Raw genomic sequence first — 106,850 nt, forward strand, 5'->3', positions numbered from 1 at the left:
CGGTTAAGTTCTACCTTGTAGACATTTTATAAATTGGAGTCAGATTGGTTAAAATTATTATCTCACCTAAATCTCATTCAAGCACCAGAAAGACAGAACCTGCATTGGGAGAACTCGCTACAAGCCTGTTAGTTTCTCCCCTTTCAACATCATTACTTGTGAGTGTGTAAATTTGTTTCATGGTATTTAATATTGTGTGCTTTTCATTGACCTTTGGGAGTGTGCAGAGGCTCCCTGACAGATGTGCACTTCAAATGAACTGAAGTTGAAGATGAAGTTAATACATCAATAGAGTTGCTGCTGGCTTGACAGATGTATATTGGATTTATTATGGCTCTGATTTAAGAAAAAAGGAGGAAAACCAGGAGATAAAATGCCACAAATTTACCCTAAAATGGAAATAGTTCAAGATCATTTAAAGCTGCAAGGTATGACTGGCAAAATTATAGAAAACTTTAAACCAGCAGGGTTGCTTGCATTTTAGTACTGTGTGTTTTGTTTATATCCCTGCAAAATGATTTGGCAGCACATGGCATGAAAATAAAATGCCAAAACTTAAAACCCTGAAACAACAGACACAATTCTTCTCATTCTGACTTTGTATTTGAGGACTTTTTTTGCATAGTTTAATCATGTCAGATGTTGTTGAACTCCTCTTCTGTTGGCTCTGCCCCGATTCTTCTTCTTGTCAACTCGTCCCCAGCATCTTTAAATGGAGCGTGTTTAGTTCAGGCACCAGACGTCTTCTGCTAGCTGCTGGTATTCTGCTGAAACAAGCAAACGTTACAAAGGTGAGTGTGATGTTTAGATGTGACCTTACAGTTATGATGATGTACAGCACATGCCAGGACATCACACACTTTACATGTAGGTGGCCTGAAATGACCTATAGATCATCTGCTATGCATCTTTTAGGGCTGTTTCTTCAGCCAGCAGTACTGCACTCTCATGTAAGCAGTATCTATCATACAGTATCTGCAGAGACACTTTCACGACATGTGCTGAGGCTTTGTAACTGTGGACACTTCCAGCAGAAAAATGAAACCTAACAAGCACACTGTATTGTCTCACCATGTCCCCATCTCTTCTCAGGGCTGTTCCTTCCTGTCCTTTGTCATCCATTTTACTCTTTGTTATCTGCTTAATTCACTCCAATTCAGTTCAGTTTATTTATATCTCCTGGCTGTATCACACAAACTTTGTAATACAGAGAACCCAACATTCCCCCATGAGCAAGCACTTGGCGACAGTGGCGAGGAGGAAAAACTGCCTTTTGGAAGGCAGAAACCTCGGAGCAGACCCCGGCTCTAGGTGGGCCGCCATCTGCCTTGACCGGTTGGGTTGAGAGAGAGAGAGAAGGAGAGAGAGAGGGGTGGGGCTGGGGGTGGAATTTGGTTCCATCTCGAATTTGGTTCCATCCTCATCTCGGGTCTTTTGGGAGCTGATTCTCATCTCTTCTGTCATCCTGTGGCTCCTCCCTGTTCTTTCTGCTTTTTCGTCTTCTCGGGTCTTGAAGTTACGCGCAGATAAACACACAGATTCAGACAGCTGTACTATTGCGTATACTGTGGTATGCAGTATTTCTCTGGCCATTTGACTTCTTTTAGTAACTCTTTGAAACAGTGAACTTGGCAGGCAAAATAATGCAACTCCTACAGTTAGATTACCTCTGTGCCTCACTTTGTTCTTCCGTGTCCCTGCGACTTGGGCTCCCTTGTCTCTCTGGGCCTGGCTTCACATCTTGGGGCTGGTCCTCATCTCGCCTCTTATCCTTGGGGTCTTTTGGCCGTTTTGGATTGCTGAGTTGTTCAAAGAAAGACGTGAAGACTGCATATTTCCTTGTAAACATCAAATATCTTCGTTTTATCCGTTTTAGATCTTGGGGAAAGACTAACCTTTGTTTGTCGAGTTGTTGTTCATCTCAAGTTCTGATCCTGGGTCTGCTTCTAATTTCTTTTGTCACCCAGGGGCTGTCGCTCACCTCATGGAGGACAAATCTTAAAGAACAAAACAGATAAAACTTCGGTTAATTCTGAGATTTATTGCATTTTCTCAGACAGCTACAAACCAAGTGCTTTTGTCATGACAACACTGTACATTTAGATCAATACTGATTACCAGTGTTAGTTAATCCTGAGATAAATCATTAAAATTTCTCAGACAGTAGCAGTGCTGTGTATTTAATTGGAAACAGAAAATATAGAGCCATTTTACCTCTTTGGTAAACCTTCTGCAAGTCGTTCATCTCATGTTCTGATCCTGGATCTGTTTCTAATTTCTTCTCTCATCTGTTCGCCTTCACTTGTCTTGTCTGCTTTTGGGGTCCTCTGGGGTCTTATGTTTAATCCTTGTCCTGGAAGCAAAGAAAAAACAACCAAGCAGAATCCAGTGCAAAATATCTTTCCTGCTGCGCCACATTTTTCCAAAGGACCTGACATTTTACATTTGCAGAACAGAAACTGAAGAGAGACTATCTAAGAGTTAAAGGAGCGCTTGGCTGCAGGTTCACCTTTTGGGCGTCCAGCAGTTCTCTTACCTCCCCTGATGCCACCCTGCCTGTTTCTCTCCCTGATAATAGCCTGCATGTTCCTTACCCACTTTGGCCGGGGACCAGCTGTCATCGGACGAGGCTTGGTGGGGTTCTGAGAACTCAGACATGTACTCACCTTACTGGGTACTTCAGGTCTGTCAGGGGAACTCAACACTGGCAGCTTCCTTGCTCTGGCTGGCGACCTTGCTCTGATCATCCTGTGGCCTGCTGGGAGGAGAGGCTGGAGAGGGGCTGGGAGACCTGAGAGAGCAGCCAGAACAGAAGGTGGAGCAAGAGCAGCTGAGAGAGCAGCCAGAACAGAAGGTGGAGCAAGAGCAGCTGAGAGAGCAGCCAGAACAGAAGGTGGAGCAAGAGCAGCTAGAGCAAGAGCAACAAAGATAGCCACAAGGTGTGGGAGGAGTAGACCTGGATGTGGAGCTCGGGGAGGAGCTGCTGGAGGGGCCTGGTGCTGGGATCCTCCTCAGGATCAGTCTCGGGCTGCCGGGCCGGTTGGGGTTGGGCACGAGGACAGATGTCCAAGTGGAACGCTGATCAGGCTGAACACACAAACAAACCTTTACATTTCTGATGCAGGACACGTGAATGCAGCATCAACTGTTTGACTAACAAGTAATGATCATCACTACAATCCAGTAATACTCCGTTCAAAGTTAAAGACAATAAATTGTCTTTAACTGGTTGAAGCTGCTCTAACTCTGTTGCAGGTGTGATGTTAAAGGACACGTGGACACTGTGCTTTTCTCAGCATCACCAGACACAACCTCAAGTCACTGACAGTCAGCACTGATAGACTCAACGTACCGAGTGCAGCTTCACATCACTGACTGTACTCTGACATCATTCTGCTGTCAGTCAGAAAATATTTGATCCAAATGTTAATTCCCTTCAGAGCAGGACAACACATCTTACTGTCACCCTGGCTGTTTCACAGTCTCATAGCGCATCGTAGGTCAGATGAGGGGTTATATGACGAATAACGTTCATAACTAAAACAGCTGCCAACATCTGCATCATTGGATCAGCTCAGTTTACTGTTCTAATGCATAATCCCTGGGATAATTTACTAATCCAGCTGATTGTCTCGCCATAGAATCTGGATGCTTGATCACAGGTCACATTCATACGACACCTAATATCATACACATCATTCATTTTACCCTCAGCAGGTAGTTCACATGTTTCAGGAACATGTGATATAGTAGCAGCTTTACTTATCTCACTGAAAAGTAGATCTGAGATTGGACGTCAAAATGACACCATTTATTTCAAGGTTATATTTTGTCTAAAACCCCTTAGTGTCAAACAAAATAGTGTTTGTAGTTGTCTGTAAATATCTCTAACCTGTGTGTAGATGGTCTAAAAGTTCATGGAATTATTTTTCTTTTCTCCACTTAATTATTTATGTCGTTTATTAACTGACGACTGAATTATTTGGCCTCGTTTGGCTATCCGACAATCCGTTTGTGTCTTCACAGAGTGAAATGCTGTCAGTCTGTCAGACCTGTTTAATTAAACCTCAAACTGTTTCACACATCAAAGGAATAAAGCATCAGAATTTTGAGGGTTCTGAAAGTCACAGCGGTAAAATACTTAGCAAGACTAACTGCGCTTTAAATGAATAAATCTTACATCTTCCATGCTGAAACAGCTTTGTTCCTTTTTACTGGGTCGTCAGCTGTTGTGGGATTTAAACAAGGTGTGGATGGAGGTCGTCTCTTTCCAGAAATCGTTGAGTGAAACCTTTGAAAAGCACTGCGTGTATTCTCGGCTGAAACTCACTTCGTTTATGTTCGAATGATCGTCATGTCAGAATGATGCACGTGGAGACATCACGTAGCAACCACAGAATCCTTCAGTCGTTACCGCAGTGAGCCCGAACACCGTCAGCAACATTCACATACATGCTTACATATCACATGCGTACAGTTTTGTGCAAAAGTTTTCGGCATGTGCGAAAAAATGCAGTAAACTAAGACTGCTGTCAAAAATATAAATAAGAATTGTTTATCTCTATCATTTTACAACTTGAAAAGAAAAATCTAAAATCGAATCAATATTTGGTGTTACACCCTTTGCCTTCAAACCAGCATCAGTTCTCACAGGTACACTTGCACAAAGTCAGGGATTTTGTAGATTCAAGATGTGTGCACAGTAAGGAGAAGGTTTTCCTGTACAATGAAATTCTTACTTTGCTGTCCACACTGAAGGCCAATAAAAGTATAAAGTATACTAAAGAGAATAGAATCATTTAACAAAATACAGTGGTGTAGAATATCACCTTGCTCTCGAGGAAAATAAAAACCTATGAAAATATTTCTCCTACAGCCATCAGTCTCCCTGAGGGTACATGCTGCAGAGACAGCAAGATTTAGAAAATGTCCTCTTCAATAATGCAGCAGAAATTCTGCTTGGAACATTCTTTTTTTTTTTAGAAAAACCAAACTGTCAAACAATCTCTCTTCAGCGGGCTCTTAGTACACTTGACTGTTGAAGGGGGGATAATTTGCTGTTGTTAAAAAATAGATGCAGTAAAATGTATCTGATCTATGTGAATAAAACACTTTGGCATAGCATTGACTGAGCATCATTAGAAATGGACGAAAACACCTTTAGCTGCTGAGTGACTGAATGGCTCAAGAGTAGAAGGGCAGTACGAAGTGTACTGAACTGTCCAGACACTGAAGATAAGATAAGATAAGATAAGATGAACTTTATTGATCCCGCAGTGGGGAAATTCACTGTGGCAGCTCACAAGGACAGAAGAGTGAATGTATCAGTGTTAGAAAAGCCGCGGTAGCCACAGCCACAGTTTACACTATTTTAAGATAATAATAATAATAATAATAATAATAATAATAATAATGTTTTTTGTTTTCTTTAAATGTTTTTTTTTTCCATGTGCGGTAAATCATATGGGTAAGCTGTAGGCTTTTTTGAACAATATATATTTATGTGTGTAGCTGACCTGTCTTGTCTATCGGAAACTAATAGAAACAGTAAGCTCAGCCTGCGCCAAAACCCACAGCTCACTTTTCTATGACACACAAATCTGCAAGCACAGCAACCACTCCATACTGTATATGTCTGGATATCTTTCCAAATCTGTTGTTATTATGTAATTATGGTTGAGTCGAGATGATCAGGTGAGTATTTATTATGTACTTGGAAATGTAAAATATTTCTCATACTTGTTAGTTTGCTGCTTGCATGCAGCTTGTTATCAAAAACAGTTAATTATCAGTGAGTTGCATATGTGTGTATTATAGCCACAACTTAATTTGAGAAAAAAATCATTGCTTCCGAGTGCTTCCTCCTCTCGCCTGTAGTCAGCTGGGATAGGGATATTAGTTTTAGTTTGTTTTTCTAGTTTTCCACAATGGAGACAGAGTAGGCTACAGTGTTTGACACTAGTTGTACCTGCCCAAAAAACAGAAGACTGCTTGGGTACGGCTACACCACTTGGACAAACCACACACAGAACTGCAGCACACCATAATACTAGAACCGGCAGTTGTAATACTGGAAATTTCCTAAGTTTTGTTATGATTCTGATTGCAGGACGAGCCTTTAGCTATCAGGCACCCCTGCTGTGGAACCAGTTGCCAATCTGGGTTCGACAGGCAGCCACCTCCACTTTTAAGACTAAACTTAAAACCTTTCTGTTTAGTAAAGCATATAGTTAGCCCCAAATAAAGTGTGTAGGGCTGGTAGGCATAGTTACACTCACCTCATGATATATAGCCACAGGTAGAATAGGTCTGACTAACTGTTAGTCTTTAAATCTCTATCATAGCTATGCTGCTATAGGCCTATGCTGCCAGGGGACACAAACATGATCCACAGAGCAGTTCCCCCTCCTCCTTTTCCTCTTCTATCCTGTCCCCTCATCAGATTAACATACAATTCATTATTTTATGTCACTAACTGTGTGTCCAGTTCTCCTCGTAGTTTTGTGTCTCTCCCTCCCTCTCTCTCTCTCTCTATATATATATATTTCTGCAGGTATCTCTCCATCCAGATCTTCATGTTGAGCTGTAACCGGCTCTATGACCAACCCAATGTCTACCGTTGACATCTGCCTGTCATTCTTCTGTGCACCGACTATCAGCGGGGTGGTTCTCCCTTGCGGGCCAAAATTGAACTGAATAGAATTGATAGGATAGTGGTTTTCAACAGCATATGAAAAATACATGAATGATACAGCATTTCATTATAATTTCATTATTATAATTTCAGTCTTGTGAAATGTTAAAATCATATTGAGGTGGTATCAAAAGTGAAACTGAACAGATGAATCACATGAAAATTTAAAAATTTTTATGAGTTGAGATTTTGTTTTACTTGTCTTTTTAGTAATGTCGTTCTCATGTTGTTAACTGCTTTCCTGCCTGTACAACATCCATTGCACGTCTGCCCATCCTGGGTGAGGGATCCCTCCTCTGTTGCTCACCCTGAGGTTTCTTCCATTTTTTCCTGTTAAAGGTTTTTCTGGGAGTTTTTCCTTAGTCGATGTGAGGGTCGAAGGGCAGAGGATGTTGCTGATGTTATGTTAAGCCCTTTGAGACAAACTGCTTGTAAAAATGGGCTATACAAATAAAGTTGTCTTGTCTTTTCTTGTCTTATATCACAATTCTAAAACTGCTTTCTTAAGGTTTCACAATCAGGACGGGCATTTATTAGAACTTTAGCTTTTGAAGTCACATATCTCATATTTTTCACTTTCACACCACAAAAGAACTGCTCTGCAGACCCACATTCAAATGGAGTCTCAAAACACAGAGACATCACAGTCATCTCATCCAAACATTTTTATTCCATTTTTCAGGCCATGATGTAAATAAAGGTTGTAGACAAATTCTGTTAATAAAGTTTAAATTACAAAAAATGTATTTAAAAAAGTTGAAAAAAAAGAAAAAGAAAATACGATGATGTCACAGCACAGACCAAAACCACGGAATGCGTTGATGTCACCAACTGGCTTTGATCTTTTTCCTTAAATGCAGTTAAATCCACAGTTGCATATCGGCGATGATGTCACCAACTGGCTTTGATCTGATTCCTTAAATGAGGTGCAATGTACAGATACGTATTGGCAGAGCTACAGTCAGGGACCGACCTCAGCTACGTACAAAAACATATACAAGAGATACACACAACACATTCAGCACAATAATACAAGAAACAATAATTGGAAATGTACAACATGCAGGCAGGAAAAAAGATAAGCACGCTTGATCAGAATGTGAGAGCAGAGGGAAAGCTTCTTAAGAAACGTTGGCAGAAACAGCAAGAGCCAAAAACAATGGAGGTGCAGCCAATGAAAAAAAATTATGTGCTTACAGAAGAGAACTTTCAAGGAGGATTTTTGCTTGAGCTTCAACGGAATAGCGATCTCAGGGAATACAACAGCAAACTCCAAAAGAGGAATATTGACACGGAGAATGCAGAAACGCTAATTAAAAACAGGGAAAGACAGCAAGAAATGGTTGAACATGAAAACCGCAAGTATGAAAGTCAGATGCGGTATGGACAGAGAACTGAAGAAATGGTGCACCAAAGAAAGACCGAGCGATCAGAAAGGGACAGGAAACTCCAGATGCGCAACCAGATTGTTGCAGACAATCTGGCAGCCTCAAACAAGGACCAGGCTACTGCTATGGCCCTGAAGGAGGAGCAGAGACTTGCTAAAGATGTGGCTAAAATAGATGCTAAAGACGCAGAGCGGCTGAAACAAAAGAAGGATGAGAGAGCTGCAATGCATCAGTCAATTTCTGCTAGCAATCAGTCAATGATAGGGTTGAAAAAGCAGAGGGAACAAGATGAACGTCAGCTCTGTATGAACCAGCTGCAGATGGACAAAAACGCTGACGGGTTGTTCATGGAAGAAACCAAAGTGAAGGCTCAGAAAACCAAAGAGAACAACATCCAAGTGAGTAAATTCAATGCCAACATGGCAAGTCAGAAACAAGCCCACCTTCAGCAGCTGAAAAGGGAAGAACATGAAGCTGAAGCCAGGAATGCAGAACAGACTGCTATGGAGGAGAAACAATTCCAGCAGCGTGTGCAGCATGATCTTCACAAGGCTTCAGAGAAGCTACAGAAGAAACGTGGAGAACTCCAGAATTTGCAGCTCAGCAATAAAAAGACTACCCACCTCCCACCCATTTCCAAAGAAAGATTAACTGTAAAGGGTCAGACTTGCCTCTCCTCTTCACCTGATGACTCTGAGGTTCAGGTGCCCTCTACAATTGCACCATATCCTTGCCTCCCACCAATTTCCAAAGCAGTTAACAACCGAGGAGAACATCATCCATTTTTGCATGAGCTTCAACGGAATAGCGATCTCAGGGAATACAACAGCAAACTCCAAAAGAGGAATATTGACACGGAGAATGCAGAAACGCTAATTAAAAACAGGGAAAGACAGCAAGAAATGGTTGAACATGAAAACCGCAAGTATGAAAGTCAGATGCGGTATGGACAGAGAACTGAAGAAATGGTGCACCAAAGAAAGACCGAGCGATCAGAAAGGGACAGGAAACTCCAGATGCGCAACCAGATTGTTGCAGACAATCTGGCAGCCTCAAACAAGGACCAGGCTACTGCTATGGCCCTGAAGGAGGAGCAGAGACTTGCTAAAGATGTGGCTAAAATAGATGCTAAAGACGCAGAGCGGCTGAAACAAAAGAAGGATGAGAGAGCTGCAATGCATCAGTCAATTTCTGCTAGCAATCAGTCAATGATAGGGTTGAAAAAGCAGAGGGAACAAGATGAACGTCAGCTCTGTATGAACCAGCTGCAGATGGACAAAAACGCTGACGGGTTGTTCATGGAAGAAACCAAAGTGAAGGCTCAGAAAACCAAAGAGAACAACATCCAAGTGAGTAAATTCAATGCCAACATGGCAAGTCAGAAACAAGCCCACCTTCAGCAGCTGAAAAGGGAAGAACATGAAGCTGAAGCCAGGAATGCAGAACAGACTGCTATGGAGGAGAAACAATTCCAGCAGCGTGTGCAGCATGATCTTCACAAGGCTTCAGAGAAGCTACAGAAGAAACGTGGAGAACTCCAGAATTTGCAGCTCAGCAATAAAAAGACTACCCACCTCCCACCCATTTCCAAAGAAAGATTAACTGTAAAGGGTCAGACTTGCCTCTCCTCTTCACCTGATGACTCTGAGGTTCAGGTGCCCTCTACAATTGCACCATATCCTTGCCTCCCACCAATTTCCAAAGCAGTTAACAACCCTTTAACTGCTAAGGTTCCAGCTACAGGAGGGCGTCGTGACAGACCCCCCCCGGATCGCAGACACTTATCTCCAGATACTTCGCAGCCAACGCCCAAACGTGGCAGGCCTAAGATTGAGAAAGAGCCACAGAGTGGCAGATCCCCCCCGGATCGCAGACACTTATCTGCAGATACTTCGCAGCCAACGCCCAAACGTGGCAGGCCTAAGATTGAGAAAGAGCCACAGGGTGACAGACCCCCCCCGGATCGCAGACACTTATCTGCAGATACTTCGCAGCCAACGCCCAAACGTGGCAGGCCTAAGATTGAGAAAGAGCCACAGAGTGGCAGATCCCCCCCGGATTACAGATACTTATCTGCAGATACTTTTCAGCCAATGCCCAGACGTGGCAGGCCTAAGACTGAGAAAGAGCCACAGAGTGGCAGATCCCCCCCGGATTACACCTACTTATCTGCAGATACTTTTCAGCCAATGCCCAGACGTGGCAGGCCTAAGAAGAAGAGACAGCTGCAGCGTCACAACGTGGAGCAGCCCTCTGAACATCGCTGTCCTCGCTACAACGTGAAACCTCACCCCCCCCCTCTGGGCTATAAATATGTAAACAAGCAGAGGAACAAAATGAAATAAGATGACCAGCCAGACCAACTTACTTAATTCCTGTCCCATCTCCTCATTTAACCACTTTTGTTGTTTGCACCGCTTCCTTACTGTCAGGTTCTGATTCATTCCAGACCTTTCTTTGAGGGATTGATGGGTTTACGCCGGGTGCTCCGGTTTCCCCCACTCAATTATCCAGGTGAAATTAGCAAAAATATATTGCTAATTTTAGCTGGATAATGGGGAAAAAAACAAGTCAGCGGCAACAAATATACAATTTCTGACCTCATATTTTCATCTCTGACATTCCCTTTTCCTCTTCATCTTTCCCTTCATTTTAATCTGTTTTAATTATTCTGCTGACTGCAAGTTTTCCTTCCATTTTGTTTTAGGACACCATGCAGTCTCAGTGCTTAGCACTGGTTCCTTACAGTCAGGTTCTGGTTCATTCCAGACCTTTCTTTGAGGGATTGATGGGTTTACGCCGGGTGCTCCGGTTTCCCCCACTCAATTATCCAGGTGAAATTAGCAAAAATATATTGCTAATTTTAGCTGGATAATGGGAAAAAAAACAAGTCAGCGGCAACAAATATACAATTTCTGACCTCATATTTTCATCTCTGACATTCCCTTTTCCTCTTCATCTTTCCCTTCATTTTAATCTGTTTTAATTATTCTGCTGACTGCAAGCTTTCCTTCCATTTTGTTTTAGGACACCATGCAGTCTCAGTGCTTAGCACTGGTTCCTTACAGTCAGGTTCTGGTTCATTCCAGACCTTTCTTTGAGGGATTGATGGGTTTACGCCGGGTGCTCCGGTTTCCCCCACTCAATTATCCAGGTGAAATTAGCAAAAATATATTGCTAATTTTAGCTGGATAATGGGAAAAAAAACAAGTCAGCGGCAACAAATATACAATTTCTGACCTCATATTTTCATCTCTGACATTCCCTTTTCCTCTTCATCTTTCCCTTCATTTTAATCTGTTTTAATTATTCTGCTGACTGCAAGCTTTCCTTCCATTTTGTTTTAGGACACCATGCAGTCTCAGTGCTTAGCACTGGTTCCTTACAGTCAGGTTCTGGTTCATTCCAGACCTTTCTGTGAGGCATTTACAGGTTTACGCCGGGAGCTTCGGTTTCCCCACTCAATTATCTGGGTGAAATTAACAAAACCCAATGCTAATTTTCGCTGAATAACCAGAAAGGTTAATAATTAAATAAATAAATGTACATATCAAAATAAAAAGAGAAAATACAAGTAAATAAATATCTAATATTTGTATTTCATGTAAAACCAGAAATCGATAACCCTGTTCAAAAATAAAATGCTGCGATAGATAAATATATTTAAATAATAATAAGTCTATAAAATTAGAAATCACAAGATAAAATCCAGACTGAATAAATGGGTTTTCAATTTTACTGAAATAATGACTACAGATACAGAGATAGATTTAACTCTTACAAACCTATATCTATAGAGCTATAGATCTTATGATCAGGCAAATTTCCTTTGCCTGTGGCGCTGGTCTTCATGTCTCCTCTTGTTGTTACCTACCATGGAAGCTTTGGAAACAGTAAGAGAGCGACTTACACAGGACGACTCCCTCCAGGACAGAACAAAACTCAGACCAGAACACATATGCCAACTTCTGGATTTGTGCCTAAACACCACATATTTCCAGTTCAATGGCAAATTTTACAGACAGAAACATGGCTGTGCCATGGGTTCACCAGTATCTTCCATTTTGGCCAATGTATACATGGAGGAAGTGGAGCGCAGGGCCCTGAGCCACTGGTTCAGATATGTGGATGACACGTGGGTCAAAATCAAAACGCAAGAAGTGCAAGCCTTTACTGAACATATCTACTCAGTGGACAGGAACATCAAGTTCACCAAAGAAGATGTTAAAGATAGTAGTTTGCCCTTCTTAGATTGTGACGTCCATATAGAAAAGGACAGGAGCCTCCACATTGGGGTATACAGGAAACCCACACACACAGACCAATACCTCCTTTTCGACTCACACCACCCTTTGGAACACAAACTTGGTGTTATCAGAACCCTGCAACACAGAGCTGATAAGGTACCCACCAGCTCGGAGGCCCAAGGGGAAGAACATAAACACCTGAGGGATGCCCTCAAAATGTGTGGTTATCCCAGTTGGACCTTTGTGAAAACTGCAGCTGGTTCCAGGAAGAACACCACCAAGGTGGTTGAGGAGAAAAAACAGGACAAAAGAAATAACATAGTCATCCCATATGTATCTGGGGTATCAGAAAAACTCAGGAGGATCTTCAGCAAGCACCGTATCCCTGTGTATTTCAAACCCAGCAACACACTCAGACAGAGACTAGTACATCCCAACGACAGAACACCACACACTCAGAAAAGCAATCTGGTGTATGCTGTCCAATGCAATGAGGAATGCAAAGACCTCTACATTGGGGAGACAAAACAACCACTACACAAGCGCATGTATCAGCACAGGAGGCCCAACTCCTCAGGCCTAGATTCTGTCAGCTGTTGAGGAGTCTGATGGCTGAGGGAAAGAAAGAGTTCCTGAGTGTGGTGGTCTTGCACTTCACACTCCTGTACCTCCTGCCTGAGGGGAGGAGACCAGAACTGACCAGAACTTGTTGGAGGTGGGTGGGGTCCTCAATGATGGAGGCAGTTCTCCTACAGACTCTGCACTGGTAGATGCTCTGCAGATAGGGCAGAGGAGTCCTGGTGATCTTAGACGCAGCCTTCACCACTCTCTGCAGGCATTTGTGGTCCATGACTGTAGAGCTGCCTTAACACACGGTGATGCAGCTGTGCTGACCAGCTCTGTGAGGTGGTCATGTACATCTTCAACCTAAGCCATAGTCTGGAGAGGGTCCCTGTCCTGTGGAAGACCTCCTCTGTGGTTCCATTTCCTAAGACTGCACACCTCAAGGAGACAAACCACTACAGGCCTGTCACCTTGACCTCCCACCTGATGAAGACCATGGAGAGGCTCACCCTCAGCCACCTTCACTCTGTGGTGAGTACAGCAATGGACACGCTGCAGTTTGCCTACAGGCCAAACATCGGGGTAGATGACGCTGTCATCTACCTGCTGCACCGGGCGCTGACTCACCTGGACAGAGCAGGAGTGGACGGACATTTGGCTGCTTGGAAGAAGACTCTGCAGAGGGTGGTGACAGCTGCACAGAAGACTGTGGGACACAGCCTATCCACAACCACGGACATTTACACCTCCAGATGCAGGATAAGGGCCTCCTGCATCATGAAGGACCCCACCCACCCCTCACACAAAATGTTTGCCCCTCTCCCCTCAGGCAGGAGGTTGCAGGACCAGAGCAGGACCACCAGACTGAGGAACAGCATCTTCCCAGAAGCTGTGAGACTGTTGGACTCTGGAGGTCGTCTGTAGCCCCTGCTGCTACCCCATACCTTACACCCCACCCACCCCCCAATGTTCAATGTTATTGAAAGATTACTAAAAGAAAAAGAAAATGGAAATAAAGCAAACACACAGAGTCAGGTGACCTCATTGGCATAAACATCAGGTTACTGAGTTTTTAAATCACTTCAATAAAACTGAACGTAAGTTTGCAATCACTCATGAGTTGGTTTCTGAGTTAAGTAACACGGTGCGGCCACTAGATGGCGCCATTTTCCATATAACTGACAACGACCTTCCTCGCCTCCTCTCCCAGATTCACTGCTTCAGGGACATTTCTTTCAGAGATCACCAACCTACTGAGGTATTTGTTCCTGTCATTTTACAAATGCTGGGAATTTGTTTCACATTTGACTGACACACACAAAACCACTAAGCAAGCTATTTCCTGTCTCATCAAAACAAAACACAATGTGAGTTTGAGCAAAGGAAAGTGTTTCTGCCTTATATCAAGATCCTTTTCTGCAGTTGTGATACAGTCCTTCCTTCACTCTTTCACTCCTCCTCGGTGTAGTCAGACTGAACTGAGGTCAGAAACAAAACACTTTCCTTCACCCCCCCCCCCATTTTCTTCTTCTTTCACCAGAGCAAGAAAAGTGTTTTATTGCTACTTATATGCAGATTCTGCAGTTACTGCAGTTTAGACTTTCTTCTGTGTTGCATTTGGCCTCTGTATGCTGATCAGAGCTGGTCAGTCAGTCATTTAATAATCTCCTAAAATATAATTGGGACTTTGTATAGAAGAAATAGTGATTTCCTTGTTGTAATTGTAATTTACATTTTCCATGTTCAGCTCAGCCGATGCCATGACTAGTAGACTTTTTGAGATACACCAGCTATTAATCAATGTTAAGGAGAAGTTTACCAAGTGAACACCATCTCTATTTTATGTATAACTAGTGCCACATAGTAAAAATAGTAAATGGTTTGGAATTTTTGGATTCTTAATATTACAACAATTTACAGGTAATTATTTGGAAAATATTCTTTAATATTCAACCTTTTAACCTACAGCACATGGCATGACATTTGAAGGCCCTTAAAAATAAGTGATCATTTAAATCTGGATATATGTCTAAGGATGGACGCAGAATGACGCAAAACTCATGAAGCGCATAAGATTAACACTGTTACCAAACTGAACTCAGATGGTGCAAAATACTTGGATACTACAACTTGATCTTGAGGGTATTTAGTGTGAATGAGGAAGGCTTCATCTTTCTTTGAATTAAAGGTCCACCATGTTCCTACAGTAGCCCAGAACGGACAAACCAAACACTTGATCTTTCACATTTTTTGTGTTTTTAGCGGCCATTAGAGGCGATGGTGAGGGGAGGGGTATAGAGTTTGTCACAACCTGCAACCTCACTGTGGAATGCCACTAAATCCTACTTACTGGAGCTTTAAATAGTATGCGGTCAGTTTCCTCGTAATTCACACATCATATGACAGGACAGTTTTAAGTATGAGAGAATAGATAACTTGAAAAACGCAGACTACAGAATATGATTTGTAGCCCATAACTGACCACATGGTGGCGATATTCCAGCATGTATATTAGATGATGCTTTCATGTTCTCCAAAATTGACCACCATTCAGAAAAAAAAGAAAAATCAGAAAAAAAACAACCCAAACCCTAACTCAACCCCCTAAGTTGAAATAATAATAATAATAATCATAGAGATGGGAAAGCTTAGTATGTTAAAAGTGAGGCTACTCTACAATTATAAATGGACGATTCTCGTTTTAACAATTGGAAGTTAAGTCGGAGAGAGGAAGTGAACGCGTCGTGAGGCTGGTCAGACTGGACAGGTGAGTTTTAGTGCTGTTATGATCCACGATCAGTTTCCTATCCTCCTGTTTACCCTATGTTAAACAGGGGTTCGTAGGGATGTCCGACCTGAGATCAGTATGAGAGTTTCGGAAAACAAAGAGTAGCTGAGAGACAGGATGTTGCTGCGACCAGTTTGACTGAGGAAAATAGACGGAGAATTACCAGCAGGTAAGTCAGCGTCCAAATATCGAGTTTGTTATGTCATTTTCGTGTTTAATGATAGGAATGTTAACATATTAAGCAGACGAACGGGATGGGTTGTGTTTCTTTGTTTTTATTTATTTTATACAACTTTACGATGGAAGTGTCTACAAGCAGACATCTGTTTTCTACAAGTCATCAGGCTTTTTTTACAGCTTCAGTAAATAGTTGGACGCGTAATTTAACAGTAAGCCAAGTACACATCTGACCGGTCACACTGAAGGTGACAGAGTGTGTTGTAAAGATTCAGCGCTTCCATATCCCCGACCCACACCGACCTGTAGACTCCAGCTCCTATGCAAACATGCTGTCTGTGTAAGACGTAGGCCTGCTTTTTTGGATCTCATGACTCAGCTTAAAAAACGCAGATTTTTCCTATTCAGGTTATTTCATTTGAATGATTTTAGGTCTAACAGGGTGTAAGTTGAGGTCAACTTATTTTAAAATGTGTTTTTTGTTTCCATATAAGCCAATTTAATTTTACTTCAGAGAAAGAAAAAGTTAAGAAAGAAAATTTAATAAATCATCATCATCATATTATCATATTAGCCATCTAGGACACCAGCAGGCTTCTCTAAAACTACACTACTACTGTACTGAAATTTAAGTACAATCTTAAGTAAAATAAAATCTGATAAACAGCTTATAGTTTATAGTGAAATTGTAACCCACACTGTGGAAAACATCAATCATTGTTCACAGTTCAATCATGGCTCGCTATCTTTTATGATTCTTTCTCTCTGTAGCAAGTAAAGAGTCCAGGTCCGGATGTCGTCAGGAGGAGTTGGTTCTGTCACCAGGTTTGACCGGGTGCGGGAGATCCCACACTATGACCAGGTCCCTGTGGACTCCCTTTATCGGGACTCGAATTTCCCTCCACCCCCGCCACCAATGAATGGGACATTGCTGGCCTCGAGCTTGGACCCCCTTCCCCCTCCCCCTCTACCAGAACAGCCAGCTGTTGGACCTGAATCTTTCTACCCCCCCAGCGATGATGAGCCAGTGGAGGGTGACTGCGATGCCATGGACATTAAGCCGGTACATCGCTTCATCCCCGACTCTGTCAAAAACTTTTTCCGTGGCAACAGTGGTAACCGTGGCAGCAAGGGCTGGTCCATCCCCCATCCTCCACCTGCTCCTCACTCTCCGGCCCCCTCATCCAAGAAGAGCGCCAAATGCCACTCCACGGCAGGAGTCCCCTGCTCACCTCCCCACTCCACCCCTTCATCTCCATCCCTTCCTGGCTCCTATCGGGATCCATACGGCGGCTCTGGGGGCAGCTACAACTCTGAGAAGGAGCGGGACGGCCTGCTGCTGGGTGCTGAAGCCCTCGACTCCGTGTCTGCAGTGCCCACCAATCTCTCAGCCCTGACCTACCAGGAAAGGGTGGAGGAGTACCACCAGCGCTACGCCTATATGAAGTCATGGGCTGGTTTGCTGAGGATACTGGGTTGTGTGGAGCTGCTGCTGGGAGCTGCTGTGTTCGCCTGTGTCTGTGCTTATGTTCACAAGGACAATGAGTGGTTCAATATGTATGGATACTCTCAGCCACAGCTGTTTGGGGGGCTTGGGGGAGGTGCTGGTTATGGAGGTGGTTACTACACCGGCCCCAAGACACCTTTTGTCTTGGTGGTGGCTGGTCTTGCGTGGATAATGACTGTTATTCTGGTTGTTCTTGGGATGAGCTTATACTATAGAGCCATCCTTCTGGACTCTTCTTGGTGGCCGCTCACAGAGTGTTCCATCAACCTGGTCTTGGCGGTGCTCTATTTGGCAGCAGGCATAGTGTATGTAAGGGACACCACTCGAGGAGGGCTGTGCAATATACCGGTATTCAATAACGGAATAAACGGAGCATTCTGTCGCACTGAAGCCGGCCAGACAGCAGCCATCGTCTTCCTCTTCATCACCATGGTGCTCTACTTCATCAGTGCAGGAGTATGTCTGAAGCTGTGGAGGCATGAAGCAGCCAGAAAGAGGAAGGAGGAGTTGGCACAGGAGGTCTGACACACACACACACTTGTGTGGGCTGTCACTGATATTATGCATTCCATAGCCCCTAACCTTAACACAGCTGCGATGATTGCAGTGCTGACCGCCAGAGTTCATTAAAAGTGCTTTTTTTTGCCACTCACAGGCTGAGATTATTACTCTTAAGTGTCTGTCAACATTACGAAGAAATCCCAAATGAGAAAGACCTTTTTGAGGATGGAAACATGAGTCAGAGTTGGAGAGAGTAGTTTATCAGTTTTTGAGCCATGACAAATGCGAAAATGTTGCCTGCAAATTTTGAACCAAATAAAAAATAAATGTGTACACAACAATTTCCTGCAGGATCAATAAAGTTCTTATCTTAAATGCGTACAAGAATATTAGGCTGATGTTCCTTGTAGTATATAAGCTTAGCTGCAGACAGGTGCACTCATCGAGACACACACACACGACCAAATGCAGTCCCTCCAGACTTCTCCTGGAACACACAGACATAAAAATGCTATAATAACAATATCACTTGTCTCAAAGAATGCTATAAGGTTTAATCAGATGTTGCATAATGTTTTTTGCATGTTTTGGACCATTTTTTTAAGAATGCATTTTTCAGATTTTGAATGTTCGTGTTTCTCTAACTAACTGTAGTTAGTGGTCTTTAACTTTCCAAAATGCTTGAAGAGTTCATTAAAATAGCCCATTGAATTGTTTTCAACTCTTTACATTGTGGATACCTAATTAATCACTGCCTGTCTCTGCTTCCCATCACAATAAAATCTAGATGAAAACTATTGGATCATCGGTCCCTCTGTCTATAGTAAGTATGAAGATATCTTTTTAATGTTCTAGCAGACACTGAATTGCACACAGTATACCTGAACTGAGCACATGACTGTGTGCTGTAGATGGGTCCAGGCTCCAGGGTGTCAGAACAGACTCCTCCTCCCACCATCCAGCCAGACATCATGGACACTCCAAACAACCCTACAGCTGCTTCCCTGATGAAGATGGAGCCAGAGATCCTCCGAGGACACATACCAGCTGGACACATCCCCAAACCTGTTGTTATAGCAGACTATGTGGCGTGAGTATTGTCTTCCTTGTCATATTCTCCAGAAATATTTTGTTTTCAGGGTGTCAAGCCTTTCAAATATGTATGGCTCATGTGCATATTTGACATCCAAATGAATTCCCATCTGAAGGTTCTCTTAAGCTCTTCGTTAAAGACACAGCCACAGGTTTTGTTGTAGTTCTTCATTGCGTTCCATCACTTCAAAGTCAGCAAACTTTGCTATCATCTGCATCTGAAACAGCCATAGAAACACATCACAGTTATTGAATGTGATAAGAACTTTTCCGTCCGATGAAGATCTATGGTAATTACTGAAAGGTTTCCACTGACAGACAGCAAAAAATTTGAACTAAACCCCTAATGCTAATACTAAAACTAATCAAGCAGATGTCGTCCACAAACAACCCAAAGCCCCTGTTTGTTTCAGGCTACTATTCCTCTATTGCAGCCCTGAGGAAACGCAAGGCAATTTAGTACAAAAAGAAATTTTATATTAAAAAGATTTTGTACTAAATAGATTTGAACTGACCCATTGGATTTATCAGACTGCAGCCTCACTTCAGAGAAAGTTCGTCGAGCATTTTATACAGAACTGTATACAGGACTTTATACAGAACTGTAGACTTTGTCTCCCATCACTTGTACTGGCACATCATGAAGGAATCTTTTAAGGTCCTGTATGAACAAGAAGAATGTTTACAGAAAGTAAAAAGTTCTCATGTTCTTATAGGCACCCGATTATTATTATTATACTTGTGAACCTGTCCGATAATCCTTATTCAGGAAACAGCAAATTTTGTGGTAATCTGGCCAATAGCTGTTGTTCTGATTGTGATAAATCTTTCTTTTATATTTATATCTGAGTTCAGTTTTTAGGTAGTGCACACAGTGACAATAAAGTGATCTTGGTGTGACTCTTGACCTGGACACACACACTTCGGATCTGCTGCTATGACACTGAGACACATTTAGCTGTAGGCAAAGTGTAGCCAGCAGCCCTAGAAAATGTGTTGTCTCTTGTCCTGTTTCCACAGGAAGTACCCTGACATCCACTCAGAGGAGGAGAGGGACCAGTACAAGGCTGTGTTCAATGACCAGTACGCTGAGTACAAGGAGCTACATGCTGAGGTTCAGGTCATGGCCAAGAAGTTTGAAGAGATGGACGAGATGATGCAGAACCTTCCCTCCCGGCCTTCCAGCCAAATGGTACCTCATTCCACAGACACACACATACACACTCACGCAGGAGCACAGATGGGTCTACACTCTATTACTATGTCCAGTAACATGGGAATTATGTTTCAGGAGAAGGAGCGGATCAATGGCATTTTAATGGAATATCAGAGGAAGAAAGCTGTAAGTATACATCATAAAATGTGATTTATGATTCGTTCATTGTCACTCACAGAGTGGCTGTCAGAGTTCATGCTCGGGTTAATGTGTTAGAAAGACATTTCTGCTTCTATGAACCCTTGAGGCCCCTGTGCCATAAAAACATTGCTTAACAAAAAAGCGTAACAAAAGAGCTTGCTTCAACTTACATTAAAGGGGAACTCTAGTAATTCTGTATTTGTATAAGTGGACATGGGGGACTTGTGTGAAACTGGCATGGATGAACAAAGGATCTAAATCAGAGCAGCAGAGGCCAAGATTTTCTGACTTTTAGTCCCTAACTCAGTAGCATAATCAAGCCTTTAATGACTATATTAAGGAAAAGCCACAAAAAGCCATCTGTAGATGGTGGAAACACAACATTTTCTGTGTAAACATCAAAATTAAAATTTTTGATTTCAGCTATTAATCATGTCTTAATTGGTACACAAAGTTGATTTTCTTTTAAAAATGCAAAAAAGTCTTTTTTCCCATAGCCACCAAAAATAAAATTCCTGATTTTCTGTGTTGGATTGCTTTTTATTTACGCTGCTAACCTTGGTATTTATATTCCTCATATCATATGAGTTTAGCAGCTCATTCCGTATACAAGATAACATTTTACTCAAGTACCTAAATTATTTAAATAATTAAGAATTACATGCAGCCTCTAAACAACTAATAAGTAAGTTTAGATGATATATTAATCACTTTGTCATCCTAACAAAAGTTGTTGGAGTGAAAGTAGAAGCTTTTCAACTCATTCTGTCGCTCATGAATCAAGCAAAATCATGCCACATTACTTCAGTGTTTGAGCTTAAGACAGGAATGCTCGATGCTATTATGAGCCACTCTTGGAGAATATAACTATGCTGTCATCTACCTGCTGAAACTATTACGTGACATTTGATTATTTAGTCCTCTTGTGTGTTGTGAGAAGATGAGGTAGGATGTAGCACAGCTGAGATAATGTGATCATCTACAGGTTGGATGATCTAATGTCCCTTAGTGCAGATCATAAAATTTAAAATCATAAAATTCCATTTTTTAGCCTCACTGCTTGTATTCATATTCATGACAGTAAATAACTTAGGAGCAACAGTAAGTACAATAAGACTGAGAAAGTTATTCGATCTTGTTTCAGGTAGCTCAGATGTTTTTGAAGCTGTCCTCGGTTCCCCTCAATTTTATGTGATCAGTTGACTGCCCCTTTAATAAGGACAGATACATTTTCATTCTCCCCATTTTCCCCCATTTGTTACGGTTTGTCTGGTTACCCACAAACTGATTAATGCCTTTGGATGTGATTTGATTGATTTGTTTTTTGCGTTGTTTGTGGTGTGGGGTTTTTTCTTTTGGAAATGGGGGATTCTGTATTTTCGATCACTTTTTGATGTCTATCTGAAACAAAAATGTATTGTTTTCTGCATGTTACTGTAACTGTACTGTGTAATTTATTTCTGTTTTTCTTGTTTTTAGGACCCAACGTATTTGGAAAAAAGGGAGAGGTGTGAGTACCTGAAGAACAAGCTCTCTCATATCAAACAGAAGATTCAGGAGTATAACAAGGCCATAGAATGAAACGACTGCAGCTACACCCTTCGGTTTAACGTTGCCATTAGCGCACCTGGAATTCAGAGGCTGTCTGCAATTATATAAGAAAGTGTGATATCTTGTACAGAGATTAGTGCAATAAAAAAAAAACAACAAAAAAACATGACTGCTCAATGTAGATATGGCCTTATTACATTCAAGCAGGTGAATATGCCATCACTGCTGTCAGTAATGTCAGCATGGCGGATATGAAAATCATTGTCACAGATAGAAACATCATCAGTAGGTAGAAATGTCATCCTACAGAGTAGTGAACCACAAAAATGGCATCTGAAAACGAGGACAGAATGCAGACAGCAGGTGCAACCTAAATGAAAGGCATGATAAGGTGTTCACTACTCACTGCAGGTTGTGATGCAGATCACATTTTAAAGAAACGTGTTGGGAAATGTGCTTTTTTTTGTTTTGTTTTTTTTTTTAAATTTGCTGATAAGGGATGATAATCAGTTTCATCAGTGTGTGTGTCTCTGGCCAATATGTGTTTATCCTATCTTAGCAATGCAGAGTTGAAGCAGATACAAACCCCTTGACCACTTTTTAGCTGCCTCATTTTATACTTGTGTTTGCTATATATAATTTTACCAGAACTGAAATGATTTTTTTTTTCATTTGAGAGTGTGTATGATGACAATCAAACACACTTATTTCCACTGTAAATAAGTAAATCAAATTGTATTTATACAGTGCCTTTCAAATCAGAGTAACAAAGTGCTACAGCTCATTACAGAAAAACAGGCAACATACATGTATGGCAGTATGCAGAAAAATCAATTACTGCCCCGTCCTGAGAAAGCAAGTCAGTAAAAATGACAGTTTACAGAAAGCAGATGTAACAAAGGGTGTAGGGTACAAATAAGGCACCTTGAGTGGTCAAGAGGTTAAATAAGGATGCAAAAAGGGTTAAGACTATGTCGGGTCTTCCCCCATTTCTAGTGTAGCGGACATAGGTGTCAGTAGAGGTTTGTTAAAGGTTAACTTAACTTAACATATTGTTGGTTGGATAGAATATACTACTGTGTCCTGTATGCTATACTGTGGAGGTTTAGCTGCTTGCCATTGTGCTCACTGTGTTCTGTTGTCACTGGGTTGTCTTCTGTCCTGTGTCCCTGCTGCACAGCACATGTATGAACTGTCTCTCACACTGACATCACAGTGTTGAATAGAATAGATTTTTAGATGAGGTTTTTTTTTCAAGCCATTCCTTTTATATGCTGATATTTGTACAGTGATTTGTGTATGTATATTGTTTTGTATCATCTTGTATCATCTGATCTGTTCTGCTGCTTTATGCCAATAAAACACTTTTTTTTAAAGATTTTTTGCCTTTTGGGACTATAGCCATGAAGGTATCGCACTGCATGACTTCTGTTACATTAGTCATTCAATGTGATGACTACAGTGAAAATCAGAGCAAAGTTCATATTCATTCATAATTTTGTTTATGTTTTGTAAATTTATGCTTATTTATCATTGTCTGTCAATGATGTAAGCAGAAACATTAATTTGTCATAACAAACTAAATATACGAGATACAAGTGTTGAGGGTGGGGGGGGGTAGAGTTGTCTGCCAGTAAGGAAGCTGTGGATCCACCTGCACAGGGAGGAGTTCAGTCCAAGATCACACAGCTTAGTTACCAGCCTGGAGGGGACTATGGTATTGAATGCTGAGCTGTAGTCCACAAACAGCACTCTCACATAGTTCTCCATCCTAGTGTCTACGTGGGAAAGTGTCTTGTGCAGCAGGAAGGTTATGGCGTCATCTGTGGATCTGTCTGGGCGGTATGCAAACAGAAGGGGATCCAGGGTGGGGGGCAGAGAGGAGGTGATGAATGTTTTGACCAGCTTCTCAAAACATTTCATCACCACAGATGTGAGGGCTATGGGGCGATAGTCACTGGGGTTACTAGGCTGGGCTGTCTTTGGGACGGGGACTACAACAGACTTAAATATGTACTTCACTTTATTTATTTCTCTTTTGGATTTTACTGATCTGCAGTAAGAAAATAATAATGTAGTCTGATTAAGTTTGTATTATTATAGACCATTATAATTTCTTGATGAAAATATTACAGCATGTCTTTTTGGGGGGGGGCTGGGGTAATGTGTTGTGCCTTCTTTTATTCTAAAATTGTGGTCCAAATTCAATTTCTCTGTCACAATATTGAGGTACAATTGTTTAAAAATAATAAGCATAATAATTGGAAGCATGCAAAACGAGCAGAATTTACATATGCACTGGATATTCAATTAGACTGTTATTTACACCAGTATAGTGTGGATAAATGAAACCCTCAGTAAATGAGGAGGGGAGGCTACCCTCTCCGTGATCCCTTGACAAATACTCAACACATCTGAGGGTAAAAACAGTCAACTTCGGCCATACTGGATATCATTTCACTCTGGTGTGACCTGGAAAAAGTTGACTGCCGGCAAAGCTTCCATGTCCATGTCAATGAACAGCTCGTAAGATGGCTGCTCTGCCTGTGTACGGCCGGGAGGACTGGTTTCTCTGAGCCGAGGTGTCAGGTTTTACAACACTGGAGGCGTTCTCTTGTCTGTTTTCCTCAGCAGGAAAACTGGATCAGTATGACAGCCTTCCATGCGTCAGGTTACAATAGATACGCACGAAAGCTTTGAATTTTTAAATAGTGCATGTAAAGTATAATCAGCAATTAAGACTTCTTAAAATTTTTCACACTCACTTTTTTATTCTGTAAAAAAATTTACGTTTAATTTCCATTTTAACTGATTTTAAAAGAAAACTTGACATAAAGTTGATGATCCTAGTCAATATTAAATGTCTTATTGAGAAAATTATAATGGAAACTTAAAAATATTGACATATAGCCTATTATAAGATCTGTTTCACTCATTATGATGAATGATAACACTGAAATTCATTCCAGTTTAGAGCCACAATGACAAAGTGCTAACTTTCGATGGACTTGGGTTGTGGAGTCCAGGGAGACTAAAGTGTCCGACTGCCTTGTCCTGGAAGCTGCGGGGGGTGGGGAGTGGGGTGGAGGACAGGTTGGTCCTGTATGACCTGGGGAGGAACCCACGTGATGGGCGCACACCTGTGGGCGAGTCTCTTTGCGGTCCCTGAGCGCGTGAAGAGCGCTCAGGATGCGGCTGCGCGCTTAGAGCAGGTGTTGTTTGTGTTCATCACCTTTAGCTTCTCTCCTGTCTTCATCGGGATCGGTCGATTTATCACATTAGGTGGGTCAATTTCGACATTCAAACCGAATTTGGAGGGCGGAATCTAACAAGAGGTAAGTTGGCTATACACTGTGCAGAGAATATAGAGTCATTTTAATTTACAGTGGAGTCTTTTAAAATGTTTGAACAAATCGCGCGTTTAACTTATTTTATTTGTTGCTGCGCTCGTTAAGCGCTTAGCTATATTTTGTTTTTGTCTTTGCTCTATTAACTCTGTTTTTCATCACCTTTTCCCCCCGTGGTGTTAAATTCCCGCTGTGAATGTAAATGATTTAGAATGTAAATAGCAGGTATCATATCGATTTGTGAGCTGATATAACGTTAAGGCCTACGGGAGGAGAAAATTTAGGCCGATTACAGCATGGACTCTGGATTGTGTACAGACTGTAGTTTCACTCTGAGATAACCCAACTCAGTTTGACTTATCAACTTTTAAGTTTTGAAAATAGACAGTTTCACTTTGTGTGCCAGTGTATCTCCACCCACTTACTGCTGCTTTTGTTTCACCATAAACAAACTTTAAGTCCAAGCTGTAGACTTGCCTCCCTCTTGCTTTGGTTTGAGTCGTTGAACAGCAGCAGGTCAATATTTAAACTTTTTTTTTTTTTTTTTAATGAAGTGAGCTATCCTTCATGCTCTAAATGAAATGTACAAGGGATACCTTACTTTCCAAACATGTAGACTGGTGACTTATTAAAGGAACAACCTAAATAAATGACTGGAGAAACATAAAATGAGTGCAGATGCTTTCACACAGGTTTAACACTTAACATCCTCTCATGCTCTGTGGCATCATGTATAACGATGGTGAGCAGGTCCATTCTGATGTCGTACCAAGATGGTGAGAGAAGCCATCTTAGAGACTCTGAAAGAGGATGGCAGCAGCTTCAGACACAAAGACTGCTCAGCTGCATCATGTTTCAGTATGAACAGAGACTAAAGTGACCCCATCTGTGTTTAGATCTGTGGGACAGACATCAGTAAGAAGGGTTGGAAGCTGCACTCACATTAGTGGATATGTGAGGAGAAGGACTGACTGACAGTGTCAATACAGGACATGATCAGACCGCGTCAGCAACAGCAGATAATTCTGCAGAGCGATATGATGGGTGGACTGAGGTGCATGAAGCCCTCGTTACAAAGAAGCAAGCACATTTTAGAGTTCAGTGGTGCAGAAAGGCACTGGTCTACAGAGATGTGGGGAAAAAGTGATGTGGTCATGTTCTGGACATGTTCTGCATATGTGTCGTCCACCAAGAGAGAGACACGGGCCTGAGTGCTTGACCCCTGCAGTGTCTGTGGGCTGTGGGGACATTTCGATGGCATGATTTGGGTCCACTTGTCCCTCTTAGAGAAAAGTCTCACTGTGGGTCAATGCTAAAGTGTTCTGAGTGATCCCACTTTTTCCTTTGATGAAACATTTCTCGGCTGATGGTGGTGCTCTCTTCCAGGATCCATAGGGCCCAAGGGCTCACTGAATGGTTTGATGCATTGATGTGAATCATATGATATGGCCTCATCTCAACGCCGAGTGGAAGACGTGTTCGATAGCACTCTGCACCGCCATCATCAAAACACTAAATGAGGGAATATCTTTGTGCGAACGGTGTTCTTCCCCTCCAGTAGGGTTCAGACACTAGATTCAATGCCAAGACAAAGTGAAGACACTTTATTTTTTTCCTTAATTTGTCACCTGTCTGTGATTGTAGCACTTGAACATCAGCAAACCATTACTAGATTAACACAAGCATAGTGTTTTTTTTTATTTTTAATGTTTTCTTCAGCCACTGATTTCCATTCATATCAGTAAGACTTGATATGGAATGTGCATACTTACAGAAAAATACATGAATTGCACATAGTTTCTACTGAAAGGTGTGGTCAGATTCATAGTCTTGCTAAATTTTTCCTTCAAATATTCACATTTTTGCCAGGATTAGACAATAATATGATGTTGGTCAAACATTAAGAGTGGTTGTTAGGACTTTTTTATGTTTTTGCAAAATTATTTATTTATTTCTTTCTTTTTATTTTAGCAGGTTGAATTCCAGTTGCATTTCAGTATGCCGAACAACAAACACAACCCCTCGCCTCACCACTCCAGTGGCAGCAAACAGTAAGTCGGCCTACATTTATCTATAAGATAGATAGAGATCCTCATGTCTCAGACACGCACACACGCACGAGCATACACACACAGAAGATATATTTCACATGTAGTCCTAACATATGCAGATATACTTTTTCTACATGCTTTTTTCAGTGATTCATTGATTGACCTGATTGAATCTATGCTGTACCTTGGTGGAGTACTTCTCCTTTTTAATGCACGTACCTCTATAGCTGCTGAAGGTTCCAACATAAGCAGCATAATTGTTTAAAGGAACATATTGAAATTATGGGAAATATGCTTGTTTTCTGACTGAGCCAAACAAAAAGCCACATTATCACGTCTCTGTGGGTCCTGTACAGGGAGGGATAAGATACATGGAGCTGCAATGATTAATCCATTAGTTGATCAATGAAATTTTTCAATTTCCAGTCTACGCTAGGCAAAACATGCCCTGGACCTCTTTGTACAATGGGAAGAGGGAAGATCTTAACATTATCTCCATGTGTCTGTGTGTGTATGTTGGTAACTGTTCATCCTTCACCTCAGTAACAATTCAAACATCCGACATGTCTTTCTGAATGTTCGTGTCAATTACTGAGCACATCCTGTAACTCTTTTATGGTTAAAATGCCATCCTGAGCGATGAGTTAAATCACAGGAGCACAGTGAATATTTTATTCCCCACCTCCCCCTTTAATGTTAATTCCATTTCAATGGGGCTCAAAACAACAACAGGATTTTACTAGATGTTGAACTATTCCTTTAATAAGCAATCAAAAGTAGATTACCCCAAAATGAAAGGTTTTCTTTGTAAGTAAAACATGTAAGTTATCTCGACTTCATATTAGCTTTGTCCACTATCAGTTGCATAGCTGGATTCTTTCTATATCAGTATTTAGTGTGAGTATTGTTTACTGTGCCATATGTGGAGTGCAGCTCCAGCTAGGAGGTTACAGATCACAGATTCACTGTGTGTCCTGTTACAGTACACGCTGACCTTCTCTGTCCTCTTCTGTTGCAGCCATAGCAGCAGACACAGGCACAGCGAGCTCATGTCCAACCCAACCTTTTCCTACTACCCAGGAGATAAGATGCTTCATTTCTATCGCTGGACTTCGCCACCTGGCGTGATGAAGATATTGTGTATCATCATCATTATCATGTGTGTGGCTGTGTTTGCCTGTGTGGCCTCCACGCTGGCCTGGGACTACGACATGAGCCTCATGGGTTTGGGTGGTGGAGCTGGCTTGTTGCCAGGTTATGGTGGTTCGTATGGTGGTTCATATGGTGGTTCGTATGGTGGTTCATATGGCGGCAGTTATGGTGGTGGCTCATATGGAGGCAGTGGTGGCGGCGGCGGCTACTATGGCTATGGAAGTACACAAATGGATCCCAAAGCTGGCAAAGGCTTCATCATCGCCATGGCTGCCATCACCTTCATAGCTGTGCTCATCATATTTGTGTTGGCTGTTTCGAGGCAAAATGCTGCCCGCTCATCGAAATTCTACCTAGCAACCATCATCATCTGTGCCATCTTGGCGTTTCTTATGGTCATTGCCACTATTGTGTACCTGGTAGCAGTGAATCCAACAGCCCAGTCCACAGGGTCTATGTATTACAGCCAAATCCGCCAGCTGTGTGCCCAGTATCAGAACCAGGACCAGGCCCAGGGCATCTTCCTCAACCAGTACCTCTACCATTACTGTGTGGTGGAGCCTCAAGAGGTGTGATATGCTTTTCCATTCCAAATCAACTTTTTAAACGATGATACAAATTTCTGAAACATTACTGAGATCACTGGAAATCACGCTGGACGCAGGTCACGTTATCTCAACCTGCTGAGCGATTTTCTTTTTCTAGTTTTAAGAGAAATAAGTGAAGTTTTCTTTTACTGTATGTTGTTTCACAGCATCCAGACAGTCACTGTAATAAAAATAATTGTAATTATTAATTAATTTCAGTATGATCCATATAAAATCAAACTGAGACGTGTAACTTCATGACAATGGTGACATCCATAAGCATGGAGACAGCAGCCAAAAGCTAATGTAATTGCTTTTAATGAGTGACTGAGTGTTGTTTGGATTGGTGGCAGAAGTGTCTTAATTGTGTCTCTGTGTGTGTGCAAATACAAATTTGGATTATAGACAAGGATTATTATTATTATTATTATTATGTCTTAATGATTATTTTTTTATATGCATACAAACAGAGATTTCTTCTTTTATATTTGTTGTTAGTGGATGCTGGTGGTTATAATTTCATCCCACTGACATTGTTGAGTCCTGTTGTTCCTGCAGGCCATTGCAATCGTCCTGGGCTTCCTGGTGTTTGTTGCCCTCATCATCCTGTTGGTGTTTGCAGTCAAGACTCGCTCCATGATCAGGCGCTGGGGCCCAGAACGCATTCTTTGGGAGGAAGTGAAAGTTGTTGATAATGGTCTACATAACAGCATCGGGGAGTGGGTGAGTGCGCATGTGTGTTTATATGAGCTGAGTGGGATGTTAGCCTGGATCAATTAAATATACCTCCATTCAACAAATTAAGATTTATCTAAATACATTAGGTCAGTTCAACAAATCTGCACTCTGTATCAGTCATTGCTTGCTGTGCAGTTAAACACAAACACAAACCAGTTAAACCCATTACTGTTGCTTTTCTCTTGTTGTGTGTTCGAATTTGAGTACAACCGAGACTTTGATCAGACTTCTACTTTGATATTTGTGTAGTTCTTCCAATAATGATTATTTTCATTACTGATTAATCTGCCAGGTATGTTCACGATTAATTGTTTCGTCTATAAAATATCAAAAAATTGTGAAAAAGTTCTCACCAAAATGTTCCCGTACCCAAAGTGACATCGTCAGATTCCTTCTTTTGTTGAACCAACAGTCAAAAACTATACATGTACTATCATAAATGACAAAAAGCAGTTAATCTTTACAGTTAGGAAGCTGCAACCAACAAATGTTTTGCTTTAAATTTTGCTTTAAGAGTGACTGAAAAAATAAATCAGTTGGCAATCAAACTTTTCATGTATAGAGTTTTCTTGAGCATATCCTAAGGCCATATACAACGGCTGTTTTTTGTTTTGTTTTTTCTCAGAAAATGGTTACGTAGGAAAGTGTTTCACTTCAGTGAAAAGAGCACAGAGTGTATCCTGCTCTGATGTGGCACATTCCTAAAAATGCTCTGTGTGTGTGTGTGTGTGTGTGTGTGTGTGAGAGAGAGAGTGACAGCCAGACAAAGATGGTTTCATTTGCAGTTTCTAGGTGTGGTCTGTTTAGCCAGTCTTAGTTGCAGCGTGATGTCAGCACGATGTTAGGATGTTGTGTTCTAAAAATAAAATAAACAAATAACCAACAACTATTAGAACATACAGTATCTAAACAACACTGAAATCCTGAGGAGTGGTTGGACGAAAGAACATCAATACAAGTCAAAGTGCTCATACATGACATGTTTCTCGTTCTGAGTAGCGTTTCACAAGTAAAAGTGTTAACCTGAAAACTACTTCCACTCCAGCATAGCTTTCATTCCAGGTGTGTGATCTTTCCCAGAAATGCTTAGACCTGACATTTCAGTAGTTGTACTGGTTTAGACACATTTTCTCAGAATTCCTGTTCATGGAAGTGATGGTATCGGTTGGTATTCAGGCATGCAGGGCGAGGTAGACGAACCGGTTGGTCCTAGTGAATGCTGCACACAGCCACACTGTTTATCATATGAGAGAAAACAAGTTGCTTAAGTACAAACTAGGGCAAGTATGAGAGGAGCCTCTGGAAAAACCTGACCGAAACCTAAGGCAAACATATTTTTATAATCTCTGTAATATGAAGGTTAAAAAAAAAAAATCCTTTATAGTTTCTTAATCTAAGACTGATGTGTAATTGTACTATATTTTGTAGTATGGAACAGAAGAAGGATCGTAAAACATCTTCTTTTAAATTCAAGAATGTATGCCACTGAAGGCCATACGTACAAACATCTTCATTGGATAGTAAAATGTGATATAGTAAATGTAATCAATAGTTCGTAGGTGCTTGTAGCTATTTATGGAAGAGTTTCGTCAGCCTGAGGGACTTGTGAGAAACGGTTAAAAATAAGAAGCAGTCATAACTGAAGCGAAGCATCTGACCAACACTGAAAGTCAAACTACAGTGACAGGTTTTCTGTCAAATTCTGTTGCGAATATCTGACCTTGTCTCTTGCTCCAGGTGAATAATGTGTCTGGTGACCCAGAGGTGCTGGTGAATGACCATAACCCAAAAGTTGGGGGATCCAGAGACTATCTGGACCAGCTGGACCACAGCAAGCCTCTTTACCTGCCAGGGTAAGATATGCATCATACAGCACATCACCAAGGCCTCTCATCCTTTTATGTATCTGGACTGGGGTCAGCCATGGTCGGAGGCATTATGTTTTCAGGTTGTTTGTCGGTCTGTCTCAGGAACGCCTTAACAGAATTTACTGAAATTTGGCATGAACGTTCACTGGGGCTTAAAGATGTACTGATTAGAATTTGGTGGTCAAAGGTCACTGTGACCTCACAAAACAAGTTCATTCATCCTTTAATTTTTATTATAAAATTTCACACAAATGTCTTTCAGAATAAAATGATGACGTGATAACATTTTATATCCAAAAGGTCAAAGGTCACTTTCACTATAACATCATAGTGTTTTCTGTCTATCACTCAACATCATACCTCAAACAGGAGGGCAGATTGTGATCATACTTCACATTTGATCAAATGCTAAATTGGTGACCCTGATATTAGTTGCCCACCTCGAAACTGCTGATTGTATAGATCTTCTGAAGATGTGTTTGAAGCATCCACATTTTAGAATTTGTACTTCCTGTTCTCTCAGAATCCACTTCATTTGCCTACACATACAGTTCTCTCAGTGACCATACAGTAGTATTCCTCCGCAAGCTCATTGGTTTTACTGACACTGACTTTCAGCTTAATGTTGTTGGGAACTGACCAAAGTAATGCCAAAGGTGGCGTTACCCTTTTTTCCTGATGCGTGTATACATTATTTTGGCTGACTCTATATATATTTTTAAAAAGAACTGTACAGTATTCAAAATGAATGGAATGGAGTATAGAAAATACTGATTTAACTTATGTGCAGTCTGTGTTGTTAAACAACCACCATTGCTGATGAAAACTGATTTGATGTGACTCAGAAATGTTCACAGATGAGGTAATGTTTTATTCACGTTACATTAAGTCATGTTCACTGGTTTCCTCCCTCACTGTCTGACTCTCTCCTGGAAGTTATAGTGACATACAAATTACAGATTTCTCAGGGTTTGAATATTGCTGGAAGAAATTGGGATAATTTATGTACATAATGAAAGTCTAGTCACCGTATATATTTTGTTGAGTTGTGCACCTGTGTACGTTCCTGGAAAGTCTAGGTGCTGGAGGACAAAGAGGAGCGCAATGTAGATGGCATCGTTTTCAAACCTGTTGTTGTTGCGAAAAATGGATATGTGACGAGGCTGCTACAAAAATGAATAAATCAATGACTGTATTTGCAGAGACTCAGACATCAGCAGCTCTGTGGGAGTCCTGAAGCCCAGACTGAAGGACTATGACACAGGTGTGGAGTCTGGAGATGAGCTGGATGAGGAGGACTACAGCAAGTGAGTGCATATGAAAGGATCTGATAGCCAATGTTAGTAAAACTGTGAAAAAGATTTTCACTGGAATTGATTTGTATTTATGTACCACAACTCGTTCCTGTGTGCACATTGCCAGGTGTATTTATCACCCTCTAGTGTATCTAAAGGGTGTTACTATATAGTTGCCACATAATGAATTGTCCAAGTAAATTTCATTATTTTCTCATCTGTAGTATGTTTCCTTCAATTGTGGATGAGCAAGAGCGTTTGAGCTACAAACGTGAATTTGACCGGGATCACCAGGAGTACAAGAGCCTGCAGGCTGAGCTGGACAGCATAAATAAGGACCTGGCTGACCTGGACAGAGAGCTCAGCCGACACCCTGAGGGCAGCCCACAGTTCCTGGTGAGTGTGCTGGTGCCAATTTGACATTCGACTCTTTGAAGTAAGGATGGATAGTCTGGCCTTCTTGAAAGATCTAAAATCTGAGTTTAGATCAAGATGAGAAGTGTGCATGCAATGAGAATAAAGAGAATAAAATGTTGTTGGGATAAAGTTATGCAATGTTATTTTATTATAAAATTCACCAGCAGTTAAGTAAAAGTGACATCGATGTATGCCATAGCCCAATTCACACACCTCATGTTGTGATGGCAGTTCCAATTATTGACCCAAAAAATGTGCTTATTGGTCATAAAGGAAATGAGAAATTGAGAAAACTTGGTTTAGCATAAAACAAATTTGTGTGTGAATTTGTGATGGTGCTTTCTTCAGATCATTCACTACTGTTTTTCCAATCTCAGGATGCCATGGATGAATTCACCAAACTGAAGAATCTTAAGAGGGTGAGGCAAAGACAGCGATTATCTGCAGAATTGTTCTGAACTACAGCTTTTTTTTGTCAATAAAAATCTAATTGTTTGCATTATTCTCTGCAGTCCACAAGCTACGAGATTAAGAAGAAGAGGTGTAAATATCTCAGATCAAAACTATCACACATCAAGAGGAAGATCAGCGAATATGACCGCCGACCTTGAACCTTCACCTCTGATCCCCTCATCCTGAGAAAGAGACAAATCGGCAATTTCCTGCCACCCTGCGTTTAGGTTTTCAAACCTCTGTGGTTTTACTAACCTGTTGCGAGCCTGTCGCCTTTGTAATACTTCTGTATCAATCCAATCAAATGAGTTGTTTTCCAGAAAGTAGGGGGCAGAGGCAGTGGTTGTTTTTTTTTTCTTTTACTATAATCAATTCTTCAGCCTCTGTGAGTTTCATGAAGAACTGTTTAGGTGTATAAAGTGTATTTTATTTTTTCTCTCTGGAAGTTAAAAATTGAGAGATGTGAGATTATTTCAGTACTAGTGACTTTTTATTAACAGGTATGCTTTAGTTATGTTTTTTGTGTGTGTGTGTTTCATGTACAACAAATGACATCATTATGCCACTGGCCACCCTTGCAGATAATGTTTATTTTCAGTCTTTTGAGACAATGTTAATTGTTCTGGAATAAGATTTTCTGTACTTTTGTACTTTTAATGATGAAACATATGTCCTGTTAATTGTACGTTTTTATTATGGACTGCTGTCATGGTGGATATTAGAAGGAAAACTCGACCTGATGGATCCATGTGCCATTGACATTTGTCTTTTACTGTAACAAATTTCTAATTTCTGCATTATTCAAAAACAAATCAAATCAAGATTGCGTGTATATTTTTATTCTACAGATCTGTAGTTGTTGTAAAAATTACCTACTTCTCTGAACAGATGTATGCAACGTATGTATTTTACAATCAGTAACATCCGTTGGACGTTTTGGAGAAAGCAGTGATGTAAGCTCTCAATAAAATATGTTAGGCTTTGAGTGGTCTTATTGTGTTACTGTGTTTGACATAACGTTTGCACACGGAATCCATCGATAGGTGAAAATAAAGCCTGTCGTTGTAATTATGCTGCTGTTAAGTTACTGTAAGTAGTAGTAGCAGGCGCCGCATGTGTAGTGAATAATTATTAACTGAGCGGATATTTTCTCTGGGGAACATGTTTCTATACGGACAGAAAATCCGTTGCACCAGCTGGCGTTTGACTTCACTGGTATTTTAGCTACAGCTGACTTTTTGTTTTTGTAAAATTAGTTCATAAGTTGTACCACACACAGTTACAAGATGTTAACTAGACGACACGTTTTGTAACTCGACTGACGTTAGCACCATGATTACTTAAAAGAAACCTGCTTGTTAAGAGTATTGCTGACTAGCAAGTTGTGTTACAAGATACTGATTTGGAGTAACGTTAGTAACTTGTCGTCCAAAAAAATACCTAACTGTACTATAGTTTAAGTTGACATAACTAGGTGTACATAATGCTATAAGATCAGCAAATAATTTGGTGCAGGAAACCAGCGTTAATTATCTTTACTAATGTTATTGTTCGACATCCGATAATACCTGCTTTGACAGGATGATGCTGAACTCTACAGTATACTTGGGACTGAATACTGTGTTGATTAGTCGCTAATTTTGTGGAGCTTTTAGTCAGTCATTACATTCAAGTATTGAGCAAATAATTCGTCTTAGACTTTTTATTATTGTTTATGGTAACACCAGAATTTCCGATGAGGTTTTCTGTTTTGTCACAGAGACATGCCTAATTCCATTCAGAATACTTCTGAATTGAGTTATGCGTTTCTGATTTGTCTTCACAGCCTACTTTGTAGAGCACAGTCTTTAAGGAATTACAAGTGTCTTCTTAATATACAGCATTCGGCGTATTAAAGACACAAACTAGCTTTAGATGGAATGTAATAAAATCACAAGTGACTCCTTGCGATTAGTCGGCCATGAATTCACGTGGGCCACCCTGACCAGCAGACCCGTGTGTTAATGTGAAGCTGTTGTTTCTCCGCTCCTTTAGCTATTAGCGCAGTTGAATTTCTGGCCGGTGGACACAATGGAGGAAGAACCAGAGAGAGCTAAGCGCTGGGAAGGGGGCTATGAGAGAACATGGTAAGACTGTGAAACTCTGGGCATTTTCAACTTGAGACAGTTTGATGTCATTTGATTCAGCATTGTGGAATTGATGTATTCTCCTACAGGGAGGTGCTGAAGGAGGATGAATCCGGCTCACTCAAAGCCACAGTGGAAGAGATCCTGTTCCAGTCCAAAAGGAAAAGGTGTGTGTGGGTGTGTAGGTTGTCCTCTCTGTGTGATGTATTTGAGACCCACTGTTCTCTAAGTTATAACTCAGTCATGTAACATTATCACTATTGTACATTTGAATCCATTTGGAAAGTGTATTTTTCTTCTAATACCCACAAGTGCAATGTATGATATACTACTATATTTTTTGTGGAATCCTTTCCTCTTGCTGCCAAATGACTACATATATATATGTGTGTGTGTGTGTGTATTTATTTTAAAATTCCAGTCCTAATTCCAGCTAATTCTCTAATTCTCCAAAATGTTATTGCTGTTGCTGTTGTTAGTGCAAACTTAATGCCACCTTGTTTCCTCCCCAGGGTGATAGAAAGCCATGGTCAAGTGAGGCTTGGGATGGTGAGTTAGTTCTGTCTCCTTCCTAATCAAAGTTGTTCCTCTCTCATTCTCTGCACGATTCCACATCCCGAGTTGCTTCTTGTGAATATGGCAAAGCAAGAGTTTTGAAAATTCTTTTGACATTTAATGTTAGTAAATAATCTGCACTCTGCTGTCTACATGTGTATCTCCTGAAGTTATTAGTCACTGTTTTAATCCCCATCTGCTTCAAAAAAGTGTAACAGTCACATACATGTATGAGTAATTGAAGTTAGAAGATGCAAGTTACAGCAAACGAGTGAGAAAGCTCACGTTGAGCAAACCTTCAGCTATGTCTGGAAAATGTAAATTGCAGATGTTGTGGCTGACCAAAGACATTTACAAAGACTGGCTTGTCTATAACACAGCACAACTGAGAAGTGGTCACGCACTCAAGCCTCTCTCTACTTTTAAGTATTGTCTATGAGATTCTGTAAAGCCCCTCAGTTTTCATTATAAAAATTCTTAGTGTTGACCCCTCACACTATGCCCTGTCGAGCTGTTCAGTGTTAAACAGGAGTGATTTTGGCATTGGAACACTGCACTACAAACCAATTTGGACACCCTGGTGTTAGCCTAACATTAAGTGCTGTATTGGGACAAGTGGGTTTTGCTATGAGGAAACTAAGATCTCCTGATTAGAATGTATAATTGCCAAAAACCTCAAAATATTATGGGATGTCCTGTGCTTTAGATGCGTCACCTATATGTGGTGATTGACTGTTCAAGGAGTATGGAAGACCAGGACTTGAAACCAAACCGCCTCACTTCGACTCTGAAGGTAAATTCTGTCACAGACTCGTCACACTGTGCACCAGCAGCCATTCCATATCATTAAATGTAAAGTGCCTTCCCTTTAATTCTTTTTCTCTTCAGCTGATGGAAGCTTTTGTCGATGAATACTTTGACCAAAACCCCATTAGTCAGGTATGTTCACACACTCACAAGTTCTGTGCAGGTTTTACAATAACCTGTATTACTTTTAAATCCCTTCAGCTCTTGTTTTAACACAGCAGGTTCAGCTTTTTGTTATTCTCATTATTCTTGTGTAAAGATGCGTGTTGTGATAGCAGATGTTGTAAGTACACAGGAGATGTGGGGTTACCCACCCTGTTCCCCTGACCACCATGTTATGGCCAGCTTAAACAACCTTCAACAAGCAGCCAGGGGCTGTTAAGTGACACCATGTGCAATGTGTCCTCAGGTGGGCATTATCACCACGAAGAATAAAAGGGCTGAGAAGCTGACTGACCTGGCAGGTGAGGGTCACGTAAAAGGATTATGTTAGACTCCACTCCTCAGTGTACCCCTGTGCATATATTGCAAGCTTATGAAAGATGCATCTCATCTTGAATTTTAAACTTCTGATTTTCACTTAACCTTTTAACATTTTCTGACCTATTAGATTTTTACTGTTTCTGATCTCCCCTATTGCTGTTGATTGATTCTGTAATGTGTAATCGTTCCACTTTCATTTAAAATAAGTTTGAACTTCAATATATATTTGATTCTTCTTGTGCTCCCCGTACAGAATGATGAAAAGTTATTAGGTTATCTTTTTAAAGTCCAAAGGCAGGTTATCTTTGTCAGACTTTCTCATTAAAACCAGGATTACTGCAACAGAAAGAAATTACAACATTTATACTAATATTGCATGAATAAACCAAGTGTCTCCACCATCAGCTGCACAGAGAAAGCTACACCTTCCGGTGATTTTTGTTTTTTTGCCTCTGTCATCTGTTGAAATTTTTCAAGTAGTGTTGGCTGTCAGCCACATCCTCCAGTCTGCGAAGTTATCCTGTGCAGTTTTAATGTACTTCGATGTTGTTTTGTTTCACCAGGAAATCCAAAGAAGCACATTGCTGCTCTGAAGAAAGCGGTGGACACTGTGTGTGTGGGAGAGCCATCATTGTACAACTCTCTCAGCTTGGCCATACAGACCCTCAGGTAGGCTCCCAAAGACCATATCATACAGAGACCCAGCATTCCCCCAAGCGACAGCGGTGAGGAAAAACTCCAACTGAGATGCATAGCAACAGCAATAATAACAGAAATAATAGAACTAGGGGCCAGCCTCAGCCAGCCCTAACTATAAGCTTTAAAAGGAAAAGTTTTAAGTCTACTCTTAATTGTAGAGAGGGTGTCTGCCTCCCAGACTGAAACTGGTGGGTGGTTCCACAGGAGAGGAGCTTGACAATTGCATGTTTTGGATTGGTTTCTGTTATGCTACTGAATGTCATTCAGCTGCTGCCTGTCTTTGCATTAAGGCACATGCCCGGACATGCGAGCCGGGAGATCCTGATAATCCTCAGCAGCCTTACCACATGTGACCCAGCCAACATCTACGAGCTGATTAAGGTGAAGGCACAGTGGCCGGTGTCCACTTGCTCAGCTGCTAGGCTTAATTTGTTTCCGTAATTTTAGCTTAATATGAATGTAACTCTGACTCTGTCCCCGCTCTGTCAGACCCTGAAGTCTCTAAAGGTGAGGGTGTCAGTAATCGGCCTGTCAGCGGAGGTTCGTGTGTGTACGGTGTTGACCAGGGAAACGGGTGGCTCGTACCACGTCATTCTGGATGAGAGCCACTTCAAAGAGCTGCTGATGCTGCATGTCAAACCTCCTCCAGCCAGTTCCTCATCTGAATGCTCTTTAATACGCATGGGTCAGTATGCAGATGCTGTCTCCATCCAGGAAATTTATTCAAACTTGGCACAAAAGTCCAATTGGACATTAAAGATAAACTGATTGGATTTTGGTGGTCAGAGGTCGCTGTGACCTCACAAAACTCCATTTTAGCTTTAACTCAAGAAATCATGCTCTAATTATGACACAGTTTCACACCGTCCATTATTCAGCACCATAACTCAGGAACAGAAGTGCAGATTGTGATCATATTTCACATTTGCTCAGATACTGAAGTGGTGAATGATGATTTTGCAGCAACATCCATATTTACAGCATTTTAGTCCACCACAAGCTCAGACAGGGAAGGCACCAATGAAATGGCTCTTTATTTTTTGAGGCTGAGTATTTGTTCTGAGGTTGACTGACTGGAATCCTGTGATCTCTCAGGTTTTCCTCAGCACACCATGGCCTCTCTTACTGACCAGGATGCCAAGCCTTCATTCAGCATGGCGTAAGTAAAAAAACAACAACAGTGTGAATCACCACCATGTGCCATAGTGAATTTTCTCTGTCACGTGTTGCACCTGTTGTGTGTCTCCCAGTCATCTGGACAGCAGCAGTGGATCAGGTCTGTCTCTGGGGGGATACTTTTGTCCGCAGTGCCATGCCAAGTACACAGAGCTTCCTGTGGAGTGTAAAGTCTGTGGTATGTTCTTTTTGCTGTTGTTTTTAAAAGCACTGTGACTTCAAACTAATCAAATTACCAACACTGTCGGGTGTATGTGTGTGATGTGTTGTCTCCAAGGTTTGACTCTGGTGTTGGCCCCCCATCTTGCCAGATCCTTCCACCACCTCTTCCCCCTTGAGGCCTTCATAGAGAGTTCTGTGGAGGAGCTTCAAGAAGATAGGTGGCTCTGATACACACACTCACACACACGCACACACACACACACAGATATTGCATTGTTGCTGTGTATCTAAACCTGTTGTGATTTGGTTTCAGGTTCTGTCAAGCTTGTCAAGGGGAGCTGAAGGATAAAAGTGTAAGTTTGCTTGGTTGTGTAGAGGCCTTTCAGATGGTAGAACATACTTTCTTGTTACTTTTAAAGGAGCTCCACAGGAGCAATTTTACACATGAAGTTCACTTTACTCATGACAGGTAGAAGTATAATGCTTGTAAAAAACAGAATGATGAAGTGAAAGAGATTCCCAACAGTTACCAATGACCTTCTAGATAGGATATACTGAAAGGTATGGCATTGTGGGCATTTGAGATGCATTATAGTAATTGTATTTGAAACTTGCCACATACTGTGGATTAAAAATCAAGTTATCTTGGTCTCTACTGCATCATTTTTCATCTGTCTTTTTGGAAGTTTGTCTTTCTCAATTTGGATGACTAATAATAGCCATCCAACTAGATGGATAGATAATAGTAATATTAAGAGTAAAAACTGTGTACTTTCATTGTTTTCATTGCAACTTCAACTTCGATCCCTCTACCCACCCTTATTTATTTGCTGTCTCTGTCTGTGTTTATAGATATTCTCCTGTCCAGTATGTCGCAGTGTGTTCTGCGTGGAGTGTGATCTCTTCATCCATGACTCGCTGCATTGCTGCCCATGCTGTATTCACAGTCAGAGTGCCCCCTGATGCTGAGAGGCCAACCAATAAGGGCTCAGTGCCAAAGCTCGTGGCTACTCTGAGAACCTTGTCTGAGCTACTGTGATGTTTACCTAAAGCACATTGCTTTATATTTGTCAGAAGTGGTTTATGTGCATTGTTTATATGGTTCTGTCTGTGACATGGCAGTTACAATAAAACACATTTTTGTTTTTGTACTAATGCTCAAACACAAGAAATTTGTTGTATAGTTTCAAAACCTTATCCAGTTACTCACATGTTACTTTCAATTTGATACTCAATTTACATTTAATATTCTAAAAGTAGGTTTGGATACAGTCAAACTACTACTATTAAGTAAAATTCAATACATCACTCTTCCAATGATTGAAAAAAAAAAATCAATATGACATATTTAACAAGTGAGTTAAGCTCACTTTCATTGCGAGTGGATTTTGGGGAGTCCCAAGGTCAGGGTCATGTGAAAGCTGAAAGGTCCAGACCAAAAGTTCCCCGGCTGGATAACCACAATCCCACAATAATAATAATAATTATGATAATAATGAAATAAATAATACAAGATTCAGATCTTTGTGTCGTCATCGGTAGGAGCAGTAAGGTTAGAGGTATTCAATTCAATTCAGTTTGTTCATATAGCGCCAATTCACAACAAAAGTTATCTCATGATACTTTCCAGTTAGAGGTTAAACTTGTTTTTTTTTTTGTTTTGTTTTGTTTTGTTTTTTTCAAATTTGGGCATGAATTGCACCAATTTGTTCACAACCAACAAGTTCACGTTTTACATGCACAAATGATCACCATGGTCTGCTCATTGCAGTGAGGAGAAGGCTTTGAACAGAACATATAATAAAACAGTTAACGCAAGAAAAATGCGAAAAAGTAAATAAATAAATGGGTTCTTCCGGAGGATCCGCTTATACGTTTTACCCTTTCTTTTATTAGATATCACATTTATTTTGACTAATAGGACAACAGGACTGGTGGGAGTTATTTCTCTCCACAAGATGGCGGTGAGCTAACGACAGGTTGTCAGCAGACGTAAAACAGGAAGACGAAGAAGAAATCGTCATTTCCGGTGCCTCTGTATTTACAGGCGGGAAGGTGTACTAAAGAAACACCACATAGTTGATCATTGTCCTGTTCGGTGACAATGTCCCGCATTTTGAACGGTATCGTGGCCGTGTGTCCTGACCTGGGAATTGGGATGAATGGAGACCTGCCCTGGCATCCTGTTAGACTTGCGTAAGCCATATTGAAAGAGGTTTTGGTTGACCGTCAAAGTAGAAAGTCTCAAATAAAGCTTCAGTAAGATGTTTAAGTTGAGCTCGAGGTTAACGTTAATGTTTACACAACGAACAGCACGGGACTTTGTAGGTTGCACGGAAGCACTGTATGTGTATTAACTTTGTCTTCATTTGAATTATATGTTCTTCTTTTACAGTAACGAATTCAAACACTTCCGACAGATGACAGCGACTCCCTCTGTGAAAGGTAACTTCAGCATTGTTAATTCAACTGAATAAGCTTTTTCTGGTCCAGAGGTCGAAGTTTTATTAGTCGCATAGTGTTGCTGCGTGAACTACCTCGTTTTATACTCCTCCAATAGCTATGATGAAACTGTCCCTTCCCCTGGCAGGTCAGAGCTGTTTTTGGTGGCACACAGGTGGTTTTAATGTTGCAGCTGATTGGTTGTATATTAAACCATAAGAGAATCGGATGAGGGACTAAATAAGTAAAGACGTTCAGCGTTGTGTTGGCTTGATGTTTTCCATTGCAATAATAGTCAAAATTCTCTAAGATTAATAAAAGAATAATGTACAAACATTGCCTGTAATAAATAATAAATATGAATTCATCATAACCAGTAGCAGCAGTATTGTGGTTTATGGTGTATTTTATTTTAATATGAAAAAAAAAATTACAATTATAAAATTACAAAACAGCTCAAATGTTCAAGTACCCTAGAAAGCAGATAAGAGATCATTCCATAAAACTGTAAATCTGTTTTCCTTTTCTGCCCTCTAACTTGGTAAACTGCAGTAAAGCCTTTGCCAGTTTTAAGCCAGTAAGGAGGCTCTTCATGTCAGAGCCAAATATCAGATGCATTACAGCTCTGTCTATAATGGTCCTGTTTGTGTGTGAATAAAGCCAAAGTGACACTCATGGAATAAACACACTAATGAATGACATAATGCCATCACCAGCGATGTTAACACAACCGTACCTCCACCCAGTGCCCTCATAGTCTGTACTCCTGACCCAACCCACTTTTTGTCTCTTTATGTGTTTCAAAACAACACAGTCAACACATGCTGGAGCCTTGGATAGTGGGAATTTTAGATCTGTTAAAACTGCCTGTATATCAAAGAGAAATCCTCTAACTAATTCCAACCTTGTCGTCCTGCAGGCAAGCAGAATGTGGTGATCATGGGCAGGAAGACGTGGTTTTCCATCCCTGAGAAGAACCGACCTCTGAACAACAGGATCAACATCGTCCTCAGCAGGCAGTGCAAGTATGTGTCAGACACAGTTAATGCTGACACACCACACTGTGTACAAATAGTGTAATATTTTACTGTAGGTGTATGACTGCTTGCACATGGCAGCGGCACTACGTGAGCTTGACTAACTGGCTAAGTCAACTCCATGCTGTAGCTGATAGACAACAACTGGTGTTTTGCCACTTTAAAGTAATTGTTTGAGTTACAAACAGGAAGTTACATACCAGAACATATGTCCTATACCCAAAGGTTCAGGATGTAATAGGACCAGGATGTAATTTTATTATTAAATGAACCAGCATTATGGGCGACTATATTTTCCCCCCAAAAAAACCTTTTTCCTTTGATAATTATTAGGTTTGGGCCAGTGGGAAATATTCAAACCGGTTTGAAATCACCAGATTGGGCTGCTATACCAAGTTTTAACACTGCTCAGGAACGTTGATGCAGGGTCCAAAGGTGCTAAAGTGAAATGTTACTGTGCTTCAAGTTTTTCACAGTCTTAACAATGACCTGACAGAGAGCCATTTCTCCTCCAGAGTGCCCCCTGCAGGAGCACACTACCTGGCGGCAGACTTCAACTCAGCCCTCAGGTTGGTTGACACGGAGCTGGCAGACCAGGCTGACCAGGTCTGGGTTATAGGAGGCAGTTCTCTGTACAAGGTACTGCAAGTCTTTTGTGCAATTTAACTTACCAGCTCAGTGATCATTCAGATCATTCCTATATGTGCGTGTGGTTAAAGGTACCAAGTGATAAACACAAATCAATTCAAACCATAATAAATGAAATGGTAGTAGCTGCAAGTCTGGGAGTAATTTTTAATTTGTTTTTTTTTTCCTTTCTTTAAAGTTAGATGTCTCACACATGCTTTAATTGTTCAGTTTTTAATTTTTGTCATTTTAGGATGACTTTTTTTTTTTTTTTTTTTTTTTTGTCCACTGATCAAATGGTTAGTGAAAGTTCATTTTTTACCAGTCACTCAATAGATTACCACTTAGCTAGTTAGCTAGCAAATTTACCAACCGATTATATATTTTACCAGCATTTCATTAGTGGCTAGTGTTAATTTTGTGCCATGTTAGTGGAAAGCGTACAGAAATGCGCTATGCTCAAATAGCCATTGAATGGTCATCTTGAGTATGTGATTACAAATTAACAATGGAAAATAATTGTGTTTTGTTGAATTTTACTGTTATACCGGGTGCTGCTGTCTGTGGTGGTCATTAGCTGATATTCAACATAACACACCTCTGCGGACGCACAGATTTGTTCTTTCTGTAATTATGTGTTGGTTGCTTTGGGCTACACAGGAGCTGATGGAGAGCCCGGGGACCAGGAGACTGTTTGTCACACGAATCCTGAAGCAGTTTGAATGTGACACGTTCCTCCCTGAAATCAGTCCAGACAAATATCACCTGCTACCAGAGTAAGATCACCACACAGGTTCACCTTTTTTTTATTTTATTTTATTTTATTTTTTTGCATAATTGATGTTTATTACAAGCTGAATCTTGTTCAGTGGTTTTGGTGATATCAAATGGGTCAAGACTATGAGGCAAATTTGAAACAAACAAACATTTTATCTCAACCACTTTATTTGGAGGTCAAACTGAAACACCTGAAAAGTTGATATTCAGGCAGGAAGTTGTTCTTTAAACTCCGATGGAGTTTTGGAACAAGTTTGGGGGCTCATTTGTCGATGTTCTCAACTGAATAAGTTAAACTAACCTGAGGAAAATAAGACCCAAGTTGTAATAAATTGGAATTGCCCATAAAGGTTTTCTCAAAAATAAATTCAAACCCATTTAAAAATCAAGGTAGTAAATCCAAATGTTTTTTTTTTTTTCAGTAATGTCCCTTGAATGTGTGTCACATGATGTGTGTTATTGTGGGTTATACACTGTGCCATAACCATGTCTGTGTGCACCAGATGGGACATACAGTAAGATTTTACTTTCTCCCACAGGTTTCCAGGAGTTCCACGAGAGCTGCAGGAGGAGAATGGTATCCAGTACAGGTTTGAAGTCTACGAGAGCACTGAGCAGTGAAGAGGAAATAGCAAAAGAAACCATCCTTGCAATTGTGTATATAGGCCCCACAACGATGTAAATGCTGGAAGTGATTTTTAATATGATTTGTACAGTTGGCGGATGTGTTAGTGAAACATGATCATACATGATGCTTTGTTTCTGTGCATCTGCCAGTTATTTGTGATGGATAAACATACAGTTCTTGAATAAAATCTTCAAGTTGTCTTTAAACTTGGTGTCGAACATTGTCTTTTCTTTTTTTCTTTTATTCCCTCTGAACTCAGGCAATGGTGATGGATGAAGGAAGTTCTGCCAGAAAGTTTTATTAGGCCAAATAAACCAGTCAGGAGTTACTCAGTAAATCCTAAACAGAACATCTGGCTCAGATAATGTAAGAGCAAGTTTATGTGGTTTTTAAATGCCATGCAATTCTCTATATATTGTTCCTATTTAAGATGTGAGTCACTGTGTTGTATAAGCTCATCCTATTGGTTACACGCATCTCCTTACTGAGCAGCTGTCAGTGAGGACTAAACTGGATCACTTTTCCATGCATTCACACACAAGTTTCCATAATCCAGAAAGATTCTTTCTAATGTGCGTTTGTGGACACGGGTTGTGATGTGGATGAGAACTTGTGGCCAAATGCATTTAGACCCTCAGCATATATTGTAAATGTTTTGTACTGCATTACGATTAAGATTAAAGATTAAAGATTAAAGTGACATATTTTGTCATTGGAGGGAACTCACTCCAACGAAATTTGTTCTCTGCATTTAACCCACCCAAGTGACGTGCACACACACACAGCAAACCCGGGGCAGTGGGCGACCGCGTGCAGCGCCCGGGGAGCAGTGGGGGTTAGGTACCTTGCTCAAGGGTACCTCAGCCATGGACACCGGGACGGAGAATCGAACCAGTGATCCACCGGTTACGGGTCCGACACCCTAACCGCTGATCCACGACTGCCCCACAGTGACTTACTAGAATAATATCCTGCCCACCAAGCAGTGATTGGCCAGATGTGTGGAGGAGTGAAACTTTCAACATCTGTCATTTGTGGACATACTTATGATGCCATACTCCGAACAGGGTTCTTACGCTGGTGTGGACACGTATGGAATTTGATTTTTAAGTAAAAGAAATGAAGAGTATGGAAGAATATTTGTATTTCCAAACAATTTTGGAAATACAAATATTCTAAAATATAAAATTCAGAATTTCTAAAGATAAATTGATCATACAAGGAGAGTGTTTTTCATGGTGTTCGGAGCAAGCAGCAAGCAGAGCCGTAATGTTTCTCACTGTGTGAGAGAGCGCAGGCCAGCAAGAGCTTGATGTCATTGAAAGCCAGGCAAGAAGTGTGACGTATGACTGGACACACACTCCTACACAGAGCTGCCTCTGTACGTCACAGTCTGTAGAACAGCTCTGCCTCTAGTGCCTTATAACTACCAAATCCTGACATCCACAGCACAACACAACTAAATTAGTTTGAAAGAACGTGCAGCAACATCTTTGAACTGCCTATAGACATAGCATTACTAATAACCAAATATTAAGCTTGTCTTAGCATTTATGAGTTGTGCAGTGTTATAGTTATCAGAAGATAAAACAGACTTTTTTTCTACATAAGGAAATCATACCTGGCCATTTTAGTTAAAATGAAAAAATAAATAAATAAGATCAAGACGATGGCTGCTTTCATCATTGTTTCCATGGACACGCAAAATAACTGGGCTGCAAAGACACCTTGAAAATTAAGTAATTTTTTTTTTTTTTTAATCTCATTTTTGGTTCTTTTTTTAACAAAGGAGACTAATATATGGGAGTAATAATAACATAATAATGTTATGACAGGTAGCTCTGGTTTCTATTTCCGCTACAATGGAATTTTCTGCACAGTAGTTTTGGCTTGATTATCCCAAACGTAAAGCTTGGTTAACTTCATCAGCTTTGTGTGAACTCATTTGGCAAAGAATGAGATGTACGCTTGTTTACATGTAAAAGCCCCACAATACAGATTTAAAATAGAGGAACTGGTGTTAAATTTAAATATCATAAACAGCACTGCTGTCTGAAAACACCTTTAGATGTGGTAGACAACACACTCTACACTTTAATTAGTTTGAGTCATACTCAGGCCTTCATCCTAGAGTGTGGTGAGATAATGTATCAAGTTAAAACCCCTTCTCCAACAGCAAACAAGAAATCACAAAGTGGAATAAATGAATCAGAATGAAGAAAAGCATAGAAGACTAAATTTGAGCACTTAACACATCATACTGACATAGGTTTTTAATTTTCACAAACTGGTGAAAGGTATCAGTTTAGTTCATCTCTACATGAGCAGATTTAAAAGCTTAGAAAACCAAAATCCCCCTCAGTCAGCCATAGATTCGACTGACTTATTTTCTCAGCCTTTCTTCGTCATTGACTTCTGAATATGGTAATACGTCCATGAAGGGAGTGAAGCTCTCTGTTGTGTAATCTTCACCAAAATAAACCCGTCCACAACCTTGAACTTTCTGGTGACGTCGGCAGCACTATTGTCACTCCACACATCAACAGTCTGAATATGAGTCTTACCTGCGCAAATACTTCATCAAAGACCAATGTCTGCACTGTGGCTGCTCACAATAGGACAGGCTGTCATTGGCTGTGTGCTTCCTGCTTCTCAGCTGCCATAGGCTAGACTTTCACTCCCATCTGATATATATCAGTCTTCGCCTCCTCCTTTCATCAGTCGCTCCCCTGCACGGATGTCTGCCGTCCCTACTGGTTTCTCCTCAGCTTGTGACTGTGACCTATCAACTGGAGGGGACCTGCAATGAACAGCTTTCACAGTAGAGAATGAGACACATGCAGGTAAGTTTGTGCGCATACCAACAATAATAACTTGTGCAGAAAACATGACTGATTTATGCACTACAAGTTGTGCTTTTAAAAATAATTTGTTAGTGCATGTGCCATACATTTTTCACAACATTCAATACACTGATGTAGTAAGAAGTGTTATGTAATAATGTCAGTAGAAAGATTCATGTTTAGGGAAAGCAGACACCTCAGCACTTTCAAGTGGGGATTATACGGCTCATCTAGAACTATTATTGTCCATTTTTTGTTACAGTGTATCTTCTGCTTTCATTTACAGTATTAATGCCATGATACAGGACTTATCATGGTGAAGTCTTTTTTGTGTGAGTGTGCAAGAGACAAGAACTTTGTATCTCAATAATACAGAGACATATGACATATAAAATTATGTAGACAGCATTTAGAATGTTTATGTACAGGATGGCAAGCAGCAGGAGATATTTGTCCTTGCAGGATGATTACTGTGCTGTTCAAAGAAACATTATTCAGTCATATTTTGAACTCTGCTTTTGTGATGTACTGTCAGCATATTTTAGTGCTACTTGTGACTAAATTGGTTTCTTACAGTATGTTAGGAAATGCACATAGCCTTCTACTTGACTACATCTATAAGTAGCTCTTAACACATTCATGAAAATGTATACATACATATAAAGCATGAGCGGTTTTGATCGTCATCATCATCGTCCCAATAATAATGCTCTTTACCTGGAAGCATGGAATGAAGAAGAATGTGTGGCCTTTACATGTGAAATGATAAAATGTTATGGAATGACATTTTCTCTGCTGCCTCTCTCATTAGCTATTCTGTCTGAACTGGTGCTGGTTGAAGGCCAGGTCTGACCCCTCAAAGAAGCACAGACAGGGGTTTGAATGTCACCCTGCAGAAAAGGCGGCTATCAGAGGTTAAAATCTGCTGTTCCTCACTTAAACATTACAGTCTTGCCTAATTAACCACTATAGCAACATGCAAATGATTTTATTAAGTACCTTACCGATTTAGTATTGCACATTCATAAAGTTAGGGGACTCATAAACAGTGTGAATTGTGGATGCAGCCTCCAGGTCTAAAAAGTGAAGCCAAAATAGAACTGATTTAAGCCTGCATTCTCTCTTAAGGCCAGCAGAGAGCATCACCACTGGTTTCAAAAAGAAGTCTGATTTTATATAAGCTAACAAATGACTTTACTTCTCACTAGATTTCTCACTTCTCGATACTACAGTTTAATTAAAGAGTTTGGTCTAGACCTGCTCTAATTGGAAAGTGTCATGAGATAACTTTTGTTGTGAATTGGCGCTATATAAATAAACTGAATTGAACTGAATAGATTTCTTACCTCAGTGAACAGCTTCCTAATGAGTTTCTGTTCTCAGTTGCTAGTTTCAAGTCTCCTTCAATACAACATAATGTTCATTTTGGTCCTATTTATAGCAAAACAGACCATAAATCACCATATTCTTTAGGATGTAGCTACCTTGTGATAAGTTGTTACCACAGCATGTCCTCAGGTTCTCTGTCAGATCCAATCAGGATAGAGAGATAGCAAATTAAGGCCTGACAGAAGTGATGCTGGACATGATCTGGTTGGCTAAATAAGTTGGTCTCTTAGGCTTAGGTCGGAGGTCGTCGAAGTAGGGTCCGAGGACCCCAGGGGTCAGTGAGTTCATGTCATTGGCTCCAGCGATCCCCAGCAAAATGGAGAAAAGGTTGTTTTCACTAGAATTCCATCCATAAGTAACACAATGACACAGTGTATCATCAACACAGTTTTCATTTCATACATTTTTTTTTCACACACACACACCCCTACGCATCAAAATAATTCCTTGGTCACAGTTTCACAGACTTGGGTGATAGATGGAAACACAAGGCCACATTCACAATAGGCTGCAGAAGTGAATAAAGGCAGTCCAGGAGAGAATGACGAATACATCGTGTTCTTACATATGAGCTGGAGGGAGAAAGGAGCAGAAGTTATGTCATTTAACTGTCTGACTTCCATCGAATCATATCTTGTTCACATACAGAATCTTCCGGCATGTTTGGGTTTGTAACTGTTACTGCTATTGCATAATCTCTTCTGCTGTAAATCATATTTACAGTGGCAACTATACAAGTGAATCTCGTAAATATTGTGCAAATGCAGATGTGTGTATGCGTCATCTTCATCAGAGGTCTGACAGCTGCAGTGAGAGTTCAAATCAGCATGCAGTTAGGCTTCTTACAGAGGTTCCAAAAGGCAAAATTATGTAACATCTGCAAAGCAATGTCATGACAACAACTGCCAAATGCAGAGCTGTGATAGTAAAGGTGAGCTGTGACCATAAGTAACTTCTTGACAACACTGAATGGTCACTAAAACTCACAGGACTATCATATGTAGACAGACAAACCACTCACATTCACTATCAGTAAGGCACTCGGACAGTGCAGACTGTGCCCATGGCCAATTGCCCACTCTTCTGTCATATTTATTATATGCAAATCTGCAAGTGTGACCACTTAATGCTTGAATAGCCCTCCAGAGCTAATACAATTGTTTCAAAATATGCTTGTGTCTAGCTGAAGCATCTTCATTCCAGCTGTACATTTATTATGTTTGTATTAAAATGGGACATACTCCACATACTAAACATACATTGGGGCCCATATTGAATGACTGTTGTCATTGAGTGTCATTCGATCAATTATGTAATTTTCAGTGGATTGTTGGAACCAAGCCTAACCCATTAAAAATTAAAGTTACTCATGGTGACAACAGTCATAAACTTTTATAAAGACTCCATCATGTCCATGACGGAGTCCTTTCACTATATCATGTCAACCTTTTCATATCAGCTGCAGCTAAAAGCTAAAAGTGCATTTACTGCTGGTATGAAGTATGTGTGAGGTACCTACGTTCACACAGCACATTCTTCAGCTTCTGGGGGAAATGACTGATGCGTAGTGTTGTGTGTGCGCACTGTTCATACAGCTGACTCCAAACAAAAAAAACCAAAACAGGTCCAATCCTCCAATGCTCTGGGGCTGACCTGTGCCACAAAACACGGTTTACTCTCTCCTGTATCAGAAAATGGAGGATGATTTGTAGAAATTGGAGGAAAACAGACTTCAGGATGAAGCCCAATCATTTCTGAGCTTTTTTGTTCTGTTTTTTTTTTTTTTTTTTTTTTTTTTTTTAAGTGACAACAAAATATGGCAATGGAGCATTGGTCAGAAAAAAAACCCTCACTGCTTGAAATGTTGGAATGTTGGAATGCTTTTGAAAATGTTCACATCACTGGAATACTACTTAAGAACATATTTAATTTAATCTGACTAACATTTTTGTAATATAATTTGTATATATATATATATATAGTAATTATGTGAGGATCTCAGACTACAGATGTATAAATACGCATGGAGAACTGGGGATGGGTTCCTAGTTGTGTTATCAAACAAATGGGGTCTGCAGTTTATCTCAAGTTATAGAGTGATTGGAGGACCCACAGTTTAAAGCCACCAACAGTTAGCTAACCACCTGGCTGACTACATTTGAGAATTTAGTGTTCCTCTTCCTCTTTTGCAGGCACTGGTCTGTGTGTACTTTTGGACAAACAAGTGACATCATTCATCAAAGACACCGAAGGTGGATTAGAGATAACCAAGATCCTAACAATGGATGAGTCAACTGAGGTTCGAACAGATGGCAATTCTCTACTGAAGGCTGTCTATCTGAGTCGTCTGCGTCTGACTCGGCTACTTCTGGAGGGAGGGGCCTACATAAACGAGAGTAATGAACATGGCGAGACACCACTTATGGTGGCCTGCAAGACACACCATACAGATTCACAAAGTGTGCCCAAACACAAGATGATTCGGTATGTTCTCTCAGGATACATGTACACTATTGCTTCTTGAAAGCATGTTTTTTGAGGATTACTAGCTTCTACTTCAGGACTTTTTGAATGTAATAAATGTGATCTTTTTCCCAATAGGTATCTTCTGGAAAATGGTGCTGATCCAAACATCCAAGACAAGACGGGAAAAACAGCTCTGATGCATGCATGCCTTGAACAAGCTGGAGCTGAAATTCTCTCACTCCTGCTGAACAGTGGAGCAGATCCAACTCTGGAGGATCATGCAGGCTTATCAGCTTTGATTTATGCTGTGAATTCAGGCAATAGGGACATCCTCAGGGTTCTCCTAGATGCCTGTAAAGCAAAAGGTAAAGAGGTTATCATCATCACCACCAACAAACTGCCATCCGGCCATCACATGACAAAGCAGTATCTCAATGTCCCTCCACCTCCTGACCTTGAGGAGCGTCTGCATTACACACCTGTAGCTTGTTGCATGTCTCCACATGAGGTCCAGCTGCGAACTCCTCCACAGGGCTCCTCAGCAAGTGCTTCCCCTCAACCCGGTAGCCCCCTTCTTGGCCTCAGGGATCCCCAGTGTTTAGGGTCAGGACCCAGTCAGGGCACATCTCGACCAGGTTCTCCAATCCAACATCCTAGTCCTTTACGCATTCCTGGTGTGGATAAGCGACTCAATCTCCAGAGGCTACACTCTGAGCAGTGGTCCAAAAGTCCTACCCGGCTGCTTCAGCAGAGCCAGGCCTCCTCTCTGACAGAGGAACCAGTGCAAATAACACCTGAGGAGGAGATGCCCTTAAGGTTCAATAGCCTTGCTTTCCATGGAAGACCTCCAGCTGTTTCACGCCACCACAGCATCGATGTCAAAGACACAACAGGGCTTCTGAAAGCACTGGAGAATATGTCAGGAAGTGAGAATAGGGGAGGAGGTGGAAGAAGAGGCTTTGGTAGAAAGATGTCATATGACAGTACTGCAAGCTCGTTGCATTCTGTTTCTCACCCAAACTTGCATCAAGACAGTCTCCCCTTTCCCCAAGAACCCTGTCCTGTGGATGAAGATTCCTCTGACTGTCTCAGGCAACTTAATGTTTCCAGTCTGCAAAATGTGGTTCGCCGGCGGAACACTGGTATTGATCACTACAGTTCTGACTCTCAGCTACCACAGTTTGGCAGCCGAGACAATGGCTCCAAGAATGGTGGAGGAGCTGGAATGGGATCAGAAAGGCACAAACTGGTCAACACAGCCTCCACTCTGTCAGGATCAAGGGAGTCATTGGAGAGCTCTGTCCAGAGACGAGGCCCCGCTGGGTTGGAGCGGAGAGGCTCAGGGGCCCTTCTTCTGGATCACATTGCCCACACTCGCCCTGGATACCTCCCTCCTCTGAATCCCCATGCTCCTATACCAGATATTGGAGTCAGCACTAGCTCTTCCTACCCTTTGAGTGGAAGTAGCAAGACACTGAATAATGTTTTTACAGGGTCAAAGCCAATTCTACCCTGTGCACCTGTTTTCTTGAGAGATCTAAAGGCAAAGAAAATGCTGTGGAGACGCCACTCAATGCAGAGTGAGCAGATAAAACAGCTGGTCAACTTTAAGGAAACTTTTGGTCATTAGTATAAAATATTGGATGCATCAGAAGAAAATGCATGTGCTGTTACCACATTGCTGTATTATACCTATGATACCACCGCTGATGCCAGCTCATGTGCACTTTTAAGGCTTAGTACAGTTTAGACATTCTGAGCCTGCATTTATGTACTGTTGTTAGATTTCTCATGACAGAATTTCATATCCACATAACAGCTGCTACGACAGTGTAACTCTACATAATGAAACACAAAAAGAACAAATATAAAAATTTCCTTCCTCAGTGGATGCCGCTGCTTAGTTGTCAAGAGTTGGTTTTGTTTTAATCATGTGACCTCAGTATTCTGGTCATATGATAACAGGTGGTTGTATATGGAGAGGACGTGGTAAACCCTGGTATTGGATGTTAATGTCCACCTAGTTTGATGTCCAGTGATTTGCTGACTCCTGACCAATGACCCTTTTAAAATCACCATTGTTAGTGGTTTTATTTGTGTATTCAGACAGCTGATGTTTTTTGTTTGGTGTGATTTTATCATCCACTCTATTGCCATCTGTTGGGCCTTTCTAATAGGATGTAGTTTGTAGTCCGCACAACTGATCTTTTCAGTTGTCAGTACGGGTTTAAGATCAAAATTGATGTATTGGTATGGCAGCATGGGTATTTTGTACACTGTGGTCTTTATGCTCCTGTCAGTCTTCACAATCCCCTATCACCACTTGTTATCACATGACCCAAGTTACATTCTATCAACCAATCTATCTCCATGACATTCTACTCAACTCAATCCACTGAGGAAGGCCATGGGTTGAAGTTGAAAGATTTGGAAGCACTGAATACCAGATTTCATCTGATGACTCAGACTTAATTCAACAGCACTTGTGTGAGTCAAAAAGGTTTGGGACTTTCTGTGACATCACAGAAAGCTTAATCCTGTAGAATGATCTTGGATTGAAAAAAAAAAAAAATACAGTACAGAGTGAAATATAACTCAACAAACACCCACTCCCAATCTACTGGTTTAAAACCAAAGTTGTTATAAAAGTAGTTTGTGTGAATCATATTTTGAATATATTGATATTTTTGAACATGGAGCACAATGCATATCAGTGAGAGAATAGAAAAGGTATTTGTGAACATAAGCTGCATGCTAAGGAAAAAATACCCTTATCTTTTAGAAAAAACTTTTTTCTAAATTGCCAATCAGTATATCTGCATCCTTGAAAATTTAAAACATTCTCAGATATTCTTTTCACCATGTGCAGAGTTGCCAGTGGCAACAACACAGTGATGTGCTCAACCTTCAGTGTTCTGCGTTGTATTATGTTGCACTATTTTCAATAAACCTTACAGCAAATATTTCACTGCCTTTGTATGAAGATATGCAATTTACAGTTATATGTAGTGAAAGGCAGGCAGTGAAAACACATTTGTTTTGGACTCAGTATTTAATTTTCAGGTTCAATCACAGAAAATAACAAGGAAATCTGCGACAGTAATGATCACTGGAGAGCTGTCAGAACAGTCCTGTGACAACACACAGGTCTGAACTGAAAATGACTCTTAGCCTTTAGCGTCACGTTTGTACAGACTGGTGTTCAACAGCTGAAGCATATTAAAATAGTGAACGCTGTCACAGCTATCTCAGCTACTCATATCATTAACCTCATCACAGTGTAAGAGAAATTTTTGTCAGATTACTGTTCACCCAAGATCCATTTACCTCCATCAGCTCCACTAAAATGTCACAGCAACTCATTTTTACTAACTTTTACTTATTTAAATAAATAACGTATATATCTGGGAGACTAATTCATTTACTTCACTATTTAAAGCCCCATATAATATTCCTGTAACTTTATTAGTCTGACAACATTTCTGATACATCTTAGAGTGAACTCAATATATTTTACATTCTTGTATCTAATTTCTAACATCACTATCATGTTTTTACAGTATTTCCCAGACTCTATCCAACTTAACCTTTATCCAAAATTTTAAATTACTATATCATCCAGTGGTGTGATGTAATGTAATTCAGTTAATTATTAAACTTCTGTATTTTTATTCAAATCGAATACTGAAAGCAGGACTTGTGGAGTATTTTCACACTGAATTACTGCTACTTTTACTTAAGGAGCTGAATATTTCTTTTACCAGTCATATTATATAGCAACAGAAGTTCTACTGTAGCAACTCAACTGAGTGAGTTTATATTTTTCACGGTATGATATTATAGTGACTGTCAGTCAGTGCATCCAGCCCAGAGACTCTGCAGAAAAAGTGAAACAGATTTGTCTGTCAGCTGTTTGCCACATGTGATACAGTAACAAAGCTGAACAATGGAAGTGTTCATAACACACCCACACAAGGACCACCACACCCTGAAACTAGAAGACTATCACATTAACAATGGATGCCACTTTTTTCCTTTTTTCTAACAGTTAGCTTCTGGATGTTCCAAGGCCCAGAGTCACTGCTGTGGCATGTTACGATGTTAGTGTCGATGGCGGATGAACCACAGAAAAGGCCTGGCAGAGATTTTCCTCTCTCCACCTGCTGTCCACACAGCACACAGCTTCAGTTACTGTCATGTGATGTCACACTGAGCTCTGTCCTTAGGGAATCCGGCAGGTCATAATAGATCCTCCTCATGTCAAACTCTTTTCTGTAGGGCAGCAAGTCCTGTAGTGTTACACTGTCATTCTGTTTGGTCCACACTGTTAGAGTATACCTGTAAATCACAAGGGACAGCAGAAACATTTATTGAACAGTTCAAAGATATTAACATACCACATGTCATTCTTCTAAACAAAGAAAAACCCAAAAGCACTTATTGCTTTACTCTACTTTGTCTTACTTCTAATGCTTTTTATGGCTGGAAGGATGTGGGCTAAAATTAATATTTGTGTTTGAACCGCGTTCCCTGTGATGGCTTCAGCTGATACACAGTGTGCCCTGTGGTACTCAATACGTCCGACTTTTTCCACATTTTGTGCCGTTACAAGCCGAACTAGATCACAAACTGTTCTAGAGTTTAGCAACCTGACCTAAACTCAAACGGGTCCTGACAACGGGCCTTGTTTTGGGTCAGGTTCAGCCTGGGTTTTTGTGGGCTTGGGCTGGAGTAATTTTAAATGTAACTTAATACAAAAATTCTTTCTCTCTTTGTCTGCAATGATGTGTGTCATATCTTTCAAGTAGATACAAAATGCTCACTGGGAAGCAGGACGAGACACAGTGTGTTGCATTGGTCTGTTGAGTTAACAGTCAGTAATTGACAAAATAAAGTCAAAACTTGCTAAGTGGGAGCTTCCAGAAAACCCTGAAAGAGTGGAAGGCCTTTGCATCGTGAAACCATTCTGACCTTGTGACAACAGATACAAACCTAACAGACTTCACACAGTGTAAAGATTACACCATGATTCAGACACACGACAGCAAACAAAATCACGCTGAACATTCAGAAGCAACTGACCACGGAGAACATTATGAAGCCTCACAGCATCTGCGCAAACAGTTCCAGTAAAAATGACTATCAAACAAGGGTGTGGTAAATGTGGTAAATCGCATTCGACAACCTGGTAATGACACTCAACCATCAACTCTCTTCCTGGAGTGAAGCTCAGAGTACAACACACAAATAGGAAGTGTGATGTCATTCTCTGCTCAGGACATTACCATGCTACTCCATCTCTGCATAACAGGAACACTATATGGACACAACTATTGGGCCATCTGACCATTACACCAACAGGGAGTTTAATGACTTTACTTTCTAAATGCATAGACAGCTTTGCAGCTATAAGAGCTTCCACTCTTCTGGGAGTGTTTCTGTGAGAATTTTTGTCCATTCATGCAGTAGAGCAATAGTGAGGTCAGACACTGATGTTGGACCAAAAGGCCTGGCTCACAATCTCCGTTCCAGTTCATCCTAACGGTGTTTGATGGGGTTGAGGTCAGGGCTCTGTGTGGGCCAGTCAAGTTCTTCCACACCAAACTCATCCAGCCATGTCTTTATGGAGCTTTGCTTTGCGCACTGGGACACAGTCATGTCATCTCTAAACTTTTGGCACAAGGTTGGAAGCCTAGCATTACCCAAAATGTCTTGAAAATGACCTTAAAAACAGCCCCATACCATGCCTGAGTTCAATAATAAAGAAGTGTGTTCCTATACTGTTGTCTATTTAGTGTAGTTGTAGTGTTACATTAATGATCAAAATATTGTATCTTTAACCTTTAATAGTTTAAAACAGTAGCTAAGTAATGTGAGGGCTACCAGTGTTCACACACAAGTGCACAGTGTGCTTCCAGACTATAAGGAGATGGTGGCCACAAAGTGCCTCTACGACAGAGCTGGCGAGAGCATTAGACTCACAGAACCACGGTGGCCACACTTATGGGAAGTATGCCAGATTGAAATACACCAGAATTTTCTGTTATGACAGGATCTTAATGATAGGATGAGTAATGTGTAAAAGGTCCAGCAGTGGAACTAAGGGGATATAAAGCAGTAGGTCACTGTGTTGACAATCACCTGTCTGACTGCTGCAGCAGCCATGTGAGCTGGGAGAACGACTGGGCCAGAAGAGCTGCACGCACTGGGAAGGTGACTGGATGTTTCAGGGTTCTACAAATCTCCTCCATCGCATGCACCATATCCCAGCTGTAACCTGAAAAACATTAAAAGAAAACAATGAGCACGCTTACCTCTCACCGTATGTGCAGGTTTTCACCAACCATTTATTTGAGGTACAGCTGTCTTCTCTGCCGGGAACTGCTTTGGAGCATAAGGCTGGTGATCTCCGTTTTTCTTGTTGTAAATAAATCTCATGTCCAGACCCAAACTAATGCTGAACATATCCACTGACAAATGACATGGTCTTTCACTACCATGAACAAACACACTAATATATTTTGACTCAGTCCCACACACACACCATCTTGATGCTGGAAATATTCTCCAAAGGTAGATTAATCCACTACCGAAAATAGTCCCCAACAAATGCACTACTCCTGTTTGTTAAAACCTACCAGCTGTTACAGGGAATGACTTACACTTACACTGACCTGGATTTGTTGAAATCTTAACAGGATAACAGGACAACAACAACAATGCAAAGTGCACTGCATGTGGGAAGCTGATCAGTTGTAAGTCAGAACACAGCACAGTGTCAGTGTAAATGAAAGTTCACTTTTGCCATCCTCTTTCTCCAGTGCTGGCATAGCACTAAAACGAAGTATGAAAAAAGGTCTGGCTTTGTGAGCCTAAGTGAGTCAGCCAGCACTAGAACCCCACTAACATGTCCAAGGGTGTTTTCAGATACAGTCCTTTTTAAATGAACCAAACTCAGGAACCAACACGAAAGGGACTCAGTTCTTTTTGCTGCCACATTACGAGTTCATTTGGAAAGTGGACCGGTTCTCTTTCTGGTCCTCTTCAGCTCTGATGAGGCCTCAGATCTTTATTGCACTGGTTTATGGGTAACTGTCACTTGGAACAAGATGGCAGCTGCTATATTTGCCTTATTCACACTGCTGTGGTATGAAGTAAGATTAGCCCACAAGCCAAAACAGAATGTGATCTACCTAAGTCAAGGTCTGAGTTCGTTTGCTGTGTTCATATATGCCCGAGAAATGCTGACAAATCACTCTGAGTTTGTTTGGATGGCTTTTGTGATGTTGTCTGTGTACCAAAAGGGGTCAGTGCTGCCTCAGTGTAGCATAAAGCACAGCCCTGTAACATCCATCCATTTTCTATACTGTTTATCCGTCAGGGCTGCGGAAGGGGTGTGTGTGTGTGTGTGTGTGTGCCACCCTGGACTGGTCAACCACAGACAACCACACACTCACACGTGGGGGCTAACCACTGTACCGCCTACTCTGCTACATTTGTACAGAAAAAAAAGTAGAGAAATACATTCCAAATCATACATTTCATTGTATGCGTTTACTTTGTGACAGTTTTGCTTTGTCCAAATCCTTTGTATTAACTTACTTCAACAACAACCCCCCCCCCCCCCCAAAATCCAAACAAACTTTTAAAAGAATAAAATTGCCTTGTTATCAAAATACTTCACCTCATATTGGTATAAAGACTGGGAATCAATAAGAAGAACTAGACCTCTAACCTTTTAAAAAGACTTTTACTGTCAAAAATCACAAAAAGTAAAAGAATAATAGTAATAATAATAATAATAATAAGCGATAGAACAGATAATGTTTGACATTTTTGCTTGAAGAACTACTTGTCAAAATAGCTGAAAAACATTTTTTATAATAATAATTCACTAAGCGATTAACCAATTAATTAGGGCAGATATAATAACAACTGGAATCCAAATCTGAATCTGAGTTCAAATTGGAGTTGATAAAATTCTGATGATACCCAACCCTAATTATTAGGCCTCCATGTCAGCACAGTCTGTGGTACTGAAGTGTCTTCACCTGGGTTCTCTGTCCCTGCAGTCCATCCTGTCGTCCATCCAAGAGAGAGCACAGTGTGAGTGGGGAGAGCTGTTACAGCTGAAAGGAAAGCCTGAGGCTGCAAAGGTGTGGCCTGTCCCCCAGGACCAGAGAGAACGTCTGCATTGATCCAGACAGGTCGGCTTGCTTCAGCCAGAACCTCCTCCAGCAGGATCACAGATGGAGGCACCGCCTCCAGGCTACAGGCAGAGCACATCACCACGTTAGTGTCACACTCAACCACACATCACTTAGAAGGACGCTGAGTCTCACCTCTTAAAATCTAGTTTAATTCCCTTGTTGTGCGCCTTCACTCCTTCCAGCCACTCCCTCAGGGTGATGTCACTGTCTGTGTCAGGAGGATGTGCCATGATTGGCTCTTTGGGATCATAGCTTCTCATGATTATATCAGCCTCAATCATATGAGTGGGACCTGAGGGTGAAAGCTGTTGATTAAAGTGGCAAGTGAAGGTTGTGCTTATTCACTTCAGACTAAATTCCCATTTGACATGACTAGAGTATAATTTTCTTAGTTTTGTCCAGGTATTATGATTGACTATTCTCTCTGCTATCTCTTTGTGTCCGGCCCTCTCGTGAACTTGTGTTTATTCCAATGAATATTTCCAACTAACCTAACTTGTGAAGATTCAACTGAATGCTTGTTTTGGAGGCTGTTGAACTGCACTGCCACATAAAAAGAGAAGTGTCTGTGATAATCTGTGCACATCGTTTCTGTCAATGAGTCTTCTTATTTTCACGACTAATTTAACCTTTTAAAATGACTTTTACTGTCAAAAATGACAAAAATTTCTCCAGAGCTCCATCTGCATCACCTCCTTCCCTGTGCTTCTACCCTGCCTGCCGTCCCTGCTCATCAACTAACCTGCTGCTCCTGCTTTCGCTGTTCACGACCCAACCTGCCCACCAGGAGCTGCCTCCATCAGCTCTCCCCTGACTCAACATTCCCCATTTATCTGCTTTCCTGCCTGTACAGCATCCATTGCACGTCCTGGGGGAGGGATCCCTCCTCTGCTGCTCACCCTGAGGTTTCTCCCACGCTAGACGTCAAACCCACCTGTGAGAGCCTCCGTCAGCCTGCTCCTGCTGTTGACAGCGTGCGACCATCTGACCTCAGCAGCGTCCTTCCTCTTTATGTGTCTGTGCCTCAGCAAGTACTCCAGCGTCTGCTCAGACATCCTCTCTACGAACAGAAACAGCGCTTTATTATCTCACAGTATCATTTCAGTCTCCTTGGTAACGATCAGTAGAGTGAGAAGGTACTGTAATGTTAGCTAGCTGCACTGCTACGAATGACGTGGACAGCAGCTGAAAGTAGGAAACAGTCTTCACATATTTTAGCGGGTTTACCCTTTAAATTCCAAACGATGACAAGTGTAAAACATGCGGTTAAAATCAAAGCACAAGTGCGTAAATTAAAATTCCTCTTCATAGCGCATTAGTTCTTCTTCTTCTTGTTTAATAGCGGGAGGTATTGCGTTTTAGAATCATACCGCCCCCTACCGTACAGGAGAATCCCCGATTTCAATTAACGTGAATTAAAAAAACAAATCTCATCATTAATGCATGCAATTAATCTCCAACGAGACTTTATATTTTCCTTCCTCAATGCTAAATAAATTTTTAAAAACTCCTACCACACATTTTTGTTTTTATACTTCCTGCAGAGACAGATGTTCAACCATTTCTTCTTCTAATCCAAAGACATGTAGGTTAGGTTAATTAATGACTTTAAACTGTGTGCGCGAATGCAAGTCGTTGTTTGTCTCTATATGTCAGCCCAGTGATGGACGGGTGACCTGTCCAAGTAAGTATATAAACCCACTATCCAAGATTTTAAAGATAATCCCAATAATGTCACGTTAGGACACATACAATACATAAAAGCAACACAACGGAGATAGTAAAAAAACCTGACATACAGGGCATACTAGCCCTAACCATAACACATTGCACCTTGAGTCAAGGGTTAAAACAGCAACAATTTTCCTCCCTGCTTGTAAAAGTAATTCTAAAGTAATGCATTTGCAGTTCATTCCATACTCTGAGTACACGAAAAGAGGAAGCATTTCTGCCAAGTGCTGAGTGCACCCTGTGGACATGTAAAAGTGTGTAGTTTGTGAGCAACACTTTTTGTATTACACATAGTTATTTTTGTCTATTTTAGTCCCTAGTATGAGCACCAAACTATCTTCACAGATAGACAGTTTTGTTTTTTATACCAAATTATTATTATATGGTCATACCAATAAAGTGAATTTTGATTAAAAGCTTGCAGTGCATCTGTTCTTATAATATTGCATAACGCTGAGAGTGCAGCAGATTGTGCTTCAGTAAGCGTTTTATGGGAGGGCTTTTATCAAACTGATATGAGTTCTGCTGGCCTTTAAAAATGAGCAACAGCAGATGGAAAAGTGAGAAGAAAGGTATCAGGACTACAGGTAAGAATTGCACATCTAATCTCACAGCGCTGGCCAGTCGAGTTTTTTCATTTTCCCTTTCCACTTCTTCAAACTGATGCATGTTGTCAGGTCATTGCTGCCATGACTGTCCTTATTTACAAGTTATTCCTTTCAGTCAATATTTATCATCGCTTTCTGTGCATGCTACTACTGACACTCAACTATTATGACTAGCAGTGCCTCATGTCCTGCAGCAGTACCGCAACTACTGCTACTTCACAGTTCACTAATACTTTACTACTACTTCACTAATAGTTTTTTTTCTTTATAAAAAAAATGATTTTATTTTATCCAGTTCAACAATAGCTATAATCGATATTCAGAAGTGTTTGATATATAAATAAGGATAGATTCAAAGTTTGTGAATGTAGGTAAAGCTGTGAAAGGAGAAACAGGCCAAACAAATCCAGCTGTTATGGAGCTAAATTTTCACACTCACACTCAACGATGCAACATCTCTTTAATGTCTCATTCAACGAGTTTTACGTGCAAAGACGATAACCACATGGACTATCTTTCAGGGGTGGAGCTGTTTTTTTAAGTTAAAGCAGCTGCTGCCACACAGAAATTTCACAGTTGCCCTCCTGTTTGTACCTTATCAGCAGCTCCCTTTTATAAGGTTTTAGACACACTTAGTTATGTCAGATAATGGCCTTTAATTAAAAGAGTACTCCAGTCCACTAATAGCTTACATTAAAGTTCACAAGAGACCATAGAAAAAGGCCAAAATGTAAACAGTAGATACCAAGATGTCTTGACTTTTAGTTTCCTAGCGCCAAGCAAGCTCCAGCAACACTGGATTCTACAGTTCCAATAATGGAACTTGATTTCTTTTTCATTCACTTCTTTCAAACTCCACATCTACAGTTTGTAATCCAGACTTTATTTTATAAAGTTGTGCTCTCCCAGCCCAAACTGAGATAACCTGATGACATCAGTGAGGCATCTAACAAGACAGCTTCTTCCAGGGAAAAAACAACCAAGAAAAAATTAAAAAAAAAAAAAAAAAAAATTTCTTAGCAGCAGAATTTTTCTAAATTGACCCAAAAGCAATGTCTCAAGCCAGTGTTCGACAAGTGAGTTTCTCTGCTTTTTTAAAGTTTGGTGACACATTTGGTGTACATGTTAGGCTACAGCTAGTAAACTTGAAACCCTAACATGACATTAAATTTAAATAGTGAAAAATTAGATATAGGAAGACATTTCTGAATGCTTGCTAACATCTAGATTTGTTGTTCCACAGTGAAGGCAAGTGAAGCCATGGCCTCCAGTCTTCCTCTTCTTTTGCTGGTCCTGTGCTGTCTGAGTGTGGCTCAGTCCCAGTTGAAGGTGTTTGACCTACGAGCCAACGATCTTCCCTCTGATTTGTTGGGAATCACAGATGGCTATGTCAAGGTGATCTGTGGTTTTGAGAAAGTGGGTCAAACATCCATCCGCGACAACAACGCAAACCCCTGGTGGGAGGAGGAGTTCACCTACTTTCAGGCCCTGGAGAACGACGTACTGAGGCTTGAGGTTCATGACAGTGACGTTCTCTTTGATGACCTGGTGGGCGTCTGCCAGAGACAGATCAAGCTGGGAACACACGAGCACGAGTGCTTTCTGGAGAAAGGCGGCACCCTCCATTATTCCTACACCCTCGGCTGAAGCAGTCATTAGCCATATGTAGATGTAGCTGACGTTCAGTCTTTAGATCCACCTGCACATCCCTCAGAATATTTTAGGTGTTAGGCTCTTTGACCCAAATCTGAGTCACCATTTCAGATTAGACCATAAAATTATTTACTTTAACTGGTTACCACAAACAATAAACCTTATTCTGGCAATGCTGTCGCTCTATACCATTGGATAGTTTAGCTGTATGTGACAGTACAGGCAGTTTATATTTACTACAACTAGCATGACTACATCTTGGCATATGGCTTTAAGAGACTGGTGTGCAGGTTCTCATTCCATTATTCAGACAAATCACATTCACATTATCCAAAAAGATCCAACCAGTTTTACTGAATAAACCCTGTGAGCATTCATTCCAGTGTTTTTATTATGCTTTTCTGTTGAGCTCTTACCCTGTTTGTCACATAGAAGTAAACCTTACCCTGTAATTTATAGTGGAATATCATCAAACATACAAAATGCTTGGAGGCTCCTGCTGGTACTTGATTGTAGGCACAATGGAAAAAAACAGGTGATGGGGTAAGGCAGTAACAATCAGGAATTTTGGAGGAGAGTAAAAATAAACTATTGAGCATTGAGCATGGATCTGTTATATCTGTCTTCCACTTCATTATATGATTTTGAACAATAAATAATTTGAGTAATGTGTCTATACTGCAGCAGGTCAAAACAGATGGAACACAAAGCAAACTCTCTCAAGTGCACAGTGGTGGAAGGCTTATACTGTCAACTGAGGACAAATACAACATATAGATGAAGACTGATCAAACACAGCTAATGTTGAATACTAAATGACACAGAGCTACAGCACTCCTGCCTCTCTTTCTCACATTATTGCAGAATTCCAACATTGTAACAATTTGCCACAGTGACACAATTAATCAAGGTTGCATTTCAAAGGTATAATTGGCTCATTTCATGCTTATCAAAACTTGTTCCAAATTAATAGAATATTTCTTTTTGTGACTTTGATGACCAGATAGGTTTAGGACCAAGATTTGTTTTTCTTTGTTCTCACGGTTCATAAAAAACTGAAACAGCTAAAATTACTTTTAAATTAACAAAGCTCCTCCTCCTCCTATGTCGCAGAAGACATAGCCTGTTTAGACTGTCATAGGAAAGAAAACTTATAAGTAAAAGTCTTCTTTTGAATGTGGGTGTATGTGTACCTGTCTCTAACAAGACGACCTCTTCTAGTGATGTTTCGTTTGTGAACGATTCATTCAATCTTTTATGAGTCGGGAGTAATGAGTCCTCTCAGTGAGCGATTCGTTCATTTTCATGCAGTACCTTCTCTCACTACATGACAGGCTGCTGCGTAAGCTCAGTCAGCAGGACAGCAGGAAACAGAAATGATTAGTTCACGACTCACTCAACTGTGTGTCCGTCCTCAGGTCCTCGTTCTTTTGTCACATGACAGCCAGGCAGCTCAGGCTGGGTGGCGAGCAACAAGCACTACAGTTCGTTTGCTGTAAAAATGAACTAAATGACTCAAAAAAAGATTCGTTCAATTTACCGCTCGAGAGTGAACCATCCGATTCAATAAAAAGAGTCGAACTTGCCAAACACTGACACACACGGACGTAATTTGGGCGGGGGGGGGACACAGGGGACATGTCCCCTGCACTTTTTCAAAAAGCCGTTTTGGTCCCCTGCACTTTATACAGTCCAAAAACAATGTTACGCTGTAGTAAACTGAGACTCGTCAGGCACTAGGACCAACCGGAAAACGGTCGCTCAAAATGAACCCTGTTTCCCTTAGTTTAGACCGCCCACAAGCTCCTCGATTGGCTCTGACGTTTCTTGTGTGATTGGCCGTCCCTGCTGTCACTCCACCTGGCTTGCACACCGGTCTGCTGGTCTGCGCTCAGGAGTCCTTGTTAATCTGTTTGTTAATCTGCCTGGCCTGGGTCACGTCAGTTGGAGGGATTGTAATATCAGAGGTTTCATTTACATTAACCTTTGAATCGGTGTCCATGTGCGCATGTGCGATGTCTTAAAAAAAGAAAAGTGGACATAAGAGACTTCTTTAGAAGTCAAAGTGGAAGTTACTCAAAGAAATGCGTTACACCCATCCTGCAACACCTTCACTGGCTCCAATAAAGCAGCATATCCACTTCAGAGCCCTCCTCATCATCTACAAAGCTCCCAATAATCTTGTAAAGTGTATTAGTTTTATTGATCAGAGTTTTATTAAACATACTTGTGTTCTGTCTTCTGAAATGGTTATGATGATTTCATGTTAAATAACAGCTAGTAAATTTGACATTTAAATAGGTTAATTAAGTAGATAAATTTAAACAATGAAAAGTTAGATACAAGAAGACTTTTCCGAATGCTAGCTAAAATCTAGATTAGTTGTTCCACAGCGTCCTGTGAAGCCATGGCCTCCAGTCTCCCTCTTATCTTGCCGGTCCTGTGCTGTCTGAGTGTGACTCAGTGTGACTCAGGTGAAGGAGCCACCATCTTCCCGCTGACTTGTTGGGAATCACAGCTGGCTATGTTAAGGTCTTCTGTGGTTTGGACAAAGGATCAAACGTCCATTCATAACTGGACTCATTTATGTATGGATTAATACCCCAGTACAATAAAAAAACACATCAAAACATTCTATGAATATAAATAACTTTGTGGATGATGCACAGATGTTGAAACTTGCATTTTATGTATCTGCACAATAAATCCTCTTCACGTGGTCTTCTGTCCTCACACTGATGTCATGACATTGTGAAAACCGAGGATCAGAACCTGTGCAACCTGCTATCTGCACACAGATCTTTTCTCTTAAACATCACAGAAGTGACATCACCGCCATCCCTATTAGATTAACAAAGAGTAATTGGCTCTCATCAGCAGCCTTTTCAGTTGAAAATATGAATATAATGACTGTAAGTATTGTATAACTAAATTGGACCTAATTCGATCATTGTAGTACAGTAATCCTTTCATCAGTTATTGGATAAGGTGGCTAATGGTCCAAACAACACAACCTACACTTCTCATGTGTCTTAGCCATAATTTGGTTTTGGTGTTTCCTGTTTTATTCTTGTCAGTTCTCTGTTGCGTTGGTTTCTCTGTGTCTCGCTTCCTGTCCTTGTTCTTTTCCAACCAGTTTTGATTGTTTTCTCCATCCATAATTTGTTTCACCTGTGTCTTGTTAGCTCCCATGTATGGGGGAGCTCTGCCTCTCTCTTGTGCCAGTTTGTTATGTTCTGTAGTCCAGCAATTCCTTGTGTTTGTCTTCTTGTTTTTTCTGGACTCTTCCTCGCCTTTTTTGCTTTTGCATCCCCCTCCCCATTTGGATTTGTTCACTTTCTCTGATTGCCTACCTGTGTACCAAACCTTTGCCATCACATTTAAGAATGTGAGTTTTACTGAAGTATGTCTACTGAGTCGTGAATTTGGGTCCTATTCTTCATGGTCCCCCAGTTAAAGGATAACCTAGAGACAAAAAATTGTAGCTCAGCCATATTATGTAATGCTGAGAGTGTAGCAGGTTGTGTTGTGGGGGGGGGGGGGGGGGGGTGAGTTTAAACTGATATGAGATGAACTATGCCAGCCTTTAAAAACAAATGGAACAGCAAACACAGTAGTCTGGGGAGATACGAAGCATCAAGGCTACAGGTAAGGCTACACCTGTTACTGTAAATTTACTCAGAGTTTGTGTTGTCCTTTTTAATTTCATACTAATCCAAGACTTTAAACTATTTCTTCCCTGCATGTTTGCAAAGAGGCATCTACAATCTATTTTAAGTTTCACAAACTGCCATATATGCTCAGTGTCCTGCAATTGTCCTGATGGTTTGTTACTGTATTGTGATAACGTGTTGTACATGACAGGCCCCGTAAATGCTTCATTAATTGCATTGCAAAGACTTGTAATAATGTGTATATCAAGTACTTCTTGCATACTGGTCTGCCTAAGAGCATTTCACAAAAGGTGTCCTGATGTAAATGTGATGAAACCCAGTGGAAAAGTTTTCTCAGGACACTCTAGAACATCTGAAAGGAACCTAACAAGAGAAATAATAATAATAAAAAAAAACAACCATAAATAAATATCACATGAAAATGGGTGAAAACACCCATGGGGAAACACCCCTCCCCAAAAACAAACAAAACATGCTGGCACATTTATTTTATTTCTATTCGCATATATCCTTATATAAACAACATATTAGAAACACTAATGGAATTTCTCACAGAGTTTCCTAACTAAAGAATAGCAATGGTTGGTCACCCTGCTTCACAATGACAGTATATTAGATTTACAAATGGAAAAAACTTAAGGAGTTCTATCTTATATATGTAATTAACATAACATTGCATCTGACAGAAAAAGACCTCACAGTGATAGGATATCTGGGATTTCTGCCACTATTTTAATTGGAATATTTGACAAATAATTTCATGTATGCAGAGTGTTAGCAGTGGTTTATCTGAGAGTGGCTGTTTTAAAAACCTCTATTCAAAGTTACTCCAAATCTCAATGAGAACATTAAACATTATTTTCAGATATATTTCACAGTGATTTTATGTTTCACAGATTTGTTTCACAGTGGCTACGTTCTAAAACACAAAAGCAATCCTGTGGGACACACTGCTGAATTTTGTGTGAACTCAGTGCACACTTTATCCTGTCCGCTGAGCGTGGACAACGTCGTATCTGTGTGTGTGTGTGTGTGTGTGTGTGTGTGTAGTTCAGCCCTGTCATGTTCAAACACACACAGACCTGCAGCTCATGAAGGCTCAGGTGGACTAGCAATGTGATCATCCGAATTCATCATGTTACATCACATGGGAAATTTTTAGAAAAGCTTGGAAAACAGCATTTTGATCCAAAAATGTACATACTTGGACAAATATTTATATGTTTGCGTTTGAATACATAAATAATACTACTGGGAAGCTAAAGAATAATATTAAAACCTCAAACACACAAAACATAATGGGCTTATATTGAATAATGACACATGTAATAATTTTTGTCTAATGCATGTAGTAATGTAGAAAGTAATGATGTGTAGGGAGTGTAGGTATAGGAGTCTGCATCCTGTCACAGTTCAGTTAACAACTGCTTATACAACAGTGCAGCCATATGTTTGTATTGAAGAAAGTAAGAATATGAAAAATGCTGCCATTGCACATAAAAATTACTCTCATTGAATCCAGGATTTTGCATAACTGTCCAATATCAACGTTCTTGTCTGGCAACAGTGGTTGCTTCAAAGACTCAAGTCTTAAATTACATTTGTTTGGTCATGGAGGGCAAAACATTTATAATTCTGAGTGATGCTTACTGAAAAAGTTCTGTCTGCTACTATGCATAGAAGAGCTTCAGTTTAAACTGAAGTCCAGTTGCCCCAACTTAAGCTCTTCCATGCAAGATTATCTTGATGGCTGAGAATCTACACAGACATAGTATAGAAGTCTGATACTGTGGTAATCCTCATTGCATTATTACTGCCAACTTGAATCTCAAAGCACTTAATATGAATGGGCCACTGTTTCAGAAGTATTCCTAAAAGTAGTGTGGAGTAAAATAGTGTTCTTGAACAGTCACAAGCCCTGAAAGCTAGGACTGTGTCATAAAACCATCTCAACCATCGGTATGATTTATTACAGTGTCATCCACAGCCTCCTTTGACGCAATGGCCTCTGGTGTTCCACTCCTCCTGTTGGTCCTGTGCAGTCTGTCTGTAGCTGAAGCTCAGCTGAGGCTGTATAACCTGCGAGCCAGCGATCTTCCCTCCAACCTCTTGGGAACCACAGATGGCTATGTCAAGGTGTTCTGTGGCTCCGCCAACCTGGGTAAAACATCCATCCGTAACAATGACGCAAACCCCTGGTGGGAGGAGGAGTTCACCTACTTTCAGGCCCAGGAGAACGACGTACTGAAGCTTGAGGTTCATGACAGTGACGTTCTCTTTGATGACCTGGTGGGCGTCTGCCAGAGACAGATCAAGCTGGGAACACATGAGCACGACTGCTTCCTGAAGAAAGGCGGCACCCTCCATTATTCCTACACCCTCGGCTGAAGCAGTCATTAGCCATGTGTAGATGTAGCTGACCTTCAGTCTTTAGATCCACCTGCACATCCCTCAGAATATTTTAGGAGGAAGTCACCTGTCTGAGTCACCATTTCAGATTAGACCATAAAATTATTTACTTTAACTGGTTACCACAAACAATAAACCTTATTCTGGCAATGCTGTCGCTCTATACCATTGGATAGTTTAGCTGTATGTGACAGTACAGGCCGCTTATATTTACTACAACTAGCATGACTACATCTTGACATATGGCTTTAAGAGACTGGTGTGCAGGTTCTCATTCCATTATTCAGATTTTTATTCAGACAAATCACATTCACATTATCCAAAAAGATCCAACCAGTTTTACTGAATAAACCCTGTGAGCATTCATTCAGTGTTTTTATTATGCTTTTCTGTTGACTTTTTACCCTGTTTGTCACATAGAAGTAAACCTTACCCTGTAATTTATAGTGGAATATCATCAAACATACAAAATGCTTGGAGGCTCCTGCTGGTACTTGATTGTAGGCACAATGGAAAAAAACAGGTGATGGGGTAAGGCAGTAACAATCACGAATTTTGGAGGAGAGTAAAAATAAACTATTGAGCATTGAGCATGGATCTGTTATATCTGTCTTCCACTTCATTATATGATTTTGAATAATAAATCATTTGAGTAATGTGTCTATACTGCAGCAGGTCAAAACAGACGGAACACAAAGCAAACTCTCTCAAGTGCACAGTGGTGGAAGGCTTATACTGTCAACTGAGGACAAATACAACATATAGATGAAGACTGATCAAACACAGCTAATGTTGAATACTAAATGACACAGAGCTACAGCACTCCTGCCTCTCTTTCTCACATTATTGCAGAATTCCAACATTGTAACAATTTGCCTCAGTGACACAATTAATCAAGGTTGCATTTCAAAGGTATAATTGGCTCATTTCATGCTTATCAAAACTTGTTCCAAATTAATAGAATATTTCTATTTGTTTTTGTGACTTTGATGACCAGCCAGTTTAAGGAACAAGATTTTTATTTATTTATTTGCTTTTCTTGGTTCTGACAAAGAACTAAAAGTATTCTTAAATTAATTCAGTCTGCTACTTTAGTAACAAGCCAGAGGATGGCTGCTTGAAACTGTGCTACTACGGGCATGGAACTCCATTGGATAATGAGCGTCTCACAACTGTCTAACATAGTTGTTGACCTTATGGACATTTTCTTATGTGCTTTTAGTTGCTGCCGCCACATTAATGGTGTCCTATTTGTATTTTACATGTAGATTTAAGAACAGACCAGGGAACATTGACTATTAATGACAGTTACACTTCTAAGTGCTGATTCCATTTCGGTAAAGTGAAATGAAATACTGTGACCCCCCTCCCCGCAGAAGCAATTAAAGAACTTAAATACTATCTTCAAAATCTTTATTTGCCACAAAAATAAGAATTTCAGTTAATGACTTTACAGAGAAAGGTTAATCCATATAAAACATTACTAAAGGATAAATTTAGTAAACGACCAAATGACCGATGCTATTAAACATAATTATATTTGTGAAAGACCACACTTTTACATCAGACAGCTAAATAAATGTTGGGTACCAAGTACCAAATGATACAACAAAATAACCACATAAACTGACATTGACAACACAATATATAATGTTGACTAAATAATATCACATCATTAAAACAGCATGAACATGACAGAGGACGTTGGCTACACGATGGCTTGAGAAAATTGCCCTCTTCACATGGTATATAATGCTCAAGTTGGTGAAAATACATTTCAGGAGATTACGTATTAGATATACATTAACACCCACAGGTTAGAATAATGTTTATATAAAAAAGAACATGTTAATATTAAGACCAGATTTCAGCTGATAGTTCCAAAACAAAGACATTTTGGTAACATTTCTGTCTTTATCAAAGTACATACATTCTAATTAAGAAAATATCCAAAATGACTAGCTCCTTTGTAGACTAAACATATGTCTCAGTACTTTAAAACATTTTAATAAAACTAAAATTTTATTTCACCAAATATTTCGCCAAATATTTCTAACTGGATCTTGTTGCATATTTCTGAGTGAAAAATTACCAAAAATTAATATGATTTGTTACCAAAATCATATCTCAAACAAAAATGGACTGAAAACATTATCTTCAGCCACTGCATTACACAATGCAAAGTAGACATTCACATTTTTAGAGAAATATAAGAAAAGGTTTACAATATAAAAATATTAATTCACCACTTGTAAGAATTCTTATAAAGTTGATACAAATTATGGCTTTGTAAAGAACAAAAGAAATCCAATGTGGCCCCTTTAGATGTTTATGTATATGTGTAGCTGTGGCTCGCCGCTTCAACATTTCAAAAACATTAATATCTTAATATCTGTGAAACTTGTGCAGTGCTACATCTTAGTTTTCCAGTAATCATAATGAATATTAAAGTACAGTTTCACAGAAAGTTAAGTAAGCAAGTAGGATTATCAGATATCAAAACACTGCACAGATGTTTTTAATACTATGAGACAGGATTTCACAACTATTTGGTTGGGCTTAGCTTAGCGCTGTGTGGCCAAATGATGTTTGATGATGATCGCATGGTGTTGCATTAAAAGTCTAGTTTCGACTTTTTTGGTTGTATTGCTGGTGTTTGCCTCAGTCCCTGACCCTACAAGGCCCAATGCAGTGCTCTCATACAATGCCACATGATCTACATTGCATGACACATGTCCATTTGGGTCACGTCCAACTCCCTTTTTAAAGTTAAATGGCATGAAAACGACAACTACGTCAGGCTGAAATTTGCAATAGCAGGTACGCTGTGGTGGTGTCTCACAAGGTGTACAATAGGGCCCTAGATGATTTGTACTGAACATGTCTGAACATGCCCTAGCTGTTCTGGTGATTCAAGAACACAGAGTGATGGTGACACAGAATTTTAGTTTTAGTTTCTACCCCCTACCTGTGATAAATGTGCATTTATTCAGAGTCAACATTTCAAATTCTAAGCTGTCTTAAAGCAACACTGTGTGGAATTTGTAAATCATGACAGGGTCTTTCAAATGATCACCGTGGCATCATTTTTTGTTTGTAAGAGGCACGTCAAAGTTTAAGTGAGACTACTAAATTTTAGAATGGTGTGGCTATAGTGGCTTTAAAGCAAGACTAAGTAACTTTCCTGTAGCAGCCACTGTGATCACAGGTGATCTGATCTGAGCTACTCACCGTTTGCAGGATTATGGAGGGCTGGAGCCCATAACAGTTTACAATGTGCTAGAAGAACCTATATGTTACAATACAGTGCTAAACAGGAGTCCAACAGTCTAACAAGTCAAGGATAGTCAGTGATATGTATGTGAACTGACTTAATATCAACAGTATTTAAACGTTGCATCAGCCAACTTTAACCACCATTATCACCAGCTACTGGTCATATCGGACCGGGTAAAGGAAACTCTTGAGTGTACTGAATACAGTAAGGTTGGCTTTTAATGTTCATTAATTAACGTTTCAAGAATGAAAATGTGTAATTTCTTTTTTTCAGAAGTTGCATAGCCCATAGCCTCGGTTTAAATCAAGTCAGTCTGTATTGCGGGTCTGGACACTACAGAGGGTTTGCACGCATGTGTGTGTGTGTGTATGTGTGTGTTCATTACATATATATTGCTTTTCAAGCATTTGTCTGTCTGTCATAGTATTCAGAACATCCTAGACTATGCTGTGATGCTTAGATTTACGAGTTGGTGTTACCTCAGTGCTTTTTCTCTTAAGGAAACTTGTCTTGTGAGCTGATTTAGGACTTTTTTCTTCATCAGACAAAGACTCCTCTGATTTTTGAACTTTGGCACTGCGGCGTTTGGTTTTAGATCTAGGTGTGATTGGGGGAACTGTCCTCCCTCTTAAAACTCTCTTTCCAATCACTATAGGCTCCACCTCTTCCTCTGACATATTCTGCTCATCTTCCTCGTCCTCTTGACTTACACCTGCGTTCTCTACCTCTTCATCTGTATCCAGTGCTAAATTCTGGACAGTGACCTTTTCATTAGTACTCTCAACAGATCTCATGTTACTGCTTTTAGGTGAATCATCAGTCGACTGAAGCACATCTTCAGTTTTCTCATGTTCAGAGTTTTCTGTTCTGTTGTCCTCCTCCTCAACTACTGCTGCTTCCTCTGTTGAAGCATCCCTCACTTGCTCTGCTTCTCCTACAGGTAGTTCTCCTCCTGATACACTCACAACTTCGTCTTCAATATCTTTATCTTGCTGTACCCCCATTTCCATACAATTTCCTTCTTCCCCAGCCTTCTCCCCTTTCTCCTCAGGCAATTCCTGTCCTGTCTCTTCTTCCTCTCCTTCAGTCTCTTCAGCAGGAGCAGTTTCTTCTTCTCCCTCTTCCTCTGGCCGACACAGTCTGCGAGCTCTTTTGGATTTATGCCTAGGTGTGGCAGGACCAGACCTCCTTCCCTTCCTAAGAATCCTTGTTTCTACTGCCGCCTCATCTGTATCAGAACTCTTTTCCACCACTGTCCTCTCTAGTTCACTTTCTTCTTGTTGGCTTTTTCTGATTTTGAATCTTGGTGTGGCTTTTGCAGTCTTCCCACCTCTTCTAAGAACTCTTGGTTCAACAGCTGGTGCCTCTTCATCATTTGTAACTTTTTCCTCCCCTGTATTAGTTACCTCCTCAGCACTTTCTTCAATAGGAGTCACTTCCTGTCCATTTGCACATGTCTCTGAAACAGCAGACTGGCTTTCTGCCACTGCCTCTTGGTCTGTAACTGATTCCTCTACCACAGGTTCTACTTTTTTCATCTCAACTTCTTGCTCTGTATTTTCTGCTTTCTCACGTGCAGCTTCATCTTCATCTTTCTCTTTTTCAGCAACTTCTTCTGGCACTTCTTTGATTTCCTCTCCTTGCATTTCTTCAGCTGGAGTAGTTTCGTTGCCTCCCTCTTCCTCTGTCTCATACTGTGTGTGGGCTCTTTTGGATTTCGCCCTAGGTGTGACAGCAGTAGATCTTCTTCCCTTCCTCAAAAATCTTGTTTCTACTGCTGGTTCATCTCCAGTTGCCTCGTCTTCTTTCTCATCTGTTTTTGTGGTTTTACTTCTCGCTGTGGCTCTCACTGCCTTTTTGCCACTTCTTAAAAGTCTTGCTTCAATAACTGGTGTTTCCTTCACCTCTGAAACATCTTCTGCCTTATCATCCTCTGTAGTCAGCAATGCCACTTCAGATATAGAGGTTGACTGTTCCTCCTCCAGTGTATCTTTTGTTGTTGCCGCTTCCTCAGCAACATTGTCCGAGATCTTTTCCTCATTAGCACTTTCTTCAGTGGGAGCCTCTGTGTCCTCTTCTGCAGTTGTCCCAGTACTGCCAGCCTGTCCTTCCTCTGACAGTATGACAGTTTCTTCTGCAAGAGTATCCACTTTCTCTTCACTCACTTCTGGTTCTGCATTTTCTGCTTGCTGAATTGCATCCTTTCCTTGAAGTCTCTCTCCCTTCTCCTGATCAGCCACCTGTTGTTGTTCCTCAGCTTGTTCCTCTTCTTCCTTTGCCTCTTTCTCCTCAACTGTTGTAGATTCCTCTTCTCCCTTTTCCTCTCCTTGCTGGAGTTTCTCTTCTCCAATTTCAAAAGTGTCCTCCTTTTCAGCTTCACCCTTTTTCTGTTTGCATTTCGCTAATTTAACTCTTGGTGTGGCTTTGACTGCTTGCTTCCTACTTCTCTGTGTTCTGGTTTCGGTGACTGTAGGTTCCTCCTCCTCCTCATCAACACTTTTAACCTCATCTTCTTTAGCTGTCTCATCAGCTCTCCCCTCCCCTCTATCTTGTATTGTAACTGCATCTTCTACTTTGTCCCCACATCCTTCCTCTTCCACCAGCTTTTCATTTTTTTCTATTCCAACAGGAGAATCAGGGACATGCTTCTCTGCCACTGTTTCTTCCTCTTTCATTGCTTCTTCCCTCTGCTCCTCTTCTGCCTCAGCAGCAGCCTTGGAGCTCTGTGCATCATGATGGGTTTTTTTCAGGTCCACTAAAACCACAGTCACTCTTTGGAGATCAGAAAGCTCAGGTACCATTCTCTCACTTTGTTCCTCCTCTGCTGATGCCATTCTCTCCTCTTCCCCAGGTGTAAGTATAGCTGAGTTAGTGGCAGGTTTGGGTAATGGTATGTCACTTTCTCCTTGTACTAAATCATCTGCTTTTGCTCCTGCTGTGATCTCCTCCTTTTCACTTACTATTGATGGTCCTTTTTCCACGTCTGCAGTAGGTCCTTCATTCTCCACCTCTGTTTCATCCATCTCTGGGGCTATACCCTCATCTCCTTCTGTCGGTGTCTCTTTGACTGATGGCAGCCTTTCTTCTTCCCCTACCTCTGCTACCTCAACTGATTTCTTGGGTCCTTCTTCCTCTTTCTGGAGTTCTTTGCTTCTTCTGGATCTGTTTATTGGAGGAGCTTTGGCTGTCTTTCCACCACTTCGCAGAGATCTAGTTACCATAACTGGTGGTAATTCCACTTCCTCGCCCTCCAAGACTGCCTTCCTTTCATCACATTCTCCACCTGAGACTTCTACCTCATTTTCTGCAAATGTCTTATATATGGCTTCTGACTGGTCTTCAACAACATCTTGTCCTTTCTCTGTCACAGCTTTCCCTTCCTCCACATCTATTTCTGTCTTTAACTTTTTTTCTTTTTCAAAAACAGCCTCCTCCTTAACATGTTCTATTTCCTCCTCAGTTTGCCCCTCTTGTTGTTTTTCTGTCTTTTCTTCAGCTGCTCCCTTAACTGCCTCTTCTTCCTCTCTTGTTTCCTCAACAATTTTGGATTCCTTTGTTCCCTTTAGCACTTCTCCCTGGATTTGTTTATGGGTTCTTCCAGATTTGCCTTTAGGTGTGGCAGGGGCAGATATCTCCCCTTGTCTCAGTGTTCTTGTTGTCACTGTTGGTTGTTCTTCTCCACTGTTTTCTGTATCTTGTTCATCCACTTGCATTCCGCTTCTTATTGTTTTGTGTCTCGGTGTAGTTGCAGCTGTCTTTGTTCCACTTCTCAGAGCTCTGGTTACAATTGGTGCTTCTTCTTCTTCTTCTTCCAAGCTCATTTCCTTGTCTACCTCTGCTGGTGAACAATTCTCTTCCGTAACATCTGCAACTGCAATGTCTGTATCTATATCTGCACTTATCTCCAAAACTGCAGACTCCTCATCCAGTGGGATTGTCATAATTTCCATTTCTCCTTCTACCTCAACAGTTCCTGATTCTGCTTCCCTTTTTTCAGTAATGGCCTCTTCTATTTTGTCTTCCTCTTGCTGTTGGTTGCTTGCTTTCACTGTCTTTCTGCCACTTCTAAGAACTCTTGTTTCAATGAATGGTGTTTCATCTGCCTCACTTTTTTCCCCATCAGCAGATTCTTCCTTGTATTTATCAGAACTGTCTTCAAGCCCTTCTTTCTCAACACTATCTCCCTCTTCAGCTGCATCGACAAATTTTTCTTTACTGTTATCCTGTTTCTCTCCATTGTCCTCTTTCAATACCAGAATTTCTCGCACTGATGTTTGTTCCTCTGCAATACAACTAGGAACTTCCATCTGTTCCTCATCTGGAGCAGTACATTCTCTTTCTTCTGTCTCCTTCAAACTTAGATCATGTCCGGTTGTTTTTAGGTCCACTAAGACAACAGTGGCTTCTTGGAGCTTTGGAATTTCAGAGCTGATATCTGTTTTCTGAGGCTCTTCAGCTACTGGCATGGAAATCTCATCTAGAACTTTATCAGGTATTATTTCTGAAGCCAAAGCAACAGTGTCAGGCTCCTTATTTGCTTCCATCATAGATACAGCCTCTGCCTCTTTGTCTTCCTGGACTTCCTTGCACTCCTCCACGTTCACCTCAGTTGAAGGTATATCCTCTGCCGCCTCCTCTGCTCCTTGAATTTTACTTTCTTCCACAACAGGTAAATCTTTGGTTGATAGCTCTTTTTCAGTTTTGTCAAAAGTGTCCTCTTGTTCTACCTGTTGGTGATCCCCCATCTGTTTTTCTGGTGCACATTCATCTGCTTTTATATCAATAGCAGAACCTCCTGCTTCCAAGTCAGCTTCATCTGTGCTCTCTTCCCCTTGTTTCTGATGTCTTTTATTGTGTTTTGTGGGCTTATGTTTAGGAGTGACTTTATATCTGCCTCTCAGAGCTCGCCTCTGGACAACAGGGGGCTCCTCTATCCCATCTTCAGACACATCTTCTTTATCCTGTATAACTGATGTTTCTACCTCCTCACCCTTCTGTTCTTTCTCTGATTCATCCGTTACCATTTTATCAACAGCAGTCTCTGCAGTATCTGAAAACTCTGTGGAACTTCTCTTTGGTACTGTGTCTTCCATGCCAGGCGCCTCATGTTTCTCTGTCTGCTCCTCATTTGTCAGTTGTCCCTCTTCAAGCTGTTGCTTACCTCCTTCTCTTAATTTTTCCATACCAACTACATCCTCATTTATGGAGGCTATTTCTTCTAGTTCTTCTCCCTCAGTTACAGCTAATTCTTCCACTATTTCAGTTGTAGAAACTTCATTCTCCTCTGCCACCTCTTTCTCTATTTCTTCATATATTTTCTTGCTGTGTGTATATTTACGTTTGGGTGTGGGGCTTGTGATTACAGTTCTTCTTCTCAAAACTCTCTTACCATCTTTGGTTATAGTTTCCTCTGTTTCCCTCTCCTCTGGCTTTCCATGCCGTTGTGATCTCCGTCTGGGTATTTCACTCTGTACAGTTTTTATGGCCTTTACAACAGTTCTTTCTGTTTTTCCAGATTCCCCACCCTCTGATGTTACATGTGATGACAAACTTAACTTATGTTGTGTAACTGTTTCTTTTAACTTTTCTTCAATGATCTCGATTTGAGTTCCCTCTATCACTTTGTTCAGAATATCTGCTTCCGTGTGTGCCTCTAAAACTTCTTCAGAGACTACCAGCGCTGCACAGTCTTCTTTCTGATACTCTTCCTCTGCTCTCTCAATTTCTGATGCCATATTCTCAACTGTTATCTGTGCGTCATGGGAGGTGTTGCTCACATCTTGTGTGCAATCATCTTCGTCTTGTGGCTCCTCAGTCATATGTGGTGATGTAAGATCAGCTTCTTCTAGGTCTTGTGAGGTACCTACATCCTCTCCTTTGTTTTCAGGAGCCACACTGAACATACCCTGAAAACAAACATAGAAAATGGAATACCAGTTTAGTTTCTGTACTCATATAGACAAATTTGCAAACAAGAATTTGCATATACACACCTCAGTCTGCACCACTTCCGTAACATCATGCGTTTCCGTCTTCTGTTGTGCAGTAACATGGTCATCACTGGGGGTTTCAGCTTCAATATCCTCAATTCTAAAAGATTCCATATCACTTAATCAGTCCCAGTATTACACCAATCAGCCACAACATTAAAACCACTGACAGGTGATATATGTCACGTCATATGTTTAAAATACAATGTTCTGCAGGGAAACCTTGGGCTCCGGCAATCATGTGGATGTTCTTTGACACAAACGACACAATGATTGGCACTGACCTGTTAGGTGAAGGGACACAGAACCTTTGGGAGTATTTTGGGGTCATGAGATCAGAATGTTGGATCCTTTGGGTCCTATGCATTGAGGGTGGGGCCTCCAGGTGGGGGGTGCATTCACCTTATTCAGGTGCATCTTGCAGATTCTCGATCAAGTTGGGATGTGGGAGACTACAGGCCATTGTTGTGGTCCTTAAGACATATCTGAGCTGTACTCAAAATGTGACCGATTATATTGTCCAACTGGGGGCGAGGCTGCTGCTGACGGAAGAGCCATTGTAATGTGGGAAGCGGGGGGTGGGGTATTTGGTCTGCAATGTTTAGGTGGGTGGTGTTGCCAGAACCCAAGGTTTCCCTGCAGAACATTGCATTGTCAACCTGTAACTTTGCTCTTAAACACACAGTATGTTGTTTCTACCAGGATCTCTCAAGAAAACAAAGTAATAAGTAGTGTGGAATCATCATTTCAGCCAGGTTGTCTGTTTTTAAGTTTTATTAACATTACAATTAGTCTCATTCTCTGACTTCCTCCCTCACTCTTTGAAACTCTCCTGAAAGTTATGGTGACAGGCAACCAACTGAAACACACTGTTGAATGAATGAAATTACAGATTTTTCTGGGAACATTGCTGGAAACATTTTCAGATAATCTAAGTACAAACCTCAACAAACCTTGTGTTTTGCAAAACTGTGCCAATGGAAAAATGCCCTGGTGTCAAATGGGCTACACTCAAGGTGCCCTCAATGTTAGGGTCAACAAATGTCTGTGAATCCTTGTTTTATATCCTTAAACTCATGAAAGCAAAGCATCAATCTGTTCTGACCGAAACACATGAAAGAACTGCTTCGAGTGGCCACAATGGAATACAAGTCAGATATGGAGAGGATTACTGAAGGCAAGGAATGCCAGAAGTGCCACTGAGTCCTATAGCAACAAAGGAAAAGGTTTTGTCACATATTATATTTATTGAATGCTATTGTAAATTTTTATATTTACATGATACTTTCCTAAGTCCTGTGTTGTCATTTATAACTGGGTGAGCAAAGGGTGTGTGTGTGTGTGTGTGTGTGTGTGTGTGTGACAGAGAGAGAGAGTGAACAATAACTGGCCTCTAGTGTTGGTAGGTAGGACTTGCAGTGTGACACGTGAATCTGGCTGAGCAGTGTGTGAGAGTGTGTGTGTTGACAATGACTGGCCTCCAACCTTGGGATGAGCTCAAGTCCATTTCTGTCAGTCTTCTGTTTCATGGTGAGGGATGTGTGACATTTAACCATTTAACTGAGCAGAAGTGTAAGTGTGTGTGTGTGTGTGTGTGTGTGTCATGGTAAATTGTTAAGATTTCATTCTGTGTGTGGGGGGCATGTGTTGTGCATATCTGCAGTACTACAGTCAAAATTTTGGCTCTTGGTCTGATTGGTTGATAGCATTAAAATCCATCCGCTATTTAACAGAAATGTGCAGACACCCACACCTCAAAGCTTTGAATGTTCCACTTCTTGCTGAAGCTTCAAAGCCCTAAAAATGGTATGGTAGGACAGGCCTACTCTACGCTACATCAGTAATATTTTATTTCCAGTAACCCAAATCATCATCTTTTCTTCACACAAGATGTGTAAATAAAAGCAGAGAAAAACTTTTTTCCAAATCTGGCTGAAAACATTACTGACATGTAAGGACTGAAATACCTTTTTGCTTGATGTAATCATCATGCTAATACTAGCAATCAAAAGATGTGGTTTAATTCATACAGACCTGATAAGTTTTTCTGACTTATCCTCTCTTATCTTCTCTCCCAGATTTCTTTCTTTTGAGCCACCACTCCTCCCCCGGGTTGCAAAAGGCACGTCAGCCTCTGAAACAGTAACAGTTTTACAATGTATGTTATTACATAAAAAAATGTTAGAGCGCAAATATAATATGATGAAATGCTCACTTTTGGTGGTTCTCAGTACTGTCATTTCCTCCTGCAAATCAAAATCATAAAATTAGTTTTACTTGTAGAAATGATTTGTTTCTTAAAATAAATGTTTCTCAAGTTGGAAGACATTCAGATAATATACCACAATTTCAACGGTGCATTCCATAGATTGAGATTCTTTCATTTGTGTGGTAATAGTCTCCATCGCCACATCATTTTCAGTCACGTCAGTAATCTCAAGTGACTCTTCTGTGAATGAGAGACTCTTGGACACTGCTGAGAAACAGAGGAAGATAGTATTTGAATGATTAAATAAGTATACATTTGGCATTTGGCTGTGCATTCTTTAAATAATCAGACGGAATATTTGACATTTAAGATGAGTGAAAATACAATCTATATGACATTACCACTCAGACTCATAGCCTGGATCTTGCTGGAGATGTTGGTCCTCTGGTTGGGCCCACCTATGCCCTCTACCTCCCACAGCAGGTCTGCGTCTCCTGGGTACTTGCACAAGTACTTCTCACACACTAGGAACAAAGACAAGTGCATTAAATTTCCTAATTTATTGTTTATATGAAATACCATTACAGACACAGCTGACTGTGGGAAAGTATAATGATACTGTACATCAGTGAGGTGTGTAATGTACCTTTATACATGGATTTTGACAGGGGGTATCTCAAGCCGAGCCAGTCATCTTTGAAACTGAGCACAAAGTTCTCCAGCATCTGGAGACCAAAGCCTTTACCACGCTGACCTTTTCTAACAAATATGGAGTCCATCACTGGCAGCTGATAATGTCTTGTTAAAAAAGAATTACATAAGCTGCCTGGAATGGAAACAAAAATAAGTCAAGTTGATTTACAGAACACATTTGAAAACAACCTTGAAAAGAATGCTTTACAAGAAGATTAAAAAAAACACAAGACTGACAAAAAAAAATCATAGAAATTAATAAGGGAATGAGTAAATTAATAAAAGCATAGAATATCTTGATAAAATCCTAAGACAAACCACTGCACAAACAAAAAAATAAAATACATACAACAAACCAGAGTGTGGAATGTTATCATTATAATAATTAATTACAAGGCTAAAAGAAAGAGGTGTGTCTTGGCTGTAGTTCGAAGCGAGGTACCTGGTATCCACTTAAGGTACATAAGTTTTACATGTTTGTAATATGACAGCATATTAGGACTGGAGGGTTAAAAAGCCAAGAAAAAAAAGAAAATTCTCTGATATTAGATTGCTTCTTTTTAAACAGGCCCATTCATGGATGTTTATGATAATATTGTCATTCTATAATGTTATATTTTGAGTATTATCTTCACTTACATATCAGCCACTGCAGGCATAATACACAGCGAGCACAGGCATCTTGGGTGTGACACGGTTGACTGAGCCTTGTAAAGCGAAGAAATGTGTTTCTTTGCTTTTTTCTGGTAAATTTATGACTGCTATGTCAGACAATATTCAAATTATCATCTTTTTTTCCCTTAACTATAATTGTCCAAACCAAAGAACATACAACAAGAACACTGTGTCTGCCATGCACTGGCAAGCCTCCCTGGCTTTGCTGGCCACCACTGCGTTAGATTGGGTTGTTAACCTTTCTTTAAATTTCTCATATCCTGACATCATCACCATGCACTCCTACAGAGAAAAATACAAAGCACGACCCACTTTTTCACTGTCTCAGGACCCTTTAACACCACGTAAGGTCATCAGAGTTCATCAACCATGACTTTCCCTGATGACCCCAGGTGAAATCTGAGTAGGTTCAAACCACTTTGTAGTACCGTCCTTAGGTGTGATGGATGCAAATGTATTTACAAAAAGCACCCAGCGTTGGAGAAATGTCTCCAAGTGAAGCCAGTCTACATTCAAAATCACATACGTTACCTGGGACTTTGATTGAGTAGAAGCCAACAGCCTCTCCATTATTCCACAAGATTTTTGCATGATCTTTTTCTCCATGGCAGAGGAAGGGAAGCTCATCAGATCTCATCTCTTTGGCTCTATAGATGACACGATTAAGGATGTATAAAACTATTCTCTCTCCGACTGCCTTCACCTGAGGAACACACACACACACACACACACACACAGAAAAACATGTAATTTGTAACCCTTCAAGCACCCTCTCACATTTCTTGTGTTTTCCAAATCTATCTAAATGCAGTCCTCACATGCCATGTGCAGGTTGAAGATTTAGTGCTGTGGTCACTCCTCTAGGTCATACACACACTGTCCAGGTTCATACAAAGAAAATGTTAGGAGTAAAGCAGACCTTCCTCTTGATAACTCTTGAGCTGTCTAAAAAAACCTCTGTCCTGTCAAGCATTTAACTACAGTTTTAACTTTTGTTGTTGCAGTGACATTACTAAGCCTCAAATTAGCTTCAGGTGAACTTCAGACTGTGTTTTTGCACAAAATGACTGTGGATTTTGTGTAGTTGCAAAGTCTTCCTGAGTTTCACACTAAATGAAACAACTGAATCCAGACAAAGGAGTGCTTGTTTGCTGATTGGTGAGGGCTGAGGTTTTATTAGCACATCTGTTTTTTGCATGAGAATCTCTCCAACTTCTTAATTAGTTGCACATCTGACTGCATCATCACCATCCACGTAACACTTATGCCAACACTGATTTAAACCTATTTCAAAGCATCATGATTGGTACTGTGTATAATGCCACATAATGTTCATGCGACACATTTGGCCAAGGACACAGTTCAACTTATGGAGTGTGCAATAGGTGCTTTCCCATTTGATGTGACTAAATGGTATTGCCAGAGTTTAATGAACATCCATTCTCAGGTGGGCCCAGGACATCTTTTATGTACTGCACCTATATTCAGCTGGACACAGCCTTTACATTGTAAAAATGTCACTCTGCTCAACTCAGCAAGAACCTCTGCAGTCAGTTCCACAATGGCAACACCCCAAAGATGTTCAGTTCAGTTCTGTGTACTCCTACTGGTACAACACTGTTCCACAAGTAATAGTCACTTTAAAGAAACCTTTTTGTCATACTACTCAGTGTTCGTTGATTGTTTGCAGCACATTTCTCTAAATAGAGTGAATAAGAAGAGAGATTGGATTTCAGCACTCATACCTCCACAACTCCATCTCGAGTAGGGTCTGCTGTCTTGAGAATGTCATCCACTGTCCACCACCGCTCCAGCAGGTACAGAGCCACAGCAGTCAGTGGGTCACCGGGAGAGAAGAGGGCCAGGATCCTCTGTTTATCACTGGATCCATACAGAGGGATGAAGCCCACACTTGAAATGTCTATGGTGACCTGAGGACAGACACACAGCTCAGTACACAGAAGATAATCTCATCTTCTGACGCGTTATGTGTTATCTTATTATGTGGTTGGAGATCACACGTGATACATTAATGATATACTTGAAATCTTATTCTCTGAGGTTAGGCTGATGATAGATGCAGCAAAATCCTACTATGAGCTCCTAGTTATGTTGCTACTGATTCAAAGACTCACGCTGGAGAATAAAGCCTGACTTATGCTCAACCAACCAATTACAAGGGGCATGAGTCCAGCCGTACATTACTACAGCATTGATTCTGATTTAAAGTACATCATCCAAGGGCCATATTTATGAATGAATAATTGGAGATTTACTTCGTTAATACTCAAGATACTAATCTGTTTTTGCTAACAATATCTGTGAAAGGGCCATGTCTTTGAGGTAGTGTTTTAATGTATTGCAGTGGCTCCCAGCCTTCAAATGGCACCCCTTCAACTGAAATACGTTGTAAGTTTCTTGTTTTCATATACACCACACATCAAAAAGACACATTGCGCATCATGTTGGGAACACACAGTGACACACAGTTATTTTATCTACAAACAGTGATCAGCATCATCCTATATAACTTTCATTGTGTGCTGCCTGAGTGAACAGTGTGTGTAAAAATGGAGGCATATTGTATTCTGTATTATAAACCTCAGTATTTATACAAGTGTGCACTCTCTCCCACCACATGGACACACAATCTTCTTCAATCTGATTTGCTGATGAATGTCAGTCATTATCAACTGGAAGTTACCATTCAGTCTGTGCATAAATGGACAAAAGTAAATGACTTTGCTGATTTTTGCTCAGATATTTACTTTTACCTTGCAGTCATCTGTAAAATCACAGCAGTTTGAAAAACGATGAATTGACATTGGGCTGATTTACGTAGCCTACCACAAACCTTTGTTACAAATTAACGTTGTTTTACTGATACCCATGGTGCACAATAAATGAGCATTAGTCCTGTTGTAATGTCAGCAAGTCTTACTGACATCTTACACATGCCCAGAGGACAACAATAACGTAAACTAGTCTTCAGTACATTCTACTTATGCAAGCATCAGCTCCTTTCTATGTCTCCCCTTGGGCTACTCTAAACACATGCTACAAGACAGAGAGGCTTGACTTCACATTCAGCTATTAATACTTAACACACAAACATACAAACTTTAGAAGTCTCAAAATATAGCTACATACACACAGAAGTTGATTTAACATTGCATTAGGTGCAGTTGCAGTTCTTCTCTGTGCCACAATCTAAAATCACAAACATCATACGGTGGTCCAAACTCATTCATTGATCTTGCGTAGAGTGTAGCAATAAGGTTCATTTGTTCAGTCACACGTCAGCCATTAGGCCAGGCAAATGTGACAATTTGGATAACGCAACTGTCTGGTTGTGTTGAGCAGTCAGCGTGTAAGATGCAAATAGTAGTTCCAAGCTGCTCTCTGCTCCAATCAGGAACGAGCTAGGACAGATATCCACATGTGGTGTGTTTTACCTGAGTGGAGTCAGAGAGAGTAAGGTGTTCAGGAGAATCAGGGTTGCTGTAGAGGAGTTCATTCATGTAACCGTGGGCCGACAGTTCCAGCTCTGCCTGGCTAACGTCAGCCAGGAGATCCACGGGGAACTTCATTCCTGCACAACACAGAACAATGAGATGAACTAGTGTTCAGACCGTCAGTCAGCCGTTACCGTGATCACCCCACCAAGTCAAAAGAAGAAGGATGAAGGAAACAATTAATGACTCAAGCAGTAAGTTATAGTTCATGATTGCATGAGTTACATTTCCAGATGGGGCTGCTGAAAGGAGACACACTCTATATGACATATTCAGCATAGAAATGAAGACAATCATTCTGGGGCTTTATTCACTTTCTGTCATTTTATAACTGCAAATTTTGTCACTTTTGTCACTGAAGCCTTGAATTCTGATGTTTACCTTAACAGCCTTTACAGCGGCAAAATTAAAAACTCGCTTGCAAAACTGATTGCAGTGATAAACTAACAGTATCGATATATGCATGTTTCTAAACCAGACATTAACCTACTCACTTCATTGTTTCTATATGGGATAAACCTTAACATGTGGCAGTGGTGGCCCGATTAATCCACCTGCCACAACAAATCCCCAGGCCCAATGAAGATTATTAGTAATCAAATAGACTGATAACTGATAGTTGAAATTGATATACATCCACACCAAATACTGTAATTATTGTACGACATGTATTTGATAATTTTAGTTACTAGTTACTAAGCAGATTCATATTACTCAAATTCATAATATGTCCAGTGTGTAGATCATCAGAAAAATACTGACTATCACACTGATAATTAGTCAGGGCAGATAACCAAGAGGACTATACATGACATTACACCGTCTGAGAGGTTGGACTGTTTTGGCATTTGTCAGTCTGCATCATCAAGTACCCATGTGGGAAAATCAAACTTCAGTCACTTAGAGAAGTTTATGCAGCACTTTGATGCTTCTGATGTGTATATCTATGTGTTTGGAGTCACAAGTCTCAAAAAGACATAACATATTATCAGTACATAGTGATGATTTAATAAATTGACAAAATACATGCGACAGGACACAAATACAGCACTATGAACAGCCTGTGACCTAAAATAAATACATGCACTAATGTGCATAGGTGTTCCCATGACCAAATGAGACATGTCTTATACATTATTCAGACAGCTGAATTACCCAAAAAAGTCTCCTCATCTCCAAAAAAAATAGACCTGGTAATTAAAACCAGTAAAAACACTAAATAAAGCAGTTTCAAGATAAAACCCACTGTCTCTACAATGCTCATCCTCGGACTCATCAGGAGGGACTGGGAGCCAAGCTGTTGCTAACTTTAGCTCAGCTTGTTCTCTAATAACTTAAGAGGCAGATGACTAAGACCAAGATCCTTCCTACACTGAAAAGATACAGCGTCAGGTGAAACTAACAAGGTATTTTTAAAAAAATGACATTACTCAAAACAGGAAGTACTGTATTGAAAATTTGTTTAAATATCCAGCTGACAGCCAGCACTCTGAGCTATCGGGCTGACTTGTCTCAAACTTGTTCGTACTCTTTTAGGATCAACACAACTAAGGTATGTATAAGTGGTAGAAAGACAACTCTGAGGGACAATATTGTCCATCACATGTGCCCAAACAATCCGATCTTTAGAGGGAAATGCTTCATTTAAAACACCCCTACTGCCAGCGAATGAGCGCCTGAAGCTAACATGGCTAACCTGTCAAACCACTTGCCTCTGAGTTGAATCAAATTAAAACGAGTCTAACTATGACTTTTGTGAGCAAACTGAAACAAGAGACTCACAACAGGTAGCAACATGCTGATGTAAACAAACAAAAACAAAGCCGAGACAGTAAATAACAGACTTGCTTTATTGAACATGAGTTATTTAAAATCATTTTAGTGAGCATAAGATCCAGTTACTTGCCACACTCTGACAAACAGTCACACTGCACTGCAGTGACATTCACCCTTTCCTGACATGAAGCCTGTCATCTCCAATTGGTTAAGCTGCACACATCCACAGAGACTTACTATTGATTCAAACAGGGTTACAGCTGTTTGCCGTGTTTGGTTCGAGGCTGGGCCAAAATCAATGTGCCTGCACAAGACCTGACATTTGCCAGTCAACTTGCAACAACAAGTCATTCCATAGTTTTTAAGAAATAACCTGTTTGGGGCAGGGTTTAAGCAGGTGAATATCATAGGAGGTTTTCAGTCTTGTGTAGCTTACAGGCAACTTCTAATTGTTTAAAATTTTTGACCATTTAAAAAAACTGGGCCATCCATATAAGATGCTACTGCCAGATGTAGTGACCAAAATTCATATTCTGCATTATACATTTTAAGTGAGACTTTTGGGTTCATTTCTGATAAATAATGTGATAAGTGAGAGGCTGAGTATGGGCATTCAAAGTGCCAAAAGTTTCAGTTTAATTTTTGCCTTTTAATTTTGATTTTGTGGAGCAACCTTGACTGGTTGTTTCAAAAATTGTGCTACTGCATCAGAAGAAATGTTAGCTACTGATGATAAAAATAGAACCTGTCATCGCAATTATGCATTTAAAGTTATTGTATCCATGTGAATTTCTGAGCATGTATTGAAAAAAATAAACATTTCTTTTCTAAACATTGGGGAGTATCACTGCCTCCACGGCTCACTAGAACTTCTGAAGGCCCACTGATTGAGATTGGCTGATTTAAAAAACCGACATTTAGGAACTTAAAGGGGACTGTGTCATGTTCAGGTGTTGTGAAGGTCTACGTACATGAAACAGCAATGTCACCACCTGCACTGCTATGCACAGAATTACGAGGCAATGTTTTTACAAAAATCAAACCTGAGAGCTCTTCTGCATGCAAAATAAGATCAAGATAATTCAGTTAGTAATTATCTTGATCTTATTTTTGATCGTTGATATGTATCTGGAGTCTAAGGTGACTTAATAAATCCAAAATCAATAAGTTTAAAATATATTTCTCACTTGTTAGACTTTAGATCAGGATCCTGATTTCTTCACCAACAGAGTCCTACTACTAGTGTAGAATTATGTAACACTAGCTGATTTGTAGTAGGAAGAAAACAGGGTTAACAACTGCAGGGTGAGGTGGAGGAAGGTCAAACAGGAGGTCCTAGATTATTTTCTACACATGCACTACACAGCCCCCTTCACAGACATGTTCATTTAGAAAGTGTTAACACCTGTCTGCTCACACAAGCTTGACAAAAACACATGCATGACCACAGGGTCTGACTTTAAACCCACACTCCATGTTTTGCTCAGTCTTCCTGTACAGAAATGGAGCCCTCTCAGCTAGAAATTTCACTCTTCTACATTGCAAGCATATTTGAACATGCCTGCAGAATGTGAGCCGTTTCAGCTTTTCATGAGGTGAAAACTAATCCAAAGAATTTGCCCAATACAGCATTTCTAATTGACTGCATGCACACATGGTTGTGTTGCCTCCAGTGGCTGTGTGGGAAGCCAGTGAGGGATCACGCCCTTGTCACTGCACCAGTGGCTCATACCGGTTGGTCAGGAGGAGTGCGATGTCGGCACAAGCATCAAAATTTTCAAGTGGTACCCTGTCTGGTAACATATGGCTAGTAGGCTGTGATGCAGTAAGGTATTCTGGCTGTTTGAGGAGAATAAACCCAAATGACCCCACAGTCACACTCCAGCAAGTAGCACAAAAAAATGACACACGAAAGACAAGTTGATTGTTAAATCTCAGACCCAGGTTGTCAAAGACAAGACATGGGTTGACAATTTACAGCAGTTTCTGTAAATTGTTTACAATATTCAACCAGAATGTCTCCAATTTGTTCAGAATATTAAAATCTTCCAGGAAATGTGGAGCTGCACCAATTTTCATTAACTGAAACTCGGAAAGAAATGCATAGCAAGTAACACCATTTGATCAACACTGTCAACCAAGCTGAATCTCCAAGGTCTGGTCAATACGGTGTTTTAGCCATGGAACCATGGAAGATCCTTGAGCATTGAACACATGTTTATTATTTTGAGTTAAACATTGGGTTTATGTACGACGGTGGCACAGAATGGGAATTTCCATTGGATTTTAAGTTGTGCTGAAACAAATCTCCAGCCTAACACAACTTCAAAAGACAAAATACGCACACACCAGCCAGCACAACAATGACACAGCTCACACATGATAAACACAGTAATAAAGATTTGATGATTTAGTGTGAGCTACCTGCAGGACCAGTTTCCACAGCATGTTAACTATCCCCAGAGGGGAAGTCAATGCCTACACATTTAAGCCAGCAACATCAAAACAACCTGGGGGCCAGAGAGTGTTTTCTTTTTGTGGCTCTTTCTCTTCCTACTCAAATTAACCCATTATTCCCTGTTACACGACACTTTAGTGTCAAATTTAACTTCCCTTTACAAATATCATGTTAGCACAGAAGCTCATGTACATTCATCGATTTTATACTATAACTGTGGGACTTAACAGCACATTTTCCTTGAGGAGGTCCTTTGAAAGTCTGTACCCATTTCACAAAAACTCTGACGAAAACTCTGACCAGCTACAGTGAGGTATGGTGTCTAACTGGAAGCAGCACCCATCCCCAACACATTATGCTTCCCAGCACACTCACACATTGTCATGAGCATTATCAGCCAAGCAGAGAGTCCAGTTTGTGCTATATGTGCGTGCATTTGTGAGTGTGTGTGTCAGAGCTAACCACTCCCTTGGGGCAGGGAGTTTGAATGCCACAGATCCATCCATAAATCCATCACACACTACACGCCTGTGTTCGGTTTTCCTCTGCCAAGTACAATTTCTTAGTACACGTTTAAATACACACTGAATGGACAGAAGTAGTCTTCCTCTGAGATGAATGGGTAATTCTTACTGATAAATAATTTAATCTAGAGCAGCTTGTAGGACATACTGTATTGAACGAGGGCCTTGTCTTTGAGCTCATTAAAAACACACGGAACCAGCTGCATGTATTTATATCACACATGGGCAAACTATCCAGCCTGTTGACCATCTCGTTCTCAAAGAATAATCAAGCAGTCCAACCAAAAATAAACAAAAGGCAGCAGTGAGTCTGTATTGTTGTGTCACTTAATCTCAACATCAAGAGACAATTTTCAACCAAGCATACTAAATCATCACGGAAAAGACAAGAAAAAGCTTTGAACTTCTGATTAACAGCCTGAAGGAATATTATATTATAAAGCAGTCGACCATCCAAGAAATGACAACCAAAGCTAGCCGCATGTTGTCATACAAGCTCACAAAATGGAACAAGCTTTCCTCTGATGGTGAATTTTTGAAAGACTGCATGGCAGAAGCAGCTAGCATGCTGTGGCCAGTAAACAAAAATTCATTCATAAATGTCCCATGGTTATTAAACTAATTATTCTTATATTATCACTGTACATGTAGGAGGAAATTTTTAGAGCGAAAAGTGCATGTAGGTACCCATGTTGGTCCAGGGCATGTGACTTTTTTTTTTTTTTTGCTCACTCACATAAAAAGCACTTTCACTCAGTGGACAGGTGTTTCTGTACAGAGGAGCAGAAATAAACTTCAAGTGCTGTGTTAGGCAAATAATGTGTTGTTGACATGGTGAAATGCTTGGCTGTATGGAACACTGTAAAACTGTGCTGCCATTTTATGCAGGGAATTTTGCATCAGGTTTGTAATCGCTAGATCTAGAACATCTAGGGACAGTTTTAATCCCACGGCATTGAAAATTTGACCATTTTTGGGTCAGCAATATCAAATCAGCTGCAAGGGGGGTCCTTTATGGGGTTTAGATGTGATTCATTCATTTTGGAGATGTTGATGTTGATGATGACAGTGATAGAATTTATTTAATGAAGGCTACATGTACAGACACACATCAATTATATATACTAATTGTCCACTATTCCACTATGTCTCCCCCTGACACCCACAAACACACTGTCACTGAGCATCACCAGCAGAGCAGAAAGTCCAGTCTGTCTTTTGTGCGGGTGAGAGAGGGAGAGAAAACAAACCTGGCAGTTGACTGCGTGTTTGTGTGCAGATGCATGCATAGCTCTGATGAAAGCAGGCCCAATGCCCCCTCGGGCGAATGGAGTAGTGCAAGCCACACATGCATCTATAAAGCCTACAGTTCACTCTTGCTTTCTCTTAAACAGCTCTATGTAGGACACCTTGCCACTTACCATGCACAGATTCGTTCTTACGCGGCACGCACAAGAGATTTAAGAGGATTTTTGCCATTAACCGCACCCAAATGTGTCTGAAATCAATCAACTCATTTGAGGTTAGAAGCTCAGTAGGCTCATTATGATGCATATTGAACTACAAATATTACACACAGCTGCTCACTTTAAAAATGTCAAGAGAAAAGTTATCCCCTTAATGATGGAAGGGGTTTAAGTCTTTACTGCACTTATGAAGGGTGATATAAAGCTTATAAAAAGGGGAGGGGTTAATTTCACTAATATAACAAATTTATCTTAAAGGGTATAAATATACAGGATAGAATGAGATGATTTTTCCATAATGTGACTCCGCTTACTATGGTTGCATCTTACAACTGAGACTTTCCACTGGGAAACAACACAGAAGTTAATAGAAGTGCTATGAAAAAATTGAGGCAGACATTCTTAAAGTTCCTGATGAGTTGTTTTGTCTTTGGCACACACAGAAGGACATAAAGACACAGATTATTTCAAGCACTGACTTTTGGTACATTATGTTCCAATAAAAAGGTTACTTAGGATGTGAGTGGACACACTGCGTAGCTCCTTGTTCTTTCAGTTAATATGAACTTTGCAAATATTCAAACCTAATAATCACATGAGATTAAAGACTTTTGTGTAACTGTCTGAAAACAGGGTCGTTAACACTGAACACACAGCCACTAAAAGAGAAGTAACAAGCTCTGCTGCACATAACCCTGAGTGCGCACTTCTTTGTTCATTAGCGAAAAAAACTGTCCAGCAAGCGCCTGAACAGAAAGACATGTGTACTAAACTATTGAGAATAAATACAGTGTGATTGTCTGGTGGTAAAGTAAAAGGGAACAAAGAGTTCCAATGTCACGGTGGTTGGAAACGGGACGGAGGGTGTGTGTGTGTGTGTGTGTGTGAGAGAGAGAGAGAGGGGACTGGGGGGCGTGTGCTCTGCAGCCACGCTGCCAGTGATGAAGACTCCGAGTGTGTCCCAACAGCGGCAGCGGGCAGGACAGTAAAAACAACTTTCCAACAGACTGCACACTCGCACATTCAACCTTTTCAAGTATCTTCCCTTTTTTTAGTAGTGGGAAAGTTGCAATTAATGATGATTCAACAAGTTGGAAGTCTCAGGGTGTGAAAGAATCCAAAATCGCGCAAATAAAATTACTACGCAACAAATCTTCGCCAGTTACTTGAGAAATAAATAAGTGCTATTCTTGCGAAATTGACGATTACAGACAGCTCTGTGTAGCTTTTTAAGGAACTGTGGAAAAGTATTAAACAGCAGCTTCAGTCTGTTTGGATTCAGAACATTTTGTTCCCAATAAAAACTGCATAATTGAATTTAGCGCATCGCCTCCAGCTAGCAAGGTGCAGCAGCGGTCACTTCAAGTGTTCGCTGTTCGGGCTGCAGGCACCGAGTGTGCTCGGGACAGTCTTATTTTTAATACCTGCTTGCCTTCCACTCCAGCAGATGCCGCGGCCGTCCTCGTCTCTGCCTCCTAATTCCATAAGCGCACAGAGAAAATACCCACTGACACGCAGCACACGCATACACAGAGCCGAGCCCCGGGAAGCAGCAGGAAGACACACGGACTCACCTGTACTCTTCACGGGAAGCCTGTAGTTGCCTTGAAAACTCTCACTGTTCAATTTAAATTCTGTAAACACGTTTACGCTTTATTATGTTGTTAGGTGCGACGCTCTGCGCATGCTCGGCTCAGGCCACCAATCCTGTGCAGCTGTCTTATATAACTAAACTATTATCGATCCTAAACCCTAAAATTACTGAGGTTAACTTTTGCAACAGTGATTTTATCATTCACCATCAGAAAAGTTTGATAAGTTTTTAGGTGGTAAATGTTGATAACCATTAGCAAACCCATGCGGTGTGCACAAAGTATTTTTCTAACTCAGAACTTTATTTTACGAAAACATAACCAGATGAAGATTTTACAGTGGAATATAAACATATAAACATCGATAATATTTCCTTTTGATGGAATGGTGCAGTCATAAATAGACATAATGTCTGTGTTTTGATATTTCATTCAGTGTAGACATTTCATTGCATTTTCTTTTTCTTTTTAGTGTTATTTTATAAGTGTAAAAAAAATCTTTACATACAAACGTGCAAGGATTTTTTGTTAATTGAGGTATTCATTATTATTATTAGGCAAACACAGGTGTGATGTGGACACTGTAAACCTCCATTTGACAAACACTGAGAGTGGACTTTACAGTGAAGTAGGAGACATCTTTTGTCCAGTTAAGTTTGCAAGGCGAAAATGATTTGCATATTCAGATATTCTGTGTTTTTCGCTGAGGAGGAAGGAATAGATGTCCTATTGTCCTAAGATGTCCTTTTAATGTTATAATTAGAAATTTTTATGCCATGATACATGGTGGAGGGGATCTTAATATAAATATGCAAAAGTATTACTGGGAAAATGTAGCTTCAGTATCAAAGTAAAAGTAATGATAATGCAGCAAAATGTCTCCAGTATTACAATTGTAATAAGAATTTTGAATTTTAGTGGGAGTCTAGCCAATATTGTTAATATTCTGCAGTTAAGTCTGTCACACTGCAATTAAGTCTTGATCTTATTGAACCACATCAGCCCTCTAGGGTGCTGCTTTCCTTAGATTCAAACTTACTGGTAATACCACGAATCTCCAAATGTAAATATGGAGCCAGGGCCTTCAGTTATCAAGCTCCTCTTCTGTGGAACCAATTACCAGCCTCAGTTCGGACGGCAGACATCCTCTCTATGTTTAAGAGTAGACTTAAAACCCTCCTTTTTGACAAAGCCTATAGTTAGGACTGTTCAGGCTCTGCCTGGACTGACCCCTATAGGTTTAGATTGCTGGGGGAGATCCTTAGACACCGAGCTTTCAGAGCAGTGGGACTCACTCATCATGTCCCATCATACAGCACTAACTCGCCCTCTTCCCCAGGGCTCTTGTGCTCCATCTTTCCTTAGCACTTCCGGAGCATGTTGCTGGATCCAGAATCTCCTACCCCGCCCTCCTGAGGCCTGGTACTGCTGCTGGATCCTGAGCCCTCTATGGCCCTGCCTACTGCACTGATAGTGCTGCTGGATCCAGAACCCTCTCCATGGCCCTGCCTGGATCCTGCTGCTCCTGCTCTGCACTGTTCTCTCTATCCACCTTGTCTCTCTCTCTCTCCTTTTTCTTTCTATCTCCCCCTCTCCTGTCTCTCTCCATCTCCCCGTCTCTCCTCTCCCCCCTCTCCCTCCCAGGCGGTTGCAGCAGAAGGCCGTCTACACTGGGTCTGGTTCTGCTCGAGGTTTCTGCCTGTTAAAAGGAAGTTTTTCCTCGCCACTGTCGCCATATGCTTACTCAGTGTGGGGTTTTTCCCTGGGACCTGTTTTTCTCCGATTCTCTTCTTTTTTTTAATGTGTTGTTTACACACCTGTAAAGTGTCTTGAGATAACTCTGTTATGAATTGGCACTTTAAATAAAATTGAATTGAATTGAACAGTGCATCATATTTAAAACAATGATCTGTATATAAAATTTTGATATGCCAGATGACAAGTAACTATAACTGTAAAGCAGAAATATGGAATGTCAAACTTACATGCATGAATACTTGAGAGTGTACACAAATCAGATGCGTCTCTTGTTTAAAAAAACAGTGCAAATTTAAAATATAAAATGCATAATGTATAAATAAGTGGATATTTAGTGTCACAGTGTTTTTGCACAGGGATTGTTTCTGACACTGTAGCTGATGTTAACTGATTATTGCAGTGATGGTGTGTGGGAGGAGACTGCTCCTATGTCTGGTTGCTCTCTAGCGACTACCAGAGGAGAAAAGTTGGGTGGATCTGCTTTCATACATCTCTGGACATGTCCTGAACGGAGGGCAGGTTGGCACCAGTGAATTTCTCTGCAGTCCAGACTGTGTGCTGTAGTCTGTTCCTGCGCTGCTTGGTGGCTGATCCAAACCAGTTAGTGATGGATGAGCAGAGAACAGACTGGATGATTGCAGCGTAGAACTGGATCAGCAGCTCTTGAGGCATGTTGAACTTACCGGACCATTTTGATGGTTGTCTCTATGTAGGAGACCCACTTTAGTTTCTGGTGTTCACCTCCACAGTTTGGAGTGTGTTCAGCTCCAGGTTGTTCAGACTGCACCAGCGAACCAGCTGTTCAACCTCTGGTCTACGTGCAAACTTATAAACCAGATGAGCCAGGCTGTCAGTGTGTCATCTGCAAACTTCAGGAGTTTAAGAGACAGGTTTCATGTCATGCAGTCTTTGCTGTAGAGGGAGAGAGGCAGTGTGGAGAGTTCACATTCCCTGGGGGGATGTCAGTGGTGACTGTGCAAGTGCTGGATATAATTTTCCTCAGCATCACCTGCTGCCTCCTGTCTGAAACATGTGATTCACTGACGTGGGAACTGGCACAGTGAGATAGGCGAATTCAGCCTTGAGGACCTCTGGGATGATGCTATTGAATTCCGATTAATGAATCAATACATGGTTGCATTTGTGCAGTTACCCAGAGCTTTGACATGTGGACAGGAGGAGCTGGGGATGAAATCTCAAACCCTGTGATCAGCTCCTTAGCCACATCTGGGGTTTGATGATGCCCCTGAAGGTGTGCCTGAGGTGATAGCTGACCCAACAGTATGTAGGAGTGCATGGGTGTCAGTGGGTTTACACTGGTGAATGTATGTTTATAGTTATGGCCTGTGTCTTAAACAGACAACAAAAATGTAACTTCTACAAAATTTACTTCTTTAGGGTGTATGGAAAATATGTAGTTGGTACGGGAGGGGATGAAAGCAAGCCATACTGAACCCTTCCCAAATAAAGGTCTCAACCCAATAAAACCATATCCGGGGTTTTATTGCAGTGAGTCATGGATGTTCAGGAAGTACAACCTGCATCCTGTAGAACTGAAGTTTCACAGTGAACTAAGCACCAATCTGAAGAAAAGTACAAAAGTAGATAACTGAATGTGGACCGACAAGTAATTTATTTCTGTTACACAAAATTATTCTCACTTTTCTCTAGCTTTTTACTGACAAGCTGGGCCCCCTTATCTCTTCAAGCATCTCAATAACCATCAGGTGAAATAATCCATTCATTTATTTTCTATACTACTTTATCTGTCAGGGTCATGGTGGGCTGGGGCCTATCCCAGCTGACTATGGACGGATGGCGGGTTCACCCTGGACTGGTCGCCAGTCACTTGCAAAGCCGACACACAAAGACAAGACAGTCACACACACTCACACCAAATGTAGAGTAGCCAATTAACCTAATGTGCATGTTTTTGGGACTGTGGGAGGAAACTGGAGTACTTGGAGAAAACCCACACAGACACAAGGAAAACATCCAGACTCCGCACCTGGACTCGAACCCGGAACCATCATGCTGTGTGGTGATAGTGCTAACCACTGCACCACCATGCCACTCACTTCAAGTGGGAAAACTTACTGTCACTAATGTGTACCACAAGCGTGACTCCTGGCTAACAGCTGGAGAAAATGAAAGCAGATTACAAATTTAAAAAAATTTCTTTAATCACTACAAATCAACCCTCTCAAAATCTTCTCAAATCGTAACTTAGAGATTTAAATAGTTCACATCAATCAACTTCAATTAACTAATTCTATACAGAGTTTGAAGGTGATGGATGTTCATTCTGTGGATGAGGTGCTGATAAGCCTGACGGCATCATGCATTTGGCACAACCATACTGGCCCTTTTTCAGGGTCAGTTCACTTAAATGACTGAAACCAAACACCATAGAAACTGTAGCAGAAATAACAATAGTGTGTCTCTCTTGTGTCTCTCGGTTATTTATTTGTGCCATTTTGCCTTTGTTTGTCAGTTCACTGTGTTGTCCAACACTTGTAATTCAGTAGCCATTTGTTGTGTGTGTGTCCACCTTAGACTGCCATTACTCACTAACTGTGAGCGAGTCATATTTATATGGTATCAATATAGTGATTTTTATCCATGTAAACTATTACTTATAATTTACCCATTCAAATATTTGTTTGAACATGATCTATGCATAAACATGATCCTCACATTTATGCATATCATTATATTTCAGTATAAATGTCATTGATATATTCAGTAAAAAGTTGAATTTGAAGTTTTATTTTTTTGTTTGAAAATTAAAGGATATAAATGAGATGCTTTTCTTAATGTGACACTTTCCTCCTTTGCAAGTTAGCAGTGTGAGTATTCATGTATTCAGTCCCAATAGATGGCACTGTCCCCTCAAACTTGGTTCTGCCTGTAGCTCTGCAACAGGCACCTCTGTAATAGAAGAATCAACTTCTCCAGTATCGGTGTTGCACAATAACAAATAATTATAATGAACATGAATGCTTTTCTGTATGTAATTTGTGTCATGTACACATTTCTCAATAACACAATGTTGGGAAAAGCCCTCCTGATGAAGAGCCATCTGTTGTGAGAGGTGTGGAGTACCAACAATAAGAACAACAGTCCAGTGGCTTGGTTTATGCTCTCTCCTTCTATCTCCCCCAATCAGTATGACAATCTCACTTACCTGTGTTCTGAACAGCAGTCTTACTACTTGGATTCTACACCCACTCTGTTAGCTACAAAACTTCTGGCCAACACTATTTCTGCTATCATTGTAATACGTGGACCATAACTTGTCAAATCAAAGGTCAAGCAAAATGTCAACCGTCTGATTAATCTAATTAAAAAGCAATCCATTAATCCCCAGAGTGCCTCAGTAAAACAAAGTCTCAGTTTCAAAGATGATAAGTGTTATCTTTCGCTCTAATAGTTGAACAGAAATGTACAATGGGTACCAAGGAGTGGTTGTCACAATCTCTAACTCTTTGCACTTTACCTGGCATTACATTGTGAATTGCACAAATGTGCTTGCCTAGTGCTACACATTTGGGTAACTGACTAAATTAAAATGTAATATCAAGTTGTAATAACTTTCTTTAACAACAAAGGAATTTAAACATTACATTGTGACTGTGACTTGTATCATAATCTGCTTTGTCCCCATGTGGTTCTTTTTTATACCACAAACACTCCCTGTGCTCCATGGTGGATATGCCTATACACAGACTAAACTCAGTTGAAACAGGACAGTGTTGTTGACTTGAGTCAGACATCAGATCAGTCCTAGCTTACACTCCCTGTGTGTATTAGGCTATAGACACATTAGGAATTAAAATAGTTTGTGTTAGCCTACACATATGCATTAAATATGTATATATGTATGCATGTTTAATATATATGAATTAAACACGCATATATGTAGCATCACACAAAGATCAAGTTACAAAAAGGGAAGTAGCCTCTAACAAATATTGATAATCACTCTACCACTTCTGCATGAAAGGTGATAAAAATGTCTAAAGCATAATGTCAAGCCCATATTGTTATAACAGTAACACTTCCTATGAAGACCACAGCTGCAATACATTATGAAGCATTCATAGTTTATTATAATGCATTCATAATGATTTATTACTACACTCACAAACACACATAATGCTTTTGATGCACTATATCATCAGTCATAAAACATTACAGATGTGCCTTATGGATGTTCTTGACTAGTTATAAAATAGAGGTTGACTGCTGGGACTTATAGTGCATTATAACTACCCATACTCACTCAACAAACAGCTGTAAGAAGGACTCATAGTAGACTATAATAGTTTATGCACATCATATCATATCATACAGCACAGATTCTTTTAAATGAATGAAAACACATTACACTTTATATAACATGTATTTATGAAAGCATATCATTTTTCTTGTACAGGTCTCTTATTGTTCAGCAGCCAAGCAGGGAGTATGTGAGAAAAGTTATCACATATAGTGCTCTCTGTTATTCCAGGCAATTACCTCATGTAGTGAGGTGTTGGTTGGAACCAGTGGCCATCTGCACAGACAAGGCCTCCATTATGCTTCCAGAACTGTGCTCCATGGACAGTTTTTTCATTGGCCATCGGTTATAAAGCTGGCTTTTCATGCTAATGAAAACATGAGGTCGAAATCTATCAGGACGACTGAGCAACTGGCTTACAGTGAATAAGAGAAAGGATTAAACCACTGCAGAGTTTGTGTTCTTTTTCTCACCATGTCAGTATGCAAGTGTGATGTTTCTGTAGCAGGCTCATATTATGCATATGAATTAAAATGAATGCATCAGACGTAAAGTATAACGTGGTGTTTACAAGTGAAACAGCTGTAAGAAACCCTTGCATCTCATTTTTGTAAAAGGGTGATTATTTGTTTGCTTAAGTTGTGTGTTCAAGCAGATGTTTGCGTTGAGGTGAGAATGGTATGGCACAAAGAATGAAGGAGTGAAGTGTAATGCAGCCTCAAGCAGAAAGAATTGAACAGAGGATCAAATTACTGTTGACAAGTCACTTGTTGGATCGTAGCAACTCATTTTGTTCTCCTCTGCATAATGCTGAAACTTTTTTGTAGGAAAAGCAGCCAAAGCCAGACCAGAACACAGATTCCAAAACTTGCTACACATCAAATCTCAGGGCAGCATTTTTTTTTTTTTTTTACACAAAATCATAAGTTATAAAGCCACTGAGACACTTAACGAGGTGTGCCTTATCTAAAATAAACATTTCTAGCCTTTGACTGTTCATTTGTTCATTCACAGGTAGAAAGGGCAGACTTTACCTGCAGCCCATCCCCCATCCAACCCTGGGTTCTTAATCCTGCAGTTACTCCACAGGAACAAAGACAGGTTGTTCACTCAGAGGTATTCCTGGTCTATCAGGTATGAAACATCACCACAGGAACTGGGCAGGACTGATGACAGCAGGCAAAGTCTGCATTTGGATACATGCTGAGGCCTTTGATTGGGCCTCGCCACTGTGAGGTTTGATTTATGAACACATGCTTTATACGGCCAAATATTATAATGTAAGTCATCCCCATTTAAATGTTTATATGCCACCAGCTTGTACTTTCAAATTTCACAGAACAGAGTGTATACTTTGGAAGAACTAATATCCTTTTCATTGCCTGTTCATTGTTTGGGTGTTCACACGAACGCCTTAATACTTCTCTCATAGATATATGTCATTAGTCACCATGGTCCAGCTGTCAGGGTTGCCAAAATGTGGTACTGGTAATAAAAAAATAAAACTGGTAAAAGCAGGGACAATTTTATTAGCTGGATGTGTCACGTGTATTCATGAGGATTGATTTCTCACTCGTCACTTGTAAAGTTGACTTAGTTGCAGATAAATCTGTTCTTCGAAACTTCAGAGAAGCACTCCCGGTTTATAGCTAAGTGGGCTACACTGCCTCTCTCTGAGGGGGAAAATACTTCATACAAGCATACCAGCTCAGTGTCCACCTGAAACAGCCACAGCATCACATCCTGATCTCATGATAGCAAAAGCTCCCACTTCACCTTCTCACCTTCTCTTGAGGAGAGACAGAAACAGAACAAATACAGTTCTGGTAACATGCACCACCCTCAGCGGACTAAAAAGTGTACAGTACATATTTCAGACACACCTGAAAAACTGACAAACAAAAGAATGCAAAGAAAAAAATGCAGTATTATTGAACAAAATGTCCCAGTTTGACATGTGGCTGTAGCAATTATGATTGGGTTCTGTCAGACGCTTATACAGAGCCATAAAGTCCACAGTAAGAGGAGATTAGGGGGATGGATTCGTCACAAAACATCAGACAGAGGTCAGAGATGCTTTCCACTTCTCTGTTTCCTACCAGCAATAAACATTTGTTTGTTTTAACCATGACCACAATTTTTTCCTAAGACAAACAATATAACAAGATAACTAAGGTCACAGCACCTGTTGCTATGAGTTTTGAAAGAGAGGCAGCTAAGAAGAATAAGTGAACTGTTTTAAAGTCATTCAACCCTACCCCAGATCACACATATTTATGAAACAACCTTTGATACAATCTTCTTTCACATGAAAAAGATTTTTTCTAATAGCATATATTCTTTATGTATCTTCTTTTTGCCTGCAATACATCCACCTACTCAATAATTTTAATCTATAATTTTTAATTTTTAGATTTCACAGCCTGATGGCAGAGATGTCATGAGTCAGTACCTCATAAGAGTGCCAGTGCAACACAGATGGGACACCACAGATGAACATCAGCCACTGTTATCAGTGAAAGCCATCTTAACAGATGGGCTGATGGCAGTCAACAAGGCGAATAGCAATTGATAGCAATGCTTGGCTGTTAAATCAGTGCATTCCTAAGAGTGAGTGATATGTAATTTGAATCAGTGCTCATGTTTGCAAACTGGTTACACTGAATTCAACTCTCTATTATTATTAGCTGTAAAGCTGTCTATTCTATGCATGTTAGCCAAGCTTCCTAGCTTCCAAGTAAAATGCAAACACAGCCACATACTACTGTATGAAAATACATCATAAAGACAAAAGTATTGGACAACCTGACCATTAACCCCAACATAGGCACAATCTCCATTCCAGTTAACCCCAAAGGTGTTTGATGGAGTTGAGGTCAGGACTCTGTGTGGATCAGTCAAGTTCTTCCACACCAAACTCATCCAGCTATGTCTTTATGGACTTTGCTTTGTGCACTGGGACACAGTCATGCAGGATCAGAAAAGGACCTTTCCCAAACTGTTGCCACAAAGCTGGAGGCATAGCATTGTCCAAAATGTCTTGGTTTGCTGAAGCATTAAGATTTCCCTTCACTGGAGTAAGGGCCGAGGTCAGCCCCATCCCAATACTTTTGTCTGTATAGTGTATAAGTGAACTGCAGTATTATTTAAGACTGACAAATGAGTGAGCAATAGTTTCATCAGGCTAGCCAGCGGCCCAGCCAGAATACAGGAGTTGTGAGAACTGGAGGAGCGTCAGGCAGGAGCTGTTACATGCTGAGAGCTGAGATGAAAGTAGTTATTCATTTATACTTTATTAATATGTGTTTGAAATGCAACATTAATGGAAATGAAGACTAGATTGTTTTAGCAGTTTGAGAATTTTATTTAGCTGCTCTCTAAACTTTTTGACAGAAAAAAACTTGTCACCACTCTCTGAAGGAGCAGGGGAACAAGTTTGACTGTGGCTGACTGTCAAAAAAGCCTGCCAACTGGGCTTGTGGCCAGTGATTTCATCTTTGAATAAAACGGTCTTGGGAACAGTCAGCCATAATATAATTACTTCAACTGGGGAAGGCTGTTTTTAAATAAATGATTAAAAAAAACCACTACCAAACAAATCACAAATTAAATTAGAACATCCAGGGGGTATTAAAGGGCTAGCCAAAAGTTAAATCATAAATTTACAGACTTGGAAGATGACACAGTACCTCTTTTGGGAAAGAGGACTTAATGAGCCAAAGGAAAAGAAAAAAACAGCTCAGCCTGGACCTTGTTCAAAATACCAGACTGCAGAGAAAGAATGATGCTTATTGTTCATTGTATACCTGCAGATAGACAGACACGTAGGAGGGGGCGCAGGTTTCGTATTCAAATTTCACCTGTCCTCTACAACCCCTCTGCACTGTAGAGCAACCATGAATTGAGTTTATTGAGGAGCAGGCCATTACAGAAGAGGAGGACTGACAGGGAGGCCACTGGTGACTAGCCACTCCTTGTCCAGTCGAATGATACCTGATGTGACCCACCTATGAGCCTTGTGCTCACAACCACCATGAACAGTTCTGTGATAATGAGGCTTCAAGAAGGCCCACTTTCACAGTGCTTGGTAGACCTGCAGGGCTTTTTGTGGTGACACATTCAGCACAGAAAAGAAGTGGGTAACACATTGTCAGGGAATTGAAAAGCAACAGACAAACGGGCTAACCATTAGAGCCATAAGTAGCTGTACCGGAGCACCTGATCATATCATACAGTCTTACCGAGCAGATCAAGTTTGTCCAGTTGTCACTGAACTGTGAAAGATCAAATATTTATTTTCTTGAGCTTTAAGGGCTTCTCTTCCATGTTTGGTTGAAAAGCTGCTGCTCCAAAACAGGCAAACACCTTATGGGCAATTTAAAGAAATACTCCAGCTCTCACGATGCAACTCAACAGCATATTTTCCTGAGACTCCCAAAGCTGGTAAACACCCACATCTTATTAAATTTCACAACTCCACAGTTTGTGACACAGGTTTTCTTTCTTCACAGGTTTTTGGTTTCTGAGCTCAAACTGAGATGACATCATCATCAAGAGCCTCAGTACTGCTCCTCATCCCTAATAAAGTGATCTCAATGTATAAATATCAGTGGAGTGCCCATTTAACTGTCTCTACTATCTTTGATCTTTGGCTTGAGGGAATATTGCACAATCAGGAAGTTGAACAAGACTTTCACACCACGTCAAGCAGGCTTGTTTCAATAAATGTTAAAGCATGTACCTTGAAAACAGTGCCAGTACTGATACTGGTTATTCTGGTGAAATACTGTAAAGCAAAGTGAACTGAAGTTCCTGAAAAATTTAAAGCTGCAAGAATTATAAACAATGGCTCAAAAAATGGAAAACAATGGATAGATAATTGTCAATTCAGTTTCAGTCAGGGTACTTAAACATCTTTCAGCTCATTGCTTTGGTTTTACATACTATCACTTCTCTGCCTCTGTTCTTCCATTGTAATGGAAACAATGTCCTTATAAGTATAAACTTTCTTGAAATAAAGACTCTCAAAATAGTAAAAACACTATCTGCATTTGTTCCTCATACATGCCAAAGCACCCAAATAGATACCATCATTGAAGATTACTTTAGTAGTGAGTAGAACTTTTAAGTTTTTAACTTAAACTTTAACTTTTAAACTTTTTTCAAGTTTTAATTGTTTTGGAGGAATAAAACAATATAATATAAAAATAATATAAAACTAATCCTCCTCACTGGCATCCTTTTGGGACTAAGCTTTTTCTCACTCACTTGCAAATTTTGATTACTTTTCTGATTATTTTAAGACACTAAAAGCCTTTCAGATACAATGCAATTTGAGCTATTCTTGCTGCTTGGATCAGCACAGTCACTGGACATATACAGATACCCCTAGGAGCACTTAGACAAACTGTATTGAGATCTACTGAGATTTTGTACCTAAATAAGAATTTTAATTGCCCAGAGTCTTGCGACTTCTGAGATCAAAAAACGTATGTGAGGGTATAAGGAAAAACAACCAAATTACAAGGTCCAAGGACCAAGTAGAGGAGTTCGTCATGTGACACCTGTTAGTCTTCTTGTGAAAAAACAAAACAAAACAAAAACAAACAAAAAACCCCAGCCGATTAAAGACTTCTAGTGTTTGTCAGGTATTTGAGCAGGCAGAAACATGAGCTACTGCTATGCAACCAGCACCTGCTGCTGCTGCTGTCCTGCAACACCTCATTCTTTGTGTCGGATTACCTTTCTGTGAACAACGACTTGTTCCCATTTCAGCCTGTCTAAGTGCTGGCTCATCAACATGTGTGCTGACTTGAATGCAGCAGATAAAAAGGACTGCATTAGGAAAAAATGGTATATACTGACTCAGTCTAAGTCAGTATATACTGACTTAGACTGAGAGGAATAGGAGCTTGAGCACCCTGAGGCTCCTAAGCTCCCACCTCCTCACACTTATACTTTATATCAGTCCTGTTAAGTCATCAGTATTTAGAGCCAAGTCTGGAACTGGCCAGAGAATTAAAACACCACTTTCTATAGTTAAATGCACTTAGGACAGAGTGCACTTAAGACCTACAGGATTAGGAATTACAGTTAAATAGCTAAATGGAGCCCATGAAACTAGTCCCTTTAGATTGGAATACCCAGTTAAATGTACCCTGCTATCCATCCATTATTTATCACTGCTTATCATTTGCAGGGTTGTGGGGCCTGTGGCCTATTCCAGTTGGACATGTCACCAGTTCATCACAAGGCTCACATATGGAGAACAACCATGCACGCCCACATTCAAACTTACGGGCAATTAAGAGTCACCAGTTACCCACGCAGACCCAGGAGAAGATACAAATTTCACACGC

The 106,850-nt window shown here is 40.5% G+C and overlaps 7 protein-coding genes, 2 long non-coding RNA genes and 1 pseudogene across 11 annotated transcripts; 6 read left to right on the forward strand and 4 right to left on the reverse strand.

Moving 5' to 3' along the window:
- Positions 1-620: 620 nt before the first annotated feature.
- On the reverse strand, positions 621-1,253 carry LOC124057716. 2 transcript variants are annotated; one of them, XR_006843153.1, is made up of 2 exons: positions 1,072-1,253; positions 621-764 (listed from the first exon to the last, which is right to left on the reverse strand). It is a non-coding gene; the product is annotated as an uncharacterized LOC124057716 (long non-coding RNA). The 2 variants fall into 2 exon arrangements; XR_006843152.1 differs by having other exon boundaries at positions 621-767.
- A 10-nt stretch (positions 1,254-1,263) lies between these two features.
- LOC124057714 lies at positions 1,264-2,680 on the reverse strand. The gene is made up of 4 exons (XR_006843149.1): positions 2,215-2,680; positions 1,896-1,997; positions 1,668-1,799; positions 1,264-1,509 (listed from the first exon to the last, which is right to left on the reverse strand). It is a non-coding gene; the product is annotated as an uncharacterized LOC124057714 (long non-coding RNA).
- Positions 2,681-15,708: 13,028 nt separating this feature from the next.
- Positions 15,709-34,759, forward strand: LOC124057713 (annotated as a pseudogene).
- Positions 34,760-34,862: 103 nt separating this feature from the next.
- Positions 34,863-40,933, forward strand: gtf2h2 (general transcription factor IIH, polypeptide 2). Its single transcript, XM_046386179.1, has 15 exons — positions 34,863-34,989; positions 35,809-35,900; positions 35,990-36,067; positions 36,413-36,449; positions 37,162-37,248; positions 37,344-37,394; positions 37,672-37,726; positions 38,309-38,414; positions 38,735-38,825; positions 38,934-39,129; positions 39,540-39,603; positions 39,695-39,798; positions 39,898-40,000; positions 40,096-40,135; positions 40,635-40,933. The coding sequence occupies exons 1-15, from the start codon at positions 34,936-34,938 to the stop codon at positions 40,743-40,745; spliced, it is 1,269 nt and encodes a 422-aa protein (XP_046242135.1). The 5' UTR covers positions 34,863-34,935; the 3' UTR covers positions 40,746-40,933.
- Positions 40,934-41,796: 863 nt separating this feature from the next.
- On the forward strand, positions 41,797-45,499 carry dhfr (dihydrofolate reductase). Its single transcript, XM_046386205.1, has 6 exons — positions 41,797-41,978; positions 42,178-42,227; positions 43,144-43,249; positions 43,777-43,900; positions 44,549-44,664; positions 45,205-45,499. The coding sequence occupies exons 1-6, from the start codon at positions 41,887-41,889 to the stop codon at positions 45,284-45,286; spliced, it is 570 nt and encodes a 189-aa protein (XP_046242161.1). The 5' UTR covers positions 41,797-41,886; the 3' UTR covers positions 45,287-45,499.
- A 6,029-nt stretch (positions 45,500-51,528) lies between these two features.
- ankrd34bb (ankyrin repeat domain 34Bb) lies at positions 51,529-53,621 on the forward strand. Its single transcript, XM_046386164.1, has 2 exons — positions 51,529-52,009; positions 52,127-53,621. Exons 1-2 carry the CDS (start codon positions 51,807-51,809, stop codon positions 53,619-53,621), a joined length of 1,698 nt encoding a protein of 565 aa, XP_046242120.1. The 5' UTR covers positions 51,529-51,806.
- Positions 53,622-55,028: 1,407 nt separating this feature from the next.
- Positions 55,029-61,582, reverse strand: fam151b (family with sequence similarity 151 member B). The gene is made up of 6 exons (XM_046386197.1): positions 61,429-61,582; positions 61,136-61,261; positions 60,334-60,493; positions 60,043-60,260; positions 58,133-58,268; positions 55,029-56,329 (listed from the first exon to the last, which is right to left on the reverse strand). Exons 1-6 carry the CDS (start codon positions 61,508-61,510, stop codon positions 56,176-56,178), a joined length of 876 nt encoding a protein of 291 aa, XP_046242153.1. The 5' UTR covers positions 61,511-61,582; the 3' UTR covers positions 55,029-56,175.
- An 873-nt stretch (positions 61,583-62,455) lies between these two features.
- On the forward strand, positions 62,456-64,795 carry LOC124057708 (perforin-1-like). The gene is made up of 2 exons (XM_046386207.1): positions 62,456-62,519; positions 63,784-64,795. The coding sequence occupies exons 1-2, from the start codon at positions 62,471-62,473 to the stop codon at positions 64,185-64,187; spliced, it is 453 nt and encodes a 150-aa protein (XP_046242163.1). The 5' UTR covers positions 62,456-62,470; the 3' UTR covers positions 64,188-64,795.
- A 2,945-nt stretch (positions 64,796-67,740) lies between these two features.
- On the forward strand, positions 67,741-70,327 carry LOC124057710 (protein C2-DOMAIN ABA-RELATED 4-like). Of its 2 annotated transcripts, none has more exons than XM_046386210.1 (2): positions 67,741-67,841; positions 69,843-70,327. In XM_046386210.1, exon 2 carries the CDS (start codon positions 69,869-69,871, stop codon positions 70,253-70,255), a length of 387 nt encoding a protein of 128 aa, XP_046242166.1. In that variant the 5' UTR covers positions 67,741-67,841; positions 69,843-69,868; the 3' UTR covers positions 70,256-70,327. The 2 variants fall into 2 exon arrangements, with proteins under 2 accessions (XP_046242166.1, XP_046242167.1); XM_046386211.1 differs by having other exon boundaries at positions 69,855-70,327.
- Positions 70,328-71,675: 1,348 nt separating this feature from the next.
- On the reverse strand, positions 71,676-94,407 carry LOC124057665 (trichohyalin-like). The gene is made up of 12 exons (XM_046386135.1): positions 94,284-94,407; positions 86,576-86,712; positions 84,866-85,051; positions 83,652-83,823; positions 82,399-82,578; positions 82,154-82,276; positions 81,886-82,019; positions 81,759-81,789; positions 81,578-81,677; positions 79,547-79,643; positions 76,363-79,459; positions 71,676-76,170 (listed from the first exon to the last, which is right to left on the reverse strand). Exons 1-12 carry the CDS (start codon positions 94,384-94,386, stop codon positions 73,991-73,993), a joined length of 6,540 nt encoding a protein of 2,179 aa, XP_046242091.1. The 5' UTR covers positions 94,387-94,407; the 3' UTR covers positions 71,676-73,990.
- Between the last annotated feature and the right edge of the window lie 12,443 nt (positions 94,408-106,850).

Source organism: Scatophagus argus, chromosome 4, assembly GCF_020382885.2.
Source record: "Scatophagus argus isolate fScaArg1 chromosome 4, fScaArg1.pri, whole genome shotgun sequence".
NCBI lineage: Eukaryota > Metazoa > Chordata > Actinopteri > Scatophagidae > Scatophagus > Scatophagus argus.

Bases quoted from the DNA above. Each gene is read 5' to 3' on its own strand.
- gtf2h2 (XM_046386179.1), top strand. From the start codon at position 34,936: ATGTTTCTATACGGACAGAAAATCCGTTGCACCAGCTGGCGTTTGACT. The intron at 36,450-37,161 runs GTGAGTTAGTTC...CCTGTGCTTTAG, and splicing joins GTCAAGTGAGGCTTGGGATG to ATGCGTCACCTATATGTGGT. The intron at 40,136-40,634 runs GTAAGTTTGCTT...CTGTGTTTATAG, and splicing joins GGGAGCTGAAGGATAAAAGT to ATATTCTCCTGTCCAGTATG.
- LOC124057708 (XM_046386207.1), top strand. From the start codon at position 62,471: ATGAGCAACAGCAGATGGAAAAGTGAGAAGAAAGGTATCAGGACTACA. The intron at 62,520-63,783 runs GTAAGAATTGCA...GTTGTTCCACAG, and splicing joins GAAAGGTATCAGGACTACAG to TGAAGGCAAGTGAAGCCATG.
- LOC124057710 (XM_046386210.1), top strand. From the start codon at position 69,869: ATGGCCTCTGGTGTTCCACTCCTCCTGTTGGTCCTGTGCAGTCTGTCT.
- dhfr (XM_046386205.1), top strand. From the start codon at position 41,887: ATGTCCCGCATTTTGAACGGTATCGTGGCCGTGTGTCCTGACCTGGGA. The intron at 43,250-43,776 runs GTATGTGTCAGA...TTTCTCCTCCAG, and splicing joins GTCCTCAGCAGGCAGTGCAA to AGTGCCCCCTGCAGGAGCAC. The intron at 43,901-44,548 runs GTACTGCAAGTC...TGGGCTACACAG, and splicing joins GAGGCAGTTCTCTGTACAAG to GAGCTGATGGAGAGCCCGGG.
- LOC124057665 (XM_046386135.1), bottom strand. From the start codon at position 94,386: ATGCGTGTGCTGCGTGTCAGTGGGTATTTTCTCTGTGCGCTTATGGAA. The intron at 83,824-84,865 runs GTATGAGTGCTG...TGTGTTCCTCAG, and splicing joins CTCGAGATGGAGTTGTGGAG to GTGAAGGCAGTCGGAGAGAG. The intron at 82,277-82,398 runs GTACATTACACA...CTTTGTTCCTAG, and splicing joins GTCAAAATCCATGTATAAAG to TGTGTGAGAAGTACTTGTGC.
- fam151b (XM_046386197.1), bottom strand. From the start codon at position 61,510: ATGAAGAGGAATTTTAATTTACGCACTTGTGCTTTGATTTTAACCGCA. The intron at 61,262-61,428 runs GTAAACCCGCTA...TTCTGTTCGTAG, and splicing joins CATCGTTTGGAATTTAAAGG to AGAGGATGTCTGAGCAGACG. The intron at 60,261-60,333 runs GTGAGACTCAGC...CTCTGCCTGTAG, and splicing joins ATTAAACTAGATTTTAAGAG to CCTGGAGGCGGTGCCTCCAT.
- ankrd34bb (XM_046386164.1), top strand. From the start codon at position 51,807: ATGGATGAGTCAACTGAGGTTCGAACAGATGGCAATTCTCTACTGAAG. The intron at 52,010-52,126 runs GTATGTTCTCTC...TTTTCCCAATAG, and splicing joins CCCAAACACAAGATGATTCG to GTATCTTCTGGAAAATGGTG.